This window comes from Odontesthes bonariensis, chromosome 14 (genome assembly GCF_027942865.1).
Source record: "Odontesthes bonariensis isolate fOdoBon6 chromosome 14, fOdoBon6.hap1, whole genome shotgun sequence".
NCBI lineage: Eukaryota > Metazoa > Chordata > Actinopteri > Atheriniformes > Atherinopsidae > Odontesthes > Odontesthes bonariensis.
In genome coordinates this window covers 16,216,293-16,355,794 of record NC_134519.1, presented here as the reverse complement: position 1 = coordinate 16,355,794, position 139,502 = coordinate 16,216,293, and the positions used below count along the sequence as shown (strand labels likewise).

At 40.7% G+C, this 139,502-nt stretch overlaps 11 protein-coding genes, 1 long non-coding RNA gene and 8 other non-coding genes across 23 annotated transcripts; 3 read left to right on the top strand and 17 right to left on the bottom strand.

The window, feature by feature from the left end:
* Nucleotides 1-18,347: 18,347 nt before the first annotated feature.
* On the top strand, nt 18,348-21,594 carry pter (phosphotriesterase related). The gene is made up of 5 exons (XM_075483145.1): nt 18,348-18,431; nt 18,861-19,324; nt 19,732-19,997; nt 20,607-20,747; nt 21,014-21,594. Exons 2-5 carry the CDS (start codon nt 18,893-18,895, stop codon nt 21,222-21,224), a joined length of 1,050 nt encoding a protein of 349 aa, XP_075339260.1. The 5' UTR covers nt 18,348-18,431; nt 18,861-18,892; the 3' UTR covers nt 21,225-21,594.
* On the bottom strand, nt 21,278-24,337 carry c1ql3b (complement component 1, q subcomponent-like 3b). The gene is made up of 2 exons (XM_075483146.1): nt 23,377-24,337; nt 21,278-23,125 (listed from the first exon to the last, which is right to left on the bottom strand). The coding sequence occupies exons 1-2, from the start codon at nt 23,995-23,997 to the stop codon at nt 22,946-22,948; spliced, it is 801 nt and encodes a 266-aa protein (XP_075339261.1). The 5' UTR covers nt 23,998-24,337; the 3' UTR covers nt 21,278-22,945.
* Nucleotides 24,338-38,237: 13,900 nt separating this feature from the next.
* On the bottom strand, nt 38,238-49,720 carry gpt (glutamic--pyruvic transaminase). 2 transcript variants are annotated; one of them, XM_075483142.1, is made up of 11 exons: nt 49,055-49,720; nt 44,948-45,037; nt 44,672-44,780; nt 44,357-44,490; nt 43,753-43,996; nt 42,680-42,759; nt 42,453-42,589; nt 42,110-42,284; nt 41,061-41,216; nt 39,949-40,061; nt 38,238-38,838 (listed from the first exon to the last, which is right to left on the bottom strand). In XM_075483142.1, the coding sequence occupies exons 1-11, from the start codon at nt 49,400-49,402 to the stop codon at nt 38,748-38,750; spliced, it is 1,677 nt and encodes a 558-aa protein (XP_075339257.1). In that variant the 5' UTR covers nt 49,403-49,720; the 3' UTR covers nt 38,238-38,747. The 2 variants fall into 2 exon arrangements, with proteins under 2 accessions (XP_075339257.1, XP_075339258.1); XM_075483143.1 differs by lacking the exon at nt 49,055-49,720 and adding an exon at nt 45,270-45,369.
* Nucleotides 49,721-50,401: 681 nt separating this feature from the next.
* fuz (fuzzy planar cell polarity protein) lies at nt 50,402-53,613 on the bottom strand. The gene has a single exon (XM_075483144.1). The coding sequence runs from the start codon at nt 53,365-53,367 to the stop codon at nt 52,084-52,086; it is 1,284 nt and encodes a 427-aa protein (XP_075339259.1). The 5' UTR covers nt 53,368-53,613; the 3' UTR covers nt 50,402-52,083.
* Nucleotides 53,614-55,168: 1,555 nt separating this feature from the next.
* Nucleotides 55,169-56,684, bottom strand: gng5 (guanine nucleotide binding protein (G protein), gamma 5). The gene is made up of 3 exons (XM_075483141.1): nt 56,516-56,684; nt 55,410-55,552; nt 55,169-55,258 (listed from the first exon to the last, which is right to left on the bottom strand). Exons 1-2 carry the CDS (start codon nt 56,594-56,596, stop codon nt 55,427-55,429), a joined length of 207 nt encoding a protein of 68 aa, XP_075339256.1. The 5' UTR covers nt 56,597-56,684; the 3' UTR covers nt 55,169-55,258; nt 55,410-55,426.
* Nucleotides 56,685-56,764: 80 nt separating this feature from the next.
* On the bottom strand, nt 56,765-63,393 carry ssx2ipa (synovial sarcoma, X breakpoint 2 interacting protein a). Its single transcript, XM_075483138.1, has 14 exons — nt 62,908-63,393; nt 61,816-61,946; nt 61,449-61,612; nt 61,057-61,263; nt 60,607-60,717; nt 60,387-60,522; nt 60,201-60,276; nt 59,931-60,111; nt 58,911-59,058; nt 58,569-58,705; nt 58,218-58,391; nt 58,002-58,116; nt 57,537-57,690; nt 56,765-57,331 (listed from the first exon to the last, which is right to left on the bottom strand). The coding sequence occupies exons 2-14, from the start codon at nt 61,877-61,879 to the stop codon at nt 57,187-57,189; spliced, it is 1,812 nt and encodes a 603-aa protein (XP_075339253.1). The 5' UTR covers nt 61,880-61,946; nt 62,908-63,393; the 3' UTR covers nt 56,765-57,186.
* Nucleotides 63,394-63,497: 104 nt separating this feature from the next.
* mcoln3a (mucolipin TRP cation channel 3a) lies at nt 63,498-68,437 on the bottom strand. Of its 2 annotated transcripts, XM_075483139.1 has the most exons (13): nt 68,365-68,437; nt 67,683-67,908; nt 67,403-67,570; nt 67,149-67,302; nt 66,845-66,926; nt 66,670-66,766; nt 66,431-66,530; nt 66,102-66,214; nt 65,200-65,349; nt 64,934-65,035; nt 64,715-64,837; nt 64,387-64,593; nt 63,498-64,291 (listed from the first exon to the last, which is right to left on the bottom strand). In XM_075483139.1, exons 2-13 carry the CDS (start codon nt 67,902-67,904, stop codon nt 64,154-64,156), a joined length of 1,656 nt encoding a protein of 551 aa, XP_075339254.1. In that variant the 5' UTR covers nt 67,905-67,908; nt 68,365-68,437; the 3' UTR covers nt 63,498-64,153. The 2 variants fall into 2 exon arrangements, with proteins under 2 accessions (XP_075339254.1, XP_075339255.1); XM_075483140.1 differs by lacking the exon at nt 67,403-67,570.
* A 663-nt stretch (nt 68,438-69,100) lies between these two features.
* Nucleotides 69,101-71,373, bottom strand: bcl10 (BCL10 immune signaling adaptor). 2 transcript variants are annotated; one of them, XM_075483136.1, is made up of 3 exons: nt 70,874-71,373; nt 70,209-70,497; nt 69,101-70,124 (listed from the first exon to the last, which is right to left on the bottom strand). In XM_075483136.1, the coding sequence occupies exons 1-3, from the start codon at nt 70,922-70,924 to the stop codon at nt 69,712-69,714; spliced, it is 753 nt and encodes a 250-aa protein (XP_075339251.1). In that variant the 5' UTR covers nt 70,925-71,373; the 3' UTR covers nt 69,101-69,711. The 2 variants fall into 2 exon arrangements, with proteins under 2 accessions (XP_075339251.1, XP_075339252.1); XM_075483137.1 differs by having other exon boundaries at nt 69,101-70,121; nt 70,874-71,372.
* Nucleotides 71,374-72,472: 1,099 nt separating this feature from the next.
* Nucleotides 72,473-78,643, top strand: LOC142398902 (CCN family member 1-like). Its single transcript, XM_075483134.1, has 5 exons — nt 72,473-76,677; nt 76,773-76,986; nt 77,075-77,422; nt 77,595-77,791; nt 77,893-78,643. The coding sequence occupies exons 1-5, from the start codon at nt 76,636-76,638 to the stop codon at nt 78,190-78,192; spliced, it is 1,101 nt and encodes a 366-aa protein (XP_075339249.1). The 5' UTR covers nt 72,473-76,635; the 3' UTR covers nt 78,193-78,643.
* Nucleotides 78,644-79,224: 581 nt separating this feature from the next.
* LOC142398901 (outer dense fiber protein 2-like) lies at nt 79,225-87,376 on the bottom strand. The gene is made up of 17 exons (XM_075483133.1): nt 87,318-87,376; nt 86,807-86,972; nt 86,564-86,681; nt 86,331-86,462; nt 86,079-86,153; nt 85,708-85,779; nt 85,498-85,614; nt 85,214-85,399; nt 85,020-85,129; nt 84,782-84,917; nt 84,467-84,577; nt 83,854-83,958; nt 83,297-83,455; nt 82,776-82,876; nt 82,533-82,695; nt 82,133-82,258; nt 79,225-81,979 (listed from the first exon to the last, which is right to left on the bottom strand). Exons 2-17 carry the CDS (start codon nt 86,962-86,964, stop codon nt 81,806-81,808), a joined length of 2,043 nt encoding a protein of 680 aa, XP_075339248.1. The 5' UTR covers nt 86,965-86,972; nt 87,318-87,376; the 3' UTR covers nt 79,225-81,805.
* Nucleotides 87,377-87,559: 183 nt separating this feature from the next.
* Nucleotides 87,560-90,196, top strand: ift22 (intraflagellar transport 22 homolog (Chlamydomonas)). Its single transcript, XM_075482251.1, has 5 exons — nt 87,560-87,793; nt 89,042-89,124; nt 89,325-89,408; nt 89,548-89,750; nt 89,837-90,196. Exons 1-5 carry the CDS (start codon nt 87,755-87,757, stop codon nt 89,983-89,985), a joined length of 558 nt encoding a protein of 185 aa, XP_075338366.1. The 5' UTR covers nt 87,560-87,754; the 3' UTR covers nt 89,986-90,196.
* A 6,313-nt stretch (nt 90,197-96,509) lies between these two features.
* trnaf-gaa (transfer RNA phenylalanine (anticodon GAA)) lies at nt 96,510-96,582 on the bottom strand. Its single transcript has one exon. It is a non-coding gene; the product is annotated as a tRNA-Phe (tRNA).
* A 5,723-nt stretch (nt 96,583-102,305) lies between these two features.
* trnaf-gaa (transfer RNA phenylalanine (anticodon GAA)) lies at nt 102,306-102,378 on the bottom strand. Its single transcript has one exon. It is a non-coding gene; the product is annotated as a tRNA-Phe (tRNA).
* Nucleotides 102,379-109,425: 7,047 nt separating this feature from the next.
* trnay-gua (transfer RNA tyrosine (anticodon GUA)) lies at nt 109,426-109,498 on the bottom strand. The gene has a single exon. It is a non-coding gene; the product is annotated as a tRNA-Tyr (tRNA).
* Nucleotides 109,499-112,443: 2,945 nt separating this feature from the next.
* On the bottom strand, nt 112,444-112,516 carry trnaf-gaa (transfer RNA phenylalanine (anticodon GAA)). Its single transcript has one exon. It is a non-coding gene; the product is annotated as a tRNA-Phe (tRNA).
* A 1,541-nt stretch (nt 112,517-114,057) lies between these two features.
* trnaf-gaa (transfer RNA phenylalanine (anticodon GAA)) lies at nt 114,058-114,130 on the bottom strand. Its single transcript has one exon. It is a non-coding gene; the product is annotated as a tRNA-Phe (tRNA).
* Nucleotides 114,131-119,286: 5,156 nt separating this feature from the next.
* On the bottom strand, nt 119,287-119,359 carry trnay-gua (transfer RNA tyrosine (anticodon GUA)). Its single transcript has one exon. It is a non-coding gene; the product is annotated as a tRNA-Tyr (tRNA).
* Nucleotides 119,360-121,940: 2,581 nt separating this feature from the next.
* On the bottom strand, nt 121,941-122,013 carry trnaf-gaa (transfer RNA phenylalanine (anticodon GAA)). The gene has a single exon. It is a non-coding gene; the product is annotated as a tRNA-Phe (tRNA).
* Nucleotides 122,014-123,554: 1,541 nt separating this feature from the next.
* trnaf-gaa (transfer RNA phenylalanine (anticodon GAA)) lies at nt 123,555-123,627 on the bottom strand. Its single transcript has one exon. It is a non-coding gene; the product is annotated as a tRNA-Phe (tRNA).
* Nucleotides 123,628-134,276: 10,649 nt separating this feature from the next.
* On the bottom strand, nt 134,277-137,244 carry LOC142398291 (uncharacterized). The gene is made up of 5 exons (XR_012772778.1): nt 137,168-137,244; nt 135,992-136,156; nt 135,365-135,530; nt 135,018-135,203; nt 134,277-134,931 (listed from the first exon to the last, which is right to left on the bottom strand). It is a non-coding gene; the product is annotated as an uncharacterized LOC142398291 (long non-coding RNA).
* Nucleotides 137,245-139,502: the final 2,258 nt, after the last annotated feature.

Below are 139,502 nucleotides of genomic sequence, written 5' to 3'. Positions count from 1 at the left end.
TTCATCAAGAAATCAGCAACAGTAGATAAAAGTTAATCAACAGTGAGTTTTGTAGTGTTTCTTAGTTCTTGAACTTTGTAAAACATAAAATATCTTCTTTTGTACTGCAAAGAAATATTGATCCATGAGTTTACAAGTTGACCACAGAGGGGTCTCATTTATAAAATGGACTGTACAGAGATTCTCATCTTAAGTGTGACATAAGCAGAAAACCAATTTGTGCTTTTTTAAATGGTCTAGGCAAAGTCTAGACTTGATATCAGGGATTTTCTGGCTGGTAATGTAGGCCTTTTGAACTTCAGTGTATTGTTGGTGTGTGCATTCAGGCTAGCACTGAGCTCCTTGGATGAGCTTTAAGAACAATGTGAATACAGCAAATAGATAAAGATGAGAGGAATTAATCATCTATAATGATGATTAATGTGTACAATTTGTGTTTCCCTTGTTGTTTAAGCAAATATAGTACCACGTCTTACAATACAAGTCTTTCAGCCCCACCTCATTCACTGTAAAAGCGACTTATTCCTAATCCTCATTGCTTTACATGTCGACCTGCTATTTAGTCCTAAGAATATGTATTGCCTGGCCTCACCACAATCTTGTCATCCAAAAGTTTTCTTCTCCAACTATGTCCGTGGCTAATCTCAAAGCTTCTTAAATCCTCATTAAAAGCTGTTATTACATTCAGAAAATCAGAAAGGAAAGTTAATGTGAGATTTGTAGACCACAAATCTGTGCGATGAAAATGGAATTCTCAGAACCTGCTGATGTAAAGTTTACATGCCCATAATCTTTTATGAATCACACATAAACACACCAACAGGAATGCTCTTGAAGAGTTAAATAAAATCAGATAACATTTTAATAAATTAGGCTCCTGAAGTGTGCAGGACTCACACTTCCTTGCTGCATGTTGCCAGTTCCATTGAGAGGCACATTGCTTTGTTGCAGATCTCTGTGTAACCCATAATCTGGGTTATTCCACTTCCTGTTTGTGTGGAAAAAGTAGTATCTCTATACCTTTAAGAAGATTGTGGGGGAGACAGTATGGACTGGTGTCAACTGGAGGCATCATGGTGGAGAGGCCCTGTGTTGAAATGACTGATGCTGTTACATTAACATGCACTCATCTGAGATACACATTAGATTAACATGCATGTAGAACAGAATTCACTTTACAACACCAACAATTATATTTATTAGTTGAAAAAAAAAAAGACATACCCTTGTTGAGTAGACGGAAGGAGCTGCAGGAGGTTTAAACATAAAGTTGAGTGCTGAGGTTTTCTGGGTGCTAAGGTAAGAATGCTTGACTTCAATGTATCCAGGCATCTCTTTTACCATCTAAAGGCGAAAAACACACAGTGTGTCAGAACAAATCCGTCGGCAACAGAACATTTAGCTTTTTATGAAGCTTTTGATCATTTGAAAAACAGTTAGTAAGACAAATGACTGACGTTGCTTTTCTCGTCAGCATTCTTGAGCTCCGTAGAGAGAATGAATGAAGAAAGCCTAATTAACTCATAGGAGCACTGTTCTTTGCTGTCATAACACTTGTATATACTAAAAGCCTTCACCTGGTTCACCACAGCACTGAGGGGGTTGAGTGCAGGGCACCTTGAAAACCTTTTCCAGAAGGAAAAAAATACATTATTTCCATACTTTTGCTTTTTACATAAATGCTTACAGCACAAAAACATCTCAGCCAACGGCAGTGAAGGTAATGCACAAGTATTTTACACCTTGTTGACAGGTCTGATGATAACATCATATTAAATTCAAAGTGTAAAGAAAGGAAATTGTCTTTACGGCCCTGCATACTGACGGGTCTACAGCTGACACAAGTATCAGAAGCTGCTGGAATAGCACAAGAGTGACAAACAGCTCTGAAGCCCATTGTGGTCTTGACTGAAGGTGGCGTTGTCTGAAGCAATCAGCCTCACACACAGAAGACTCTACATCTGAGGTGTTTTTCAGTGTTTTAGGCTCCTCCCCTCAGCAGGCTCAACACAGGATATTTTCAGATGAATGGAGAATTGGCCGAACACTGTAACATGAAACGATCCTTTATGGAATATAAACTCATCCTTCCAGTTTCCAGTCTTTGAGCTGCAGTGCTTCTTCCACATCCCATATTTGATATGTCCCAAGTCAAAGTTGCTTTATTGTTTGCCAGAGCCCCTTTGAAGTAACTAAAACTGCTCAAAGTTATTTTCTTCTCCTTAGGATTTTGCACTTTTGTGGTTTCCTTATGCCAGCTCACACACAATATTTCATATCATTGTGTGTGAGATTAATTCTTTATCATTATATCTATATTTATGTGTTATGAATCCAAGTTTTGGCAAAACATTATTAGTAGCTTACAGTTTCCTTAGAGCTGTCTGTAAGAGGCCATGTTCTGAGTTTAAAATGTATTTTTAAATAGAGTTGTCATTAAAAATCAAAATGTGTGTTGAAAACATATATTAATATCACCCCTCTCACATTCCTCATTTCATGAGTCCCGTTTCATTCCCCATAATATGTGTGTTCTAGCTTTGTGACCTCATCAGACCCCTTTCTGACATATTCACTAATCTTTTCTGGACCAGATCCTTATGGAGATTAAAGACTGCTTTTCTCAGGTCTTGGTTAGGTGTGTGAGTGTATGGGTGTGTTTATAACATTTGGTCAAGTCTGACGTTTGATGCTTGCATAAGCATGAGAAAAAACTATTCCAGACACTGTGTAACAGTCCAATGCAGAATTAAACAGCCTGTGTGTGTCTGTCTCTGTGACCATGACTCATCATAACTGTGCTTTATGCAGTCAATTTGATTCTGTAGTTAAACAACAGGATGCACAAGTCATCATGGTCACTTACAAATTAGAGAAGTATTGTACAGACTACAGATAGCATATTGTTCACTGTGACCACAACAAATTAACAGCAAAAGATGGGTATGAAAGTATTTAATTCTGCTTTAAACATAGTTGGATTTATAATGTTTATCGGTATCATTTATAGGACTTTTGCTATCTGAGACCATATTGTTCACAGTGACTACATGAATAGCAAAGGATGTGCGGTAAAGTTTTCTCTTGGTACTCTGGTTTCTTCCCATCGTCCTTATTTTGGGTTATGTCAATTACCAGTTATTACTGGATTGGAAGACTGAGCGTGACTTTCTGTATGTGTTAGCCTTGTTGTGAACTGGTCCTTTTTCCAAGGTGTACTTACCCAGTTACAACTGGGCTCCAGCCCCATGGACTTTGAACAGAAGGTGGTGATTATAGGGAATGAAGAGATAGTTGTTGGTTAATGTTGGTTAATCATTGTGTGAGCCTATACCAGCTGCCCTACTCCATACATTTATTTTTCAAATAATTTTATGATAGGAATAGGATTCTTTTCATAGGTTGTAGCACTAAAATCAGTGTTTTTTTCCTATGTTCACAACAAATTTTTCTTTGAAGGGTCTTTATTTTTGAGGTCCAACTCATTAACATACATGAGAAGGGCTGTTAGTTACGGAAGCCGAGAGCGGTAGTGGTACGGATAAACTTTTTTTTGATGGTCGTTATCTCGGGAATTCTCATGATCAGTTGCTCAGTGTTCTTAAAGCCTTTCCAAGAACGCACTCAAGCTGAAAATGTCAGATTTTCACTAGAGATCATTTTTGGACTTCTGAAGACTGTTGGCATGGACAGACAAATCTCTGAATATATGGATGCAAAAAAAAAAAAAAGGCTGACATTTAAGTGAACAGGTAGATTTTAAAAGTCAAACTAATGCAAATGTAACCTATTTGATCATGTGTATTTTATCGTTTAACTGAGGACAGTCAGCACAATACCACCACCAAGTCAGACAATAACCACAAGACCAACTGGTCACCCACATTAATTTCAAGCTACATTACTGAACCTCATGACTAGTTTGATATTTTGTATAAATGGACTTGCAGCCCTCTCGACATTCATTCGCAAGCTGCTCAGCAAGAAAACGATTCTCACCAGTATCACTGCTCTCAAAGAGGAAGAAAACCCACTTCACCATGAAGACTCTGCTGCTGGCCTCTGCCCTTTTTGTTGGACTGTTCAGCTCCTTAGCTGCTGTTGCTCCCCCTGCTCCTTTAGCCTTCCCTGTCCCTTACCATGCCTTCTGCAAAACCCTCTGGTGAGTTTGTTTATGTGTTTTTCACATCCATGTTCCACTTTAATCGAATGTGAGTTTGGGTTTTCGTCATATAACATGTATACTGAAACAAGCGTTTCTTTAGTCAGCCATAAATGAGACCTGTTTCTATTCTCTGATTTTTTTTTAGGCTCTTTGCAACACCTTGTGCTGAAATCAGCACCACAATTTCGCAACAGATTCAAATGTCCAGCCCTCAATATACGGTGAACGCCGATGCTTTTTTAACAAAGAATAGAACTGAACAGAAATCCAATCTGCTGTCAATGTCAAATAAACATAAATATCTAACATGATTTAATGGTTTTTGGCTACAGCTTGTGTCAGCTACTCCTATGTTAATCAAGGCCAACCACACTTCCCTTGATGGCGTCCAGGCACAGAACATTACCTTCACTTTCAGCCCCACCATTCTAACTGGGGGATGCCGTGTGTCCGTAAGTATCAATTACGCACATGTTTTTAATGCTGATGGTTCTTTAATTTTTCATCAGTTAGAAAATAGAATAAAAGGCTCAAAGTAATGTTCAGTTTAGCGGGTTTTAAGTATTTGTGTTGTTTTGGTGTCATACTTATTCACCAGGCACAGTCCACCTCTCTGGGATTCACAAGCCTTCTTGATAATGGCCTCAATTACTGCAACCTCTACAACCTGCTGTCAGGTGAGCACACATCTCAATAGCTTTATTTATTCCAAACTCAAATCTATAAGAAAATAGATATGCACTGACCTAGTTTCCCTCAATGTTTTGATTTCTAGCAAGTGGACTCACCTCAGCTCCAGGCTTCATGGAGATGACCAATGAGTGGGCCTGCCTGGGATATGGAATGGCCAAATGCAAAGCTTAGCAAGCTTTGACGCTGAAATCGATTTATTCACTCACAGAATTCATTCGTCACTTTCGAATTAGAAACTATTAATTAGAGCTTTGTTTCCCTGAATGTATATCCACTTGTACGAAGAAAACATCTATTAAAAAAGTTGCAATTTCATCATCCTCTCTTAGTGTGTGATTTTTGTGCAGCTTAAAGGTTTAAGTAGTGGTTCTGGCTGGTGCAATCATAGGGTTTGACATCAGCTTAAACTGAAACGGTCCAGGCAAACCACTGAAAACTTCTCTTTTTTCACACATGAGGAGTCTTAACAAAAGACTAATTTCAGTTAGATCTCATTTTAGTCCTCAGGCTCCAAAATGGTTCAGAAATATTTTTGACAGAACTCAAAGTGTGTGTGGAAGGCCGCAAAGCTAATTAGTTGGAGATAAGCTCAGGCGTTCCTCAAGCTTTTATTTTGGGACCCATTGTGTTTTTAGTATTTATGTGCAAATGTCATGAATATAGAAATTAAAGCAAAAATATTTTCCTATGCTGATGACACTAATACCTTTATGCATTTTCCACCTATAACACATATACTACTAAAGTCTTTCAAGCTAGCTAAAAAACTTAAAGTTACGATTATGGTTAGAAAATAAACAAAATCCCTGTGGGGCCTCTTATCTTTGACTGATAATTGTGATATTTTGATTGAGTTCATCCTTATGTTTCATTTAAATTGCAAAAACTGATTACTCATCACCATATTCTTTGAGACTTTGTGTATTGAGCATCACTGACTCCTTACAGACAAAAGTATTGGTATGTTTTTATTTTTTAAGCAATGCTGGGTTTATCAATGCCATTCTGCCAAGTGGTTCCTTTTTTATCTACCCCAGGTGAAAAATGGATTTTCTTACCACGCCCCATAGAATGGACTGATTAGCAGCGAAAAAAAACAACTCATATGTACATACAATACATACAGACTGATGCAATAAAGATGCCTTGTGAAAAAAAATATTACCAAATCGCTGTGACGTTCTTGAGGTTTCAGTTGTTTTAGTTGGTGAGAATCTGTTCTTCTTTTGCCCCAGCTCTCAGTCACTGTTAGATAGACTCCACCATGACACTTCTTCCCAGCTTCTCCAATCAGAAAGTGCTCAGACCGTAGCTTACTGCAAATAAAAAAGAACTAGCTACTCATAAGTGCTTCACAGAAACTCCAAATGGTCCCTTTAAAGTTACGTTTAAAAAAAAATCACGTTTTACACTTTATGCTGTAAAAAAAAAAACTGGTGAACTCTCTTTAATACCTGTGATAGTTTGTTTGTCATTGCTTCGAAAATGCATGTATCCTAATCCTGGACCGTTACTCGCTGTTTTCTTTATGACTTGGCAGGTTTGGCATCATTCACTCCTTCCAGACAAAAGTGTTGGTAATCTATGGTCTAAGTGCAATACTGGGTAAATTTACCCCTTTTCCCTCCTTTGTTGTATTGTAGCTCTAGCAGTTCATCAGGAAATGCCAAGTGGTTTCTTTTTAATTTACCCTTGGGGAAAAATTGCTTTTCCAACAGTGCTCCTTAGAATGGATTAATCATCAGAGATAGCTCAAATATATTGATGAACTAAAGGGTATGAAAAGAATAGAGAGAGTGGGGCATTTGGTTGTTTTTCTTTAAAGATCACTCTTATAGGTCACTTTTTTATGTGATTTTTAGAGCTTTATGTATATTTTTATGCATTATGCATACGTATGCTAATTGTAATCTATATGCTTGGTTGTGTCTGTTAACTCTGTCTCTGCTGTCTTGGCCTTGACTCCCTTACAAGTTTACATCTATAAAAACCTTTATTAAAAAAATCACATTTTTAATAGTAGACTAAGATGACTGCAGAGGACAGACTATTCAGGATGAAAGAAAATATCTTGGGTCAGTGGCCTTCTAAGCAGACAAAGCTAATCTGAATGTATGAGAAGTTTTAATGATCATGCACATGTATATAAACATTAACAATTGCTTTGTTTTAAGACAAAAGTGGAATCAAGAGGTTATTATGAGCAAATTTAATTTTAGAACTGTCCCTTCAATATAAGCCTTTTAGAGCAAAGCTTACTTTTGGAAATGTGTTTCTCAGTCACAGCCTCACTTTGTGTTAGGGTTAGGTGTGAAGAAAATACATGTTGAGGATTAGAGTTAATATACATGGTATATGGAATACATATGTGTGTATGTGTGTGAATGGAAGTATGCAGCCTTCTGTTTCAGCTTTTTATCAGACACCGACACATCTATCTAGCCCCCTCGCACTTCTCCAGACAGCCTTTATGTTCAGAACTCGCTGAGTTCATTCATTTGTCTGCAATTGACAGTACAGTTCCTAATGTTCCTTAATTCAAGAGAAAAGTGCTCATATTATCATTTTTTTTCCTGTTTGAAACTGTCCTTAATGACTGCAACCTGCAAACAACTGAGATTCTTTACATATTAGGGGTGTCTTACAAGGACATCCATGTTTCTGCCACAAAGTAAACTCATCACTGTTTGTGTCTACGGCATAGTTGTTTATGGTTGTTTCTCCATAGGAATAAGTTTTTCTCTGCTTGTGGATAAACTCCACGTTTTTTGTTTGAGCAAGTAAACTTAATTCAACACCAGGCTTCTTAGAGGGGATCAGTGTGCAGACTTGGCTTTGCTCGTCATTCACCACCTTGTTGAACACAACACACTGGCGTTACTTAAATCTTTATTATGGTGTTTGTTTCAGCATGCTCTGTTCTTAGTGAGAGAAGTGCTTCGTCTAGATAGTTTTTCTTTGACTGTGTTCTCCACACCAGACTCATTCTGCTGTACTTACTGCATGATATAAATGAGATTTCCTTTTTGATACGGTTCAATGACATCAATTCATTTGCAAGCCTTGGTAATACATTAAAGCTAGCGCGTGGGTGTCGTAAACATCTTATCATGTGCCGTTTCATAGGATTTCTGCAGACAAATATAGTCAATATCTTAATCGTCAACAATAACAAGTTGACTGCTTTTACAGTAATAACTTTAGTCTTGATGTGTGATTGTCATTCATTGGTCAGTTGACTTCTGTCTGCTGGATTTCATTAGAAGTGAAACATCACAGAATCATGCAGCTTGACGGTTAGTTTCTCATTTTTTGCGGTAGAGGACGGCAGAGGATATCTATACCTGCAACCCGATCTCAAATGTGCAATACATGTAGCAGATTCTTAATAAAAGCTCAAAAGCTTTACAATGACAATGTTTTCCTGTCTATGTTTTCCAAACTGGTTTTCCTGTCTAAATACAGAGGGGCAGCTTATGTCTTGCTGCATGAAGATGTCGGCGTTGATGTCTCACTACTCTGTTCAGACTCTTGCTATCTCTGTCACGATGTCCACATTTGATGCCCATGTGATGTTCAGCACTGTTAAATTGGCCACAAACACTGGGAGGTAGAGTATTAGCCCAAGCTTGAGACTCATCTGATATTTCATGATATTTTTCAAAGTCCCTTCATTTCTCTACTTTGCCCTCGATCAAGATTCTTCATTTTTCTTTCATCCTCTCATTTGTGAATGTTTAAGTTCGGTGTTATAAATCCACAGTTAGGGACAGGATAAAGAGAAATGGTTAGGTTTAGACATTACTAAATACATGATTAGAAAATTGTACATGGTTAGGGGTTATATATGTTACTACTTATGGTTTGGGGTTGCTCTCATATCATGTGAACACTGTCCTACACAAAAACATCTTAGGGATGAATTGTCATCTTGCAATTTCTTACCATGGATCGTAAGACCTCCATGGCACTTCTAACAGTTTTCTGGTCAAAGTGGTCTGACATATATTAACCTAAGAGGCATCAGCAAGAGAAAATGTCAGACTTAATTGCCTCTGAACACTTTAAGATAATAAAACTCTTTGGCTATTCTATTTCGCTGAATTCAAACCTGGGCAGTCAGTATTTGTGTTTGGACTGAGTAAAAAGACTTCAAAGTATTGCCACATGGAGTAGAGGAATAATCTTCTCTCAGTTATTAGTAAGATGGGGAGACAAGTGAAGTGTGTGGGTTGAGTCATTAGATAAATTACTGAAGCAAATAATAAATGATCTAATGATAAGAATAAATTACATGGTAGGATTCACAATATCTATTTATGTCATTCACAGGACATTTTCCATCTGAGACCATACTGTTCAAAGTGAACACATGAATAGTAAATGGTGTGCATGAAATTGTTTCCCCCTTGCTGTGTTGTGTGTGCGCTTGTTACATCAGCTCCTACATATCACTTTAGCTGTTTTCTTTTGTTCATTCACACAGTTCTTTTTTCTATTTTGTGGTGAAAAGTAAATCCCTCTGTTGGAAAAATCTGAATTATTTATCAAGTTGCAATCACTTACACAGATGGTGGAACACATGAATTATTTGCCAAATAAAGGGGTTCGATAAAGCTACTTAGAGATGTTGTCACTTTGCTTATGAGGACGAACATGTACTTGAACTACAAGGTTTTGGACAGTTGAATTTTTTTCATACAATTTTTTCTTTCAACTTTAATCAATTTTATTGATATGCAGTAGTGACAAGGGAGGACAAAACACCAGTTCATAAAATTGCAAAACAATACAGTGTTCAGTGTTGCATACACCATATATTTGACCCCTCAAAACAACTAATTTAAATTAATTGAAATAAACAGAAAAAGAAACTACAAAGTGAACTTATAATAATAATAAAAATAATAATTAAGTCAAGTCAAAAGGACAAAGTGTAAATTTCAAGTTGTACAAAAGTACAAGAACACTAAATTAGATTGATGTGATAAAGTGCTTTCTATCAATTATAGCTGAAAAAAAAAAAATTCAGAACTGGTGTTTTTGCATTTCCTGGCAGCATTGTATGTCAACTATAATTAAAATGTGTAATTTTGGGGTGTATTTGCACCTGCTGTGTTTTAGTACAAACCTTTAGGGGGATCTGTGCCATTTCAGCACACAGGAGGTTTCATGTGGCAGAACCTGGATCACACTGATGGCTCAAAACAGCTCAAAACATGACTTTGCAATACATTTGCAGCAGACAATAAGTTTTTTTTTTTTTTTGTCTCCCAATAAACTTGATAATTACAGTGTTTGTAGAGTTATTCAAGGAATTGCAGGTTTGGGCTGTTCTCTGATGTTGTTGCTTGGTTGGATCTTGTAACTTCCCAGTAAGACCAAGGTCTGAGTCCTTAAATGTTTCTGTGAAATGTTTTTTTTTTAAATACAATTCTGGAAAGTGTTTCAAATCTGATTTTGATTTCAGGTGACCAGAAGTTTTCAGTCATGCTGCCCTCTGCTGGAATCAAACTCTCTGAAACTGAAGTCATTTTTTCAAGTTCAAGGCTGTTCTTTTTTCCATTGCTTTGAATTAATATACCATATTAACTAACCCCTACATGTGGCTACACTTTTATGAAACATATCTTTGTTTATTTCATTTTACACATTATCTTATACTCTTGTGTTTTAATGTTGCTCTTATGAAAATCATTGAACTACAACTAGATTTGACCATTTCTTCTCTTATCTTAATTTTTCTTCCTAACTTCTTAAAGGTTATTGAAAGCTTTTGACTCGCCAGCGTATATAAAATGTATTTTAATAGATAAACCTGCCCTGTCATATATGATCTATAATGGATTCCGGTTAGTTTAACACCAGGTGTAAAGAAACACCTCTTTTCCTGCTCTTCAGAGTTAGTTTACGTCATATATTGGTCCCGTTTTTGAACACAAATCTGAACACAAATTTCATAATGTAGCTTATTGCCCCACTCTGTGCACAGTTCTGAAGACATTTCCTGAGGAGCAGCTGTTTATTGAAACTGTCTGGTAAAATTAATGATGCAATTTACAAAAGCCACAAGTTTAGTCAACATTAAAAATTTCCACAAAAGAGTTTAAATTGGAATTGCATTTATATATATATCCCACTATCTTAGTTGTGACACATGCAAAAGAAAAGTGTGTATCCCAAAGGCAAACTGAAGAAAATGTTAATCTGCTAAAAACAAAAAACAACAAAAAAGGAAAATATAATAAAATGTTGTCTTCTATGATAAAACATAGTTTTATGAAGGTAAATGCATTCATTTGAATAACAGGGCGTAAAGTCAGCTGGGAAACAGACATTTTGCCATCATTTGCAGACAGAACCTCCAAATCCCAGGCAGAGCCATTCATTTGTGAATTCAATGAAGCCTGGAGTTTTGGGAAGTCCACTTGCTGCAAACACAGAAACAAAAACACAGGGATGAAGTTTGTGATCCAGCTCTATTTCCAGATTTCAGGTCTGGATTCAGACCACAGTGTTGTCACAGTAATGCAGAACAGTAGAAATAAAGAAAACCACATTGCTGATCAGAGTGTAAAAACGTACCCTTCATAACTTTGTAGAGGTTACAGTAGTTAGTGCCATTATCGAACAGACTGAACCAAAATGGAGACACAGAGGAACCCTAAAAACCAACCAGTTAGGGCCCATTAAAACATCTTGAGGCAAAGTTTACTTAAAGAGGGATTTAAAATGACTTCCTTTTACATGAAAAACAATTCAAAGATGATAAAAAGCAGACACGTATCTTACATCCACACGGCAGCCAGAGCTCATGGTTGTGGGTTCCAAGGTGAAGTTAAGGTTCTCGACGTGCCCAACCGCAGAGGTGTGGTTCGCCAGAATTTGTCCAGGAGTTACAGGGCCAAGCTGGAAATCAGTTTTGACCACATAACAGTCTTATCAGTCTCTGGAATAAACACTCACTTGTACAGAAACTTATTAACCACTTCTCTTTTTCTTAACCTTGTATGACTCTTTGCCTTTAATCCCAGTCACAATGGCCATGTTTACTTTATCACAAGGGACTCCAAGTAACCTGGAAACAGATAGTTTAAAATCAATCTATATATACCAACATGAAAACAATCATGGATGCTTAAACATCTTACCAGACAATTTTGCAGAAGGCTTGTAAGTTTTCAGCTGGTTTGCCACTTGTGATGATGCCCATTCCCAAAAATAGAGCACATGCTATAACAGCAGTCCTCACAGCCATGATAGTGATGATTCCTTCTTGTTCCAGACTCTGGACTGTGCAAATTTTCAAAAGTACAGGTTTTATATAGAACACAGAGGCAGAAAGAGCAACTTGGAGACCATTGGCTTGTCACGGGGAGCCATGGAAAAAATGATCTTGTTGACAATTTGCATGAAGTACACGATGTCTCTCTCACTACTCAGATCAGACTGCAGTATTTGAAATAAGTAGATTTGTTATTGTATATTTTCCTCCACTGGATTTCTACTTTTAGACATGTTACTACAGTTTCTTATTTCCGAAGACTGTTACTACTAAAAATGTGCAAAATGTTAAATGCAGGACATATGGTTAGTGATTTTCCTTTCTTTCTTCCCTTCTTTCTTTACTATGTATAGAAGGATTTAGTTAAATTCAGATTTGCATTGAGGATGTAAGATAATGAATAGTATGGATTGATATAAAAGCAGAACTTTGCTGTTAAGATAGAATTCATTCTTAACTTTATCATATCTGTATATATATATACTGTATATATATACAGTATATATGTATATATATATATATAAAGTATTTCCAAAGTAGTTTTTGATATATTATTACTAAGCACTTGACAGAAAAACACTATACAAACCACATAATAAACCACAGATTTGATGTGTGTGAGACATAGATTTGATGTTTTACAAAGAAAGAGAACCTGTAACTGAAGGTTTCTGATAAATGTCTTGAAGTAAAGTACAACATTTGCCTCTGAGATGGCCAACATCACAGCAACCTTACTGATGTTCTTGTGACTGAATGGGTTTAAACCCATCCACCAGGCACAAAAAATTATGGAAAGCTTTCGCAGAGAGAGTCGAGGCTGGTGTAGTAGCTTTTTAAAGCTCATGAATTTAAAAATCAACACTAATGCTCCATAATGTGAATGTGGTGTTTATCTGTTTAAAGTGAGCTTTATTTCCATTCACTCTAACAGTTTAGATGTATTTCATTTGAGTCGCTGTTGTTGTTTTCAGAAGCAGAGTTCACAGTGAGACGGGTGTGAGGATGTTACAATAAAATTACTCGGCTGCTCTCATCCTCAGTATGAGGCAGACTCTTGTCTATTTACCACCATAAAACATGAGGTTAAATCAACATGAGGCTGAGGATGCAATTCATCACAGTTCGTTGCTCTCAAAATTCATTATCCTATTATTTCTAGAAACAAAGAAGCTCATTGATTCATGGTGCCTGAGGCTCCTAAAAGTCTAACCAGTGAGAAAAATGTTTGTTTTAATTTGCAAATGCAGAACACCTCAGCAATCCGCTGGCTATTAATGGCATGTGAGTCATTTAGATTGACTGCAAGCACACTGGTTTCCCATCTGGGTAGAATAGTATGTGTTTAGTGTTGGCCTGCGGTGTTTTACAAAAAAAATAAATATAAAAATGTAACGTTTTACAACCACATTCTCTGTTCACAGGAAAATAACTGTCTGCAGAGGGCACCAGATGACAACACTATGCTGAGTTCATCCTCTAGCATGCTGATCGGAGGCCAACCCAGAGTAGCAAGACATTACTCTGTTGTAAAAGTGTTTAGCTGATGATTCAAATTCAGGCTTTTTTTATTTTAATTTTATGCAAAATAATTACCAATAATGATAGAAATAATAATAATAATAACTAATGATAAAATAGCTAAAGGTTGTGTATTTCAAAGATGTTAACAAATGACAGGTTCAAAGGAAGAGATCAGCATACAGCAGGTGTCAAGGACATAACCCGAGCAGCTGGAGCTGTGCATCAGTCTCTCAGTGACCACAGACAGTCCTTTCCACAAATCACAGTACATTTGAGTTCATGCTGTTCACAGTTACCAAATACACAGGACATTTTCTTTCTTTCTTTCAAATGATGTACTTGAAATTAATCCATTCTTCTTTAATGTTAGAGCACTTTGTTGATTTGAAAAACTGGATCTGAGATTTAGCCACATGAGTGAAGTCAAATCTGTATGAGGGATAAAAATAAAGATTACAATGAAGATCTGCCCTGTAATCACACTTATAATAATACTGATAATGCTGTTTTCCCTTGACAGACATGTTAGACAAAAACAATATAATGAATAAGTAAAGGAAACAATATAATTAAAAACAATCCCCCTTTTGGAAAGTACCGTGCTGGTGTCTGGATTTTTATTTTTCCTGCTGGACAAAAGCTATCTTTTTCTTAATTTGTGTCCTAAAACTTAGGATACACATAGGTTCACATCCATACTTTATTAATATAATTCAAAATTCTGAAACTATAAAAAAATACCACGTCATAAATGCTTTATAGATTATATCCTCTGATGTGCTATTTCATGTTGTTGCTGTTGAGAACATTATCAGTTAAGTCATAACCAGTTCCGTCATTAAATAAGAACAAAAGAAATCATAATCAACTGAAGTTGGTTGCAGATAAGAAGCAGATTCAGGACGTTTTGAACAGAGGATCATTTTGTGACATTTGTTTTTAATCTGTGCAGAGCGGGGTTGTTTGGGATCATTTTGGTGAATTCTGTCATGGCGTGGGGTATCTGTGTGTTTGTTTTTTTAATCTGATTTAATTAATCTAATTTCAACATCAAATAATGAATTGCTATCAACAGGGACAACAATTCTGCTAACTCGTCATCTTTTAGTTTCGGCTTTTTCTTCTGTAGAAATTAGAGATTTTTGACATCCATACTGTGTATGTGATTCATCATTCACAATGACCACCATACAGACTTTTTGCAGCCTCTGTGTGGAACATCAACAAATCAGAGTGTATGACCAGTTTCACCAAAGCAAGCCTGCAAATAAAATCACGTGACTCGTGACATAAAATTGATTTCTTTAATCCTCGAAATGACACTGGAAACAGAAAATTCAGCAACAAGCCTCAAAGCTGAGCATCTGCACAAAAGGATGAACAAAAATCACATATACATTCTAAATCCATTTACAATTGGGGGATGGGACTAACTACAAACATGTACAACTGGGGTTGGGTGAAAAACAGAACTGAGGACTGGTTTGTGTATCACATATCAACCAGTGCAGCACGCACACAACCTACAAGCTGATTTTAATCATGAATTTTCACTTATTGACTACTTCCAGTATGAGGAGAATTGTTTCAAAATCTACCCCTCTATTTGTGTTCTCTAGCTTAGACTGAAACAGATGAGGAAAATTCCTATCCTAAAAGCAGACAGTTTATTGAAAAATAGTCTTACAAATGGAGTATGTCAAATCAGAGCAAAGACGTTTCAGTGCTGAGGAAAAACACGTGATCACCACAAACAGGGCTTCTATGTAGCGAATACGTTCTCTTTACCGCATGACGACTGAATTTTCAGCCATTACCAAAACACACATTCCAGATTTCCCAATTCATCAGCAAGCAGAGAGTGCACATCCGAGGCAGAGCCATTCGTTGGTAAACTCCAGGAAGCCTGGAGCTTTGGTTAGTCCACTTCCTGTTCGGACAGGAAACACAAATGTGAATATCAACTGTGATGGAGCCAAATTCATAAACTTTACAAATAGATTCTCACTCTGAATTCAAACTTTCTTCTGTGTGGAACAATTGTGCATCAGTTAAATGATAATAAATAATAGAGTGTGAAAATGTACCTTTTATGACGTTGCGGAGGTTACAGTAGTTCGTGCCATTGTCAAGCAGGCTGAACCAAACTGCAGACATAGATGTTCCCTGCACAGAAACCAAATGAAACATCCATTACATTACATTTTATAACAGAGAATAAGCTAAGAGTAGTCCTTTTCAATTTACTCTAAAGTGCATTCACTGGATAAAGGAGTGTATCTCTTACTTGTACTTGACAGCCCACAACCATTGATGTGGGCATCATGGTGAAGTTAACGTTTTCGATTTGGCCAATCCCAGAACTGTGATTGGCCTGGATTGCTGTTGGAGTCACTGAGCGGAGCTGGATTGTAAATGTAGAAAAATAAGTATGTTGAGCATAGTGGTCATTTAAATAAGTCTATGTGAACACGAAATGGCTCTATAACAAGTTCCTTACAGTATAGGAGCCCATGGCTTTAATCTGTGTCACAATGGCCATGGTAACTTGATCGCACGGGGTTCCAATTAACCTGAGAACAGAAACAGTTAAATACATCAACAAATATCTATTTATCTATATATCTATCTATCTATCTTACAAGAAAATGAATTCTTACCAGACAATCTTGCAGAAGGCATTTGTTGTTGGGACTTTTGCTTCTTCGCCGCTTGTGCCGATGCACATTCCCAAAAGGAGAGCACATACCGCCAACTTAGTCCTCAGAGCCATGTTTACATTTGTTTGTTCTGGTTCGAGAGACAGGACTCATTGGATGTTTGCGCAGATGAGGTTTATATGGAGCACTGCATGAAATACAGCCCCTAAAAGACCATCTGCCGGTCATGCGGAGCAGTGGAAAAGTGATTTGCATGACAGTTAGCATGAAATGTATGGCATCTCTCTCAAAACCGGTTTGAGACTGAACTGAGAAACCTTTCACTGGATTAAAAAAGCTAATGACCATCAACATGTATGTTTATTGGAAAAAAATGTCCTTTTAAGCATGAATGATATTGCAGCTTCCTCCAGTTCTGTCACATTGCTGCCCCCCAATTTTATTTTTTTTGGTGTAAATAGTTAGTAGTGTTTTTCCACACTTTTCAGGTTTGAAACCACATTTTTACGTCTGCGCATATTCTGTTTACACGCACTGTAGATTTTTAAGTGTGGGGTCTCCAATTCATCACAGATAACTGCTCTCATAACTCACTGTCTCACTGGTCTTTGTTCAACATGCTCAAAGCTTGCTCATAAATTCCCATTACCTGAGTCTGAACAACTTAACCAACCTGGGAATGAGATGAAGACCAGAAACAACAAGCAGAACACCACAGCGACACTCTATCTGTTATTGTCATTCATGGCAATTAAATTGACAGAAAGCCCCACGGCCCTTTCTTGGGCAGCAGCATAAGTGTTTGAAAAATCCAGCCACAAGAAACTGCAAAGTGCGTCCCTCCTCTCTGTCTGTAGAGGGCACTAGAGGACAAATCTTGTCTTGTTGCCTCCTCCTCTAACAGCTTGACTTAAACCATTAAACCCTTATATACTCTTTTTCCAGTTAAAGAAACGTTCGGATGATTTTTCTTCTTGCTGCACACAGCGTCTGTCTGAATGGATGTGTGAATTGTGGAGATAAAACACAAAGGGCCTGAGTGGAGGTGGTGTTAGACCGTAAAGACAGCCGACATTAATCCCTGTTGAACCTGAAAGCCAAACGTAGTCCCATATGGTCACTGCACTGATCTATAGAGTGGTCATCTTGTTGACAAATGGATGGCATATAGGCCCCACAGTCTGTGGATTTGCCCAACCATTTGCAGGGATGGTGGTGACTGTGCACAGGGCAGACCAAATGCTGCTGTGGAGACCATCTGCTGAGAGAAGGGCAAATAGAAATAGTCAGTCTGTCTTCTGAAGACTGTTTCATCCTCATATGTTCTCCGACTCATTGTGGTTATGAAGAAATATGTAAAAATGTTTTCATTGAATAATTTGGTTCCTCTGTCTGTTAACACTCCTTTTATAAGTTGCTTGTATACTGTAACGGCTTTATTGATATTCAAATATTTCACTGTATATGATATTTTATATAGTATATATTTCAGATAATCTTATCAGTGTATCTTTAAGGTCGCCAGGGTGTGGCAGATGTCCAGTCTGAACCAACATAAATCCAAACTACAAACTTGATGGGTTAATGTTAAAACAATAAATCAGATATTCACGTGGACCTTTCTAGTTGACACTAGACTTACCAATTACATATCATATATGTATAATCAAATAAAAGTGTAAGTTCATTTGGTGTTAAAAGCATTTATATTTCAAATTTATAGAAGGTTGTGTGCACCTCAAATTTTGTGGGGAAAATGTGTGATGTTGAAGCGCAAAAGTAGACATTTTAAACTGTTGCCTGAATGTCAGGATGTTCTAGGAAGTGTTCATTCATGATTTTATGAAAATATTTCTAGATGCTATACTGGCAAAGTGACAGCTAACTAACAAAAGAATGTGCAATTAATTGTTCACGCTAATATCGTTAAATCACTGTAATATTTCTCAATAAACTCTACAAAACATATGGATTATCCCACAGAATTCTAGTCTCGTAATCTCTCGCGATGATTGACCCCTTTTTCTCGGCGTCTTGTTGAGCTAATCGAGAGGAGCAGCTGCACGGCTGGTGGTGACAGTGGACTACAGTGGGCAGAAACAAGGTTTGAAAGCTGTTTTTCGTTAGTTTTACAGTACATCACTTAGTTTCTTAAATCTCCATCACCTGACCCGTCCATGTTGCAGTTCTGAACTTACCGCGCCTTGCTTTCGTGTGATTTGAATGACTTTGCCCTTTAGCACTGCTAGAACGATTACCAAGTTGCGGATAGTTATCTACTTATTTTGCTTGTAGCAAAGTAAGATATGTATTAAGGAAGCTGTGAAAGCTGTGTTGCTTTTAGACTTCTTAATAAGTGGCAGGAGTTGCACTTGAAGGTCCAAAGGTCCCACGGTCCCTCTGGTGCATGTAGTGTAAAATCAACCCTGTCATTGAGCTGATAGACTCCTCCTGCACACAAACATCCTCCCTATCAGTCGCACAGGATCTGTCTGTCTCTGCTGTATCTAAATCCTCATGTGTGTGTTCACAGGTTGTGGGAAACTTAATTCTGATTACAGCAAGATGTCAGCCTTAAGTGGAAAGGTTCAGACTGTCCTAGGACTAGTGGAACCGGACCAGCTGGGCCGAACCATGACCCACGAGCACCTGGTAATGACCTTTGAGTGCTCCTACGTTCCTCCTCCACCTGGCGATGAGGCAGTGGCGGAGAACCCGTTCCAGATGCAGCACATGCACTGGCTCCGGCAAAACCCCTACTGCTGCCACGAGAACCTGATGCTGGAGCAGGAGACCAGCGCCTTGAGAGATGAGCTGCTGGCCTACAGGAAGGCAGGAGGAGGTACGATAGTGGAGAACACCACGACGGGCATCGACCGGGACCTGCCTGTCCTCCGGCAGCTGGCCAAGGACACCGGGGTCCACATCATCGCAGGAGCGGGGTACTACGTGGACAGCACCCACAGTGAGGCCACGAGGAAAATGAGCGTGGAGAAGGTGGGGCCCATTCTGTGGTCAATCATGCACTTTTGTCAGAAGGTTTTACGCAGTTAACCTTCATGGCGTGAACTGTTTTATTATGTTTGTGTCTGCAGATGGCCACTGGTACTGTATGACTCAGTCATAAGATTGGAAGAAAAGACTAAAATTGTCATGCTGACATTTTTGACTACGACACTTTCTCTCAGCACTTCCTGTGTGCAAGAGTTTAATATCAATAGATGGATTTGAATGGATTTCTGAAATCTCAATTCAGTTTTCTGGGGGTGGCACATATTATCATTCAAACCTAGTGACCGATTCGTGTGCCTAAAGTGTTTTTAATAAAGGGACAGGATAGACATGCCAAGTGCTTGTCAGAAGATGATCATGTCCCTCTTTAACTCCTTTTTCATCTCTGTCAGCTCACAGACATCATCGTCAGCGAGGTGCTTCACGGCGCTGATGGCACAGACATCCGCTGCGGCGTGATTGGTGAAATTGGCACCTGCTGGCCAATCACGGAGAGTGAGACAAAGGTGCTGAAGGCCACAGCACACGCTCAGGCTCAGCTGGGCTGCCCAGTCATCATCCATCCTGGCAGAAATCCTGCTGCTCCGGCTGAAGTCATTCGGATTCTCCAGGAGGCCGGTGGTGACATCAGCAAAACTGTCATGTCACATCTGGACAGGTTAGAAGTCTCTTAGGAGTCTTGGTTTCTCTTTCTGATGCACATCTCCTACTTGACATGTATTTTTGTCCCCACTTAGGGAAATTATTTTCCAACAATGCCAGTTGATGAAATGTAAATATGATCTGGAGGAATGACAACAGTCCACTTCCTGCTTGGTCTTCACTTTCTTTTTACAACAAAGGTTTTCTGACACTTTGCAGATTGACTCTGTTTACTGTAAGCAGGACTGGTCAATTATCTGTTACTGTTGCTGGTTTGAATTTTTTAGATGACTAATTTTTAATTCAGGGCTTGGTGTTTATTTATTTATTAAATGTGTACAACATGCAGGTCATTTGAATACGAAAACCACTTCTTAAATACTTTCAAACTCAATCTAGCAAAGCGTTAATAGAGAAGATGCTGAGAGGGTTTAGCGTGGAATAAATTAATTCATATCATCATTTCTTTAGTCTGTCTTTTGATACAAGCTTGTTGGCAGCGAGTTTGAATTTTCAGCTTTATTGTGAAACTCCCAAAATGCCTTTCTTTGACATTCAACCGGTGTTTGCAACGCATGCCACATGAGGCATCTGGACCCATCAACGTTCTGCTGCCCTCTTTCAGGACTATATTCGATGACGGCGAGCTCCTCGAGTTTGCGAAGTTGGGGAGTTACCTGGAGTATGACCTGTTTGGAACAGAGATGCTGAACTACCCGTTTAACCTGGATGTGGACATGCCCAGTGACAGCCAGAGAGTGAAAGCGTGAGTCACACTTCTCACAGTCCTCTCACATCCAGTCAGTGCTCCATTTCTGGGTCTCGAACAGCATTTATTAACGTAACACATTTTAATGCATGTGCTAGAGTCTACAAAAAAAAAAAAGTTGAGTGCTGATTTGAATACGTTGCTTGCGGATTTCAGGAAAAATGAATGCTTGTTAAAGACAGATTTAGCTGGACATGAAGAGACTTTACGCTGCCGAAGTCGTGAGAAAGACCCCTCGTTTTTCTCTCTTTCCGTATGTCCAGCTTGGCTTTTCTTGTGAAGGAGGGCTACGAGGACAACATAGTGATCGCACATGACATCCACACCAAGAACCGTCTGACCAAGTTCGGGGGCCATGGCTACTCTCACATCCTGAAGAACATCGTGCCGAAGATGCTGACGAGGGGCATCTCGCAGCACCAGGTGGACAAGATCCTTATCGACAATCCTAAACGCTGGCTGACCTTCAAATAAATCAAAAAAACAGATGCAAGAAGAGTTTTGTCTTCACGTGACTGCTCAAACACCCAATAACAAACACTTTGAGATCTTTGCAGTAATCCTAAGTCAGACTTTATTATTAATGGGACTCTGGATGGGAATTCCTTAGACCTGTGAGCTTGTAGAGATATGCATGCAATTTCAATTTTTTATTGTTTTTTTCAGCAAATCAAAATGTTTTCTACATTCATCTTTGTGACAGAAAATTATTCGAGATTCATTCAAGACGAAAGCGTTTTTTTTTGTTTGTTTTTTTTTATATATATATATATAGATAAAGGCCCTGTATCAACTGAAACTTTTATTTTTGTCATTATACATAAATTACTTTGAAAGCAGGTTATTCAAAGGTGCATCGGCCCCATTTGTGCCACATTGGATAACTCCATTTAATGTAGAAGTGCAGTGATACTCACAGATAAATATTTTCTCATCCTTTGAAGATACTCTAGAGTGGTGCTCTCACATATGGTGCTGTAGTAATGAACTTTTTTTAATTTATCCGTCATCGCCGCTTCCTTTGTACTTGTGACATCTCTGCAAACATGTTTTCTGGCAGGGCAATAATGAGCCTGTTAGTAATCAGTATGCCACTCGGCTCTTGACACAATGCGGCTGTGTCAGATGAAATGTCCTGTTGCCCCTCACTGGGTATCTGTTTGTGTCTATGGGAGGATGGCTGGTTGGCCCAGATGAAGGACGCGTCCTCCTCTCATCTGGGAACAGGTGGCCTCACAGGGTGACTTCACCACATGATCAATGGTGCGATCGCCACAGCTGACTGCACACTGTGAACAACTATACAACTTTGATTAATCTTCTGAGAGGATAAAAAAAAGTGAGCCGGAGGAGTTCGCCTCACATTTTTACCGACATTCTCATCAGAAGACGTTTAAAAAAATCAACAAGCAGATTGGCGAATGAGCATGAGGAATGATGTCTGTCCAGTTTTGTGATGGTGACTAACCATCAGGCTACCCTGCTGCTTAAACCAGATGCCTTGTTGACACACACAAGAAAAATGACTTGCAACAATCATTTTGGGACAGCGCTTCAATGTGAACATCAGGCTGGCCCTTTACACTAGATGCCGCACAGTGTTTAAATGTTTTTTGTTTGTTTTTTTGTTAAACATGCATGATCACGACTTTTAACATTTTCACCCAAAAAAATGCAAAGACCCAGACATATTATATTGAAAAATAAAGCACATACATGGACAAACAACAGAGTAGTGATTGTGTGAGCATAGTATAATCATCTACAATCGAGTGCTAAAGGTCAACACATTGAACTTTCAATCTACGGTCACTCAGTAAATGTTACCACAGCAGTTGGTTTGACACATCTGCAAACTTAATTTGTAAAGCCTAACAGTTCATTCAGAGTGCACTAACCACACTAATCAATCTGACAAGGGTACAACTCTGCTGTGCAAATTAAAAATCATCCTGTAATTACACTGTCAGCTCTCCATTGCTGCAAAGTACAGTTTTGCGTGACTTCTCCACATCTCTCTCGATTCGTTTAAAACGTAGACATGGTGAGCTCTGTCTGTAATAATCCAGCTGACATTGAACTGAGCAGATGCAGTGAAGCAAGCTATATACGAAGCGGCTTTCTTTTTTTTTTTCTTTTTTCCCCCTTTTTTCCCCCCTCTTCTCTCTCCTTTGGCAAACCTCCTCCTCTGTGTTTCAATCAGCGTACAACATGAAGCCGGAGAAAGTGCTGTACTTGTTGTTGTTGCCCCCGTGCGCCTTCCCACCGTCCAGCTTGATGTAAATCTCGTCCCCGGGCTCGAGATGAAGGACGGCACTGTTGCTGGCGTAGTCGTAGTTCTGGTCGGCGTCCTGGGCGATGGCGCTGGCTCTCACCTGGAAGGCAAATTTGACACATTTCTGCCAATTTATTGTGAAATCTGAACCGTGGCCAGCCCAGGCGCTGACGCCTGTCTTTTATTTCAGCTTAAGGCAAACATCAGGCAACGTCACCCTTTCTTTATCTTCTGTCTGTCTGTTTGGGGAAGTGTCATGCCGTGCGTAAAAACGCAGAAAGTACTAACGTGGACACAGATTTAAGACTAACGGGACTGTTTTGATGGTAGTGATATCATGAATTGTCCTACCTGGTTGTTTTTGCAGAGGTCAGCCCACATGCTCGTTCCATCCCCGCCTCGCATCAGCACATGGTAAACAAAGAAGTAAATCCCGGGTATCGAACAGGTGAATTTTCCGGATGAGGGGTCGTAGTGGTTGCCCAGATTCGTGACAACGTCGTCAAATTTCAACACTTCGTAGCCCTCGTGCTGCTTCTTCAGCCCTGCATAAAACGCTATCTTTGGGACGGTGTTGTAAGTGGCAGCGCTGATGGCACCAGTTGGCCCGTTTGCCCCCGGTAACCCGGGTGGACCCGGGGGGCCAGCGGCCCCCCTGTCCCCTGGGGGACCAGCAGGACCAGGTGGCCCGGGCTCTCCAACCGGACCCCTGGGGCCCATCCTTCCGACCCGCCCCGGTTCTCCTTGTGGACCTTGGATGAACGTTGGAAGCGACTGCACCAGACGATTATCTTTGATCGGACTGGTTACCTTGGCTGTGGCCGTGGTCGCGGTCCCGTGGGAGTCACACACCATTTGACAAGATCCGAGCATCTCATAGCGGGCAGGAGTTCCGGCAGAGTTCACCATGACCGGAATCAGAACCACCAACACCAGCACCAGCGCGACGCCACAAACACCAGTTGCGATCATCTGCACTCTGCGGACTCGCGGTGTTCTCCCAATTGAATGGTCTTCCAGCCTGCTTGTGGGTGATATTTTTGCAAAGGAAAGAATTGGAACTTCTCTATTATTGCACTGCAACCTTTGGAGATGAAATAGTCATTTAAATGCTTCTGCGCAAAAGTAACCATCCACAACTTTTACGCTTGGCAGAATCCGTCCAACGGGTTCATCTCCACTTTTTCCACCGCTCTAAAAACAAAATTTCTGGGTAAGGAGTTAAAGTCTTTGCAAGATAGACATACAGTTTTCTTCAAGTTTCTGCCGAGCACGGTGCCACAGGAGAGAATGGGCTAGAAATCAACCGCTACTCGTCCCTGGATTTGGAGAGTGAGGGGAGGGGTGTGAGGTGATGGATGGGCTAAAATCCGTGCGTTTCTTCAATCAAAATGGTGAAGCTGAGCAACATAAAAACGCCGATGCAACTTTGAAGCTTTGAAACGTAACTTCTTTATTTCATTTATGCATTTGTATGTGGAGTCGGAAGAGTGATGTCATTTCAGTATGTATTACTTTTATCGATTGATTATTTTGGTACCATCCCACATTGTGTTATTTGGGTTTATCCAAACAACTTGAACATAATTAGGCCCATTTAAGACAAAAGGTCAGACCTTAGTGGCTTCTTGTGTCCAATCTATCATTTGGAAGAAAATCCATAGAGCCACTAAAGGAATAAGGGAGTCAGTGGGAGCTGGCGTTGAATGATGACTCCACAGATGTACTGATGAAATGAATGTTGGGCAATTTACAAGAAAAATAGGGTGAAATCACTTCATTAATTACCAATGGAAATCCAAGATCAGCAGCTGCAAGTAAAAAAAAAACGTGTACCATAGGACTGTGTGATATTTACTCTAAATTAATTTATTCAAAGATTGAAAACAATGTGCCCTGAGCAGGAGAAAAAAAAAAGGCAGGCTCTTCAGGGGTTTGAGTGATGAAGGGCAGATTTTTGGTGAGGAAGGTGTAATGATGATGGCGTGCTGATGGTGTTATGAATGCAAAAGATGTCAGTGGCACCTCACCACCAGGTGGTCACTCACACATTGTCCTGGTTGTTTCAAATGTTGTGGGAGTCCCAGATGCAAAATGTGACCTCCACAGAATCATCACCTCAAAAAGTGCCCCACAGACGCGCACTACTGAGAAGTCATCAAACGAGCTGCATTATTACACAAACTGAGGAGCACACTGTCAGGCAGAGGATGCGTTGATGCCATATGTACATCTGTTCTGGGCGACAAAGGCTCTGATCAAAGACTTTCTTTGAGAGCCACAGTCTGAGCTCTCATCTCGTTCTTCATCGATCTCATCTCGGCTCCTCATCAAGTTGTGTTGCCGTTGTTATTTCAAGAGTTTAAAAGCCGCCCCGAGCTGCAAACGCAACATTCGACAGATCTAACGACAAAAACCGAAAACTGCCACAGTAAACAGAAAAACACTCTAAACTTCAGAACATGAGATGGCATTTCAAGGGGGGTAAACAACACTTTTTGCAAACTTTTTACATATTTTCTGCTCTGTTTTGTGAAATATTGAGTTTTCTTATACTATATGCTTTGATTAAAAGAAAAACGAACAAAAAAAGATTTGTTTGGTGAAAAATAGCATTTTCTGAGATGTCATTCTGTATTTTCTGTTTGTGATTTTCTCCTCTTTTTTTAACTTGTTCTCCTAAATGTAGCTAAGCTCTTTCTTTCCTCTTTTTTTTTCTTTTGTCAACTGTCTTGTATTTTCAGACTCTCCTTGTTTACCTAAATGTAGCACTAAGCTTGTTCATGTCAATGATAAGTAGCTCAAAAGCACTGGGATGTGTGAGTGTTCCTAAGCATCAAAGGGACTTACAAAAACTAAACCACAGAATGGAAAGCCTGCATATAATACACATAGTTCTCCTTTGGCTCATCTTTGATAAACATTTTAATATTCCATAAATTATATACGTAATTGTCATGACCATTTAATGGGACAATAAAAGTAACATCCCCCTAAAACATTTCAGTCATGTCTCAAAACCAGAGTCAGTAAATTCAGTGCCCCCTGGAATGAAAAGTTGCTTTGTCGTTATGTGACAGTCCACAAAACTGTTTCTGCTTTGTTTCTTTTTTTCATTGAACAAGAGCTGCAGTAGTGTACAGTACACAGCTTCATTCACAGCTGATTCAACTTTTGACAGTAGGTCAAAGTTTATGGGGAATGTCCGCAATGTAGAATGGTGCAATACCACCCCGGAATATAAATATGAACAGTTGGCTCGCAAAGTAACAAAAAATGTGTTGCTATGAAATCATGTACAGTGGACAGAAAATTTGCCCCCCAAAAGATGCAATATCAAAAAGATCAGTGGTAAAATTACTTTTTTAAAATTTATTTAGAGATGTGGAGTATGATTGAAGGAACTCCGGCGTTATATTCCGAGTACAAGTGAAGAAAATCATAATGTACAAAAATGACAACTTACATGAAAATGAGCCCACATTAGTCATTTAAATTTGTTTGATTGGTAGGCAGCTAATAACAAATAACAAATGGCTGCATAATGTTGTTGTCTTTTGCAGTTCTGGGTGAAGAATTTGGAGCATAAACCCATTATCCTGATCCATCAGCCCATAATAGTAACGTACCAGTAATGGATAGAAACACACAAAAATGTGCATTTCATTTTCAAAGTTTTCTGAAAATTTGGTTAAGATTTGAAATACATTTGAATGGAAGCCAGCTATGGCCTGTTACTGCAACTATACAGTATATTAAGACCTTAATATGCAGTATCTGTTAATACTGTAGTGTTGATCCCAATAACTTCCCTCACACCAAAGGCCGATCAAAGCACATTGATTTGTTTTCATATAACTCAACTTCACAGGTTTGATTTGTATTTTTTGATTAGTGGGAAAGTTGTTTTCAATTATAATGCTCTTGAACATCACCTGCCCAGCACAACGTGGCATAAAAGGCTGGAAATATGTTGTCAAAGACTACTTATAACAGACGTAGCTGACTGACCTGAGAAACCAACAAGTAAAAATGCCTTAAAGATGCAAAGCACTGGCTCAAAAACATCTCTGGCTAACGCTTACTCCCAACTTACTTATGATGTCACGATGACAGATGATCAGTTTCTTCCGATCACTGTGTTGGTGGTCATTTTGTAAACAATTTAACAAATAGTCAAATAGAAAATAAGTGCCAAAATATGTGTTTTTGTTTAATCAAGTTTTTAAGAATAAATCTCCAGTTCCACCCTCTTGTTCAAATATGGAAACTTGCAGCTCAATGTGAAATCAAATCAATTAAAAAAGCAAAGTAGCAACGGCCAAATGCTATCTAAGGACGGCACTTCACAAACCAGTGGGCTGCATCAAGATAGAGGATATCGGTATGAATAGAAACAAAAGGTTACCTAACGGTTGGCATTTGGCTGATAAAGAGAAACATAACAAAACAAAATTGTATTTATTGGTTGTGTTTATTTTCTTCCTCGTGTTTCCTGCTATAATGCATGTGTTTTTCTACAGTTGACACTAAGTTGTCGAGGGTGGCGCCTATGAACTAAAGTGATCTTTTCTAAAAGAACATGTTTTCTGTGGGATGGGTGATGAATAGAAAAGCATATAACTAAATTGTATGTAAAGCGCTTGTGCACACATATGCACGCACAAACACAGTGAGACATACTGTGGCGACTATGAGTCAGTGAGCACTTGTTAGTGGTCAGGTTGTTTCCCTCCAGTTGGCACGAGCCTCCAGTGACTCAGGGAGACTTGACGACCAGGAGCCAGCATGAACAGCAGTGTCAAAATTCACCAAAAGCTGTGGGAAGAGGAATCAACTTGTGTTAGGAGCTTTTCACACGATCACACCAACTGAATCAGAGTCTAAATATTGTATTTCTAAAGTTGATTTCCATCAGTCCTCTCCAGCAGTGGGTCTTGGTTACACGGTTCATTGTACTGAGAGATTCCTCTGGTGGTGTAGAGCTCTGACAGGTTGTTTTGAGTCTCAGCTTCAGAGTTCATTTACAGCCAGTCAGGCTGAAGTCCTCTGGGAGTCTGATGATTTTTTGACACCCAGACAAGCAGATGTTCAGAGGACATGAATAAAACATCCAGCCCATCTGACCACAGCCCGGAGGCTCTCCAAGAGTCTAATGAAATATGAGGCGTGATTTCAATTCACAAGGAAAAAAAAGAAACTCTTTGTCGGATAAGTGGGATACTGCATGAAATATGTATGACCTTCATGTAGCCTGACCTGATTGGCTAAGCAGGGTTGACTTGTGGTTATGACAATCAAAGCTGAGACAGGTTTGTCAAGGAATTTAAGTGGTGAATGGGAAGGAAACTGAATGGACCTCTCATTAGCAGCCAGGAGTATAAACAGAAACATTATGTGACCACCGACACCCAAGTGTTAATCAACTGATAAAACACCATGTGTGCTGAGCCTCCAGTACATTTCACATGCCGCTCGTTCAGAATCGGGGTGTTTATTTCTCCTTTTTGCTGAAAAGCCAGTAAAGAGGCTGCACTCAACAGTTCAGCTCAGCAGGGGGTGTAACAGCGTGTATTGCCACGCCACCCACTTAAAGCTGCTCCTGCACTGTATTTAAGATGAAGACAGCAATCACAATTGTCCTGGGCAAAAAAATCAAGATGTTATTGTGTTTTTTTTTTTAAATGTATTATTTAATTAGAGCTGAGCAACAAACTGCTGCATTTAAAGCTTTTTTTTTGTCCTTCTGTCAGTGTTTCTCCCATTAATGGAGGGGGCGGGGGTGGTGGTTTCATTTCATTCAGTGTACGTCCTTGTGTGGACTTAGAGAGAATCAATTCAGATGTGTAGACGTATTAACAGCGCAGAGGAAGGTTTCCAAATAGATCTACAGCTCATTCCTCCTACAAATGGAAAGTAGTTTGATACATAAATACAGAACAGTGAGACTAATCAGACCTTCTAAATAGTTTTGATAATGTCGAGTAAATCATTTATAATAATATAACAAATCTCAACATTTCAGTTGCAATAAAACTGCTATTTCAAATGAGATTCAACGAATTGGGCAGCATAAAGAGGCCAATAAAATTACATGATGGACAACAACCGATTAGGTTTAGGATGGGTGATTGTGGAGGCTACGTCATGGCCCTGAGGGGGAGTTTTGTGTTGATGTCCTGTTAAAAACAAATACTGGTCATTCAAAGCACAAACCAGCTGGGCTGGCATGCTGCTGCAGATTGATATAGTAGTGATGCTGGTTAAGTCTTATGTTTTTGGATACATTTCCAAATGTGTCACCAGTAAAGCCTCCATGCTCTTTGGACAGACAGATACCATCTCTTCCCATTTGGTGTCACGAACTGCAGCCTAACAAGATGAAGGTACTAGAATGATCCCAAATAGGTACATATGCTATGTTGCTCCACCTTGCTCTTGCATGCAAGTACTGTACTATAAAAATGACCTTTCTATACTTGCTTCTCTGCACTTTTAAAAGGACATTTCTGCACAGCTAGTTACAAAAATGCACCTTTATGTTCTGTTACAAAAGTGACCCACGTAAGAGGGGAAAAACAGCTTGAAAATGGACAAAACGTTGATTTTCTTTACTTGATTCATCCTGTTCAGAATTGCAGAGAGAAGCCAGGGTCCTCTGGGGGCCCATCTCAGCTGCCATTGAGTGAGTGGCAGGTTACAAGCTGGACAGGTGTCCAGTCTGTCACATAGCTAGCACAGAGGAGAAAAAAAAAGAGAAAATGCAAACCCGATCAGTTTAGAATTGACACAACATGCATGTTTTTGGACTGTAGGAAGAAGCCAGAGCAGCTAAGCTTGAGAAAACCCAGACAGGTGCAGGGGAGAACACCCAAACACAAAAATGCCCCAAACCCAGATTTGAACCCGGAACTCTTATGCTGTGAGGCAATAATGTTAACCACCACATCACTATGCAGCCTACACCAACGCATAGATGGAAATAAATGTAGAATAATAAGAGAATTCCAAAAAGAGTTAGTGTAAGTGGAAGAGTTAACTCTTTTATATTGATTCATTTTACAAACTGTGCGAGTGCGAGTGACTATATGAATTCAAAATTAGACAAAGGGCAACCGTAAATGTCTCAGAGACCATTTCTAAACCTCACAGTTTCTGACAACTGTATCTTTGGGCACAGAAAGGAAACCCCCTTATTCTTTGTGTGATGTTGGAATTCAAATACTAAAAAAAATTCTCATGTGGCCTAACTTTTAACTGGTCCATTCCTTGTGTTTCTTGATGAAGCAGTTCTCTGACTCTCTAGTCACATCTTTGCTGCAATTCAACCATGACGACCTGATTCACGTGGATGTCTCACAATACGTGTCTGCCACTTGAACCAAGTGAAGCATTGGTGAATACTCTACACCAAGGTGCTGATAACTGGCTGGTGGCTCTAATGAGGTCTTGGAGTTCTGGGATGGTCATCATCAGAGTCCCTTTCATCATATAGTAGCGTTTGATGTTTTTTCAACTGCATTTAAAGGGATAGTTCGCCTCTTTTGACATGAAGCTGTATGACATCCCATATTAGCAACATCATTTATGAACATTGACTTACCCCCCGCTGCGTCCTGTGAGCCGAGTTCCAGCCGAGTTTTGGTGTTGACGAAGGTAGTCCGGCTAGTTGGCTAGGGGCCACAAAAATAAAGCGTTTTGCTTCTCAAAACAATATGCATTCAAAAGAGTAATACATTTGCATCACAAAATCGTCCATGCAGAAAAAGTCAGACCTCACAATCGCTTGGCGCTATTTCTCTCTACCTTCGTATCACTACAGGCTGTGTAAACAATGCAGATCCGAAGAGCAGACCGAGCACTCCTCTGCTTCCGAGCAGCAAACACCGTAACAGGTGCGGCTATCGCTAGGTGGCTGAACACATTGATATGAAGGGAGGCAAAAATAGCGCCAAGCGATTGTGAGGTCTGACTTTTTCTGGACGGACGATTTTGTGATGCAAATGTATTACTCTTTTGAACGCATATTGTTTCGAGAAGCAAAACGCTTTATTTTCGGGACCCTAGCCAACTAGCCGGACTACCTTCGTCAACGCCAAAACTCAGCTGGGACTCCGCTCACAGGACGCAGCAGGGGGTAAGTCAATGTTCATAAATAATATTGCTAATATGGGATGTCATACAGCTTCATGTCAAAAGAGGCGAACTATCCCTTTAAAGACAAAGTTAATTCGACTGGCCGTTCTCCATGTCTGACGGTAAACATGGATTGTTGCTTTTTTTTACCTAGCTAAGTGGTGCTGGCTAAGTCAAATTTGGCTGCTCACCCTGTTTTCAGCCGTGCATCGTTTAGGTTCTTGCCTGGGGCTACTGTGTAGTTTTCTGAGCTAAATGTATTTCTACTACAGTGTACTGTAGACTGTACCTCATACAACCCAATTTGAAAGAAATTAAACCATCTTCTTAAACCTTATAGTTTGCGCCTTTTTTTCTCTCTTAAGTGTTGACAGTAGAATGAAAAGTTTTGCATCAACAACTGTTGCACTGTTTTGTGTTACTAATTCCATTATCACGTTTCTGTGTTCTTCCGCTGCAGCCTCCTGTCCTCCAGCAGGAGCTCAAAGCCAAACACGTCATTGCTCACATGTCTGAATAAGACATTGAATCATGAGCTGCAGCCTGTCCGAGGCTGAGAAACAATATAGAAAGTCACAGGGTTTTATAGAAAATATGTGAAGGCGGTCAAATGTTCAGAATTACAGCAAAATGAACGGATTCATGTAGAAGCCAGTCTTTGAGTTTCAGTGGCCGGATCATCAGAGTGCATTTTGACTTGTTTCTGCTTTAACGTCGTCACAGAGAAAAGATTGATAGAAAAAGGATGCTTCTCAGCTATTTTTTTTTTCTTTTTTCCCCATGGGGTAAGAGTAATAAGAATCCGTGTTTTGTTTAAAAAATGGTTGAGATGTCACATTATGGTAAAAGTATTGACATTTTTAAAAGTGACGGCATAATATCGACTCACTTTTAGCATTACATACCTAAACCGAGAAATGGCTGTCAGCATACTTCTGCAAATTTTCAGCTTCAGATACAGTTTAGTCTCTGAAAATTCTGCTCCACCAAATGATTGATCAGGACATTAGAAAATTAGGTATGTATAAGTGATTCTAAATCAGAACTGAAACATATCTTTCGTATGTCGGAAACATCTCTAAAATGACTTTAAATATAGTAGAGCTGTGGCAGAAAAAAAACTCACAGACAAGTAATGGGTGCTGTGAGTGAAAGGTGGTTTCTGGTTGTTGTAATTCTTTGTCCTGCTGGTGTAAGAAATGTTCGACAGTCCCATTTAGTGGAAAAGTGGCTATAAAATCAAACTGATATTAGGCTATAAGAGACTAATCAAGCTGATTGTCTCCAGAGACGAAGTCATTTAAGTGGCAATTTGTGCTTTTATCCCTCTGCCTGCAGCTCAGCAATGAAACAATATAGTGAGCCAGTGAGAGTAAGTTACACCGCTGTTTTAAGTTGGACTAAAATGACACCATGAGCCAATCCCTTACAGGTTTCTGAGGACTAATTCAGTTAAGATTATGTTTTAAAGGATTCCTGAAAATGCTGATTGTTTGAAATGATGTGCACCTCTGATGGTGCAGCCAAGTGCATATCAATGGTACTTTAAAATGTATTTCTTGTACAACACTTTGTAGTTCAACTCAACCACATTTCAGTGTTACTCATACTCCACTAATTCTCATTTTGCAGATGAAGATGTTCCAAAATACATTATTTCATAAGATATGCGCACAAGACGTTTTCCATCAATATTCAATATAACAACTGACCGCCTGAACGTTTGAATGTATCAAGAAAAATGGAATGAAATTGGACTCTTTTGCTGGGACACATGAGATGTTTGACAGTTCATGTCCGTACTCTGAAATGCCCGCTCATGTTTCCAGGAGTGTTCTGATTGCTCACAGTGAAACTTTATGGACTGAAGCCAGGAGCACCGGATTACTACAAAGGATTATGACAAAACAAAATCCCCCGTGCAACCAAAAAATATAAGTAGATTGATTTTCATCGAGATGTCAATCGATGCTCTGTTTCGCTGATGGCATCAGAGGGCGGAGTGTCACATTTTCTGCCGATGAGATTGAGCGGCAACGAGGGGCTTAGTGGCAAACACAATCGAGGAGTGTAAACATACCGAGGGCCACGAGAGGCCGATCAATGGCTCCAGTCTGGGATTGATTAATTACCCCAAGAAAGAGACTGAGGTGTGAGGGCACCAGAGAAACCTGATCAGAACAAGATTTATCACCCAATCTCTGTATCATCACCCCACCCCTCTCTTGGTTTTCTCTTTTCATGTGTGTGTGTGTGTTTTTTCCCCCCACAAATCTATCCCTGTTTCTCCATTTACTGACTCGAGTAGGCCTATGTCATATAAAAGTGTGGATGACTCTTTTTTTCATCTAATTTTGCAGTTAAAAAAGAATCAGAACTAAGTCACGGTGACCTTTAATCCTAAGGATATAAAACTCATAAAAAACCGATTGTGAAAATGAACATCAACGATACACAATGAGGCGCTGCAGTAATATTTGAGATTTAATCTTATTTTTGAAAACATGCTCCGTAAACTCCTTGAATAAGGAAATGAATGTGGACAAAGTGTATTAAACATGCAGAGAAAATAAAAGGGAACAACAAAAAGCTATTTAAACTGAAGGACAATAAAGAGTTTCTAAAATCTTTCACATGCTCTGCTACCACAAAGGACTATCTGTTCCTTTCTATGCTGAAAGTACTGTTATGAGGGTGAATAACATACTTAACTAAGCACATTTTAGGATTCAAGGCCCTCAATAAACAATTTTATGTCAATTCAGCACACACAGTTATTAGGTAAGGGAGTGTTCTGTCCTTATCATGTGTTCACTGCACATTTTGAAAGTATGGCTACTCACTGGTTTTCACATTTTTCATGTCACGTATATGTGTGTTAAGAGGGAGGGGAGTTATATGTCATTATCTGACAGCTTCATTACATCAGTTTCGGTGTGTCAAAAAATAACTGACAATGAAAAAGTACAAAATTGCTACAGACAGGTACATAACCCTTGAAATATCCTTATAATTATATACAGTGCATATATCTTGTTGCAATGAAGGTCGCAAAATAAATTAGGAAAAAAAAGGTAAAAACACACTGCCAAACTTTAAAGTGATGCACCAACATTTGGCCCAGGAATCCCTGAAGACAGATTTTTCACAGGTTTTATGGACAGATGAAATGAGAATGGCTCTTGATGGATCACTTTTGGAGGCTGGGCCTCACTTTAAGTCAAGCCCAGGCAGGGTGGAGGAAAGGCAGTGGTATGGGCTGCTATAACCACAAAATGAGCCAGTTTGACATTTTGGGTTTTAAGATGGGCGATAAATCATTCGCCACTTCCTGGAAGATATTTTCCTCCTGCAGTGGCACAGGAAGAAGTCCGAAGCATTAAAGAAGGCTGTGACCTTTATGTAGGACTAAGCTCCATCATATGAATCCAAGTAGTCAACTTCTTGGCTCAAAAAGTCTAAAAGATGACTGAGTGATAACCTTTTGATGATAAATGAATGATCCTTTTTTTCTTTCATAAGAATTTTGTGATGCCAAAAACTGTCAAGTTACCTTCCGAGAAGATCAAGTGTGAGCGCTCTAAGGACATTTTTGAAATTGTACACATACTGTATCTTACTTGTCACTTCCTTCTCTAAATCCACATGATAGTAAACACGCAGATAAACTACTTCTGTTAAGCTTTCAGCTTTAAATTTAGTTTTTTCAGTTTAAAGCCCCTCAAATGAAATTATTTTATCAGAAATTTATAATGTGAGAAGATAAGCTAGACCCAAACTGCCTGCAGTCCTGTACATTTGAATGAAAGGAGGCAAACCAGGGTAAAGACCACTCGTGCTTCAACTGACAGACAACACAACGTCATCAAAAATATTCGCTAGCTGATTACTTACATGCAAATGCACATTTGTTGGAGATTACTGTATATCTGCATAAATTTACCTCCGAATCATCACAATAAAAAAGAAACTAGCTGCCACTGTGGTGAAACTGGAAAATGCTGTTATAGTTGTGTTGTGTATTGGCTGTAAAGTGATAAAGCTATAAGATATGAATAGTTACTTAACCAATATTCTAAACAACCTGCTCCAGTGCTGCTTCCTGGCAGCTAAAAACAAACAAGAAAGATTAACAGAACGAATCTCGAAATAGAAAAAAACGTTAGATATATGACTACTTTTTTTGTTTAATGGCAGCAAGGTGCATGCTGGGTTAATAGGTGACTCTAAATTGGCCCATGGTGCAACCTCGCTGGGTGAGAGCTGAGATGGGCTCCAGCCCTCCCAATGACCCTGAACTGGAAAAGAAGGGAAATAAATTAAGGTTTCCCTAAAAAAATTGCATTGTAAATAATTTGGAGACACAATCATCTATAGTAAGTAGAATAATTCTGAAAAGATTAAACTGGGAAAAAAAAAGAGAGCAAAATAAGGAAAGGTGTGACATAAGATAGATGTTTCAGGGTCACCTGAGCCATCCCTAACTATAAGCTTCAGATAATCTAGAGTAGTCATTGCAGCCATGGGGTACGAATAAAATCCAGAAGCAGAATGATATATCTTCAGTTTCTCGCTGTTGACGCCACTTTAAAAATAGACACGATTCTTTGGTGGAAAATAACTGAATGGGCTCAGTAACTGAAAACTATCGTCAGTGGACACGATTCTTCGCTGCATCCACAAGTGGAAAGCAAAACCCAAACGTGCAAAGAAAAAGCCAAGATCAAGAAACACTGCTGTCTTCTCTGGGCCTGAGCTCACTGACGATGGGTTTAGGTAAAATAGAACATGGTATAGTAATTATAGCATATCACGGATGCTGCATCCTTTGCTCTGAAGAGGAGAGGAACCATTCAGTATTTGGAAATGGAACCCAAAGCTCTGACATTGAGCAGACAAAATGAGTCTTATGGCCATCACTGTCCACAGCTTCAGAATAATGAACAAAATGTGATTGTCAGTTCACAAACATCACTGAGCCTCAACAAGCTTTAACAGTCAGTCACATGAATCTCCTCATATGCGACTGTGAAGAACGACTGGTCATTGTCAGGCCCAGGACAGCCACCTGACAGCACTGATGTCTGATGAATAACTGTCTCACTGTCGCCCTACAGCCTCACCCGAACTAATGATGACCTTTGATTCCCAAAAGATGTCAGGAGACAAGAGAAAAACTGCAAACGCAGCCAATTAATTTTGGGTGAAGAGGACTGGAACGAGTGAGTGCGTCAAGCAGCTAGAGTGAATAGTGAAGGGCTCCAGGAAAGACAAAGCTCAGGATAATTAGGATTCAGAAGGCCCTTTGTCAAAGATAATTAAAGCTGACAGCCACTGTGGAGTCGAGAGGAAGAGAGCAGAAAACCCCTTCAAACTACAGGCCTCACTTTTAACACACACTCTACATCATCTTTCAGTCTGCCTACCTCACACACACTCACACACACCCATGCGCACAAAAAACAGCAGTACAATCCATCATTCCCACTTGCTCTGAAAATGCACACAGGGCATTAAAACAGATGACAGATCAACAATGCAGACAATAAAAGCAGTTGTGGTATAAGCATTTGCAGCTAGTTGAGCCAAAAACAAGTCCAGGATAATTGGAGGTGACAGTTTCTGCAGTGTGGAGACAGCTCCCTTCTCACCATCTTGACCCCCCTCTTTCCCACTATGAAAACTTTAAACAAGGCTTAACCAAGTACCTGTTTAGTATATACCATAATATGACAAGGTCCTTTATTCCTTTATTTTGTCTCAAATTTCATCATTACCATTACATTGTTTGAATTAAAGCAGCACCACTCATATTGCTATACAAGCCGTGGATCCAGCGACAGTTGGAAAGAGGTAGCTTGTGATGAATGACAGAATGACTAATAATTAGACATGAGCTCTATGGATGCCATAAGCCTTTTTTTTTTTTTTTTTTTTTTTTTTTGCCGGTTGGAAGCAGATGGAAGCAGCAACTGCCTTGAATCGAGGAAATTGGCAACCTTTTTTTCGACTGACAGATAAAATAAGAAGAATTTAATCCTAATAAAAATCCAAGATATTGCTTTTATAAATCAACAAATGTCCGTCCTTGCCAGTGTATGCTGTTGTTCACATGAACCAACTCGAATGCGCTTCTGGCTGGCCGATTTGAGTCTATTTTACCCTTTTCAACCGTTTGTGTTGTGGGATGGTTTCTTTTCCTCACTGTAGTGCTAAATATCTTCATACTAAACATAGTTTTCTGGTGCTGCGTAACATGCTTCTTCTCCAATACTAAAGGCAGGACATTAGCCATGTTTTTATTACGTATTAGTCAAAATATCACCGTAAATCAAATTTGAGTAAGGCCTTGTAACATGAGTAACATGATTAAGGCCTAACTTCAGCAAGATAGGCCTTAGATATGGCCTAAAAAGAAAATAAGTATCAATGACGCTTGCCTTAAAAAGCAATTGGTTTATCTTCACTGAGAATAATGGTTATAGAAGTACAATTATACGAGTAATTCTTGAGTTGCTTTAGTAATAAAACCACTTCTGTGGACGTGACAGAAATGCTGAACTCTCTCCGTTACACAGCAGTATTAATCAAGAATGTGCCAATTGCTTCTGATCTAGCAAGCTGAAGCAGCAAAACTCCTGCATGCATCATTAAGCAGGGGTGAGTTTCTTTTCTTAGATCAGAAAGGCAAACATTGAAGAGTCTCGCTTATATTTAACCTACAAATGATATTAAACCAGTAACATTTTGGGAGTGAATCATTCTCCCTCTGCCTCCTTAGGAATGTATGATAAACAAAACAGAGGTGGGAGATGACTAACGGATGAGTTTGTGTTTCACTGAAGGATGAAAACTGACGCTTGGAAGAGCTCTACTTATTTAGTACAGTTTGTTTTCCAAAAATCAAATCATTTCTATGTAAGTGAGATCAAATCAAAGTGATGCCTCAGTACATTTTGAGAGATGAAACACATACAATCAATTGTAGGAGGATGTGGTGAAGACAAGGTCCACCAAATAAAATAAAAAAAATCTTACAATAAAGTCTAAAAAACTGTCCAAACAATGAGACAAAACATGAGCCGTTACATTTATTTTACTTCTACAAAATCATATCCCACTGAATCCTCATGCAAGTGGAACTTTTAGAGCATACTCTCCTCATCAAACACAGTCCCCAGGAATGAAGTATATCAACGAATTATACACATACTTAGTTTATAAGCAGCATTAGCCTTTTCTGCAGTTGTACCGCCTTTTGTTAAACTATCTCACAAGTTCACAGATCCAAACTATATACACTTTTTAAAAAGAAAAAACACCCACAGACAATAGATGAAGTGCAATTTGTGCACCAGAACTGACACAGGTCTGACTTATTTAATTTCCAGTTTGGTTTTGTGGTCCGAACAGTGCCTTGAGAGTAAGGTCCGCAAAGGTGACGGGTGTTGAGGCCAAAGTGCGTCATCACAGAGACTACCAGAGCCAGTGGAGGAAAGGCACTTATTAGTTACTATGATATTTTGATTGGCTATTACTTTTTGTTGAGATTGGCAACATCCCTCCTCTGTGAGTGGAGGGGACATTTAAGAATACTGCTGGGTGAATTTCTGGTGGAACTCCTTGACTTTGTTCAGCAGGATCTTCAGTTTTTCCATCGGTGGTAGGATGGTCATTCTGGGCAGGAGAGAGAAGGGGAGAAAATAAACAAATCAACATGAGTTCAGTAAATGAAGACTTGGTTTATTTTTCTTCCAAACAATTAGGAATAGATTTATTCAAAGCTGAACTGCACCCAGCTACCAGTCCACCTTTATGGAAACCTATTTCAGTTTTAGTGTGTGTCTGCTATTGGACGTATCCTCAGTGATATAAACGACATCAAAACTTTTTGAAGTTTTGGATCGAAAAAAATAATAAATTAAGTCAATACACATCCCCATTCCCATAATTCATAGCTTGATAAAATATTTCATGTTGAGCTCCTTGCCGGTCCAGATTAATATTTAGGGGGTTGATAGCTTTGCATATTTCAATGTTATGGAAAAAAAACCCAAAATAAATGGGATTCATGATAAATTATTAACGTCTGTAATAAAAAACACAAAAGACAGGAAAAGGAGCCTAATTTAACAGAATAATAATGAATTAATTTAGCATTATTGCAGTATTACTTACCAGAAGTAAATCAAAATTCTAACTAGATCAAATAAAAAGGCAGGTACATCATGCATCTTATCCTCCTTTATTCAGAGTTTACATATATAAATCCCAGTTAGTACAACTGCATGGAAATAAAAACCGCATCGCCTCAAATGTTGTAGCCGCAAGAAATTGTGTGACAGCGTCCTCTCTGTTCCTTTTATAAAGAATGGCTCAATTATTCCTGCGCTTAAGGAGATAATAGAAGAAACGAAGCTCCTCTCTTAAGCACTTTAGGAATTCAACCAGCCCTCGTCATGGCTGCCTTTTAGATACTTCTGGGTCATTTCACTCAGTAAAAAACAAACTCAAAAAACAAAAAAATGGCCATAAGCCTGGACTCGGGACTATCACTGAGGACATTTAAGAGCCTTATCTTTCCTATGCGTGAATTACTGTCTTTGGTGCCAACTTTGAAGCTATGCAACCTTTTACGTATGCAAAAAAAGATAAACAAAAACAAAACTATCCAGAGAAAAATAACAAAAATCTTACTCAACTATATGTTCATTTAAACTGATGATAAAAATGTAAGATTAACGGACTCTTACTACATAAGCCTCAAACAGAAAGGCGTTTCTGTACCTGAAGTGGAAGGTTCCATCCCTCTGGCCAAAGCCGCTTCCAGGTACGAGGCAGATTCCAGTCTCCTCCAGCATCTTCATGCAGTAAAACATATCTGGCTGCTGTCCCTTTTCCTAAGAGTGAAGAAAGAAGAAATCTTAAATGTTTTCATCAGGACTTGAGCTGCTTGATAACTACAGCTACAATTACTATGAGCTCCGCATACTGTAAACATGTAAGGGAAAACTATATCTTGCTTTCAGTGAAGCTACCTGAAAATATAAGTTATATATATATATAAATTATTGGCTTGATTTATATCGAGTGGAAACAGAATCATTTTAAGCAGAATTGGACCAAATAGTAGGAAATGCTTAAGGTAGTGTCCCTTAGAAACCAAAGGACCACTGCTGTGCTTACAATGAAAAACATGAAATTTCCTTGAACACTAAATTAGTTTTTCAAGTGTCTCAGCTTCAGAAGTAACTGGTTATTTTAGAGGAGGACGAGCACAGCACACATCACGGCAGCTCTATCTAAAAGCTGTCGATGATAATCTTCACATAAAGAAGCTCTGCCTTTGTGTGCGAGAGTTGAGAGGGAGGGTGGTAACAACAGTGGGATCGATGTGGTGAGCGGAGTCATTAGGATTGATCAGGTGTCAGTAGGTCAGTTTGACTCTGACCTTATCCTCTGTAAGGCTAATCAGATTCTCGGTGGCTCGGTTCTTCAACTCGCTTGTGAAATTTCTACAGAGCAGTCAACTGTAGGACTGAACTGAAACTACGAGCTATTGGAAATCATTTGTTCTCTTTAGCAAACAGTGCGGTGGATGTACAACATCCTGAACTTGTTCAAAGAGCTATTTAGTCCAACACAGCACTTTAGTTCCCATGTTTTATATAATAGTATAGTATAAGAAAAACGACTGAGGGCTGTTGAGATAAAAAAAAAAAAAAACAAGTGGACCAAAGAATGAATGGTAGATTAGAGTGTGTGTTCGGTGAAAAATACTTGGAAAACTGCTTTATTCAGCCCTGCTATTCATTTGGCTGCTCCTGATCAATGTAATTACCTTGAGACCATAATACAGAGAAACTCATTGGAACATTTCGAGAAGGTTCAGGACTGACCGTGGCCTCTTTGATAGCCTTTTCAGGGATGGTTATGCGAGGGAAGGAGTACATAGCACCCTGGACAGGATTGCAGCTGATGCCTTGCACAGTATTGAGGACCTGCTCTGTAAGTTTGGCCTTCTCTGCTAAGGCACTTAATGTGGCTGTGCGTTCCTGCAAGTGGAAGAGAGAACAAAACAAGAGGGTAAACTCAAAGTGGAATGCAACTATAGCCACAAAACATCAGCAACATTTGTGATGCTGGGATTAACATCACTGTATAGTATTGTATGTAGCAATCCCATGTACAGACAAAAAAAAAAAAAAAATCACTGTTCTGTAGTGTTTTATTTTAGCGTCACCAAGTCATCCCGAGCACTCTTCTATTGGATGATCTGTCTTTTTCTAAAAAGAAAAATATGGGCTTGAATTTCTTCAAACTTCTGGGTGCTCCACAACACAGAGGAATGTTCACACCAGACGCTGTAACATACTCATGGATGAGGTCAAGTAAACAAATGGTGTTTTCACAGAAGATTGTAAAGATCTGAAAAAAAATGAGCTCTGAATTTATAAGAAAAAAAAATTCAAGGATCGCAAAATCAAATATCGAAAACACTTAAAACGTTTTGGAATTTTTAAATCTAGATTAAAAAGTGAACGTACAATCAGACAATTAAACCTCTCAGTTTCAATACTTGATAAGCAGGGTCTGTAATATCTAAGTGAGGCACTGCTCTCTGATTTACTTTACTATTTTACAGCATTCCAGCTTTTTCTTTTTGTTTTTTTGCGAACACATAAAGTGAAATCTGTCAAAAGTACATTCAACATGTCTTCCGCACATGACACGGTACCAGTTTTTAGGATGTTGGTGTTTGTTTAGAAGAAACCTAAAAAAAAAAATCCTAATAACACTACATCACAGTAATTACTAGGTCAAATCCAGAATCAATAGCATTTTACCGAAATTGTCTTAAACTTAGAAAGAATAATGATGCACGGTGGCAGTTGATGTTGAAGTTGCACAGTATTTTTTTTTAAAAAGAATACTATAACTTGTTTACTTTGATAAAGCGCTGATATGAAGGTTCCCCAGGCTGAGGGGGGTTGACCACCAGGTCCATAAGAGCTTGCCCAGGAACAGGAGGACATAAACGGACCGACAACAGCTTTGACAACTGGGCTTTCACCTCATCGTCCATGTTTATGATCTCCATGTAGCCTCCACGGAAGCCACACCTGAGAAGAGGGAAGATTGAAATTTTTAACCAAAACACAAAAAAAGTTACAGAAAACAAATAACACATGAAGTAAGACGTGAATACAAGTTAAATGGTAAACCCCTAATCAGTATGTTTACTTCTGTGTGCATTAAAATACCCTCAGCATGAAAATTAGAGCACTTACTCTCCCATGTAACACTTGGAGGTGGAGTGGAAGGATGCCAGTTCAACTGATTCTGAGTACTCCGGCCCCATCTCAAACAGAACTTTCTTAAAAGAGTGGAACTTGCAACCCTCCGCATACACGTTATCCTGGTACACCTGGAAGTAAGGCGGTATGAGACAGAAAGTCAAACACTACAGGCTGAAGAAGACCTAAAGCAGGCATCGTTGATAAAAAAAAGACAGTACCTCATCTGCCATGAGGAAGAGACGCTCCTTTGAAGCAAATCGGATTACATCCTCAATACACTGTCTGCTCTGAACCTGACCTGAGAAAAAAGGAAAAGTCTGTTACATGGTGGTGGGTAAGGAGGGAGTTGTGTTGCTTTGCTGCCATCTGGTGGCCTTTTTTTTCTTCTTAGAGAAGCTCATAGGAGGAGACTTACGACCTATTGCCTTTGGTAACTATTTCAGAAGGGCGAAATCCTCCCAAAAAATAACATGTTAATGAACAAAACTCATTAGATTTTTCCAGAGGCCTCAATATGACTGAGATATTTAAGCAGACAGCTCAGCTGTTGGTGATACAGCACAGTTGTCGTACCAGCGTTATAAATAACAAACCTTATAAGCCCTGTGATGACAACTGAGCTACCTTTAACTTGACAACAAAGACCTCCATCTTCTGAGGAGGATACAATACATTTTTTTTTTTTTAAATGTGAAGCTAGTAGCTATACTGCACTGAAGTGAAGTTTGTCTGAAGTGAACTTAAACCAGCTACTTGTTATGATAATTATAGAACATCACAGCTGTTGGACTACCAGTTAAGGCGAGAGAAGAGCAGCATTTTATGAGTTTACTCAGCAAAATTACTCTACTCATCAGGAGACTGGTGGCTTTGAGGATTGCAGTGCAAGTTCTCCAACTTTCCATTGGTAAGGCTGTTTCACACTAAAGCAAAAATCTCCTAAAATATTTTACACAAAAGAAAGAAAATGTACAAATGACCCTATTAATAGCGGTAAACCTCTGTGAAATACTCCTCCTCTTCTTCTCTAAACTTCTACTGCAGATAATACACCGACTATGTATAATTCCCAAAATTCGAACTGACCGTTAAGACTTCTTTTAAACAAAATGTTAAACTTTATCACTTTGATAAAATGAAAATAAAACTAAATTAAACAAACGTGTCACACAAACACTGCATACAGAAATAGCAAGAAGGACGATTTTAGTACCATCAAAAGCAATATACACATACACATATATACAATACTGTGACCCTAACAGGTACAATTAAAAAGGTGAAAAATTACCAGTGGGGTTTCCAGGGTTGATGATGCACAGGGCTCGGGGGTTGCAGTGAAGTCTGGCCTCATTCACGGCACGCTGCAGCTCAGTCATGTCCAGGCTCCAGCACTTCTCCTCATTAAGGTAATAATTGATCTGCACAGCGCCCAGTTCAGCCAGTGCAGCCGAATACAGGGGATACTGAGGTATCGAGATCATGACGCCAGCACGAGTCGCACCTTCGCCACATACCAGCAGCTTAAGCATGGTCTGAGGGGGCAACACGGGAAGGGGGAAAAAAAAACACAAGACACACCGTATGTCACCAGCCATGCACACTGTACACATTTTATATTTTAGAATTACACAGTAGCTTCATCTGTATCTCACTTCACATGCATAAAGTGCCAATAAATTGTCTATTTCTACTTCACAACATCAAACCCTCAGCATACAGCGGGTCCTCTTCTTAGCAGATACATCTCTAATGAAGTCTTTCCCCCCCACCCCCATTTTAGACAAAGTTATGCAACACTGCCAGTGTCACATTTTCCAAATTTTTCTTCTGGAAAACAAAAACAATTCAATGGACAACAGAAACAGGAAGTCAGAATGAGAAGGGTGTTGTACCACAATGCCGTCGCTGGCCCCTGTGGTGAGGTAAATGTTGTCTGGATCGCAGGGCACACCGCCGTCCCGTCGCTCGATGTAACGGCCAACATCCTGACGCACAGAGTCTATGCCTTGACTGGCGCTGTAGGCACCTAACAGATTCATATGAAGACAATGCATAAAGCTTTTAATACAACAAAGCAATCGCCACAATATATATATATCTATATATAAAACATACAGTAAATGTATATGTAAGTGTGATAATCATCGATAAGGGTTATATGAAGCTTATTATGTGTGAAACAAAAAAGCCATCACATTCAAACGCACCCATACTGTTCCCTCCACAAGAATTTAGAATGCGGCAGGCTCTACTTTTAGCATCCTCCGGGAACGTGTTGTCACTCAGCAGCTCAGGGTAGGAGCAGAGCGCCAAGACCTTAGAACAAAGAGATGAGTGGACATAAAGGTGCGATCATTACGTAACACAGTAAAAACTGACTGACACAAACTTATTTAAGGAGGATTAAACCAGTTCATATCGACTAGAAAGCCAGAGTTGCTATATTTAGAGGAACTTTTTTGGGGCCCGGCACGGAAGCTGACCTGTCGGAAGAAAGTGATTGGCTGCTGGCCCATAGCGTGCGCGTCACCAATGTTGGCCTTTATGACCTCTTCGAAGGGCTTCTTCATTCCCTGCCAAACATAAACACAATGTACAGAAGGTTAGTGAGAAAAGTGAGTGAAAAGTTTCAGTGTTTGTTCGCTTTGTACGGATGGAAAAAAACAACAACAAAAAAGGCATCTGCGACAGTTGAAACAGGTGGTGACAGTCTCAATAAAGCTGCCTCGGTTAACCGTGGGATGAAACATTCAGTGCACCTGCACAACCTTGACACTGTGCCTGCACATGAAGGCACGCACTTACATAACTATTCCATGAACACGCAGAGAGGCTAAGAGCACTACGGCTGCAGAGTTTACATCAGGTTGTTGCTTCTCTCATAACCACTTCCAGGAGTGAGTAATGAAGCTTGTTTCTGGATCAGTGACTTCTCTGCACATGGTGAACAACTGGAGAAATCGAACCTCTATCCACTCAGTTTACTTTGCTGTCCTTTAGACTGTCATCCTGTACTAACTAAAAAAGTTTTCTCAACAAAACGGAAGTTACACCCCTTCAAAAACACGCTGCACAGGAACTTCACAGCACTTTGTGAAACTAGATGATACATATGCTTTTTTTTTAGTGGTTTCCACTTTCGAGTCTTTTTTTTCCCCTCCTTTGCACACTCAAAGGAACATATGGAGCTTTGAAAGAAAAAAAAAAAAAGAAATGAAAGAGGAAATAAACTGATCGCTATGTAAGAAATGCACTCATCATAATCCATCAGACCCGAAGGTGACGGATGATTTGATATGGAGACGCAGTGAAAATGAGCAAACACACCGTTAAGTTGGCGGCTTTCTAATTAAATTCCGTAAGCCACATAACATTTAGAAGAGGAAGCATGCAATGTGTCAACGTTATTCGTGGTTAGCATGTAAGATGCTAACTGAGCCCACTGTTTCCCAAGCACACAGACACACTCATTAAAAAAAACCACATTAGTTTACTGATACAAATTAAGAAATGGTACAATTTGGGGCTGAATCTTTAAAAAAAAAAGTTTTTTTGAATACACACAAAACACACACATATATATATATATATATATATACAGTATATATGTATCTATAGATATATATAATAAGTGATTATTTATACACTTATTTGAATTATCTGGTATCAATTCAATGACTTTTTCTGTGGATGTGTGAAGTTTTATCTTTAGAAAAGGCATAAACATAAACTGTCTATTAGCAGCAGCTGTGATCAGTAGAGTGTGTGCAAATATGGGGAAGGTGGTTTAAACACGAGCCAACCACCTTATCACAAGGTTAACCCCTTTGACACAAAAAAACACATGACCTTTAACCTCCCTGCTGCAAACGTGCAGGACGTGAAGAAGCAGCAAGATGTCTAATTCATTAACAGGGCTCACAGTATTCCTAGCATTACATAAGTATTAATTTGATAACCTCCAGGCTAATAATATAATTATTCTGAAAGATAATCTCTGGAGAGGCAGAGACCACTGACACTGCAGAAACACACGCACGCGCACACACGCCAATCCCACCAGATGTTAGACACAGCATGACTCTGCAGAGAAGCAGAGTTTGCAACCTGCAAACTCTGCCGCCATGCTACTATCCAAACATCCTGTTTGTTTGATTTGTCCCATCCAGCTCAGATTTTAGGAGCCTTGAGTCTCTGCCTCTCATTGGTCACACGTGAGAGGCGTCTCTCAAGCCGAGCCAATAACGGGATACAGCGTGAATAACTCCCCTTAGGGAAGGTGCCGCCCATTCGTGGTGGTAATCATTTGGAAAAAAGCTGACCTCTGCTCCTCTGAACTGACCTCAAAGGCCTGTGATGTATTTTGTCCTCCATTGCCGATTCAAAACTAAAAATAATAACAGCCGTGCTAAACAGTTTTATTTGACCGGCTGGACCACAATGATGTTTGACTTGTGACACACAAGGGGCAAAAACTCGCATAATAAGAAACTTTAGTTTGCATTTTAACTTCTTTATTCAGATTTCTTTGGTTTGATCAGCCAGGCTAAACTAAACTAATCACAACTTCTACGGTGGAAACCTTTTTAGATGTCTGTACACTGCCTTTCATTCTAGTAGAAAATGTGTGAAAAAAATCTGACAAAGGAAATAGCTTTGTGTCTGTCCCCATGGCAACTCTCTCAAAAGGGATCCATTCAGTATCAAGTAGTGGCTCATTAAGACAAAACAAAGCGTAATAATCCGCACGCAAAGCCTTTATCAGTGACCTTGTTGACTGGCACCGAATGCTGGCTAAAAGTTTGTCGTGTTCCTAGCCTCCCTAAACAACTAATACTTTGTATAAAGGTGAAAGAAAAAAAAATACATGAACAAAGTAATACTTGTATCAGCTCAACTCTGAAAAGACTAAATGTGTAGGAAACAGGAGTAGGGGATCACTTTGCCTTGCTGTGCGTGTGTTTAAGTCTCAGACAAAAGAGAGAAAAACCACCGCGACCTGTTTCCCAAAGTAATCCAAAACCAACTAAAACACAGTAGACGGGAGGGCGACCCAAATTCAGAACAACAAATACAGTTCAGGGCTTCTGAAAAGTGTTAAATAAGCAGAGGACAGAGTGAGTGTTCATCATCTGGAGCATTGGGAGAAGAAAAAACTACTACACCTCTTCAGCACCAGATAAAATATAATAAAACGTATATGTTCAGGTGTAAGAAGGATATCTATAGATATCCACTGAAAATACACCCACTTCTCAGCATCTTTTCCGGTTTTTACCAGCTGGGTCCGACCCTAACCCGATGTCTTCTGCTTTTTGAGCATCTAAATCTAAATCGATTCAGACCTGGTCAACCTCTTGTGCATCTGTGAAGATATCAAATGGAAAGAAAAATGAATATATCCCACTAATAAAGTGGGAGAGAAGCGTGTGTGAGGGTAAACAAGCATAACTTCTTAGTGGCGAGTGAACCATCTGGTTAAAAGGTTAGCGCTATCATTACTGCGCCTGCTGGCTCACGCCGCTGAACCTGTTCACGTACTCATCCTTTCCTGAGCAAAGCACTCAGGAGAGGACACTTTTCACACCAGACTGCACTCGGTACACCCACAGCTGCCACATCACCATAAACAGAGCGAGCTGAAGAGATTGAGCTGTGCTTTGAAGGAAAAAAAAAGAAAAAAAGGGAACCCTACCCAGTTGTTTACATGGAAGGATTTCTGATTTGAATTCCAATATATTTACGGGAAAAAAATGCCAAAAGCTTTATTCAATTCATTCAGAAAAGTATTTACCCTCAATAGAACCTGTATATGTAAACACAATAGTCCCTGTTTTAAAATCACGAGGATGTCGGACAGTGAAACACAGACAGAAGCAGGTGAGTCTGGTTCCGACTCCAGTTTATTCCAGGAGCCACTGTGGTTTAGTAACAAGAGGGCGGCATACATTACAAAAGAACAACGAGGGTGGATTAAATAAAAGTTAGAAATTAACAGTTGGAGAATTAACAGTGGAGAAAAACAAATGTGACGGTATCAAACGTTATGAACTAGATCACACTGTTCCACCTTGTCTCAGATGATCAACTTCAGGAATTAATAACTAACTGATGGACTTTGATAAGTGGGTGTGCGAGCTGCCCAACAACACAAATGTTTAGTCTTTTTTGGGATACTGATTAGATAATAATGGAAAAAATTATGACGCACAGACTGATCAATTCTGTGCTGATACTAATACAAAGTTAGGAGGAAGTATTTCTCAATTGTGTTTTAACTGCAAATTCCAATTAAAACATTCAGATATTAGAGAGACTCACCTGCGTTCAGACTTTGGCAGAAAAAAAAACCTACCTGCAGAACATAAACAACTGAATTACATCCCCCTCTTTCTTTGTTTCTTTTAAATGAACCCCATTTGACACTTTGTTTTCTATAAGATTCAATGTAAGCATATAATTGACTTTGGAGATTGGTACCCTACAGATTCTGATAGAAACCAAATTTTACATGCACACACTAACTTGAGATGAAACACCACTTAAGAGGATACAGGTGGTATTGACATCAGAAGGCCCCGAATACAAACCTCATTAAGCTCTCTCTCCAGCTCCACTGCTCGCTGCACGATGGGACCCCGCACGGCGTACTCCACCTTCTTCACCGTGGGGTTCATGTTGTCGATGGTCAGCACTTTGGCCCGGGTCATCATCCCATTTTCGGACATTTTCTCCTTAGGAAGTCCACGCCGCGTCGCACTCAGACTCGATAAAGCTCTGCCGGGAGAGGAGGAGGACAGAGGGGGAGAGATCAGTGAGCGGAGCCTGGGACCACCGCCGGGCCGGACGGCTCCACCGCTGCCCGACAACACGTTCCTCCCGGGGCTCAGCAGCCGAACATTTCTGCTGGAGAGCAGCGGCATCCTTGTGGCGGACATATTCCACGACTCTCTTTCAACAAGCGGGTCAACTTTGAACGCTTCTGCGGTGGACAGCGACGTGCACCTCGCCGGTTTCCTAACACTACAGGAGTGATATTGCGTAATTGGAGCCTCGGCGCTCTTGAAACGATTAAGCGCTCGGACCTTTGAACCTTGCAAATTGGACTTCGACTAAACTGTGATTAACAAAAAAAATAAAAATCAAAAGGCGGCTCTTTTGGACTTAGCAACATCCACACACATGAACGAAAAGTGTTTACTGTCCAATTTTTAAGTTGCACACATGGCAAAAGTGCAGCCGCGGACCTTCTCCCCTCCCCCCTTTGTGCGCCTTTATAACCACCGTTATCCCACCCCTCTTTGCTCCGTTATCCAACGCACCGCGACGCTGTCAATCAGAGCCGCTTCTCCGGTTACTGAGCCCCAACAGCTTGTGTCGTGGCTCCGGAATGCGGGCAGCGAACCGAATTAAACTTTTTTTACTCTGCCCCCCCAGAAAAGCTCCACGCATTTTGAAAGTAGACTTTGAAAACTACTCGATAAACTTCGCAATTCTGAATGCACTTCCTGCATGGAGCCGAAACTTTAGCTTCAGCCTCTACAAATGACGTTAAAAGTCCACACGCACACTTTTGTTTGGGAAAACAACAATTCACTAACGAACAGCTTTTTGCTGTACGGGTCTGGCTTGCTAGGCTAACTCAGTGGTGTTTCTGACAGGTTCACATGTCACTGAAACGGATGAGAGGAAAGTTTTTCCAATTCTCCACATCAGTTATGAACTATGCAAAACAGTAATTACAATGGCAAAACGTACTCACACAATGTCTGTGTCTTGTCATTATACAAATATGTTATATATTACTGTTTCAGTAGTTCTAACATTGGAAAAGGTGCAAATCACTGCTTTAAAAACCTCTCTATGACTCTTTATGTGATAGCAGGCAGCTTGAACCCAAGATGTGTCGTGTTTTTTGACCTGTCAGCTACATTTAATTTGTTAGTATATATTAATTCCAGGCCTGCAACACATTCCACAAGAAGTTGGAACTTGGGTCATTTACGTTTTTTCTTGTCACGAGTCAAGAAGAAATGAAGTTACTTCAGAGGTGATGTGAACACATGACTGCAATTGTGATCTGGCGATGAAAAAAAAAAAAGATGTTGAACTTGAAAGTTTGGAGGGGAACTGCCTGTGTCTTCGTCTGCAGTTCATTGCACAATTACACCATTCAAGCAATAAGGTGGAATTTCAATTTGTGAAGGGCAAGAACTCAGGCCTGAGTTGGAAACCTGTGATTTGTGATTCCCTGAACTGCATCAAATGGTCTTATGAAAAGCTGATAAAACCACACGGACTGTGCAAAAACCTTTGTCAAACCCTACAATACAGTTTACATTCACAAATGCGACTTATGATCTTCCTGAGCAAGAAAAGATACTCTATGTTTGTTGTCCGGAGGCAGTGTTGACTTCTCTGGGCTCTGAGGTGACTGGGACGGACCATCACACAAAGGAAACGTGTATTGTACTCAGACCAATAAATCCAGATATATTTTGGAAGAGACTATGCGCTCTGAACCAAAGATGGAAATGGATGCCCAGACTCTTATAATAAACAGGTCCCAATGTCAGGCTGAGGCAGCATGAGGTTGTGTTGCAGCTGTGATGGCAGCAAAGTTCATCCCAGGGATGTCCGCACATTTTTCAACAAGACAGCGTAAAACCCATTCTGCACACATTACAAATCTCTGGCAGAAGAAGAAGAGGGTTCTGTTCTGGGCTGACCTGCCTGCGGTCCTGACCCCGTTAGGATTTGTTGGGAATTTTGAAAGGAAAAACACAAAGCAAGACTCGATCGCTTTGCGTCCTCGGTGCCAGCGCACGGATAACGAAGTAGTAAAAGCTTCACCGTCCCAACAAGGTGTCGCAGGTCTGGATGTATATTAACAAATAAAAGAAAGCATGAAATATCTTTAGCTCATATAGTCTGCAATGGATTGTTTTCCCCTCTCCATTTTCCAAATATCCGATTTTGGGTTGTGTATAAAGAGCCAAATAGATGACGATACTATAGAGACAACAAATCAAAAGTTGAAACTGATTTTTCTTTTCTTTTTAATAGGAATGCATTTTGCCTTGGACATATTGAAAATTGAAAATATTGAAAATATTGCCTGTATTTCACATGCTCAAAGTGTCCCGAGCCTTCCTCTTCGTAATGTATGTTTCATACCAAACCAGATATTTTCACCATGTGATGCACCCGAAGAGAACGTCTCCGTTTTTCAAACAAAATGATTAAAAAAATGCCTAAAAACAACAAAGTCGTTCAAACCAAAGTGACGTTCTCACATTGTTCTGTAACACGGTTTGTTGAACTACTGCAGTCTTAAAAGCTTTCATTTCTGGAAGGAAAAAAAATTGCAGCCTGGAAGCCATGGAGCTCGACACGACTGCTGTTACTCAATGCATCTCTTTAAAGGAAAACAAATATCAAAGTGCTTTGGTACAATATTTTCACTTTTCTTATATTCGTCACCGTTGGAGCTGGAGTTTAGCAACTATCCTCAAGCTTTATGAGACCGGCTGATCGCTGTTTTTACAAAAAAAAAAAAAAAATGCAAAGGTGGACGAGGATTTGAATGAAAACGCGTTTCACTAATTCCACATTTTAATTAAAACCCTGTGGCTGCAACTATATCAGAGAGCGTCTGAGTGGCTACTGTACGCAGCGCAAAGGTGGGCACAGATGGTAATACGAGCAGAAAGAGCTGATGCTGTGGTGTCTGAAGTCCATAACTTTTGCACTCTTCTGTGACTAGATAGCACTGTTGAGGCTGGTGGGAGAATCCGATGAGAAAGTCTTCAGTGTTGCCTCTCTCAGCACTGTCCTCTGGTGAGACACATAATGTCTCCTCCTTGGTGAAGTAGCGTGATATGGTGAAGATATAGAAGAGTTTCAGTAGATCCCAGCAGCGGGCCTTGGAGAGTAAAGGGCCGCTGAGTGGATGATAGGTGGAAGTGGGCACACAAGAGACTGAGCGTCGAGTTTCGCGGTTAATGAGAAGAAGCGCCAGCACATCAGGCCGCAGGGATACAGATCTTGGTAAGCAGCGCTCTCCAACAGCCAGGCAATCTCTTAGGGCCTCCACCAGGGGGGACCAGAAGCAGCCCACCAGCTGATCCTGGGCTCTGTGCAGAGAAGGGGTGGGACCGCACAGCACACACACATCTGCTCCAGGCAGCAGCTGGAAGCGGAGCAGGCGGTGGGCCACAGTGGGGCTGCCCTGAGGAAGGAATACTGGGTAATCACAGAAGGCCGATCCAGATAGGGAACGTATCAAAGCAGAAAGGAGGACAACTTCCTGCGGTGCCAGGCGCCACCACTTCTCAGTCGCTGCAGCTATCCGCCCATGGACAATGAGGCATCCAAATTCGCTGTCAGCAGCCTGAGCGAATCCATCCAGAACCTCTTGAAGAAGAGCTGGGTTCGGAGGCAGCAGTGAATCTACACAGTGCGTTAGGTTTCCCAGGAAACCCTCTTGCCTCTCTTCCAGCAGCTGATCAATGAGCCTGAAGCAGGACCTCAAGTCCCTCTTCAACCTTTCAACATTCCTGATATTCACCAGCTCATCCTGCCCCAAAACAAGCACCATGCAGTTCCACACGTTCTCCAGAAGACGCTGTAAGTGGATGTCATCCTCTTTGCCGTTGCATCCTCCACTCACAGCGATGAGCATCACACTGTCCTGGAAAACTCTCCACACCACTTTCCCTCCGCCTTCGGTCTCACTGCAGGACAACACGACTCCCTGCCCTCCTCCGAACATGTGAACACCATTCAGGGAACCGATGATAGAAAAGGGCAGCTGTTTGGAGGCCCCTCTTGTGAAAAGAGGAACCCCGCTGCTGGCCGTGAGGCAGAGAAGCTGGGTTGAGCCATCCTGGAGCATCATCATGGTTAGCTGCGATTAACGCCTTAATTACCAACTCAATAAACACCTGTATAAACTGGGAGATTAACGAGCCAGTCAACAGACGAGTTTCATTGAGCCGGTTGTGTAACGACAATCAATGAGGCAAGCAACCCCAGCGTTACATCAGCGACAGACAGCCGTTAGCGTCATATGAAATAGCTGAACTGGGAACAATCAACGAGACAAGATATCAGTCGATAAAACCACCGACATAAGAATCACACATACCGTCTCTTCACTAACCACTAGTTTTACTGGCTAACTTTATTCATCATGCTAGGTTAACAAAAGGGGTTACCGTCGTTTCCACAGTAACGATGTCCCATGATTCATTCTTCACAACGGTTAGGTGGGATTCATTCGGCTGGTCGAGCCGCAGTTATAAGTTACCAGTTCCGCTGTAACCACCGAGGGACCAGGACATGGAGGCAGACCTGGGTTCAGTCCCCGGAGCTCGTGTTTCACAACTGACCGTCACTATCGCACATCTCGCGAGAGTCGAAGTACTAACTTCGCGGGCTCGCGAAGGGGTGCATCCGAATTGCATCACAATGAGGGAATTCATTGAATGTTATCACTTTAACATGCACTACCATGCAACCAAAATCTATCATATCAAAGAAGACTCTGTTTGAACAATGTATGATACAATTGACTCTCACCGTTAGCAATACCTCACAACATCGAAGCACCGGTCTTCCACTGCATTTTCATTTTGCGCAGGCGTGTTAGGGGAAAAGACGCCTCACTTTTTCAGAGGGTAAAATCGGACTCATCCATTTCTGCCAATTCAGAAACTAACATAAAAAGAGAAACCACAGATAAAATACTTTGATTTGACAATAATTGTCATATAGCCATCTTGCCATGTGTGGCGAAGGACAGATATCAGGGCTGCTTTAGTGCATCCCATCTAAATACTTTATTTCGTTATGCTTTTTTTAAAAAATCAACAAAGCAAGTCAAGATATTAAACAATTTTTTTTTATCCATCTTCTTACTATACATGTCTGCTATAGCAACCAGAAATAATCAGTATCATCGAAGGCATTTGAAATGATGGAATTGGTCTTAAATTGTTCTGCCAAGGCTAAAGGGAGTGTGAAAAACTGAAAATCCTTTTGAGGTGTGCTGTGGGTTTTTTTTTTTTTTTTTTCCATACAGGAAAATAAAACTTCCTCCCTTAATAATAATAAATAATATATTTTCTGGAATCCAGTGTCACTGCAGTTGCATTTATTACAGACAAATAGAAGGCAAATGAATTGAGCAACAAACCCAAAAATGGTCTTTTGTCCTTTCTCTCCCCTTTCAAATGTGTGTTCCTATCAAAAAATTAGAACACACACACCAACAAATAGCCCATCACTTATTAAGGTATAAACCTATTGTACCCAAACACGAAAATGATCGAGCCCAGAGTCTTTTGACTCAACCATTTGTGTCATGATGACCTTCATACCATCTGGGTCCATTATCTCCTGCCCACTGCTCCACAAGCAGTCGTGTTAATATGAAATGCTCTCCCACAGTTTGCTGAGCGGTTTAACAAGAGAAGAGAAATGAGCAAAACCTTGAAGTAGTAAAGAATGTTTTTATTCATTAAATACAAAAACAGTCCAGAACGGTGATGAATAAAACAGAATGATAGAAAAAAAAGGCACAATAATTTACTTAAAAATCACAACTGTGCCATGAAAAAAATAAAACTGTCCCATTTATTTTACTGTAGCTGAAAATAGATTTTTTTTTTTTTTTTTTCCTTGACATGACTCCAATGTGTTCAACCCTTGAGAGATTCCTTGGCAGTTCAATGGCTTGGCATGAGAAGCAGTGCTGAGGTCTACATTCCCTGTAGCTTCTACGTGAAGGCCTGCAGAACAAACAGATAAAATCATGGGTAACGGTGGGTATATTAGATCAGGCGTTTTATTTCCAATCAATTCATTAATGCAAAGATGGCTCACACTTCTGTGTGGGATGAGAGTATGAGCGTGTGAGTGTGTCGTGCGTTACCGTCTTACAAATAAACACGGTGGTTTCACAAGAAGGAGCAGACCTTCTGCGGCCTGAAGGGGTTGGTGCTGGAGGACACACCAGTGAGCAGGGGGTCCTGCAAGGCGTTCTGCGTGCAAAACTGTTGCAGGTCTGCAGCGGCCTGGGAAACCTGAAGAGGAAAATCAAACTTACATGCAATTACAGTAAGAATCTTCGTAAACTGAAGAACTAAAGGGGTTCTCTGTTGGGAGCAACAGAAGACCTATGCCACAACAAAATCAAATATCATGTTCCTCATCTGAGCAATATTCTGCTGAACCTTTAGCTTTAATACGCATAAAAACATGCTGTGATGTTCCCAAGACTGAATGAACCTCGAGCACATCCAAATGATCCAATTTATTCAGTAAAAATTCAATGCACTTGAACGCCAAAACTCAGTCTTAAATGATACTTTTATGAAGCGCCTCCATTTTTAACTTTCATTATATATATATATACACACATATATATACACACACATATATATATATACATATATATATATATATACACACATACATATATATACATGTATATATATATACACACACACACATATATATATATATATATATATATATATATATATATATATATATATATGTATATATATATATAAGGAGGTGAAATCACGCCATCACGGAAGTCTTAGTGGGTCATGGTGGTGTATTGAAATGTATCTCGAAAATATTTTCTGATAAATCGTCTACTCTGATACATGACGGGATGAACCATTAAAAATTATGTTACGAATTATTAGTAACGTCAAGACGTCGGTAACGTACAATTTTCAAGTATCCCAATAACATTTTAGTTCCCCCCGCCCCCTCTCAAGTCAGGTTTATAACCCGATTCATGTCATCGTCAACTTTTGCTGGCACCAGCCATTTAGAAATGTCAACTTATCAGGCGTTTTACCAAACGTTGCGTGATTACCACAAACAGTCAAATTTCAATCCTCCCTGCGCTTTCCAAACAACTATCACGCTGCTAGCCTTCGCCTCCAGCTAGCCGAGTTAGCGAAATTCAGGATATCGGTCGAGATATCTCTTCGTCATTTGCCACGAAAACAATTTAAACAACTCTTCACCTTCACTCGGTTTATGCTCGCCTCGAAACGAAGTTGCTGTACCACTTTCTTCATGGCTACGAGGTTGGAGGAGCCGGACATTCTTCACGTTGTTTTGTGTCAAATAGAGGCGGAGCGGTGGGTGCGACTCTCGGGAGGATGCTGCTGAAACAAAAGCAAAGATGATGACATCCGGATTCCGGTGAGTTCACTTTATCGCTGCTACCTTTGACAGACACCAGGGGGCGCCAAAGGAAAAGAGACAAACCATTTTTATTTTTTTCAAAAAGACGCTTTATTGTGCATGTGCCTTCACAACTGAAGAGCAGATAATTTATCTAATATCAATATATATTTAAAACCTATTATTTACATTTCGAGAATATGTAAACAATGCAAGTTCAAATTTAACTAACACATACAAAGTGGATCACTCATTACAATATGTTCAAATTAGTGCTTGGTGTATGAATTATAGCTTAAAATCTGAATTATCCACGCTGATTGGTTTGTGACGAAAAGAACAACGGTCTCATTAAAGTGCTTGCTTGTGTGTTCAGCTTTAGTGAATGATGTGCATGTCCATGGGAAAACAAAGTGTTCATCAATGCTGATGGAGCCATGTATGGAGTCCACCAGGAGAGAAAAGGGTGGGGGGAAAAAAATCCCATAAAATAGGCACTGGAGGTTTTTCAAGTAAGGCTGTTCTCGTCTTCACCCAATGAGAATATACTCAAGTCACCACCGCGAACTCTGCTTTTCGATGTGACCCGAGTATCTTCATCTTTTACGGTGCTAGACTCTTGCCAGCGTCCTCGACTTGAATGTCTGGAGGAACTGAAGACAAGATTAACAATTATTGTGTGACACACCAAAACCACTTTAACAGAAATTTAATCCTCATTCATAAACAACCGCCGGATATGTTATTTGTGCTACTTAAGCCTTAAAAGCAGTCAATGGTCATTCATATTTCTTTTTTTAAATTGTGCACTAGCTTGTGGCAGCTCTAGTAAAATGTTATGTAGAGTTGGAGTAATACCTGCAGTCTGGAATCAGACGGAGTGTCCTGTAGAGTTCGGTTGTGGATGGCATAGCAGCACTTTGTAAAGCTTTGGGAGTGGAGAATGTGTTGTATGTTGAGGATTTGGCTACCTGAGCTTTTACAGAAGACATCCTGACTTCTGGCTCACTTCCTGCAATGCAGGAGATCATAAAACTTAATTATTATTTTTTTTTAAAAGGGGGAAAAACATCAATTAGTGACAACAGTTGTTAAGTTATCTCTCAGGCGTTCACATGCAAAGATAGATGAAAGATGACATCTCAATTATTAGATTCTCTGGTGTCCTACTTGAGTTTTTAAACACATTTCCCAAGTCAGACAAGGTACATTTTTTGTTTCCAATCATCACCATGCAGCAGGTTAAGAAAAAGAACCCGACTATGTTCTGGTTAAGGCCTACAAATTTGGCACACGTCATTTTTTGTCATTGTGCCGACTTACTAATTGATAAGGCACTGTGACCATCTGATGAGGAACATCTGCGATCTGTAAAGGGAGTCACGTTTAAAAAGTGATTCTTGAGCCAGGCAGCACGATCCTCCTCAAAGACCATTTTCTGTGGAACAATTAAATAAAAATCAATCAAAGCGGACTCACAACTATACGAGTTGAAAATGTTTTTAAAAAGTGCAGTGGCACATCAGAAGAGTAGAGTACCTCCCGCCCCAGTCGAATAGCAGCCTCTGTGAAGTTCTTTCTCTCCCTCTCAAAGTTTTTCTTCTGCTCCTCAAAGAGCCTCCATTCCTCTTTGAGGCGCTCCTTCTCCTCCAGTGTGTAGCAGTCATTAAGAAGAGCGGCTGTCTCATCATCAAATGATGTGTTGAGTTGTTGCTGAATAACCAAAAACAGTTATCCTTTCAAACCAAATGATTCATTTGTCTAGAAATACGTTTCAATCATGCTTAAAAGGCTAATTTGATTTTTCTCAAGTGCTCGTTCATCGCTTAATATGCATCCATGAAAAGGAGCCATATGCTAGTATAAAACTCTGCTTACAACTAGGCTTACCTGGAGGAGGAGTTGTTGTGCGTGAATAAACTCTTTGCATTGCTGGACTTCATGTCTCATCCTCTCCATTTCATCCTCATAGGTTTCCAAGGGTATCACCTCTTTGTTGGACTCTACATGATTCTGCACTTGAGAGGCTAAGCAAACAAAATCCATAACTATTACCATTACTGGACACGCTGCAAGTGGAAATGCTAACGGAAACCGATACAAGTTATTCCCTAAGAAGAAACATTTCCAACATCATTTTACACTCAGTTGTTTGTGATAAAGTTTCTTTACATCAATATAAAACTAGTGCCAAAAGGAAAATTTCAGGGTGCGTGACGGTGAGGCATGCACCTTGGCTATCCAATTTCTCCACGTGGTTTCTCAGTTTCCTCCACTGCTGCCGGATGCTGTTAGTGAGCTGCTCCCTGGCATGCTCACAAGACTGGTCCAGAGTTTCTCTGCTGGTTTCCCCAGTCTTGTCCTCCTCATCTGAGTCACCCTGTAGCAAAATAGTGGAAACAAAGAACTTTTTTTTTCTTTTTTCAAGTATGCATATAATCTCATTTAATGTAAAAAAAAAAAAAAAAACAACAACGCCAGTCAAATGTTTTGCTTCTCGATCAAAAGGAATGAGTAGGTGTGTCAGAACATTTGACAACGACTGTACATGAAAATGCTCAGGGGAGATTTAACTTTAAGGGGCCTTTTACACCAAGCCACCACCAAGCACATCAGTGAGCGTCGGTCTCTCTTGTATTTTCAATGTGGGCGTCCCGTTGCATTGTCGGACTCAGTTGCTGACTTATTTCGGCAGATTTAACTTTTGCTGTCCACGCAAGAAGTCATCGATTGGGCTATCATCACAGCAAAAGAGCGCAGCAGATGGGGGCAGAAAGCTAACGGCTAACTTAACATGTAATATACCATCCCTTTTTATTTGTCCTCTACATTTCTTCAAACAGGCAACACTTTTCACAACAACAGGGAAGGGAAGAAAATGAAGACCATCTAAAAAGGCTCAAGAGAGACCAGCTCTGTTTAACATTGTTGAAAAAACGGCAATGTCTACGCCTTTCGGTTTCCCTTTTTGTAGAATACACGTACGACTGCCTCCATTTGCACTGGCAAGCCATGTCTTTGTGTGCAGGCACAGGCTGTATGTCCTGACCGGCAGCTGGAAGTCACCTTTGTAGTATATTCATGTGCCATTTTGTTTCTTCAGATGCTGGTGATGCAGCGAGACCCCGCAAGGGGCCTCTAACCAGCGCTGGTTCCTAAAGTCGGTTTGGTGTATAGGAGCCCTAATGAGTTATCAAATAGTAGAGCTGAATTTACCAGGTCCCTTTGTGTGTTTTTGTGGGTTTCAAATACCTGCTCCTGGCTGTCATCAGCAGTGGCTCCTCTGTGGGAGGACTTGCATGGACTCAGGATATGCATCATTTCCTTCTTCATCTGCTGGAGGACTTTCTTAAGCTCCACATTCTCCAGCATGAGGGCCCTCTGACTCGCCTCATAGTCACTGAGCAAGGACTTGTACATGTCGCCCTCGTGACTTCGGACAGCAGCATAGAAATGCAAATTTGTAATTATTACCACACACTACAAATGCTATGGTTGACAAGATGTGACAAAGTGGCTTACCTGGCTGCTGATTTTGCAGTCTTCCACTGGCTCCTTTTTCCATCTGATCGTCCCAAACTATTCAAAACATCGATAGCTATTTGAGAAAAATGCAGAGCTATATATCAATTGTTTTGAACTGAAAGAAAGTTAAAATCCACACAACACAGAATTTGGACCAATACATAAACGTTTTGTCTGATTTACCTAGTTTTTTATCCTTTCGGTCAACCAGCAGCTGGCTGAGGCGTTCCTTCAGCTTTGCAGCCTCCCTCTCTTTCCTCTTTGCATCATGACTGTATTGAGAGGCACGGCTGGCAATGATACTCTGGAGCTTCTGAACCTGCCAGAAGAGAAGAGATTCATCATGAAAGTTTGTCTTTGTAAAGACCATTACTGCTGCTTGTACCATAAAGGGAAGCTCTACCTCATCTTTTTCTGTTTTTAAGCAGCTCTGCAGAGTCTTAATTTTGAGTTGAAGCTGCCTCTCCGTCTCGTGTAGACCAGACTTCTCCCTTATGGACAGTTCCAACTGGTCCTAAAGGGAAACGAACAACAAAGCAATTAATTCAGGCTACAAGAGCAGATTCCAAATCTACTGGCCCCCCAACCAAAAACTAGCTTGTGCCATTTGAATATTGACTAAGACAGACAGTGTATATATATATATCAACCTTTATATCTAGACTAGTTTTCCACTTTTAATTCCATTTCAAGGCTCTAAAATTAACAAATGCACCTTTACTCCAGGTCATCAGTGCATAAATGTAAGCCTGGAGTACACAGCTGATTCCAAAAGGAGATGAAAGAAACCATCTCGTCTTAAAACTCATTTAACAATTAAGTTCCTCCTATAGACCCGCCGAAGCATACGTGCCTTGAGTCTGGAATTGCTCATCTGCATATGCTCCAAGGTACTGGATTTCTTCAACTGTTCTTTCTCCAGCTCCTCTAAATTGCACATGTCCCGTCTGTGAATCCGTAGCAATTCATACATGGCATTCAGAGTTGGCACTGCATTCAGGCTGGCTCCCCCTGGTGAGCTGGCCTCGATACATGTAGAGAGGCCCAGGGAGGCAAGCTCCTGTGAAAGAAAACGAACTTCATTGTCCTAATGTTGTTTTATCTCCAAAGAGGAAAAAAAGGTTTACACTGCCAATGTAGAAGGGCACACCTGTCAAAATTTACTGCCAGTTCTTAATAAAACCCCTACGCACATGAATGCATTTTACTACAATACCACATCATTTAAATTTGGCATTTTCATACCTGATTGATGTATGAAATGCACTGAGGAATATTATCTTCGGTGCAAAAGGCACTTATCACACTGAAGGAGCTTTTGGACAAGGGCAAAGAGTACACTGACACAAGGTTGTTCTGTCTCGAGGGGGACATCATTGCATGCGATATGCTGGAGATCTCATAGTTTTCTGAAAATGGAACAGAGAGGGAAATTTTGGTAACCATTGGTACACTGCATCTATTGTTCTTTCTCCTTCTCAGAGGCTCAAATGAGGTTGCTGCTCTAAATGAGAGCATAAATGTGGGCCACCTCAGGCAGAATCTAAAAAAGGCGCAGCTTATGGATCTTTCTATCACTCGAGCACATGCAGCCTCGTTAGAGGAAAATTACCCATAGATGTCTCAGTCGTCCACCACTCTCCCATGTCACCAAAACCACTGGGATGCAGGGTCATGAGCTATAACCAGGGAGTTGGATCAGCAATCAGGCGGTGGACCAGAAGATCCCACTGGAACAAAGCCCTGCAACGGAGCATCAAACAGAGGGGCAGACCAGAAACAGATAATCTGGGCTGATGCTTCACAATATCCACACAGGATTAACTGTCAGATGTGTGCCAGCGGAGGTTAGCCTGGGGTTTATGGGTGCTCTCCTATTGGCCACTGGAATTGAAATTGCTGGGCTGCAAGATGATCGCATCCTCATGTGAAAGAATTTGCAAAGAAAAGAAGAAAAAAAAAGGAGAGCTATTATTGATTTACTATATCTGGGAGCGCGTACGTGTTTGAACCTTTGTGCCTTCAGGACATTATTATAATATTACTTGGCTCTGGTGAAACTGGATGAACCAGACACCAAACTACAGGGGCCACTCCCACTACGTTGCAGTTGAACTTGTGCTCAGGGACTGTCCAGCATATTGTGTGAACGAAGAAGAGCAAAAAACCTTACACTGATGTCCATGAATGCAACTATAAAAGCTAGAATGAAAATGATCGTAGCCTGGTCAGTAACAATTGGTTTTCGGGTATCATGCTAAAGTGTAGCTCAGTGTCCCGAGTGTTCTTATCAAGGAAACCAGAACACACACCCAACTTTATCTTGGTTTTCACCGACCGAGGCGGAGATCAAGTCAAATATGCCTCGGTGTAACAAAGTGTGTTTCGCATAATGTGAAGCTGAATATGGGTTACCAAGACGACTCCGTGGGAACAATTCCCGTAACGGTCGCAATATTCAACGTCTGTAACGTTGGCTGCATTCAGTTAGCTCGTTTGCTAAACTTTAATTGTAGAACAACATCAGCATTAAGTGACGCAACTTGATACCTCGGCTGGCCAAGTACTTATGATTTGTAGACGGAATTTATATTATCTAAGCTACTTACAAAAACGCAAAAATACTGCTAACCGACCTGCTATGTTTACCTTTACGACGTTAGTATGCTAATGCTAAATTAACACACACCATAAACATACTCACTATAGGGTGCGAAATGGGTCATTAAACCCGGCTTTACAAGTTCGATGGTGATGGCAAAAAAATTAACAAGTCCCTCCATCAAGAACACCTGCAACTTTCAAACTGGGTTCTGTCGTCATCTTGCCAGCACCAACAATATCTACCAAAAACAAGACCTAAACGCAGCCATGCGGGGATAAACCCACAGGTTTACACACAGTCTCACTCAGCCTGCTGCTGCAGTTTTTTTTTTGAAGCCTATTCCTTTGGTGTTGTCCAACCAAACTGCGTTGCTATTGGAGGAGTCTTTGCTGAGCAACCAGTATGTGAGCCGTTCATTGGATGTGACCGTGTGCAGCGTGCGATTATGCAGATGAAAAATGCTGTCAGGTGTCATACAGCAAACGGCAGGGCAGCGCCCCCCTGTGGGAATGTTAGGCAAATGTCAGCAAACACACAGCTGTCATTTATTTGCATTGGAACAACATACTTTGTGCCAACACGATACAAAATAATTGCCATACCACATCCTTAGCATCAAACTTTGACACAGAGGAGGGTATATTTCTTTGGTTTATTTCTATAGATGTAAAGAAAAATACTACCAAAAATAAGATGGCCATGAGAGCCAAAGTTTAATTTGGATCAAGGTACACTGGCATGTATGTGCAAGACAGCGGAGGTTGTCTGTTTGGTGAGAGGTGCAAAATAAAAAGAAAGACAAAGAGGGAGTTAAACAAAAATCATGAGTACACTTCATGAATGTCACAATTCTAAAGGAAAATTTGAACAATGCAAGGGGATGAAGGCAAACTAGAGCAAACATTTCTAGTATTATCACAGTACATTTACATTGTCATACACATATGTTTAATGGCGTTTTCCACTGAAGTGCTCATAAAAATAAAAGAATACCCGCTACTATTGTACAGCTGGGGGGAAATTTCTAAGCTTTCAACTCAAGTTTTCTCTTTCCGTTACCGGTGACTTAAAATGAAAAGCTACCCACCTCCTTTGAATGCATTGGATGTTACCTTTACTCTTTCCTGGTGACCGTATCATGTGATAATATGGTCCTTTGAGCAGTCTTCGACACATGAAGTTTTTCAGCATGTTAAGTAAATCTGAAGTAAAGGTAGTTTTCCTTCATTAAGTAGATATTCCACAATCTTAGCCCTCATTAATACAAGCAATTAAATAATTTCTACTCCGTGGGGCATTTTGCACTCCCATGATGTCATGTTGACACCGCATCCTCTCATTTCCATCAAAAGCAGCAACATGGGGATGAGCAGCAGGTCAAAGGCTCCTCATCAGTTTGGTACCTTCCAGACTCAGGCTGGTCCCTGCACTCTGCTATGAAGGCCTGAAGCTGGGACACTGGTTCCTTGTCTTTCTGGTGATGCTGAAAAATAGCAATTGTTAAAACGTAATTAGGACAGTGATGTTCAAAGAAAATCATATCTCAGCAAGATCTCCGTGGGAGTGACTGCGACTGACTTTGATAGTTTCATAGGTGTCAGTGATCAGAGCGATGAACAGGCTGAGCACCATGTAGATGAAGAGGGAGATGAAGGAGTAGAGGTATACTCGGCTGAAAAGCCACACCATATAGCTCTTGTCTCTCATCTTCAGGAAGGTGGCGTACATGTCGTCCCCATTGATGAGGGAGAAGAGGCACTCTGTCACCTTGTCAAAAGTTCGAAACTGAAAAAAAAAAAAGATTGTGATGTCTTTGGAAATCAGTGGTTTGTGTAACGACCAAAAAAAAAGCATCTAGAGTGAATGGAAATCATTAAAGACTTGAACTGGATTATCATTTTGATACCTTGTCATGGTAAGGTCCAAGGACGATCCAGCCACAGAAACAGTACCCGAGGTAGATCATGGCAGCACAACAGCAGAAACGGATTACATTTGGAAATGCCGCTCTCAGGGTTAAGATTAAGATCTGAAAAGTAATACGGTCTCAGTCCCTCTAAAAAATGCATCATCTTTATGTGATCCATTATTCCAAGAAGAAGAGGAGTTTTGTGCAGGCTCTTACGTTGTATTTCTTGAAGAAACCAAGGTAACGAATAACACCGACCCAGACAAGCATTGTGGCTGTTCCCAGCAAGATGCTGCACACATCATAGTTGATCAGGAACTGCAGAGAGAAAATAAATGATCACATTACAAACATGCAAGCCTTTTAAAGTATAATTATGCAATTTACAATAATAACGTCATTTCTCAAATCACGTTTTTTTTCTAAAGGACAAACATTACCACAGTGAATAATAATTCCTGGCAATAAAGCCACAAACAAACCTTTGTTTGTATCAGAATTTTCAGCACTGACCCAGCAATGGTCAGTGTGTCGCTGACAATGATAAGGATATACCAGCCATTCACAAACTCCATGCGGTCTGACCAGGTCACAATCTTATTGTAGTAGGCATGGAAGAAAATGTTGAACTCCTGCACAGAAAGTCAACAGCGACAAAGGGTATTCTATCAACTACAAAAAGAATTTGGCAAAGAAAAAGAATGCAAACCAATGAAAAATGTTAAACTGACAGGTGCAAATGCAGATGTAAACACTGCTGAGAGACACAGAAGGACAGCAAGGAGACACAAAAGCACAACTGATAGTTGAAGACCCCAAACATCCTTAAGAAGACCAGGAGTAAACGTAAAGAAAACTGACAAGAGGCACTTACCAGTAAGACATGGAACATTGAAACAAAAAATGAAAACCAGTTTAATCAGAGGTAAAAACCAATGACACAGCACTAGAAATGCAGAGCAACTATGGGGACTCAAATAGCAACAATTAGATGCAAAATGACCGCAAACAGCAGCAAAAGTATAATGAAGAGACACAAAACAACCACAAAGACATAAAATGACCATAAAATCATAGAAACAGACAAAAAAGAAGAATACTGAAGAAAAAGGGATGCATACTGAGAGCAGATTTAAAAAAAAAACACTGAGAGCAACCGTCACTAGATGAAAAACAACTACAAAAGTCTTCAAATGACAAAAAAGAAAGAAATTTAGCCCACGATCATTTTAAAATGTCTGCGCTAGCCAGAAAGAGATTGAATCGAAACAACAAATGATCACATACAAATAGAAAAACAACCACAAAGACTCAAAATACATCTGCTTCATCTGCTGTTTTGTTTCTTTCTGTTAATATATTCTACAGTCATGCTGTTACTTACAAACTGGAGTTGGAGGCCATTAATGACAGATCGTGTGCAGAGGATGAGAGAGACGAAGCAGGCGAGGATGACCACAGAATCAAAGGACAGGAGGAGATAGTCAATCTTCCCAGCTGAAAACCAGAGCCACGGATTTCAGGTCAGTTGTTGCTGCCATTTCTACAAAACTATTGTACTTTTCCATCATACGATGCCGGTGTGAAGCCCAGTAACACCACTATGCTCTTTGTTTGCAAGCAATCACAGTTACAAGTTTTTTTGGTGTCTTGCACCATCATATTTGCGAGCAATTTACTGTTGGGAAAAAACCAACAACAAAACAAACTTACAGCTGCCTTCCACGTTCCAGTCTCTGCATTCAAAAATTCTAACATCATTCTCCACGTCCACGTTTATCTTCCCGCTGTGTGCACGGTTATCGAATGTGATCTGTGTCAAAGCAAAGCAGAGGATTTTTGCTCTAGAAATGGCTCGTTACATGTGCAATGACAAATTTCTTGATTCATCAATTAGTATGTCCCTCAAGCTCGACTGAAGGTGTGGGCCTTTCACCGATCACGCCACCAACCATGATATGAAAGTCATAACAGTCTGGAAGCTCTTGGTGCCGCACAGTCTGCAGATTGATGGTTTTCAGAGTGAGGTAGATGTTCACCGATAGCAGCCTGGACACGTAAACAGAAATTAGCAGCCGCACTCTTATCACCGGGCATCAAACCAGTCGTTTCAGTTGAGTCACCTACCTTTTGAAATCTAAAGAGAAGTTGCTCTGTGTTGGCAGAATACTGTTGTTCAGTGACTGCACGGGGTAAATGGAAATACAGTCTGTGAGGAGGAAGAGTGTGTTCAAAGGTAGTTAGGCTTTGCTGCATAGTATAACAGGGGGAATGATGGGGCATAAATCTCTGAAAATACACTGTTTCCTCTTTTCATGTCAGATGTGGAAGTCCACAATGTGAACATTTTTTTCCATTCTTGCTGATGAATCAGCTTTTTCTGAACACGTGTGGACAAGTTGCACACGGCTTTGAGTTCATGCTTTTGTACCTTTATCAACATGTGGATCGATATTAAAGGTATCATCCTCAGGATCAATGCTGCCGTTTCTGTAAAACACCTGACAGATGGACAGGGGTGTGTACTCGCCGCCGATCTTCTCATATGCGAGATTGCCAACAGTCAGGTTGTGGAGACTGGTGTACTATAGAAGAAAAGGAAAAAGAAAAAAAAGGAGGGCTCAAAAACACTTATCCTTTAACTCTTTTCTTCTTTTCTGTGTCAGTAATGTCATTATTCAGTACCCTGTTGATAACGTAGTGGATGTGATCATACACATCTGTTTTAGTGTAGAGTGCATAGCTTCCCCGCCAGTGATCCTTGTATCCTTTGAGGAACAGATGTCTGAATGTCATCAGATTTTCCTCTTTGAATGTGACCATCATTTCGTTGCTCAGCCCGAAAGACACTAACTGATTGCAAAATGAAAAAAAATCACGAGGAGACAAATGGCAACGCCGTGCACACTCCTGCTAAACAAAAAATATTTATCTATAACGTATATCAAAGGATAATCTCACCTACCTGTACAGTGATGATTGCAATTTTCAATATTTGCAGCATCAATTTCCATGGTTTCCGACCCCTGGCTCTGTACTTCTCACAGGGATTCATAAAGAAGTATTTGAGCTTCCGTCTGAAATCCTCCACTGCCTTCGACCCCAGGGCGTTGGCGCCCCATCTGAAGTGGCCGTTCAACCTCCTCCCCTCTGACCTCGCAGCCAACAGCGGCTCAGATTCCTCCATCAAGCTCAAACGCAAAGAAAGAGAGCTGACGGTCACTGTACACACTCAGCCATTCCAATCATTCTGATGTTTATCAAACTGGTTCTCCTGCATATGTTCACTACGGCTGCTATTCTCTCCTCTGTTGGTTAATTTTTTAAAGAAAGCGCATACTAATCATGCTACTGATGTTCTTAGAAACCTCAGATGTTTCTTTTAAAATTACTCCTTATATATATCCTTTGATATATGTAAATTTATATATATATGTATATATATATATATATATATATATAATCAAACTGCTAATTTGCCTAAAAATTGTTTTTTAAAAAGCATTGAACTTACATGACATGTCATTTTTGTGTAACTCTGTTATATTCTTTTATGTATTCGTCAATATTTTTCACAAACTGTTGCCAACTACATGTTGCATGCCACTAACTTGTGTAAAAAACAAAGATAATGATAAATGAGGTACCTGTGAACGCCCGATCAGAGCTGTCCTCCACCACTCAGGGCTTCTGTGCTGTTTATGAAGACAGGGTGGTGCAGTCACAGCTCCCGTCACCACAGAGACAGTCCCATGTCATTCCTCTGTGTCATGTGTAGATGTTCCAGTTTTTCCAAAACCAGTAGCTAAATATTTTGTCAAATGAAAGAATATTCTAGAGAAGGAGGAATTCAAGGGAACTCAACGAAGCAGAAGGATATTGTGAGACAAAAAAAGGACAAAACGAGCATAAAACTGGGAGATTTAAAGAGATAATTTTTGAAAATGAGGCACGTGGAAGCACAACAAAGCAAAGAAGAAAACGTATGTGAGAAGTTTTTTTTTATTGATTTTTCTCTTTTTTTTGCATTCTGTAAAGCGTCCGTGAGCTTGTTGTTGCTGGTTTTTTCTGAGTTCTCACCGTTCCTGGTTTTATTTTCTGTCTTTTAGAGTTGACCAACGCTGGGGTTTGCACCAAAGGTGTGACTGTAGTAAAGAAAATACTTCTTTCATTTCTACTGAACAACACAGTAACCAAGGTCGAAGAAAAAAAAAAACACAAGCTGAATTCATATATAAAACCAATAGCATGCGACATAGGATATGAAGAAATTAGGACACAATTTGTATTTCACATCATGATTTCTGATTCAAGACTTGTAGTGAGGAACACATTAAGCAACATCTTGGCGGCTAACTTCACAGAAATAACTGCAAAACATCATTTAGAGCTTCGGGTTTATTACACACACACATGTGCTCAAGTACTCATTCCAGTGTATGAAACTTATTTCTCACAGCAGCTGAACTGTAGCTGCAATGTTTTCTCACAGCACTTAATGAAGGAATCACACCACTGGTGTGAGAGAAGTAAAAATGACGAAAATGGTCAAAATTTTCAGGTTTGGGACACCGTGAGACATTTTGGCTACTGGCTTAGATGTCACGGACAAGTTCCAAGAAGTAAAACTTGCTCTGATGAGGCAATTTCTCATTTAATCTCATCAAACTTTTCCTTTTTTAAATGATCTTACTCGGGCACCGTTTTGTACATCTGAATACGTTGAAGCATTTAAGAAAAAAAACAAAACAAACAAAGCAAGTTCATCTTAAAAACGAAGCTATTGTTTTGGCCTTAGATCAAAATAGGATCTCTCCCCAAAAATGTTGACCGATAACATTGATAATATTTAGTACACCCCATGTGCAGTAATTTCTTAAAAACTGCCAATTCAAAGGCAGGAGCAACATCAAGCGGAGAGAAGGAGAGTGTTTAATGAGTTGAGTGATTCTGTGAGTGTGCCCCTGATAACTGTCTTAATGAGACCTGGGAACTTAAAAGATGCTCCTCTGTGACGTTGGAGTGAGGGAGCGGGACCGAAGGGGCTGGAAATTTGGGTCCCCTCCGCTGCTGGTGCATCCTGGTGTTGTGGCGTCTATGTTCGAGGGAGGGTCCACCATCACCTCGTCCGGCAGCGGAGGAGCTCCCGGGTCTCCCGGCTTGGGGAGGCTGGAGGAGGTCGTGGAGGAGGCGATGCCGATGCTGGCACCAGCCACGGAGGGCGGGTCTCCACACTTCTGTAACGAGGGCAGATTGAGTGGGCCTGCCACGTCTGAATTGGAAGGGCTTCGTTCTCCGTCCGGGTGGAAGAGGAGGGTAGAGTTGTAGGAAAACGTGGAGGGGAGGTCGCTGGTGGTGCTCGGGGTGCTGTAGGTGCTGTCAGACGAGGAACTGGACCCCTCTGCTGCTGAGAGACGGAAGCGTGTGAATTACGGTTGAAAGCGACTTAAAGATGTCACATAAAAAGACTTTTCTGACAAGGCCTGTTTACCTTTGAGAGAGTCGATCTTCTCATTTTTGGCCCTTTGCACCTCATCTGTGATCTTGGCGATGATGAAGTTCTGTGAACGCATCTCCCGGATGGAGTCGATCAAGGCATCCAGACCGCGTGGGTTCTCGGCCAGGATGTCCAGCAGCGTGGCCGTCCTCTTGGTCTGAGTGGTCCTGCAGCTGATCTCCTCTGCATCGTCTCGCGTCAGGATCCGGCGAGAGCGCAGGTAGTCCAGGTGCCGATCTGCTCTGATCTTGTCACACAGGTAGTGCCGCAGCCTGTTCAGCACCTGGGGACCCACAGCAGCCACATAGAAGAGAATCAAGTGAGCCGTCACGGCCCTGAACACTTGGCAAGGAGTCTCAGTCTTTCTCTCAAGGCAAGGTAGGTGGTTAGCTGTCTATCCCTGCATCAACTCTGAACACTTCTGATAACACTTTCTGTGTTTATCTAAAGGCCAACAGAGCTCCAGCCTGCTGGAAGCACTGACAGCTGATGTGGGTACCGACAGGGTGTGGTGGGGTATGACTCTGTAAATAGGCCTTTAACGCCTAAACTAGGCACAAATAATCTGAGTGAAACTTTTACCACATACCCTCATCCTATTACCGGAAAGATTATTCACTTTAATGCCAACTGATGACTAAATATACTACGATACTCACGTCTTTCTTAATCTCTGCCATTTCATCTTCAGTGAGGTGAGGAGCATCCATCTCTCACCCGCGGAGTGGAAATCCAGGTGTTCCGGGTGACGAACAACGACTAAGATAAGTTATAAACTAGTTACAGTGAAACGAACTACAGACATAAATGAGCTATTAGCCTTGAGGAACGTGATACCTCATTATTTGGTGATAAAAAAAAAAATCGACGTATCTAGAGCCCATTCAAGTTTTGAGTCACGGGGAGAGAGAAATGCCCGGACTTCCTGATTGTTGTAAAGATTTACGTCGACAACAGAAGAGAAAAAAAGTACCCTCAGATCTACTTTTCTACCTGTATCCTTACACGAGGACCAGTATTGACGCCGATTGTCCTCTCGCGTTATAAAATAGGTCGAAACTATCGACTTCAATCGCTTTTCGCCGCTGCTGGCCGACTTCTTTCGCTTTGCTATGTCTGACACAGGTGAAGAACTGTTCTCATTAACTCCACTGGATGGCGCTGTTGGACTTCTTCGCATAAACCACAGTTCAATGTTGCTGGATTTTCCCTCTATTTCTTAAGAACGTAACTTTCAAATGCTGTTCATCTGCTGTTTATAACTTTTTAGGCCTACCGCTTCCTTTGTCCTCCACTTGGCCAGTTTCTAAGAGTTTGAAGAACACACTCCACGCTCTGGTGTGAGAGTTTTAACTGCAAAGTGCTTTAACACATTTTTAATAATTTAAAATCGATTATTTGCTAAGTTTTATATTATGTCGACACAACACTGATTCATCCTTTGTGTTTTGAGAGCCTTTTTTAATGCTTGAATGAGGTCAGTGATAAGTGGCTTGATAACACAGTACTTTTAAATGTACAAGGACTGGATTTAAAGAAGTTAAAAACAGCCTAGCTCAAAGAAATGTTTTTAAACACCTTCAGAAAGCCTTGAGAACTATTGCTCGAGATCACATTTAAAGATTACATGAAAGTCTGGCTCCTTGAAAGAAGAAAACAAAATTCAGGGCCAAGACATTTGCACAGTAATGTAGATGGACAAAATATATATTTTCCCTTAATATCTGTACTTGTCTAATAAGATTTCCTGCAAGGTTGTAGTACTGGCTGTATTATTTTAGCTGGTTGCATCATTCAAACTGGTAGTATGGTTTTTCTTGAAGTTGTCAAGTGAGTATGCATATCAACAATACGTGACAATACATCCATGCAGCTCAGCAAACAAATTCAAGACTTTTACTTCCCTCTAATCACAATATGCCACAAACTGAGGACAGGAGTTCCCTGCAGGAGACAGTCGTCAGGCTTGTTTTGTCATGTTCTGCAATGCAGTATGAACCATATCCCAGAAAAACACCCATCCCCAAGCAGAAAGCCAAGCTAGCAGCAAATCCATGGTTCTGCCCTCCTGTAGTCCCCTTGAGAGGTTTTTCAATGTAATGATGATGATTGAAAGTGGAGTTGAAACGCAGGCTTTGACAGTCACTGTTAGATCCCTGCAATTTATGGAGGAAAGGTGTTTCAGAAAGCTGCTCTTTATATGTCTGGAGTTAAAAGGTCACCTCGTGTATGTTTTTTTTTGTTTCTCACTTCAGAAAAAAAAAAAAGCAACACATTACTACCCACGTGAAAGCCAATAACACATACCCACTTTTCTCCAGAAATGCCTCGCGACATTTCACGTCACTCATGCCAAACGGCAGCCTGGAAAAATCGCACAATCAAATGTGAGAGTTTCACATGCACTCAGTAAACCGACATGTGGGTGCCCTTTATAGAGCACGAGAAACAAAGGAAATGGGGCATTTATAGAAATGATGTAACAAACTGGGTGTTCGGTCCTTTCAGACATTCCCATCTGTGGTATAGTCCATGACCTGCACTCACAAAACAAGCTTCTCTGAGGCACACTGGTTTTACACAGTCACGCTTTTTTACATTCTGAAGCCATTCTTGCATCCCATGTTTTGTCTATATTTCTCTTTTTTTGCAACTATATTTCAACAGAGGGCTCATGGCTTCCTCTTTTTTGTTTAACCGTCAGCATCCCACTAAATGCAAATGTGTAATTTTAGCTGTATCCTGTGCAGCACCATTCACTGCACCAGCTTGTGATTCTTATTGCTATTAGAGGTACTGTTTGGAGTTTTGACAAATGCAAATAATTTGCTTTCATTCCCAGACTGTAAAGATACCACTCTTATATCTCTGCTGTGAATGTGTGTTAAAACCAACCACATAGCTGTGAAAAATAATTGTAGAAACCTTCAGAACTATCAGGATTTCTGCCTTGACTATCCATTACTGGGTTTTTTTCATTATCTCAGTCACATTTATAGAGAAACACAATAATAAACCAAGACAAGTGCAATGAATTCAGGACTGAGAGAAGACACCGTGAAAAGATCACGGGAAGAACACAACATCCATAGAGGTGAAAAAGAAGACGTGAGTAACATAAAAACACACGCAGAAATCTCTACAAAGTGCTGAAATCTTAGTTTTACTAAAGGACTGATGCTGATTGACGGACACTAAAAAGAAAACCACTTAACTCGTTCTAATGCTTAAAGCTAACCGAACTTTGAATGAATCAAAACTCCAACAAACGAAGAACTCATACAGGACTCGCACAGAAAAATAACAATCACACAGATCTCCAGTACTGAAGTCCTTCAATCCATGAATGCCAGCAACTGAGAGCGGGTTAAATTGAAAGCGTCACAAAAGACGAGGTTATGAAATGGTATACAAATATGTCTGTATCAACTTATAAATAAAAGAAATAGCCGTCAGTTTCCAGCTCAAAGATATTTCTCCCTATTCCCCGTATTGAATGTGATAATCTGCTGAACAATGGAATCTCGGCCACCTTTTAAATTCAATACTGTATGACAATGATAATACCATGCAGTCATTAGAGCAACACTGATCTTCTGTCTCTCACAAGAAAAGCATGTGCGTTTCCCAAACTCAAGACTATTCCTCTGAGCCGTTGGGCCAACAGCACCTGAAACACAAAGGAATAATGCAACAAGGTGTAGAACCAAAGATCTTTGTACCAGCATACTTTTATGCCTCAACCATGACATGCGATCCACTTGAAACCTGGTGTCATATTCAAGAAAAGGAAATCATCACTTGCACCAATACAAGACTTTATACGAGGTAGAATGCGTTCACAGGCCGCTCTGAGGTAATGGAACATCCTCAAACCTTCTCGAGTCCTCCAGCTGATTATCATATATCCAGTGTTCCTCTTACCTAATATGCTTCAGTAAATTCTTTATATTATAGCTTTGTGGGAAAAATCCCCCCCTCCAAATCACAAGAGTCAGCGATTTCCAGGCATCAATGACTGCACCGAGCTCACACTTGTTCGTACACCATGTGCTCGAGCTGGCACCGGCTCAAAATGGCCTGTGTAACCACAGTTAGATAAGAAGGAGACAGAGACAGTCTGCTCGGCTAAGCCTTTTGTTCTCACACATTCTAATAAAAGGAGAGGCATTTTTTCCCCCTTTGATAAATGTCTTTGTTGTTTGATGTGGATAGAGGGGGGTGCTTTTTATCCAGCTCTTTAAAAGAAACATGGAGTGTTTATCCTGAGAGGAATATTGCTTCAGGCGTTGCCTAAGTTTTCTTGTTTGTTTCTTCTTAATTTTGCTTGGACACTTTCCCTCAGACTGAAGAAAGACTCCTCAGGTTCAAACATTCCAGGAGGTTCTTGTCTCACCTTTGAAAATCTGAAGTATCAAATTCCAATGCACCCACACCTTTATGGGTGACAGACTGGAATTCCATCTTTGACTTTTAACACTGGCATGGCTGGATAATGTAAACACCCATCACAGGCAACATGCAGCAGTCTAAACACACCTTCAGCTGAGATAGAAATTCAGTTGCTCATAGAAATATGTGGCTTTTCTTCAATATTTATGTCAGAACTTGCAGTGCCCTGGTGTTGAATCCCATAAGGGGCTGAGCTCACGTGTATGGGTTGATGATGGAATATTTCATGTGTCAGTTATAATGGCGTGTCTTTTGTCAGTTATATAACCACATAGCATATCACAGCAGATCAGAACAAAGACACTTGGCTCCTAGACAAGTGAATCAGAATTGCAATCACACTCCTGCACCCTGTGCAGGGGCAGTAAACCCACAACCAATCAAACCCCCCCCTTACAAAAGCAAGAATACTGAACATCACTTAACTACATATCTCCAATTACACACATGAAGTGCAATGTTGTCTACAAGGGATGAACTGTATTCTCATACCCAAATATTATTAGTTACATTGATGTATGCATTTAAATTTCAAGTTAAAAAGGCATTAGTACATATACAACCATAACAAACATAACAAAATTCCAATCAGCAAACATTTACCATGTCCAGTTATGTTAAAAAAATGATTTACCTCCACTCTCTTGGTACAGCGTATTTCAAATTAAGTGATTGCCTATCTGTAGATTCTATAGACCTCATGAAGTAATTGCAATGAAAGAAAATATGTATTGAACAAGTTAGATTTGATATAGATAACATGAAACTCAGGTAAAGTTTACATTTATTACATGTAAACAAACGCCATGTTGATGGAATTAACTCATCTCAGAAGAGTTGTGAAGGGAGAGACAAAAGGCAGGAAAAGTTAGTGGTACTAAGAAGAAACAGTTGAAGTAACATGATGCAACCAAAAAGGTTATTTGGCAACAGGTCAGTCCCGTGATTAGAAAGAGCACCTTACAGAGGTAGAGTCTCTCAGGAGTATAGATGCGCAGAGATTCAGCAATCTTTCAAAAAACTGCATCTACAAATTGTAGAACAATGTTCCTCAACATAAAATTGCAAAGACACCAACATCTGGAGGCATCTCTGTACGCAAGTGAATTGAAAACCAGTATTGGATTCCCCATAATTTTTGAGCCCACAGGCAGCAGTATTTTCAATCAAACAGCAAAAAGTCTCACTTTCAGCATTTTATATATTTCCTATGCTGTTATGATTAAAATACTGTTTTTTTTTAGATTTGCAAATCATTGTGTTCTTTTTTTGTTTTTGACAGTGTCCCAAGGTTTTGGAACTGGGATTGTAGACAACAGCCATCAACGCCTCGAAAAAAAAAAAAAAAATATCTGGCGGAGAAAAGTTGTGAAGACATATTCTTATAATACAGTGTGCAGAATTCTGTTATCACATTATCACTTCAGGATGTGATGATAAATATGTGTAATATATGCAACAGGGATCAATAATATCTGCATGTATTAAAAAATAAATGCATATTTAATAAAACAGGAGTGGACTAATTCACAGAAAATTTAACAATGAAATGCATTGCTTCAGTTTCCAGCAATGCGTGTGATTAAGGCATTAAACCCTCTAAACTTTTTTTGTTGTATTTAAAGTAAACACTGCTTTGTTTCCACTTGACAGGAAAAAAAATGACATTGTTAAATTGCAGGGAAAGCGCTGGCAGAATGGAAGCTGTCCAGGGTGGTTCTTGGCAGACTGACTGAAAGAGAAGGAGGGTGGGGGGAGACCTTCTGCTGGGATCATGGTAGGACGTGTAGAGAAGCATTCCTCTCATAGCTTTGGGACACCTCTTCAGCCTGTGTGCACGTCACATCTGCTGGGAGTGAATAAAAGGAGGCAGACTCCAAAAGAGAGAGAGAGAGAGAGAGACGAGCACTCGTCAGCTCACTGCCAGCTCTGCTCCGTTGATTTTGCTCAGGAAAGTTAGCCTGTGAAGATGTGGAAAGTCTCTGCCCTTGTGATCCTGTGCTCTACCCTGGTGGGAATGTTTATGCTGCACGTTCATGAGATGTTCGTTCAACTGTTGTGTAACAATTGCTTTTGGAGGTAAACGGATGCTTTGTCTTTTCTCAGGTGTCAGCCTCGTGCCCCACAAACTGCCAGTGTCCCCCTGAAGTCCCGGTATGTCCCGCTGGAGTGAGTCTCCTCATGGATAGCTGTGGATGCTGCAAGGTTTGTGCACGGCAGCTCTTTGAAGACTGCAGCAAGACCCACCCGTGTGACAGCACAAAGGGACTGGGGTGCAACTTCGGAAGTGGATTTGATTCAGTCAAAGGTGTCTGTCGAGGTATACCGATCTCTGCTCTACTCTCTAATTTAAACACCACTTTCCCCCCCTTTTTCTACACCTAACTTTCCCTGCTTGTCTTCCACAGCCAAATCAGATGGGAGAACTTGTGAGTTCAACAGCAGGATTTACCAGAATGGTGAAATCTTCCGTCCAAATTGTAAACACCAGTGCACTTGCATGGATGGTTCTGTTGGGTGCATCTCTCTGTGTCCTAATGAGCTCTTGCTGCCCAAACTGAGCTGTGTCAAGCCAAGGCGGGTCAAAGTACCGGGACAGTGCTGTGACCAACTCATCTGCCCTGAGCATGCAAAAACAGACAAGTTCATGAAGGGGAAGCACAATCGAAAGCACAGGAAAGACAAAACACCTGAAGATGACCTTACTAAAGAGAATGAGCTTGTGCCTGTGTGGGGAGAATTCAAATCTTTACACGGTAAGCAGCTTTCCACATTGTCCCGATAATGGAACTTGTAAATTGTCTGAGCAAGAACCTGATATGAAAAAAATGTTAGCACATGTGCATCGGATGTCTTGATTTTTCTCTTGTTCAAACAGTTGTCATGTCACTCTTTAAACCAGCTTATGTGTTGTTTTCATCTGTACAGATGTCAGGAGTCATTCAAAGGGTCACATGCTTTCCAGAGGAGTCCAATGTTTGCCTCAGACCACTGCCTGGTCACCCTGCTCCAGATCCTGTGGTACTGGCGTCTCCACCAGGTTGACCAATAACAATATCAAGTGCAAACTGATGACAGAAACCCGGATCTGTGGGATCAAACCCTGCAAACTACTCACCCCAAAGGTACACTTGGAAGGAACCCTTAATGTTCTGCATGAAGACCATAAAAATATTATATTCATTATTTCTGTAACACACAAGTTTTGACATTTCCTCTATTACAGAAGGCTGAAAAATGTAACCACACAGGAAAGGCCATCCATCCAGTTCAATTGTCCTACGCAGGCTGTCGCAGCCTGAGGAAGTTCCAGTCCCGGCACTGTGGGACCTGCTCAGATGGGCGATGCTGCCGGCCTCACAGAACCCAAACACTAGCTCTCCATTTCCAATGCAAAAATGGAGAGACCTTCAGGAGGAAGGTGGTGATGACGGAGTCTTGCAAGTGTGATTTCAACTGCTCCGGCAGTAATGAAACGCCTCGTCTCTACAGACTTTTTAATGACATCCACAAAATGAAACTGTAAAAGAAAGTGTGATTTGAGAGGTAACGTAGACGCAAGGTGCAAACATCAGTTTGGTGGACTTTAATTCAAGAGTTTGCTTCATAACATTGGAGCCTTGAGGTTTGCTTCTTTGTGAAGCTTCTTATTTTTGTAGTGAAACTCTATTTTCATTTCACATATTTACTCTTGTCTTGACAAAACTTGTAACACAATTATGTAAATTTGACAAAAAATATTATGTAAAAAAAAAAAAAAAAACGACAAAAGCTTAATTTATAAGGATTGGTGTTATTTGCTTTGCCTAATGTATTGTTCTATTTAATGCTTCTCATAAAATATTGTCATTCTCTTCTGCCAATCGTTGAAATGTGACGGACAGCTTGTCACTTCGTGTTTTGTATGTAAACAGGCCAACATGCTGCATTTGTTAATTTTATGATCAAATGTCCTCAAATAAACACAAGGAAACCTACTGCAACATATCCATAACTTACTTGACTCGGGAATCAGTATGTACAGCTAAATGTTTCATCAAGTCTTCGTCAATTGAAGGTTTTAAAAAAAAAAAAAAAAAAAAAAAGTACAAAACTTAGTTGTTGCAATAATCAAGAAAACTGGAAATCCTCAGGTCTGTTGCAACAGTGCTCGAGCAGAAATACAAGTTATATTTTATCTTCAGCATCTGGCTGACCCACTTTTGAGGACCTACATGTCAGTGAATACTCATGGGAATGACTGTAACGTAAACCTCTGAGTGGTTTTCCTGCCGCAAGGCAGATGGTGGGCACAAGCTGCAGAGTTTTTGTTTTATGAAGAAGTTATAGGCTTGCAAAGTTAATCTAAACTTTCCATATCATGCGTAATTAACAACTCCTCCTGCTGTCTTCCAAAAGGGAAAAAGAAAAAAAAATCAAACGTGTAACATTACTTTGAGTGACTTTTTTAAATACATTAAAGAGTGAAGCCTCTGTTTTTAATAATTGGCTCTGCAGAACTCAATTCTTAAAAAAAAAACAACAACAAAAAGAAACTTTTGTGAGCTGTAACCTCAGGGTGTGCCCATCTCAGTGCTGGATCGTGATATGAACCAAAATTGCCAAAATGTCAGATGTAAGCATTTTTCGTTGCCAACAGCAGACGTGCGCAAATTCCCAAAGTGATCAACAGGATTACGTAAACAGGCAAGACCCTGGGAGCAGAGGAAAAACAGGGTACTGACGCACGCAGAGATGAAATGGTTCCATCGTCTGAAAGGGAGCACAATAGAGCTTTGTCTCTGTGAACTTGAGGAGCCCTGCTTATTGGAAGGAATATGTCTGCTGCAAGAACATATCAAAGCCTTACAGAGGTCTGAACTCGCAGAAGTTTATTACCATAGAACCCGTAGGAAACCACAAGCAAGAGTGACAGGACAACAAGTTAAAAACAAGAGCACCAAGGTTAGCTTTTTTCGTAAAACTGGGTAAATCAGCATATATGCAGGTCATTATGTTTGCCCCCGAGCCTCAGAAACACAAACTGTTCCATCATAAAAGCACGAAAACATGCCAGCAAGAGAGTTTGAAGAGCTTGGGAAATAGCCCAATGTTTCATGTACCTCAGTAATTATATTTTTTAAACCTAAAGGCATAGCCTTCACAACAGACAGATAATCGTTTAACTTTCAGGCTAATTCATCTCAGTCCAGCTGAGGCTAAGAACAAAAAAAACAAACAAACAAAAAAAAAAAGCATACACACAGCACCCGATCTCTCACGCCAGTGAGAAACTGTGAAACTAGCAGATTCACGATGATTTGAATAGAAGCAAACTTCAAATATAGATCACTTTTACAACAATGTTGCACCATCAAGATTTTGGTCTATTCTACGGCATGTAAACATGGTGTTGAAAAGTTTGTGAACCTTTAGCAATTTCTATATTTTAGCAATAACAATATGTATGCAAACCTTTGCTTACCAAACCAAGTATCAACCCTGAGTGCAGCCATAAATGTGACTAAAGCCTCGTTTCCACTGTCAGTACGGTTCGGGTCACTTCGTATCGGTACGGGTCGGGTCGGGTCGCTTTGGGGTCAGCTTGCGTTCCCACTGTACAAAGGGGACCCTCAGGGGTGGGCGGAGTGCGTGCCGAAGTGTCACTACGTCGATCGCTCCGAAGCTTCTTCAGCTTCATGCGACACTGGTTTCGCGGTCCAGGTGAAACTACTCTCTGCCATTTTTGCGGCAATTAGCTGGAAAACTTTTTCGTTTCGCACAGCGCAATCGAGCTGCTCCGCTGCACAGCCTCCTCACCAACAACGGAGAGCAGAGCCTGGAACCGGTACTGTGTGCTGGGTACCCCAAGCAGAAGGGTTACAAAAATGGTAACGGGTACCATGGGACCGGTACGCTTTCGTGGTAGTGGAAACACTGAAATAAGCGAATCGTTCTGAACTGACCCGTACCGGACTGCATAGTGGAAACAGGTTAAAACAATTCAGGTAACTGTTGCTGCATATTGCACATCAGGTTGGAAATTTTTTTAACTCGTTTCTCCGTAAGGAACATTTCAATCTCTGATGTTGGACGGTTTTGTCACATGAACCGCTCAGTTCAGGTCATTCAAAAGCTTTCTTTTTTTTTTGCTTTTTCTCTGCAGCCCTGCTATAAACCTTCAGCCAAGGTGAGGAGTCTTCCGTTGCCCAGTTACGCCGAGTTTCTTTGTAACCTCGTAGACTGATTACACATGACACCGAGTAACCTTTGTTGAGTGACCTTTGTTGCACACAGTGTGTCTGACTGGATCGGTGAAGTCATCGACCTGATGAGAAACAACTCAGAACTTTGCAGAGGTTATAAGAATCCTCCTTTGTCCGTTTTTATGATACACCTTTAAGTGTTGTAAAGATCAGACTCTAAACAAAACTGTTCATTGTTTAAAAGTTGCTTTCATCAATTCAAAATATTTCATGACAAAAAACCTTACATCTGGAGCAAATTGCCGAAAGATGAACTAAGTCCATACAGCATTAGATACTCGTGGAAGGAGGGAAAACTTCCCCTGAGTGAAACATTAATTCTCCCCATCTGAAAGCTTCTTTTATCTTCTGATAAATAATTCAGTCTCTGGGACATTAATTATTAGACTTTCAACAAAAACTATTTTGCACATTAGCCACATTGCCATGAGAAGTAGGCCTTTGCAATCCTTAACTTACTCCTAAAAAGGGCAAATGTTTATCTAAAAATACTACCAGGTCTACTCAAGGTTTAGGCTCATATTAACATTCACGCAACTAGTTGATAGCCCCAAGGAAAGAAATAGCACCACAGAGTATGGTCCAAAATGTTTTAAAAATATCATGCAGCACTTTTTTGGACTCGAGCTAAAAAAACTATCCAAACCGCCAGTTAAAACAGAGAATATCTCTGATCCCTGGAAAAATTCTAACTCTCAGCTAAATGTAAAGGTCCCTATCCAAAGACTTAAAGCTTAAATCTGACCAATAAAAAAAAAAAAAAAAAAACAGGAAGATGGCTTTTAGTTCCCAAATAAAACTGTAAAAATTCTTGTCTCCCTTCTCATTTCAAATGAGTTTTATAAATGTTATAGTACACAGAATACAAATAAAGATTCTAAATGCACACCTTCATCATTTTAGAAAATATGAAGATCCAAATGTTGACGTTTGTTGCCCATCATCGAACATCGTCTTATAGGAGTTTTTAAGGAAATCAACGTAGTTCTGAATGCTTCGCTTGTGGCTCTCTGACTGGTCCAGGCTGATCTGCAGGTCCTTCAGACGCATTTCAAACTGTTTCTCTGTCTGCGGAGTAAGAGACAGGCAGACAACACGTTTCATTTGGTATTTAGTCAATGCTAAAAATCTCATGATTTACATCTTAAAACAAGGTAATCTGGGCACGTATGCTTCATGACATTCATATGCTTTCATTATTTACAGAAGCATGACCCTCACAGTTTGCTTGCTCTGGCGAAGAAGCCTCAGCTCATTATCCCTTCTGCCCTTCTCAGCTTCCAGCTCCAGGAGTTTGGTCTGAAGAGCCCCTTCTCGGGAAGCAGCCTGGTCTTTTACCTTGCAGACCTGCACAAATGGTAAAAAATGCCAAATATAAGAGATTTACCTACTAGAAGGAAGCTTTGGATCTTCCAGTCTTGTTTGATGATGCAAGCAAAGGTATTTGTACTTGTGTTGCCTGCTTAATTGCGAACATTTCTCAGGTCAACATACTAACTACCATAAAAAGAGACAATAATTCCTGTTTGGAATTACATTTGAACAAAAAAAATCAAATCAAATATTTGTCATTGATCCATTGATACTAAGACATCAGTGGAGACATCATTTTGAAGTGTACCTGCTGTCTGACGTCTGATAAAGCTGCTTCGAGCTGCCGGCTCAGAGCCTGACAGTCAGATGAGCGCTGATCCAGCTGCCTGTTGCTGTAGCTGAGAGCTTCCTCCTGAACTGTGAGCCTCCGTATGAGCTCCGTGTTCTCCTGCTGCAGCTCGTCTGTCTTCCTGCAAACACAAACATGTTAAATGCTGCTTATATCAAAATTGGTACGCAGTAAGAAAACTTTTGATGACTGTTGTCTTACTTTCGAAGCGAATCCATTTTTTCCTTTAGCTTTAAATTGGCCTCATGAACGGACTCTTTCATCTCTGCAGATGATCTCAAGAGTTTAGATTGATTCTCCGTCTGAAAATGAAACACGGCAAATTCAAAGTCGCACGCTCTGGGTGCATAAAAATGCTGCAGAAAGGATGACGTATCTCATGCAAAGGTGATTACAGCACCAAATAATTCAACGCGGTTTGTCACAGTCTTGAAAACACAATGTGGACAGTTTTCAAGTCACGAAGTCAACATTTCTGTGAGAAACGTGATGCGGGAAACTGAACGGGACTCAAACAACACGAGACAATCACAAATGGGCACATTGGTAGAGGACTGAAGTCAGGGTTCTGCTTTTGGTAATCACAAACATCAAAACTCACAGCAGGACCAGAGAGCAAAACACACCAGACACACGAGACTGTACTACCACCTAGTGGTCAGATGTGGGAAAATGACTTTTGCATTTAACATGCGCCGACCGTGACAACTAGTGTTGCACACCTTAACCAGTAGTTGCTTAATGGACTCTGACATTTCTGAGCACTTCCTTTCCGAACGTTGCAGGTTCTCCTGGCCCTCGAGGAGCCTCTGCTCAGCTGCACTCAGTAGCTCAGGGTAAGCCTTTAGCTCCTCCACACGCCCCTGCAGCTCCTGCCTCACCTGGGCTCCAGAGGAGGGTGGCAGAGGGAGTGAGGTTTTGGGAACAGACACAGTATTAACTGAAATATTCATAACACGTCTCAAAAGAGATGCTCGCAGAAGTGCAGAATGCGTCAAACGTGCAAAACGTGGCATTTTTCCTTCTTAGACTGAGCACATATTTTGAAGCCCAGAATTTAAGTCGCTCAGGTTTGTCAAAACGCATGCAGGTTCAGGCGGTTGTGCAGCTGAGTAATAAACCTGACAGCAAACTGACAGGCCATTCATCACGAGAAAGAAAGATGCAGAGCTTGAAATGTGTGAAAAAGTGCTCAAAGTATGTTAGAATTAGTTTTTAAACCAGCTGCTAGTCCTCCTTTAGTTAAAAGCATTAAGGAATTGAGGAACAGGGGAGGTACCTTGTCAACTTCTGTCTCTTTCCCGTCTCGTGTCTTTTCTGTCTCTCTTAAAATATTTGAATATTTTATTCGTAGATCATCAATCTCAGCTTCAAGTTCTGCAACCTAGAAAAAGACAAAAAAAAATTTGTGATGAAACCTGCAGTGCTCTGCTACACGTTCTCTCAACAGACCACAGTCAATTTCACGCCTCAGTAAGTAAAACACTTGATGATATAGCATTCGCTATAATTAATTATTATAAATAATTCACTATAACCAGAATCCTCTTGGAAAAGCACATTTCAAAACGCTGCTCTCTAACTGTTTCAGATAGGGGGGAGTTAGAAGTGCACAACGGTGAATGGCTAATGACGAAGTAGGAAAGATAAAAGGAGTAGAGGCATTCTAGAAATAAAATATCAAGAGTCTAGTTTGCTAGCAATGTGTCCAATGCCTTCTTCCCCACAGTGCTTTCATATCTATTCAAAAAGCCTCTTAACAGTTGTTATCTGCAAGTCTTTTTCCAGATAACTCTTCTTGAGAAAAATGTTCACATATTCACGTAGCCTTTTCTCCACTTCAGAGTCTGTTTTGTTTCTAGCTGGTCTAAATTAAGAGAAAGAAAGCAAACCTGGTACTGGCACTGTTCAACTTGACGTTTCCTTTCTTGACAGACAATCTTCTCCTCTACGAGGGCAGACTCACAATCAGCAAGCTGCTGCTCCAGCCGACCCACCGAAGCCTGCAATCAGGCACAAGAGCAGGCTTTGCTTATTCTTAAGTATCATGGTTTATTTCTCCAGTGAGAATTACATTAAAACTGGAGGAAGGGTCACCAGTGAGCCATTAGCACAAAAGCTAATGACTTCACGTTTCATTCTAAAACAGCCGAGGTGTTTTTACACCCTCTGTGGCTCTTTCATGCAAGCTGTTCTGCACCGCCTACCTTGAGTGCTGCATTACTGACACTAAGCTGTCCATTGTCAGCCTTGAGTTGGTCAACCCTTTGCACCGTGGCTTCATTAGCTGCAGTTAGCTCATCTTTCTCTTTCTGCAACCTCCGTGTCAAGTCTGCAATTTCACTTAGTTGGAGATCAACAACTCAGTCAAAACTTGTCTCACATTCATACTGATGTCTACTCTGTACTACGATGAGCAGTGTGTGTCACATGGAAACAACCAACCATTTCAGCAAGTGTACATGAGCGACAAGTTTTTCTTTCTCATCTGTCATCTGCTCCTTCTTCTGTGTCCAGGAGTCACTCTCTAAATGGGCTTTGGCAATCTGAGCATCCTGTGTGTCAAAGTAAGATCCTGATCCGTCATGGCGTAAAAAACAAGTTGAAATCTAATAATCTGAGCCATTTTGACTTCATACCTTTTCCTTCAGCTGTACATAGCATTTGTCAATGGCAGCTTCAAACCTCTGAGCTCTCAGTTTGTGTGCTCGAGTTCCTTTCTTCAGAGATTCTTTGTCCCGTGCTGCCTTCTCAGTCATAGAGGCGATGGACGCTTTCAAACCGTCAATCTCCATCTTCTGTTGTGTAAGAGTTCTCTCAAGAGTCTAGAAAACACCACGAGCCAAAAAACGTTCAGCATAGTTTTGAACATTCATAAAGCTGATTCTTTATGGAGCTTTGGGCTGATAAAGAGAATCCGTACCCTTAACTGCACTGTCAGACGATTGTTTTCAGCTTCCTTGTTGCGCAGATTATTTTGCAGGCGAGCGCGAGTTTCCTCCACAGTCTTGGTCATGTGAACTGCGCTTTTTATGTTCTCCTGCGGAAGCCAATAATGTGGATGCGTTCAAAGTAAATGCTTACATTAATATGCAACAACATCTGTATCTAAAAAAAATAAACCAGAGCTTACCTGCTCTTCTCTCCGCAGATCCATCAGGTCATCGATCCTTTTTTCAGTCTCCCTCAAATTTCTTTTTAGATGCTTGTGGAAGGAAATGAGCAATCAGCACACGTCACAAAACTTACATTTCTATCATTCTATCCATTCAGTGCATTAAAAAAATATATATATATTTTCTTAGATTCCTCAAATATTACAAACCTTTGAGCTATATCTTTTTGTGCATCATCCAAACAACTACAAAGTATTAAAGATTAAACCTTAAGATTGACTGTTTTCACAGTCAAATCTTGCCCTCATAACTTATTTAGAAGGTTTATACGAGTTTTTTTTGTTTTCTTTTAGTATTAGACATTGCATATATACGATAAAACAGTCACCTCATTTTCAATTTCAGCCTGTGTGATCTTATTTAGCAAGATGTCAGTCCGTTGTTCTGCATCAATCTGTCTAGTCTATTAGGGGGGAAAAGGGTTAGCTGTCAAAAAAAGGTTAAGACAATAAAAAAAATTAATTTCACACATTTCCAGGAGGCACTTAAGGCTAAGAGTTTCATTTGCATATCTAAACTTGATGCATTACTACCATGAAATGCAAAAGGCCATGTCCCTGAGCCTTTTTCTACGACCAACCTCTGTATCTTGGAGTTGTTTCATCTTCTGTCGTACAGACTTATTCATTCGTCTAAAATCCTCCAACTTTTCCAGCAAAAGTCCTCTCTGTCTTGAAATTTGGCGCTGGTCTTTGGCAGATTGTCCTGAATCCTAAACCGGCAGGGAGCATACATTTAGTAGAGAAAAAATGTGTTGGGGTTTTTGGGTTGTTTAAGCGCAAGCTGAAGGATGCAAAATATTAGGAGGCATACAGCAAATTCATCTTCCATTGCATCTTTAAAAGACACAAGTTGTATTGCAGCAGAGTTGGCAGCTGCTTCGGCGTCAATCAGTAGTTTCAAGAAAGGGCTTTTCCTGCCGTCTCCATGGCTACATGAAAGATAAAAAAGAAAAAGAAAAAAACGATTTAGGTCAGTAAGATTGTAGCTAGTGGTGATTTTTAGCCATAAAGATTAGACTACATGATCAAATGTTTATATCTGACAGGACCTCACCAATTGATCTCAGACTCTGCTCTTGTCTGCAGACTGCTGTGTGTCCTGCTCCATCTCCCCGACTCATGGCTGCAGTCTAAATCACCACGACTCATGGCGAGATCCTCCCTGGAATTGAAACCAAGAGGGGGACTCTGGGGCTCACCCTCTGGAGACATACCTTGTACTACCAACACAACAGACAATGACAGTTAGTATAAACACAGACGCGAGGGCTAGCAATCCACACTAAAGGGGACTTCAAAAAAATAAAATAAAAATTTATACAATACACAACCTAGTTATAATATCATTACTCGAGTCAGAAAGCCAGAAGGCAATCAAGTTAACAAGCTTACTCCATAGCAACAGACGAACTAATTCGGATAAGCTTTACGTTACACTGAACACAGCAGGAGTTTTTGTGATTTCAGCGAACAGACTAAGTCGCTTTTAAATCCTTTATGTTTAATTGGAGTTGAAACTCTGTCCCCTATAAAACTATATCACTGAAAATATGAATATTACTCACGCTTTCGCTTTGTGTCTGTTGTGAATAACCCCACACCAAAGTGGAGAGACACCCTTTTAATCTTCAAAGATGATTGGGTAGCTTTTAAACAACGTCATAATACTAACTTATTTCCCGGCTGTTGATTAGTTCCTTCAGGCCAAAGTAGGCGGAACTATTTTTGAGTGGAGTTTCAAACAGCCAATGAACAGGACAAAACAGAGGCACTGTCTGAAACCATAGAAACGATGCGGAAGTTTACTGCCGCGGTACGTCTGTTTTCAGAAAATATCAACGTAGGAAGCTCACATTTTGCCATTTCAGTTGCCTATAACTGGAATCCCAGCACACTGTTTGTAAATAGACTCATTCGTTTACATAAGTGTTAAAGCTTTGCATTGCAGAATCTTCTTTAGTTGAAGTTAGCTGGACAGCTAATGCTCGGTTTCCAGTGAGAGATGTTCAAAGCAAAAGTACTCTTTGTTGGTCCTAATGAGGTAAGAAAATGTTTCCAATTTTAAATTCCCATTTGCCAATACTAACTGAATTATCATCATTCAACTGTTAAAGTTACGTTAACCATGTTAACTACTGGTACTGCAGCAGCCTTTCTTAAGAGAGGTTAGAGTCCGTCTGTGAATAAATAGTAGCCTATACGTCAATGTTCAACTGAAAGTTCACGTTTGTGGCAAATAAACACTCTTGTTTATTGTTGTTCGCTTAATTGTTCTCAGTTTTATATGATTTATGGGCAGATACTTAAAGATGCGCATGTTTTGATTGATAATTGTTTATCTTAGCAATTTCTGACCTTTAATATTCATCTTGTGGTTTTATGATTGATTAGGGTATTCTCTTTTTACTTGAATTTATTTGTAATTTTTATGTTTTTGTCAAATGTATATATGTGTGGTGTGGCACCTGTGCTGATGCTGCTGTCGTGGCCAGGACACTCATGCAAAAGGGATAGTTTATCCCAGTCAGACTTATTTCTGGTAAAAGAAAGGTTATGAGAATAATAGTGATAAAATTGTTGTAAAATGGGGTTATGGAGTCAACAAAACAAAGCAAGTATCATAGGTGTTAACTGAGGTGCGTGCACATAGAGTAATCAGATGCAGGTTAAAGGACTTGTAGTTGAATCATTTATTTTACGCCAGCGTGGAAATGTGTTTGTTTTTTTTAAATATCAAATAGAATTAGTCTTTGGTTTCTTTATGGGTGCTCATCTGACCTCCATCAGTGATCCAGGTATACATCTAATTCTAAAATGCTATTTTTTTTTACAATTGGCAGTTTAATCACCATGTTCTGTTATGTTGTTTTACGATGAAGAAGAAAAAAAAAACTTAAACCATGTGAGAGAAATGCTGCATAAAAATTCTGTATTATTTCTAATGTTAATTTGTTAGTTTCCTCCTCTGACAGGTTAATACAGTATATGCCCCACGGACTGAAAAATGACTATTGGCAAACAAATTATGATTAAAAAAAAATATATATATATATATACATAATAAAGGTATTACGCAGTAGCCTTGAGGAACTAAAGTGTACTGTGCAGGTAATTATTTACTACTTCAGAAGTAAGATTTAAATACATTCATCAGCCTATCCCACATCTGTCAAACAAGAACAACAAAGGAAACTAAAATTGTTCCTGCAGAAACAATGTGGACAAAAAAACAACAACGCACATAAAAAAAAGGAATTTTAATAAAGCCATCTGTCTGCCTGTCTTTCAGAGTGGAAAAACAGTTCTTGCAAATTTTCTCTCCGACACAACCGAAAACGTGGGTGGCGAGTACAGACCTACTCAAGGAGTCAGGTACAGACCCTTTGTGACAACTGTACAGCTTTCCAAGCGATACCAGTTTACCCAAACCCATGAAGGCCTGAAAAGGAAAATTCATTAGCTTACCACATGTTTGAAATGTCAGTTTAGTGTGAAATTGGTTATCTCATTTATTGAATGACTTATTTATAAATTATATTATTTTCAACTAAATGGCCTTCTATTGCCTTAAGGATACTGGAATTTGAATCCCAACCTGAAGGCAGTGGTGACAAGACATGTGAGGTTGAACTTTGGGACTGTTCGGGAGACTTTAAGTAAGTTTAACATCATAATCTTGTTAATAAAAGGCAATATTAGTCTTTCAGTTTTACTGAAACATCTTGTTTTCCATGTTTTGCCTGTCTGATATTGTACAATGCCTAAATGTAAATACAATATATTTTCTTCCTGCAGATTTGAATCATGCTGGCCTGCCCTCATGAAGGACTGTAGCGGTGTGGTGATCATTTTTAATCCTGATGTTCCAAGTCACCTGAAAGAAATCGAGACGTGGCACTCCATGTTCATCTCCCCTCAAAGTTTGCAGGACAAACAGTGTCTGCTCATAGCTCACCACAAGCCTGGCAGTGAAGTAGAAGACGGACGGCTGCCTTTAGGTAACCTTGCTGGGGGCCTCCCGAACCTGCTGCTTGCGACATTATTACTTTTCTAGTCTAACATGTTCCCTCTTTTTTTCATGCAGCGTCAAATCTGAGCAGACTGCCACTTATTCACTCCAATTTGGAGGTGGAACCAGAAGACGTGAGGCATGCTTTCTGGCGATACTTGGGAAACGTTGTAACTGTTATGTCGGAGAGTCGAGAGCGAGAGGAGATGTCCATCATCACATAGCAGTGAAATCTGGAAAACATGCATCTAATTGAAAATATACTTTGTTTGCATCTGTGGTGTATCAAGTTGTTACAACATCTTCACTATCAATCAGCTGTGCATGACATAATTCAAACCCTGTTTAACTCTAGAACACTTCACTACTGTTCGGTGCCTCTATTCATTTTTGGTTGATCTGCTGCACTTTTTAAAGTCTCTTTGTGAATAAAATGTGACCTAGTTAAGTCTGAAAGTTAATGCCCAAGAAACAAAAACAAAAAAAAGCTTATTTTCTGATCACAAATAGCTTTTTATTTACAAATTAAGTAGTTGTCTGGAATGTGATGTGTCAAAAAATAGTACAAGTTCATTATTCAGACATCATATCCAATTATGCCTCCTTTGCCAATGCACTCTCCAATGAAGAACCACATCAGCACCTCAGTGGTCACGAGTCCATTCCTCAAGGCATCCTACAACAAAAACAATAAAAAAAACAGTAAACTGCTTTAATGACAGTGATCCAGAATTAGAGAATAAGTTGTAATACTTTGAATTTACACAAGGCCTAATAATGTTGCACTTAAGGGTAAACAGCTTGTCATTTTCACAGTTATCTGCAACAAGTTCAAGAGCTTACACTGCAATAACACAGTGACGAACATAACTCAGGGTTAGATCTCTATTAAGTTTGTGTCACTTGTCTTCTTTGTGTATTTCACCAGCTTTTCAACATTTAACCACTAAATACTCTGAATTAGTCTTGTATATATATATATATATATATATATATATATATATATATATATATATACACATACATACACATTTCTTTGTAAGAAAACCCAATCAGTCCACAGCCTGATGTCTTACCCAGTCAGATTGTTTTCTAAAAGTATCTCGACTCACCGTCCTAAAATTCCTCTTGTCGTCTATTAAAAGCCAGTGGACAAGACATGGGAGCTCCAACAAGCTTTAATCCGAAATCACTGTATCAAGAACCTGCTGCTAGCTACATGATGATGCATCGAAAGCTTGCTTGAGAATGTATCGAAGAAACTATTTTTGGGGGGGCTACAAGTTCGACCTAACTGGATAATTGGCACCACTGTCAATGAAAAAAATGGCAGTTTTTGTAAGGGAAATCATGATCAGGGTTCTTTTTAGGCGAGTTGCACATAGTCTGTATGTATACAGACTAAACATTTGAGTTAAAGGGATAGTTCGCCTATCCCTTTAACATCCCTTTAACATACATTTGCATCACAAAATCGTCCGTCCAGAAAAAGTCAGACCTCACAATCGCTTGGCGCTATTTCTCTCTATCTTCATATCACTACGGGCTATGTGAACCGTGCAGACCGAAGTGCAGACTGAGCAGTCCCCTGCTTCCGAGCAGTAAACACCGTAACAGGTGCAGCTATCTGTAGGTGGCTGATATGAAGGGAGGCAAAAATAGCGCCAAGCGATTGTGAGGTCTGACTTTTTCTGGACGGACGATTTTGTGATGCAAATGTATTACTCTTTTGAACGCATATTGTTTTGAGAAGCAAAACGCTTTATTTTCAGGACCCCAGCCAACTAGCCGGACTACCTTCGTCAACGCCAAAACGAGGCCGGAACTCGGCTCACAGGACGCAGCGGGGGGTAAGTCAATGTTCATAAATGATATTGCTAATATGGGATGTCATACAGCTTCATGTCAAAAGAGGCGAACTATCCCTTTAAGCCATCAATTAATACTGTATTTGTCCGCAAAATTTTAAGACCAACCTTTATTACCTGCGAGCTTTTAGGTGATGAGCGGATCTAACAGTCAGTGTGTTGATGCATTCAACTTTTTTTTTTTTTGCACATTTTTATTGTTTCAAGGTCAGTTCTGACTTACTCATTGACTAGATTATGACAAATTAATGTATTATTAGTTATTATGAAAGCTGAGTAATAATCCTTGATTAGCAAACACGCACACACCCAAAAAAGGAAACTAATAAAAGTTTTCTGGGCATTGAACTCCCTCAGCTCCAAGAATGAAAGTTCATACTAAATTGGAAATTGCGTAAATGAATGCAGGTCAAAGAAGCCTCACTTCGGTGGAAAGAGCTCAGTGCAGCGTTAACTCACAGCTACAAGAGCCACAGAGCCCTCAAACTCACTTTAACCGTGGTTTGTCGCATGCGTCCCGAATGATAGCTCTTGATCAGACCTGACGCAGCCTCCATGGCTTTGGGGATCTCATCTGGAGACGGTGGGACCAGCTCCACCCGAGCGTAGTGCCAAAAGGTCGCCAGTCGGGGTTTGGAGTATGTGACAGCGGCTGGAATGACACACAGACTACCTTATCTAAAGAAGGAGCAACAAAGTCAAAATATCACTTCAGAGAGCAAAAGAAAGTTCCCACGTTCGTACAGAAAACCCGTTGCAGGTTTATTAGGTGAAGTTAGTTTTAAGTTGGATATTCGACAGACATTCGCAAGCAAGCCACTCCAACATTTCAAGTGCACCCGTATTGCAGACTTTACAGTAAACACACGGAGAGGACGACTGCAGCGTGTTCCAACTTCCTGTTTTCAAAATAAAATAAAAAGGAAAAAAAAATTATATTTAAAGGATAAGATCGGTTTTTTGACATTGGGCCCTTGATTTCACATTATAGCATGATGTTCTACTCACCCCTGCTTGTTGTTTGTCATTTGGAGCTGTTCCGAAGATATTCGCGAGGCGTCTGGCTGCTCTCTTGAGATATTCGGCCATGAAACGGTTTCCTATGGGCAAGCTCATACAGGCACAAACTATGCTGTTTATAATTTATTAATTACTCTACACTAGAACTGATAACGTGGAGGTGCGTCGCTTACTTTAAAAAATCCGGGTTATTGTAATTTTGATTTTTTTGTCGTAAAGTGGGTGTTACTGACGTCATCGTCGTGCTACTGCCACAGGCAGCCCACAGACCTGCTGCCTATTTATTCATTCGGCTAAAATTCAAAATTAGTAACCCGGATTTTTTTAAGTAAGCGACGCACCTCCACGTTATCAGTGCTGGTGTAGAGTAATTAATAAATTATAAACAGCATAGTTTGTGCCTGTATGAGCTTGCCCATAGGAAACCGTTTCATGGCCGAATATCTCAAGAGAGCAGCCAGACGCCTCGCGAATATCTTCGGAACAGCTCCAAATGTTCAACAACAAGCAGGGGTGAGTAGAACAACATGTTATAATGTGAAATCAAGGGCCCAATGTCAAAAAACCGGTCTTATCCTTTAAAGCAGAGATGAGCGACTGTATAAAGTTATTGAAAATTATGGACAGAACTGAATTGTAAAAATAAAAGGTGTATCTCATGTAGCAAGTGTAGTTACATGACCCCACACTGATTTGGAGTCAATTGATCACATGACCTGGAAGCTATTGAGCAAAAATGCTAATATTTACATATAAAAATTCATTATGAATATGAACAGATCTAAAATGTAAAAATAAAAGGCGTATCTCATGCAGCCAGTGTAGTTACATGATCCCAAACTGATTTGGAGTCAATTGATGACATGACCTGGAAGCTATTGAGCAAAAATGGCCGTTTTCATTTGGAAACTAAAACCGGGAGCTCCATCAACAAAGCTGTGATGCCAGATAAAGGCCACAAAAATGCAATAATTGACTATTGTAGATGAGGAAGAAGCCTCGTGTGTTTTCATTAATGAAGCTTTTTTGAGATAATTCCTTTTTACAAGTTCGCTTTCCTACCAGCCTCGTGTGTTTTCATTGAGATAATTCCTTTTTACCAGTTCACTTTCCTAACATGGGCTGTGTTTCCCTCTTGACAAAGATCCACAATTCATAGTCGTCTTTACCGAAACCCGGGATTGAACCAGGGACCTTCAGATCTTCAGTCTGATGCTCTCCCAAATGAGTTATTTCAGCTACACAGGGCCAAAATGGCCGTTTTCATTTGGAAACTCAAACCGGAGCGCGCTCCTTGGAGCTTAGGCGACAAAGCTGGGGAGCCAGATAAAGGCCACAAAAATGCAATAATTGACTGTTGTAGATGAGGAAGAAGCCTCGTGTGTTTTCATTAATGCAGTTTTTTTTAGATAATTCCTTTTTACCAGTTCACTTTCCTACCAGCCTCGTTTATTTTCATTGATCTAGGTTTTTTGAGATAATTCCTTTTTACCAGTTCACTTTCCAAACATGGGCTGTGTTTCCCTCTTGACAAACATCCACAATTCATAGTAGTCTTTGCCGAAACCCGGGATTGAACCAGGGACCTTTAGATCTTCAGTCTGATGCTCTCCCAACTGAGCTATTTCGGCTACACAAGGTCAAACTGGCCGTTTTCATTTGGAAACTAAAACCGGAGCGCGCTCCTTGGAGCTTAGGCGACAAAGCTGGGGAGCCAGATAAAGGCCACAAAAATGCAATAATTGACTGTTGTAGATGAGGAAGAAGCCTCGTGTGTTGTCATTAATGCAGGTTTTTTTGAGATAATTCCTTTTTACCAGTTCACTTTCCTACCAGCCTCGTGTGTTTTCATTGAGATAATTCCTTTTTACCAGTTCACTTTCCTAACATGAGCTGTTGTTCCCTCTTGACAAACATCCACAATTCATAGTAGTCTTTGCCGAAACCCGGGATTGAACCAGGGACCTTCATATCTTCAGTCTGATGCTCTCCCAAATGAGCTATTTCAGCTACACAGGGCCAAAATGGCCGTTTTCATTTGGAAACTAAAACCGGAGCGCGCTCCTTGGCGCTTAGGCGAAAAAGCTCCTGAGCCAGATAAAGGCCACAAAAATGCAATAATTGACTATTGTAGATGAGGAAGAAGCCTCGTGTGTTTTCATTAATGAAGCTTTTTTGAGATAATTCCTTTTTACCAGTTCACTTTCCAAACATGGGCTGTGTTTCCCTCTTGACAAACATCCACAATTCATAGTAGTCTTTGCCGAAACCCGGGATTGAACCAGGGACCTTTAGATCTTCAGTCTGATGCTCTCCCAACTGAGCTATTTCGGCTACACAAGGTCAAAATGGCCGTTTTCATTTGGAAACTAAAACCGGAGCGCGCTCCTTGGAGCTTAGGCGACAAAGCTGGGGAGCCAGATAAAGGCCACAAAAATGCAATAATTGACTGTTGTAGATGAGGAAGAAGCCTCGTGTGTTTTCATTAATGCAGTTTTTTTTAGATAATTCCTTTTTACCAGTTCACTTTCCTACCAGCCTCGTATGTTTTCATTGATCTAGGTTTTTAGAGATAATTCCTTTTTACCAGTTCACTTTCCAAACATGGGCTGTGTTTCCCTCTTGACAAACATCCACAATTCATAGTAGTCTTTGCCGAAACCCGGGATTGAACCAGGGACCTTTAGATCTTCAGTCTGATGCTCTCCCAACTGAGCTATTTCGGCTACACAAGGTCAAAATGGCCGTTTTCATTTGGAAACTAAAACCGGAGCGCGCTCCGTGGAGCTTAGGCGACAAAGCTGGGGAGCCAGATAAAGGCCACAAAAATGCAATAATTGACTGTTGTAGATGAGGAAGAAGCCTCGTGTGTTTTCATTAATGCAGGTTTTTTGAGATAATTCCTTTTTACCAGTTCACTTTCCTACCAGCCTCGTGTGTTTTCATTGAGATAATTCCTATTTACCAGTTCACTTTCCTACCAGCCTCGTATGTTTTCATTGATCTAGGTTTTTTGAGATAATTCCTTTTTACCAGTTCACTTTCCTACCAGCCTCGTGTGTTTTCATTGAGATAATTCCTTTTTACCAGTTCACTTTCCTAACATGGGCTGTTGTTCCCTCTTGACAGACATCCACAATTCATAGTAGTCTTTGCCGAAACCCGGGATTGAACCAGGGACCTTCAGATCTTCAGTCTGAGCTATTTCGGCTACACAGGGCCAAAATGGCCGTTTTCATTTGAAAACTAAAATCGGGAGCTCGCTCCGTGGAGCTTTGGCGACAAAGCTGTGGAGCCAGATAAAGGCCACAAAAATGCAATAATTGACTGTTATAGATGAGGAAGAAGCCTCGCATGTTTTCATTGATCTAGGTTTTGTGAGATAATTCCTTTTTACCAGTTCACTTTCCTACCAGCCTCGTGTGTTTTCATTGAGATAATTCCTTTTTACCAGTTCCCTTTCCTAACATGAGCTGTTGTTCCCTCTTGACAAACATCCACAATTCATAGTAGTCTTTGCCGAAACCCGGGATTGAACCAGGGACCTTCAGATCTTCAGTCTGAGCTATTTCGGCTACACAGGGCCAAAATGGCCGTTTTCATTTGAAAACTAAAATCGGGAGCTCGCTCCGTGGAGCTTTGGCGACAAAGCTGTGGAGCCAGATAAAGGCCACAAAAATGCAATAATTGACTGTTATAGATGAGGAAGAAGCCTCGTATGTTTTCCGGTTCACTTTCTTAACAGCCTTGTTCGTTTTCATTGATCTAGGTTTTTTGAGATAATTCCTTTTTACCAGTTCACTTTCCAAACATGGGCTGTGTTTCCCTCTTGACAAACATCCACAATTCATAGTAGTCTTTGCCGAAACCCGGGATTGAACCAGGGACCTTCAGATCTTCAGTCTGATGCTCTCCCAACTGAGCTATTTCGGCTACACAAGGTCAAAATGGCCGTTTTCATTTGGAAACTAAAACCGGAGCGCGCTCCGTGGAGCTTAGGCGACAAAGCTGGGGAGCCAGATAAAGGCCACAAAAATGCAATAATTGACTGTTGTAGATGAGGAAGAAGCCTTGTGTGTTTTCATTAATGAAGCTTTTTTGAGAGAATTCCTTTTTACCAGTTCACTTTCCTACCAGCCTCGTTTGGTTTCATTGATCTAGGTTTTTTGAGATAATTCCTTTTTACCAGTTCACTTTCCAAACATGGGCTGTGTTTCCCTTTTGACAAACATCCACAATTCATAGTAGTCTTTGCCGAAACCCGGGATTGAACCAGGGACCTTTAGATCTTCAGTCTGATGCTCTCCCAACTGAGCTATTTCGGCTACACAGGGCCAAAATGGCCGTTTTCATTTGAAAACTAAAATCGGGAGCTCGCTCCGTGGAGCTTTGGCGACAAAGCTGTGGAGCCAGATAAAGGCCACAAAAATGCAATAATTGACTGTTATAGATGAGGAAGAAGCCTCGTATGTTTTCCGGTTCACTTTCCGGTTCACTTTCTTACCAGCCTCGTTTGTTTTCATTTCTCTAGGTTTTTTGAGATAATTCCTTTTTACCAGTTCACTTTCCAAACATGGGCTGTGTTTCCCTCTTGACAAACATCCACAATTCATAGTAGTCTTTGCCGAAACCCGGGATTGAACCAGGGACCTTTAGATCTTCAGTCTGATGCTCTCCCAACTGAGCTATTTCGGCTACACAAGGTCAAAATGGCCGTTTTCATTTGGAAACTAAAACCGGAGCGCGCTCCGTGGAGCTTAGGCGACAAAGCTGGGGAGCCAGATAAAGGCCACAAAAATGCAATAATTGACTGTTGTAGATGAGGAAGAAGCCTTGTGTGTTTTCATTAATGAAGCTTTTTTGAGAGAATTCCTTTTTACCAGTTCACTTTCCTACCAGCCTCGTTTGGTTTCATTGATCTAGGTTTTTTGAGATAATTCCTTTTTACCAGTTCACTTTCCAAACATGGGCTGTGTTTCCCTCTTGACAAACATCCACAATTCATAGTAGTCTTTGCCGAAACCCGGGATTGAACCAGGGACCTTTAGATCTTCAGTCTGATGCTCTCCCAACTGAGCTATTTCGGCTACACAGGGACAAAATGGCCGTTTTCATTTGAAAACTAAAATCGGGAGCTCGCTCCGTGGAGCTTTGGCGACAAAGCTGTGGAGCCAGATAAAGGCCACAAAAATGCAATAATTGACTGTTATAGATGAGGAAGAAGCCTCGTATGTTTTCCGGTTCACTTTCTTACCAGCCTCGTTCGTTTTCATTGATCTAGGTTTTTTGAGATAATTCCTTTTTACCAGTTCACTTTCCAAACATGGGCTGTGTTTCCCTCTTGACAAACATCCACAATTCATAGTAGTCTTTGCCGAAACCCAGGATTGAACCAGGGACCTTCAGATCTTCAGTCTGATGCTCTCCCAACTGAGCTATTTTGGCTACACAAGGTCAAAATGGCCGTTTTCATTTGGAAACTAAAACCGGAGCGCGCTCCGTGGAGCTTAGGCGACAAAGCTGGGGAGCCAGATAAAGGCCACAAAAATGCAATAATTGACTATTGTAGATGAGGAAGAAGCCTTGTGTGTTTTCATTAATGAAGCTTTTTTGAGAGAATTCCTTTTTACCAGTTCACTTTCCTACCAGCCTCGTTTGGTTTCATTGATCTAGGTTTTTTGAGATAATTCCTTTTTACCAGTTCACTTTTCAAACATGGGCTGTGTTTCCCTCTTGACAAACATCCACAATTCATAGTAGTCTTTGCCGAAACCCGGGATTGAACCAGGGACCTTTAGATCTTCAGTCTGATGCTCTCCCAACTGAGCTATTACGGCTACACAAGGTCAAAATGGCCGTTTTCATTTGGAAACTAAAACCGGAGCGCGCTCCGTGGAGCTTAGGCGACAAAGCTGGGGAGCCAGATAAAGGCCACAAAAATGCAATAATTGACTATTGTAGATGAGGAAGAAGCCTCGTGTGTTTTCATTAATGAAGCTTTTTTGAGATAATTCCTTTTTACCAGTTCACTTTCCAAACATGGGCTGTGTTTCCCTCTTGACAAACATCCACAATTCATAGTAGTCTTTGCCGAAACCCGGGATTGAACCAGGAACCTTCAGATCTTCAGTCTGATGCTCTCCCAACTGAGGTATTTCGGCTACACAAGGTCAAAATGGCCGTTTTCATTTGGAAACTAAAACCGGAGCGCGCTCCTTGGAGCTTAGGCGACAAAGCTGGGGAGCCAGATAAAGGCCACAAAAATGCAATAATTGACTGTTGTAGATGAGGAAGAAGCCTGGTGTGTTTTCATTAATGCAGGTTTTTTGAGATAATTCCTTTTTACCAGTTCACTTTCCTACCAGCCTCGTGTGTTTTCATTGAGATAATTCCTATTTACCAGTTCACTTTCCTACCAGCCTCGTATGTTTTCATTGATCTAGGTTTTTTGAGATAATTCCTTTTTACCAGTTCACTTTCCTACCAGCCTCGTGTGTTTTCATTGAGATAATTCCTTTTTACCAGTTCACTTTCCTAACATGAGCTGTTGTTCCCTCTTGACAAACATCCACAATTCATAGTAGTCTTTGCCGAAACCCGGGATTGAACCAGGGACCTTCAGATCTTCAGTCTGAGCTATTTCGGCTACACAGGGCCAAAATGGCCGTTTTCATTTGAAAACTAAAATCGGGAGCTCGCTCCGTGGAGCTTTGGCGACAAAGCTGTGGAGCCAGATAAAGGCCACAAAAATGCAATAATTGACTGTTATAGATGAGGAAGAAGCCTCGTATGTTTTCCGGTTCACTTTCTTAACAGCCTCGTTCGTTTTCATTGATCTAGGTTTTTTGAGATAATTCCTTTTTACCAGTTCACTTTCCAAACATGGGCTGTGTTTCCCTCTTGACAAACATCCACAATTCATAGTAGTCTTTGCCGAAACCCAGGATTGAACCAGGGACCTTCAGATCTTCAGTCTGATGCTCTCCCAACTGAGCTATTTCGGCTACACAAGGTCAAAATGGCCGTTTTCATTTGGAAACTAAAACCGGAGCGCGCTCCGTGGAGCTTAGGCGACAAAGCTGGGGAGCCAGATAAAGGCCACAAAAATGCAATAATTGACTGTTGTAGATGAGGAAGAAGCCTCGTGTGTTTTCATTAATGCAGTTTTTTTTAGATAATTCCTTTTTACCAGTTCACTTTCCTACCAGCCTCGTGTGTTTTCATTGAGATAATTCCTTTTTACCAGTTCACTTTCCTAAAATGGGCTGTTGTTCCCTCTCGACAAACATCCAAAATTCGTAGAAGTCTTTACCGAAACCCGGGATTGAACCAGGGACCTTAAAATCTTCAGTCTGATGCTCTCCCAACTGAGCTATTTCGGATACACAATGTCAAAATTCATTTGGAAACTATAACCGGAGCGCGCTCCTTGGAGCTTAGGCGACAAAGCTGGGGAGCCAGATAAAGGCCACAAAAATGCAATAATTGACTGTTGTAGATGAGGAAGAAGCCTCGTGTGTTTTCATTAATGCAGTTTTTTTTAGATAATTCCTTTTTACCAGTTCACTTTCTTACCAGCCTCGTATGTTTTCATTGATCTAGATTTTTTGAGATAATTCCTTTTTACCAGTTCACTTTCCTACCAGCCTCGTGTGTTTTCATTGAGATAATTCCTTTTTACCAGTTCACTTTCCTAACATGGGCTGTTGTTCCCTCTTGACAGACATCCACAATTCATAGTAGTCTTTGCCGAAACCCGGGATTGAACCAGGGACCTTCAGATCTTCAGTCTGAGCTATTTCGGCTACACAGGGCCAAAATGGCCGTTTTCATTTGAAAACTAAAATCGGGAGCTCGCTCCGTGGAGCTTTGGCGACAAAGCTGTGGAGCCAGATAAAGGCCACAAAAATGCAATAATTGACTGTTATAGATGAGGAAGAAGCCTCGCATGTTTTCATTGATCTAGGTTTTTTGAGATAATTCCTTTTTACCAGTTCACTTTCCAAACATGGGCTGTGTTTCCCTCTTGACAAACATCCACAATTCATAGTAGTCTTTGCCGAAACCCGGGATTGAACCAGGGACCTTTAGATCTTCAGTCTGATGCTCTCCCAACTGAGCTATTTCGGCTACACAAGGTCAAAATGGCCGTTTTCATTTGGAAACTAAAACCGGAGCGCGCTCCTTGGAGCTTAGGCGACAAAGCTGGGGAGCCAGATAAAGGCCACAAAAATGCAATAATTGACTGTTGTAGATGAGGAAGAAGCCTCGTGTGTTTTCATTAATGCAGTTTTTTTTAGATAATTCCTTTTTACCAGTTCACTTTCCTACCAGCCTCGTATGTTTTCATTGATCTAGGTTTTTAGAGATAATTCCTTTTTACCAGTTCACTTTCCAAACATGGGCTGTGTTTCCCTCTTGACAAACATCCACAATTCATAGTAGTCTTTGCCGAAACCCGGGATTGAACCAGGGACCTTTAGATCTTCAGTCTGATGCTCTCCCAACTGAGCTATTTCGGCTACACAAGGTCAAAATGGCCGTTTTCATTTGGAAACTAAAACCGGAGCGCGCTCCGTGGAGCTTAGGCGACAAAGCTGGGGAGCCAGATAAAGGCCACAAAAATGCAATAATTGACTGTTGTAGATGAGGAAGAAGCCTGGTGTGTTTTCATTAATGCAGGTTTTTTGAGATAATTCCTTTTTACCAGTTCACTTTCCTACCAGCCTCGTGTGTTTTCATTGAGATAATTCCTATTTACCAGTTCACTTTCCTACCAGCCTCGTATGTTTTCATTGATCTAGGTTTTTTGAGATAATTCCTTTTTACCAGTTCACTTTCCTACCAGCCTCGTGTGTTTTCATTGAGATAATTACTTTTTACCAGTTCACTTTCATAACATGGGCTGTTGTTCCCTCTTGACAGACATCCACAATTCATAGTAGTCTTTGCCGAAACCCGGGATTGAACCAGGGACCTTCAGATCTTCAGTCTGAGCTATTTCGGCTACACAGGGCCAAAATGGCCGTTTTCATTTGAAAACTAAAATCGGGAGCTCGCTCCGTGGAGCTTTGGCGACAAAGCTGTGGAGCCAGATAAAGGCCACAAAAATGCAATAATTGACTGTTATAGATGAGGAAGAAGCCTCGCATGTTTTCATTGATCTAGGTTTTGTGAGATAATTCCTTTTTACCAGTTCACTTTCCTACCAGCCTCGTGTGTTTTCATTGAGATAATTCCTTTTTACCAGTTCACTTTCCTAACATGAGCTGTTGTTCCCTCTTGACAAACATCCACAATTCATAGTAGTCTTTGCCGAAACCCGGGATTGAACCAGGGACCTTCAGATTTTCAGTCTGAGCTATTTCGGCTACACAGGGCCAAAATGGCCGTTTTCAATTGAAAACTAAAATCGGGAGCTCGCTCCGTGGAGCTTTGGCGACAAAGCTGTGGAGCCAGATAAAGGCCACAAAAATGCAATAATTGACTGTTATAGATGAGGAAGAAGCCTCGTATGTTTTCCGGTTCACTTTCTTACCAGCCTCGTTCGTTTTCATTGATCTAGGTTTTTTGAGATAATTCCTTTTTACCAGTTCACTTTCCAAACATGGGCTGTGTTTCCCTCTTGACAAACATCCACAATTCATAGTAGTCTTTGCCGAAACCCGGGATTGAACCAGGGACCTTCAGATCTTCAGTCTGATGCTCTCCCAACTGAGCTATTTCGGCTACACAAGGTCAAAATGGCCGTTTTCATTTGGAAACTAAAACCGGAGCGCGCTCCGTGGAGCTTAGGCGACAAAGCTGGGGAGCCAGATAAAGGCCACAAAAATGCAATAATTGACTGTTGTAGATGAGGAAGAAGCCTTGTGTGTTTTCATTAATGAAGCTTTTTTGAGAGAATTCCTTTTTACCAGTTCACTTTCCTACCAGCCTCGTTTGGTTTCATTGATCTAGGTTTTTTGAGATAATTCCTTTTTACCAGTTCACTTTCCAAACATGGGCTGTGTTTCCCTCTTGACAAACATCCACAATTCATAGTAGTCTTTGCCGAAACCCGGGATTGAACCAGGGACCTTTAGATCTTCAGTCTGATGCTCTCCCAACTGAGCTATTTCGGCTACACAGGGACAAAATGGCCGTTTTCATTTGAAAACTAAAATCGGGAGCTCGCTCCGTGGAGCTTTGGCGACAAAGCTGTGGAGCCAGATAAAGGCCACAAAAATGCAATAATTGACTGTTATAGATGAGGAAGAAGCCTCGTATGTTTTCCGGTTCACTTTCTTACCAGCCTCGTTCGTTTTCATTGATCTAGGTTTTTTGAGATAATTCCTTTTTACCAGTTCACTTTCCAAACATGGGCTGTGTTTCCCTCTTGACAAACATCCACAATTCATAGTAGTCTTTGCCGAAACCCGGGATTGAACCAGGGACCTTCAGATCTTCAGTCTGATGCTCTCCCAACTGAGCTATTTTGGCTACACAAGGTCAAAATGGCCGTTTTCATTTGGAAACTAAAACCGGAGCGCGCTCCGTGGAGCTTAGGCGACAAAGCTGGGGAGCCAGATAAAGGCCACAAAAATGCAATAATTGACTATTGTAGATGAGGAAGAAGCCTTGTGTGTTTTCATTAATGAAGCTTTTTTGAGAGAATTCCTTTTTACCAGTTCACTTTCCTACCAGCCTCGTTTGGTTTCATTGATCTAGGTTTTTTGAGATAATTCCTTTTTACCAGTTCACTTTTCAAACATGGGCTGTGTTTCCCTCTTGACAAACATCCACAATTCATAGTAGTCTTTGCCGAAACCCGGGATTGAACCAGGGACCTTTAGATCTTCAGTCTGATGCTCTCCCAACTGAGCTATTACGGCTACACAAGGTCAAAATGGCCGTTTTCATTTGGAAACTAAAACCGGAGCGCGCTCCGTGGAGCTTAGGCGACAAAGCTGGGGAGCCAGATAAAGGCCACAAAAATGCAATAATTGACTATTGTAGATGAGGAAGAAGCCTCGTGTGTTTTCATTAATGAAGCTTTTTTGAGATAATTCCTTTTTACCAGTTCACTTTCCAAACATGGGCTGTGTTTCCCTCTTGACAAACATCCACAATTCATAGTAGTCTTTGCCGAAACCCGGGATTGAACCAGGAACCTTCAGATCTTCAGTCTGATGCTCTCCCAACTGAGGTATTTCGGCTACACAAGGTCAAAATGGCCGTTTTCATTTGGAAACTAAAACCGGAGCGCGCTCCTTGGAGCTTAGGCGACAAAGCTGGGGAGCCAGATAAAGGCCACAAAAATGCAATAATTGACTGTTGTAGATGAGGAAGAAGCCTGGTGTGTTTTCATTAATGCAGGTTTTTTGAGATAATTCCTTTTTACCAGTTCACTTTCCTACCAGCCTCGTGTGTTTTCATTGAGATAATTCCTATTTACCAGTTCACTTTCCTACCAGCCTCGTATGTTTTCATTGATCTAGGTTTTTTGAGATAATTCCTTTTTACCAGTTCACTTTCCTACCAGCCTCGTGTGTTTTCATTGAGATAATTCCTTTTTACCAGTTCACTTTCCTAACATGAGCTGTTGTTCCCTCTTGACAAACATCCACAATTCATAGTAGTCTTTGCCGAAACCCGGGATTGAACCAGGGACCTTCAGATCTTCAGTCTGAGCTATTTCGGCTACACAGGGCCAAAATGGCCGTTTTCATTTGAAAACTAAAATCGGGAGCTCGCTCCGTGGAGCTTTGGCGACAAAGCTGTGGAGCCAGATAAAGGCCACAAAAATGCAATAATTGACTGTTATAGATGAGGAAGAAGCCTCGTATGTTTTCCGGTTCACTTTCTTAACAGCCTCGTTCGTTTTCATTGATCTAGGTTTTTTGAGATAATTCCTTTTTACCAGTTCACTTTCCAAACATGGGCTGTGTTTCCCTCTTGACAAACATCCACAATTCATAGTAGTCTTTGCCGAAACCCAGGATTGAACCAGGGACCTTCAGATCTTCAGTCTGATGCTCTCCCAACTGAGCTATTTCGGCTACACAAGGTCAAAATGGCCGTTTTCATTTGGAAACTAAAACCGGAGCGCGCTCCGTGGAGCTTAGGCGACAAAGCTGGGGAGCCAGATAAAGGCCACAAAAATGCAATAATTGACTGTTGTAGATGAGGAAGAAGCCTCGTGTGTTTTCATTAATGCAGTTTTTTTTAGATAATTCCTTTTTACCAGTTCACTTTCCTACCAGCCTCGTGTGTTTTCATTGAGATAATTCCTTTTTACCAGTTCACTTTCCTAAAATGGGCTGTTGTTCCCTCTCGACAAACATCCAAAATTCGTAGAAGTCTTTACCGAAACCCGGGATTGAACCAGGGACCTTAAAATCTTCAGTCTGATGCTCTCCCAACTGAGCTATTTCGGATACACAATGTCAAAATTCATTTGGAAACTATAACCGGAGCGCGCTCCTTGGAGCTTAGGCGACAAAGCTGGGGAGCCAGATAAAGGCCACAAAAATGCAATAATTGACTGTTGTAGATGAGGAAGAAGCCTCGTGTGTTTTCATTAATGCAGTTTTTTTTAGATAATTCCTTTTTACCAGTTCACTTTCTTACCAGCCTCGTGTGTTTTCATTGAGATAATTCCTTTTTACCAGTTCACTTTCCTAACATGGGCTGTTGTTCCCTCTTGACAGACATCCACAATTCATAGTAGTCTTTGCCGAAACCCGGGATTGAACCAGGGACCTTCAGATCTTCAGTCTGAGCTATTTCGGCTACACAGGGCCAAAATGGCCGTTTTCATTTGAAAACTAAAATCGGGAGCTCGCTCCGTGGAGCTTTGGCGACAAAGCTGTGGAGCCAGATAAAGGCCACAAAAATGCAATAATTGACTGTTATAGATGAGGAAGAAGCCTCGCATGTTTTCATTGATCTAGGTTTTTTGAGATAATTCCTTTTTACCAGTTCACTTTCCAAACATGGGCTGTGTTTCCCTCTTGACAAACATCCACAATTCATAGTAGTCTTTGCCGAAACCCGGGATTGAACCAGGGACCTTTAGATCTTCAGTCTGATGCTCTCCCAACTGAGCTATTTCGGCTACACAAGGTCAAAATGGCCGTTTTCATTTGGAAACTAAAACCGGAGCGCGCTCCTTGGAGCTTAGGCGACAAAGCTGGGGAGCCAGATAAAGGCCACAAAAATGCAATAATTGACTGTTGTAGATGAGGAAGAAGCCTCGTGTGTTTTCATTAATGCAGTTTTTTTTAGATAATTCCTTTTTACCAGTTCACTTTCCTACCAGCCTCGTATGTTTTCATTGATCTAGGTTTTTAGAGATAATTCCTTTTTACCAGTTCACTTTCCAAACATGGGCTGTGTTTCCCTCTTGACAAACATCCACAATTCATAGTAGTCTTTGCCGAAACCCGGGATTGAACCAGGGACCTTTAGATCTTCAGTCTGATGCTCTCCCAACTGAGCTATTTCGGCTACACAAGGTCAAAATGGCCGTTTTCATTTGGAAACTAAAACCGGAGCGCGCTCCGTGGAGCTTAGGCGACAAAGCTGGGGAGCCAGATAAAGGCCACAAAAATGCAATAATTGACTGTTGTAGATGAGGAAGAAGCCTGGTGTGTTTTCATTAATGCAGGTTTTTTGAGATAATTCCTTTTTACCAGTTCACTTTCCTACCAGCCTCGTGTGTTTTCATTGAGATAATTCCTATTTACCAGTTCACTTTCCTACCAGCCTCGTATGTTTTCATTGATCTAGGTTTTTTGAGATAATTCCTTTTTACCAGTTCACTTTCCTACCAGCCTCGTGTGTTTTCATTGAGATAATTCCTTTTTACCAGTTCACTTTCCTAACATGGGCTGTTGTTCCCTCTTGACAGACATCCACAATTCATAGTAGTCTTTGCCGAAACCCGGGATTGAACCAGGGACCTTCAGATCTTCAGTCTGAGCTATTTCGGCTACACAGGGCCAAAATGGCCGTTTTCATTTGAAAACTAAAATCGGGAGCTCGCTCCGTGGAGCTTTGGCGACAAAGCTGTGGAGCCAGATAAAGGCCACAAAAATGCAATAATTGACTGTTATAGATGAGGAAGAAGCCTCGCATGTTTTCATTGATCTAGGTTTTGTGAGATAATTCCTTTTTACCAGTTCACTTTCCTACCAGCCTCGTGTGTTTTCATTGAGATAATTCCTTTTTACCAGTTCACTTTCCTAACATGAGCTGTTGTTCCCTCTTGACAAACATCCACAATTCATAGTAGTCTTTGCCGAAACCCGGGATTGAACCAGGGACCTTCAGATTTTCAGTCTGAGCTATTTCGGCTACACAGGGCCAAAATGGCCGTTTTCAATTGAAAACTAAAATCGGGAGCTCGCTCCGTGGAGCTTTGGCGACAAAGCTGTGGAGCCAGATAAAGGCCACAAAAATGCAATAATTGACTGTTATAGATGAGGAAGAAGCCTCGTATGTTTTCCGGTTCACTTTCTTACCAGCCTCGTTCGTTTTCATTGATCTAGGTTTTTTGAGATAATTCCTTTTTACCAGTTCACTTTCCAAACATGGGCTGTGTTTCCCTCTTGACAAACATCCACAATTCATAGTAGTCTTTGCCGAAACCCGGGATTGAACCAGGACCTTCAGATCTTCAGTCTGATGCTCTCCCAACTGAGCTATTTCGGCTACACAAGGTCAAAATGGCCGTTTTCATTTGGAAACTAAAACCGGAGCGCGCTCCGTGGAGCTTAGGCGACAAAGCTGGGGAGCCAGATAAAGGCCACAAAAATGCAATAATTGACTGTTGTAGATGAGGAAGAAGCCTTGTGTGTTTTCATTAATGAAGCTTTTTTGAGAGAATTCCTTTTTACCAGTTCACTTTCCTACCAGCCTCGTTTGGTTTCATTGATCTAGGTTTTTTGAGATAATTCCTTTTTACCAGTTCACTTTCCAAACATGGGCTGTGTTTCCCTCTTGACAAACATCCACAATTCATAGTAGTCTTTGCCGAAACCCGGGATTGAACCAGGGACCTTTAGATCTTCAGTCTGATGCTCTCCCAACTGAGCTATTTCGGCTACACAGGGCCAAAATGGCCGTTTTCATTTGAAAACTAAAATCGGGAGCTCGCTCCGTGGAGCTTTGGCGACAAAGCTGTGGAGCCAGATAAAGGCCACAAAAATGCAATAATTGACTGTTATAGATGAGGAAGAAGCCTCGTATGTTTTCCGGTTCACTTTCTTAACAGCCTCGTTCGTTTTCATTGATCTAGGTTTTTTGAGATAATTCCTTTTTACCAGTTCACTTTCCAAACATGGGCTGTGTTTCCCTCTTGACAAACATCCACAATTCATAGTAGTCTTTGCCGAAACCCAGGATTGAACCAGGGACCTTCAGATCTTCAGTCTGATGCTCTCCCAACTGAGCTATTTCGGCTACACAAGGTCAAAATGGCCGTTTTCATTTGGAAACTAAAACCGGAGCGCGCTCCGTGGAGCTTAGGCGACAAAGCTGGGGAGCCAGATAAAGGCCACAAAAATGCAATAATTGACTGTTGTAGATGAGGAAGAAGCCTTGTGTGTTTTCATTAATGAAGCTTTTTTGAGAGAATTCCTTTTTACCAGTTCACTTTCCTACCAGCCTCGTTTGGTTTCATTGATCTAGGTTTTTTGAGATAATTCCTTTTTACCAGTTCACTTTCCAAACATGGGCTGTGTTTCCCTCTTGACAAACATCCACACTTCATAGTAGTCTTTGCCGAAACCCGGGATTGAACCAGGGACCTTTAGATCTTCAGTCTGATGCTCTCCCAACTGAGCTATTTCGGCTACACAAGGCCAAAATGGCCGTTTTCATTTGGAAACTAAAAACCGGAGCGCGCTCCTTGGAGCTTAGGCGACAAAGCTGGGGAGCCAGATAAAGGCCACAAAAATGCAATAATTGACTGTTGTAGATGAGGAAGAAGCCTGGTGTGTTTTCATTAATGCAGGTTTTTTGAGATAATTCCTTTTTACCAGTTCACTTTCCTACAGGCCACAAAAATGCAATAATTGACTGTTGTAGATGAGGAAGAAGCTTTGTGTGTTTTTGTTAATGAAGCTTTTTTGAGATAATTCCTTTTTACCAGTTCACTTTCCAAACATGGGCTGTGTTTCCGTCTTTACAAACATCCACAATTCATAGTAGTCTTTGCCGAAACCCGGGATTGAACCAGGGACCTTCAGATCTTCAGTTTTTTGAGATAATTCCTTTTTACCAGTTCACTTTCCAAACATGGGCTGTGTTTCCCTCTTGACAAACATCCACAATTCATAGTAGTCTTTGCCGAAACCCAGGATTGAACCAGGGACCTTCAGATCTTCAGTCTGATGCTCTCCCAACTGAGCTATTTCGGCTACACAGGGCCAAACTGGCCGTTTTCATTTGGAAACTATAACCGGAGCGCGCTCCTTGGAGCTTAGGCGACAAAGCTGGGGAGCCAGATAAAGGCCACAAAAATTCAATAATTGACTGTTGTAGATGAGGAAGAAGCCTCGTGTGTTTTCATTAATGCAGTTTTTTTTAGATAATTCCTTTTTACCAGTTCACTTTCCTACCAGGCTCGTGTGTTTACATTGAGATAATTCCTTTTTACCGGTTCACTTTCCTACCAGCCTCGTTTGTTTTCATTGATCTAGGTTTTTTGAGATAATTCCTTTTTACCATTTCACTTTCCAAACATGAGCTATTGTTCCCTCTTGACAAACATCCACAATTCATAGTAGTCTTTGCCGAAACCCGGGATTGAACCAGGGACCTTCAGATCTACAGTCTGACGCTCTCCCAAATGAGCTATTTCAACTACACAAGGCCAAAATGGCCGTTTTCATTTGGAAACTAAAACCGGAGCGCGCTCCTTGGAGCTTAGGCGACAAAGCTTCTGAGCCAGATAAAGGCCACAAAAATGCAATAATTGACTATTGTAGATGAGGAAGTAGCCTCGTGTGTTTTCATTAATGAAGCTTTTTTGAGATAATTCCTTTTTACCAGTTCACTTTCCAAACATGGGCTGTGTTTCCCTCTTGACAAAGATCCACAATTCATAGTCGTCTTTACCGAAACCCGGGATTGAACCAGGGACCTTCAGATCTTCAGTCTGATGCTCTCCCAAATGAGCTATTTCAGCTACACAGGGCCAAAATGGCCGTTTTCATTTGGAAACTCAAACCGGAGCGCGCTCCTTGGAGCTTAGGCGACAAAGCTGGGGAGCCAGATAAAGGCCACAAAAATGCAATAATTGACTGTTGTAGATGAGGAAGAAGCCTCGTGTGTTTTCATTAATGCAGTTTTTTTTAGATAATTCCTTTTTACCAGTTCACTTTCCTACCAGCCTCGTTTATTTTCATTGATCTAGGTTTTTTGAGATAATTCCTTTTTACCAGTTCACTTTCCAAACATGGGCTGTGTTTCCCTCTTGACAAACATCCACAATTCATAGTAGTCTTTGCCGAAACCCGGGATTGAACCAGGGACCTTTAGATCTTCAGTCTGATGCTCTCCCAACTGAGCTATTTCGGCTACACAAGGTCAAACTGGCCGTTTTCATTTGGAAACTAAAACCGGAGCGCGCTCCTTGGAGCTTAGGCGACAAAGCTGGGGAGCCAGATAAAGGCCACAAAAATGCAATAATTGACTGTTGTAGATGAGGAAGAAGCCTCGTGTGTTGTCATTAATGCAGGTTTTTTTGAGATAATTCCTTTTTACCAGTTCACTTTCCTACCAGCCTCGTGTGTTTTCATTGAGATAATTCCTTTTTACCAGTTCACTTTCCTAACATGATCTGTTGTTCCCTCTTGACAAACATCCACAATTCATAGTAGTCTTTGCCGAAACCCGGGATTGAACCAGGGACCTTCATATCTTCAGTCTGATGCTCTCCCAAATGAGCTATTTCAGCTACACAAGGCCAAAATGGCCGTTTTCATTTGGAAACTAAAACCGGAGCGCGCTCCTTGGCGCTTAGGCGAAAAAGCTCCTGAGCCAGATAAAGGCCACAAAAATGCAATAATTGACTATTGTAGATGAGGAAGAAGCCTCGTGTGTTTTCATTAATGAAGCTTTTTTGAGATAATTCCTTTTTACCAGTTCACTTTCCAAACATGGGCTGTGTTTCCCTCTTGACAAACATCCACAATTCATAGTAGTCTTTGCCGAAACCCGGGATTGAACCAGGGACCTTTAGATCTTCAGTCTGATGCTCTCCCAACTGAGCTATTTCGGCTACACAAGGTCAAAATGGCCGTTTTCATTTGGAAACTAAAACCGGAGCGCGCTCCTTGGAGCTTAGGCGACAAAGCTGGGGAGCCAGATAAAGGCCACAAAAATGCAATAATTGACTGTTGTAGATGAGGAAGAAGCCTCGTGTGTTTTCATTAATGCAGTTTTTTTTAGATAATTCCTTTTTACCAATTCACTTTCCTACCAGCCTCGTATGTTTTCATTGATCTAGGTTTTTAGAGATAATTCCTTTTTACCAGTTCACTTTCCAAACATGGGCTGTGTTTCCCTCTTGACAAACATCCACAATTCATAGTAGTCTTTGCCGAAACCCGGGATTGAACCAGGGACCTTTAGATCTTCAGTCTGATGCTCTCCCAACTGAGCTATTTCGGCTACACAAGGTCAAAATGGCCGTTTTCATTTGGAAACTAAAACCGGAGCGCGCTCCGTGGAGCTTAGGCGACAAAGCTGGGGAGCCAGATAAAGGCCACAAAAATGCAATAATTGACTGTTGTAGATGAGGAAGAAGCCTGGTGTGTTTTCATTAATGCAGGTTTTTTGAGATAATTCCTTTTTACCAGTTCACTTTCCTACCAGCCTCGTGTGTTTTCATTGAGATAATTCCTATTTACCAGTTCACTTTCCTACCAGCCTCGTATGTTTTCATTGATCTAGGTTTTTTGAGATAATTCCTTTTTACCAGTTCACTTTCCTACCAGCCTCGTGTGTTTTCATTGAGATAATTCCTTTTTACCAGTTCACTTTCCTAACATAAGCTGTTGTTCCCTCTTGACAGACATCCACAATTCATAGTAGTCTTTGCCGAAACCCGGGATTGAACCAGGGACCTTCAGATCTTCAGTCTGAGCTATTTCGGCTACACAGGGCCAAAATGGCCGTTTTCATTTGAAAACTAAAATCGGGAGCTCGCTCCGTGGAGCTTTGGCGACAAAGCTGTGGAGCCAGATAAAGGCCACAAAAATGCAATAATTGACTGTTATAGATGAGGAAGAAGCCTCGCATGTTTTCATTGATCTAGGTTTTGTGAGATAATTCCTTTTTACCAGTTCACTTTCCTACCAGCCTCGTGTGTTTTCATTGAGATAATTCCTTTTTACCAGTTCCCTTTCCTAACATGAGCTGTTGTTCCCTCTTGACAAACATCCACAATTCATAGTAGTCTTTGCCGAAACCCGGGATTGAACCAGGGACCTTCAGATCTTCAGTCTGAGCTATTTCGGCTACACAGGGCCAAAATGGCCGTTTTCATTTGAAAACTAAAATCGGGAGCTCGCTCCGTGGAGCTTTGGCGACAAAGCTGTGGAGCCAGATAAAGGCCACAAAAATGCAATAATTGACTGTTATAGATGAGGAAGAAGCCTCGTATGTTTTCCGGTTCACTTTCTTAACAGCCTTGTTCATTTTCATTGATCTAGGTTTTTTGAGATAATTCCTTTTTACCAGTTCACTTTCCAAACATGGGCTGTGTTTCCCTCTTGACAAACATCCACAATTCATAGTAGTCTTTGCCGAAACCCGGGATTGAACCAGGGACCTTCAGATCTTCAGTCTGATGCTCTCCCAACTGAGCTATTTCGGCTACACAAGGTCAAAATGGCCGTTTTCATTTGGAAACTAAAACCGGAGCGCGCTCCGTGGAGCTTAGGCGACAAAGCTGTGGAGCCAGATAAAGGCCACAAAAATGCAATAATTGACTGTTATAGATGAGGAAGAAGCCTCGCATGTTTTCATTGATCTAGGTTTTGTGAGATAATTCCTTTTTACCAGTTCACTTTCCTAACATGAGCTGTTGTTCCCTCTTGACAAACATCCACAATTCATAGTAGTCTTTGCCGAAACCCGGGATTGAACCAGGGACCTTTAGATCTTCAGTCTGATGCTCTCCCAACTGAGCTATTTCGGCTACACAAGGTCAAAATGGCCGTTTTCATTTGGAAACTAAAACCGGAGCGCGCTCCTTGGAGCTTAGGCGACAAAGCTGGGGAGCCAGATAAAGGCCACAAAAATGCAATAATTGACTGTTGTAGATGAGGAAGAAGCCTCGTGTGTTTTCATTAATGCAGTTTTTTTTAGATAATTCCTTTTTACCAGTTCACTTTCCTACCAGCCTCGTATGTTTTCATTGATCTAGATTTTTTGAGATAATTCCTTTTTACCAGTTCACTTTCCTACCAGCCTCGTGTGTTTTCATTGAGATAATTCCTATTTACCAGTTCACTTTCCTACCAGCCTCGTATGTTTTCATTCATCTAGGTTTTTTGAGATAATTCCTTTTTACCAGTTCACTTTCCTACCAGCCTCGTGTGTTTTCATTGAGATAATTCCTTTTTACCAGTTCACTTTCCTAACATGGGCTGTTGTTCCCTCTTGACAGACATCCACAATTCATAGTAGTCTTTGCCGAAACCCGGGATTGAACCAGGGACCTTTAGATCTTCAGTCTGATGCTCTCCCAACTGAGCTATTTCGGCTACACAGGGCCAAAATGGCCGTTTTCATTTGAAAACTAAAATCGGGAGCTCGCTCCGTGGAGCTTTGGCGACAAAGCTGTGGAGCCAGATAAAGGCCACAAAAATGCAATAATTGACTGTTATAGATGAGGAAGAAGCCTCGCATGTTTTCATTGATCTAGGTTTTGTGAGATAATTCCTTTTTACCAGTTCACTTTCCTACCAGCCTCGTGTGTTTTCATTGAGATAATTCCTTTTTACCAGTTCACTTTCCTAACATGGGCTGTGTTTCCCTCTTGACAAACATCCACAATTCATAGTAGTCTTTGCCGAAACCCGGGATTGAACCAGGGACCTTCAGATTTTCAGTCTGAGCTATTTCGGCTACACAGGGCCAAAATGGCCGTTTTCAATTGAAAACTAAAATCGGGAGCTCGCTCCGTGGAGCTTTGGCGACAAAGCTGTGGAGCCAGATAAAGGCCACAAAAATGCAATAATTGACTGTTATAGATGAGGAAGAAGCCTCGTATGTTTTCCGGTTCACTTTCTTACCAGCCTCGTTCGTTTTCATTGATCTAGGTTTTTTGAGATAATTCCTTTTTACCAGTTCACTTTCCAAACATGGGCTGTGTTTCCCTCTTGACAAACATCCACAATTCATAGTAGTCTTTGCCGAAACCCGGGATTGAACCAGGGACCTTCAGATCTTCAGTCTGATGCTCTCCCAACTGAGCTATTTCGGCTACACAAGGTCAAAATGGCCGTTTTCATTTGGAAACTAAAACCGGAGCGCGCTCCGTGGAGCTTAGGCGACAAAGCTGGGGAGCCAGATAAAGGCCACAAAAATGCAATAATTGACTGTTGTAGATGAGGAAGAAGCCTTGTGTGTTTTCATTAATGAAGCTTTTTTGAGAGAATTCCTTTTTACCAGTTCACTTTCCTACCAGCCTCGTTTGGTTTCATTGATCTAGGTTTTTTGAGATAATTCCTTTTTACCAGTTCACTTTCCAAACATGGGCTGTGTTTCCCTCTTGACAAACATCCACAATTCATAGTAGTCTTTGCCGAAACCCGGGATTGAACCAGGGACCTTTAGATCTTCAGTCTGATGCTCTCCCAACTGAGCTATTTCGGCTACACAGGGCCAAAATGGCCGTTTTCATTTGAAAACTAAAATCGGGAGCTCGCTCCGTGGAGCTTTGGCGACAAAGCTGTGGAGCCAGATAAAGGCCACAAAAATGCAATAATTGACTGTTATAGATGAGGAAGAAGCCTCGTATGTTTTCCGGTTCACTTTCTTACCAGCCTCGTTCGTTTTCATTGATCTAGGTTTTTTGAGATAATTCCTTTTTACCAGTTCACTTTCCAAACATGGGCTGTGTTTCCCTCTTGACAAACATCCACAATTCATAGTAGTCTTTGCCGAAACCCGGGATTGAACCAGGGACCTTTAGATCTTCAGTCTGATGCTCTCCCAACTGAGCTATTTCGGCTACACAAGGTCAAAATGGCCGTTTTCATTTGGAAACTAAAACCGGAGCGCGCTCCGTGGAGCTTAGGCGACAAAGCTGGGGAGCCAGATAAAGGCCACAAAAATGCAATAATTGACTATTGTAGATGAGGAAGAAGCCTCGTGTGTTTTCATTAATGAAGCTTTTTTGAGATAATTCCTTTTTACCAGTTCACTTTCCTACCAGCCTCGTTTGTTTTCATTGATCTAGGTTTTTTGAGATAATTCCTTTTTACCAGTTCACTTTCCAAACATGGGCTGTGTTTCCCTCTTGACAAACATCCACAATTCATAGTAGTCTTTGCCGAAACCCGGGATTGAACCAGGGACCTTTAGATCTTCAGTCTGATGCTCTCCCAACTGAGCTATTACGGATACACAAGGTCAAAATGGCCGTTTTCATTTGGAAACTAAAACCGGAGCGCGCTCCTTGGAGCTTAGGCGACAAAGCTGGGGAGCCAGATAAAGGCCACAAAAATGCAATAATTGACTATTGTAGATGAGGAAGAAGCCTCGTGTGTTTTCATTAATGAAGCTTTTTTGAGATAATTCCTTTTTACCAGTTCACTTTCCAAACATGGGCTGTGTTTCCCTCTTGACAAACATCCACAATTCATAGTAGTCTTTGCCGAAACCCGGGATTGAACCAGGAACCTTTAGATCTTCAGTCTGATGCTCTCCCAACTGAGCTATTACGGCTACACAAGGTCAAAATGGCCGTTTTCATTTGGAAACTAAAACCGGAGCGCGCTCCTTGGAGCTTAGGCGACAAAGCTGGGGAGCCAGATAAAGGCCACAAAAATGCAATAATTGACTGTTGTAGATGAGGAAGAAGCCTCGTGTGTTTTCATTAATGCAGTTTTTTTTAGATAATTCCTTTTTACCAGTTCACTTTCCTACCAGCCTCGTATGTTTTCATTGATCTAGGTTTTTAGAGATAATTCCTTTTTACCAGTTCACTTTCCAAACATGGGCTGTGTTTCCCTCTTGACAAACATCCACAATTCATAGTAGTCTTTGCCGAAACCCGGGATTGAACCAGGGACCTTTAGATCTTCAGTCTGATGCTCTCCCAACTGAGCTATTTCGGCTACACAAGGTGAAAATGGCCGTTTTCATTTGGAAACTAAAACCGGAGCGCGCTCCGTGGAGCTTAGGCGACAAAGCTGGGGAGCCAGATAAAGGCCACAAAAATGAAATAATTGACTGTTGTAGATGAGGAAGAAGCCTGGTGTGTTTTCATTAATGCAGGTTTTTTGAGATAATTCCTTTTTACCAGTTCACTTTCCTACCAGCCTCGTGTGTTTTCATTGAGATAATTCCTATTTACCAGTTCACTTTCCTACCAGCCTCGTATGTTTTCATTGATCTAGGTTTTTTGAGATAATTCCTTTTTACCAGTTCACTTTCCTAACATAAGCTGTTGTTCCCTCTTGACAGACATCCACAATTCATAGTAGTCTTTGCCGAAACCCGGGATTGAACCAGGGACCTTCAGATCTTCAGTCTGAGCTATTTCGGCTACACAGGGCCAAAATGGCCGTTTTCATTTGAAAACTAAAATCGGGAGCTCGCTCCGTGGAGCTTTGGCGACAAAGCTGTGGAGCCAGATAAAGGCCACAAAAATGCAATAATTGACTGTTATAGATGAGGAAGAAGCCTCGCATGTTTTCATTGATCTAGGTTTTGTGAGATAATTCCTTTTTACCAGTTCACTTTCCTACCAGCCTCGTGTGTTTTCATTGAGATAATTCCTTTTTACCAGTTCACTTTCCTAACATGAGCTGTTGTTCCCTCTTGACAAACATCCACAATTCATAGTAGTCTTTGCCGAAACCCGGGATTGAACCAGGGACCTTCAGCTCTTCAGTCTGAGCTATTTCGGCTACACAGGGCCAAAATGGCCGTTTTCATTTGAAAACTAAAATCGGGAGCTCGCTCCGTGGAGCTTTGGCGACAAAGCTGTGGAGCCAGATAAAGGCCACAAAAATGCAATAATTGACTGTTATAGATGAGGAAGAAGCCTCGTATGTTTTCCGGTTCACTTTCTTAACAGCCTCGTTCGTTTTCATTGATCTAGGTTTTTTGAGATAATTCCTTTTTACCAGTTCACTTTCCAAACATGGGCTGTGTTTCCCTCTTGACAAACATCCACAATTCATAGTAGTCTTTGCCGAAACCCAGGATTGAACCAGGGACCTTCAGATCTTCAGTCTGATGCTCTCCCAACTGAGCTATTTCGACTACACAAGGTCAAAATGGCCGTTTTCATTTGGAAACTAATACCGGAGCGCGCTCCGTGGAGCTTAGGCGACAAAGCTGGGGAGCCAGATAAAGGCCACAAAAATGCAATAATTGACTGTTGTAGATGAGGAAGAAGCCTTGTGTGTTTTCATTAATGAAGCTTTTTTGAGAGAATTCCTTTTTACCAGTTCACTTTCCTACCAGCCTCGTTTGGTTTCATTGATCTAGGTTTTTTGAGATAATTCCTTTTTACCAGTTCACTTTCCAAACATGGGCTGTGTTTCCCTCTTGACAAACATCCACAATTCATAGTAGTCTTTGCCGAAACCCGGGATTGAACCAGGGACCTTTAGATCTTCAGTCTGATGCTCTCCCAACTGAGCTATTTCGGCTACACAAGGCCAAAATGGCCGTTTTCATTTGGAAACTAAAAACCGGAGCGCGCTCCTTGGAGCTTAGGCGACAAAGCTGGGGAGCCAGATAAAGGCCACAAAAATGCAATAATTGACTGTTGTAGATGAGGAAGAAGCCTGGTGTGTTTTCATTAATGCAGTTTTTTTGAGATAATTCCTTTTTACCAGTTCACTTTCCTACAGGCCACAAAAATGCAATAATTGACTGTTGTAGATGAGGAAGAAGCTTTGTGTGTTTTTATTAATGAAGCTTTTTTGAGATAATTCCTTTTTTCCAGTTCACTTTCCAAACATGGGCTGTGTTTCCGTCTTTACAAACATCCACAATTCATAGTAGTCTTTGCCAAAACCCGGGATTGAACCAGGGACTTTCAGATCTTCAGTCTGATGCTCTCCCAACTGAGCTATTTCGGCTATACAGGGCTAAACTGGCCGTTTCCATTTGGAAACTAAAACCGGAGCGCGCTCCTTGGAGCTTAGGCGACAAAGCTGGGGAGCCAGATAAAGGCCACAAAAATGCAATAATTGACTGTTGTAGCTGAGGAAAAAGCCTCGTGTGTTTTCATTAATGCAGTTTTTTTTAGATAATTCCTTTTTACCGGTTCACTTTCCTACCAGCCTCGTGTGTTTTCATTGAGATAATTCCTTTTTACCAGTTCACTTTCCAAACATGGGCTGTGTTTCCCTCTTGACAAACATCCACACTTCATAGTAGTCTTTGCCGAAACCCGGGATTGAACCAGGGACCTTTAGATCTTCAGTCTGATGCTCTCCCAACTGAGCTATTTCGGCTACACAAGGCCAAAATGGCCGTTTTCATTTGGAAACTAAAAACCGGAGCGCGCTCCTTGGAGCTTAGGCGACAAAGCTGGGGAGCCAGATAAAGGCCACAAAAATGCAATAATTGACTGTTGTAGATGAGGAAGAAGCCTGGTGTGTTTTCATTAATGCAGGTTTTTTGAGATAATTCCTTTTTACCAGTTCACTTTCCTACAGGCCACAAAAATGCAATAATTGACTGTTGTAGATGAGGAAGAAGCTTTGTGTGTTTTTGTTAATGAAGCTTTTTTGAGATAATTCCTTTTTACCAGTTCACTTTCCAAACATGGGCTGTGTTTCCGTCTTTACAAACATCCACAATTCATAGTAGTCTTTGCCGAAACCCGGGATTGAACCAGGGACCTTCAGATCTTCAGTTTTTTGAGATAATTCCTTTTTACCAGTTCACTTTCCAAACATGGGCTGTGTTTCCCTCTTGACAAACATCCACAATTCATAGTAGTCTTTGCCGAAACCCAGGATTGAACCAGGGACCTTCAGATCTTCAGTCTGATGCTCTCCCAACTGAGCTATTTCGGCTACACAGGGCCAAACTGGCCGTTTTCATTTGGAAACTATAACCGGAGCGCGCTCCTTGGAGCTTAGGCGACAAAGCTGGGGAGCCAGATAAAGGCCACAAAAATTCAATAATTGACTGTTGTAGATGAGGAAGAAGCCTCGTGTGTTTTCATTAATGCAGTTTTTTTTAGATAATTCCTTTTTACCAGTTCACTTTCCTACCAGGCTCGTGTGTTTACATTGAGATAATTCCTTTTTACCGGTTCACTTTCCTACCAGCCTCGTTTGTTTTCATTGATCTAGGTTTTTTGAGATAATTCCTTTTTACCATTTCACTTTCCAAACATGAGCTATTGTTCCCTCTTGACAAACATCCACAATTCATAGTAGTCTTTGCCGAAACCCGGGATTGAACCAGGGACCTTCAGATCTACAGTCTGACGCTCTCCCAAATGAGCTATTTCAACTACACAAGGCCAAAATGGCCGTTTTCATTTGGAAACTAAAACCGGAGCGCGCTCCTTGGAGCTTAGGCGACAAAGCTTCTGAGCCAGATAAAGGCCACAAAAATGCAATAATTGACTATTGTAGATGAGGAAGTAGCCTCGTGTGTTTTCATTAATGAAGCTTTTTTGAGATAATTCCTTTTTACCAGTTCACTTTCCAAACATGGGCTGTGTTTCCCTCTTGACAAAGATCCACAATTCATAGTCGTCTTTACCGAAACCCGGGATTGAACCAGGGACCTTCAGATCTTCAGTCTGATGCTCTCCCAAATGAGCTATTTCAGCTACACAGGGCCAAAATGGCCGTTTTCATTTGGAAACTCAAACCGGAGCGCGCTCCTTGGAGCTTAGGCGACAAAGCTGGGGAGCCAGATAAAGGCCACAAAAATGCAATAATTGACTGTTGTAGATGAGGAAGAAGCCTCGTGTGTTTTCATTAATGCAGTTTTTTTTAGATAATTCCTTTTTACCAGTTCACTTTCCTACCAGCCTCGTTTATTTTCATTGATCTAGGTTTTTTGAGATAATTCCTTTTTACCAGTTCACTTTCCAAACATGGGCTGTGTTTCCCTCTTGACAAACATCCACAATTCATAGTAGTCTTTGCCGAAACCCGGGATTGAACCAGGGACCTTTAGATCTTCAGTCTGATGCTCTCCCAACTGAGCTATTTCGGCTACACAAGGTCAAACTGGCCGTTTTCATTTGGAAACTAAAACCGGAGCGCGCTCCTTGGAGCTTAGGCGACAAAGCTGGGGAGCCAGATAAAGGCCACAAAAATGCAATAATTGACTGTTGTAGATGAGGAAGAAGCCTCGTGTGTTGTCATTAATGCAGGTTTTTTTGAGATAATTCCTTTTTACCAGTTCACTTTCCTACCAGCCTCGTGTGTTTTCATTGAGATAATTCCTTTTTACCAGTTCACTTTCCTAACATGATCTGTTGTTCCCTCTTGACAAACATCCACAATTCATAGTAGTCTTTGCCGAAACCCGGGATTGAACCAGGGACCTTCATATCTTCAGTCTGATGCTCTCCCAAATGAGCTATTTCAGCTACACAAGGCCAAAATGGCCGTTTTCATTTGGAAACTAAAACCGGAGCGCGCTCCTTGGCGCTTAGGCGAAAAAGCTCCTGAGCCAGATAAAGGCCACAAAAATGCAATAATTGACTATTGTAGATGAGGAAGAAGCCTCGTGTGTTTTCATTAATGAAGCTTTTTTGAGATAATTCCTTTTTACCAGTTCACTTTCCAAACATGGGCTGTGTTTCCCTCTTGACAAACATCCACAATTCATAGTAGTCTTTGCCGAAACCCGGGATTGAACCAGGGACCTTTAGATCTTCAGTCTGATGCTCTCCCAACTGAGCTATTTCGGCTACACAAGGTCAAAATGGCCGTTTTCATTTGGAAACTAAAACCGGAGCGCGCTCCTTGGAGCTTAGGCGACAAAGCTGGGGAGCCAGATAAAGGCCACAAAAATGCAATAATTGACTGTTGTAGATGAGGAAGAAGCCTCGTGTGTTTTCATTAATGCAGTTTTTTTTAGATAATTCCTTTTTACCAATTCACTTTCCTACCAGCCTCGTATGTTTTCATTGATCTAGGTTTTTAGAGATAATTCCTTTTTACCAGTTCACTTTCCAAACATGGGCTGTGTTTCCCTCTTGACAAACATCCACAATTCATAGTAGTCTTTGCCGAAACCCGGGATTGAACCAGGGACCTTTAGATCTTCAGTCTGATGCTCTCCCAACTGAGCTATTTCGGCTACACAAGGTCAAAATGGCCGTTTTCATTTGGAAACTAAAACCGGAGCGCGCTCCGTGGAGCTTAGGCGACAAAGCTGGGGAGCCAGATAAAGGCCACAAAAATGCAATAATTGACTGTTGTAGATGAGGAAGAAGCCTGGTGTGTTTTCATTAATGCAGGTTTTTTGAGATAATTCCTTTTTACCAGTTCACTTTCCTACCAGCCTCGTGTGTTTTCATTGAGATAATTCCTATTTACCAGTTCACTTTCCTACCAGCCTCGTATGTTTTCATTGATCTAGGTTTTTTGAGATAATTCCTTTTTACCAGTTCACTTTCCTACCAGCCTCGTGTGTTTTCATTGAGATAATTCCTTTTTACCAGTTCACTTTCCTAACATAAGCTGTTGTTCCCTCTTGACAGACATCCACAATTCATAGTAGTCTTTGCCGAAACCCGGGATTGAACCAGGGACCTTCAGATCTTCAGTCTGAGCTATTTCGGCTACACAGGGCCAAAATGGCCGTTTTCATTTGAAAACTAAAATCGGGAGCTCGCTCCGTGGAGCTTTGGCGACAAAGCTGTGGAGCCAGATAAAGGCCACAAAAATGCAATAATTGACTGTTATAGATGAGGAAGAAGCCTCGTATGTTTTCCGGTTCACTTTCTTAACAGCCTTGTTCATTTTCATTGATCTAGGTTTTTTGAGATAATTCCTTTTTACCAGTTCACTTTCCAAACATGGGCTGTGTTTCCCTCTTGACAAACATCCACAATTCATAGTAGTCTTTGCCGAAACCCGGGATTGAACCAGGGACCTTCAGATCTTCAGTCTGATGCTCTCCCAACTGAGCTATTTCGGCTACACAAGGTCAAAATGGCCGTTTTCATTTGGAAACTAAAACCGGAGCGCGCTCCGTGGAGCTTAGGCGACAAAGCTGTGGAGCCAGATAAAGGCCACAAAAATGCAATAATTGACTGTTATAGATGAGGAAGAAGCCTCGCATGTTTTCATTGATCTAGGTTTTGTGAGATAATTCCTTTTTACCAGTTCACTTTCCTAACATGAGCTGTTGTTCCCTCTTGACAAACATCCACAATTCATAGTAGTCTTTGCCGAAACCCGGGATTGAACCAGGGACCTTTAGATCTTCAGTCTGATGCTCTCCCAACTGAGCTATTTCGGCTACACAAGGTCAAAATGGCCGTTTTCATTTGGAAACTAAAACCGGAGCGCGCTCCTTGGAGCTTAGGCGACAAAGCTGGGGAGCCAGATAAAGGCCACAAAAATGCAATAATTGACTGTTGTAGATGAGGAAGAAGCCTCGTGTGTTTTCATTAATGCAGTTTTTTTTAGATAATTCCTTTTTACCAGTTCACTTTCCTACCAGCCTCGTATGTTTTCATTGATCTAGATTTTTTGAGATAATTCCTTTTTACCAGTTCACTTTCCTACCAGCCTCGTGTGTTTTCATTGAGATAATTCCTATTTACCAGTTCACTTTCCTACCAGCCTCGTATGTTTTCATTCATCTAGGTTTTTTGAGATAATTCCTTTTTACCAGTTCACTTTCCTACCAGCCTCGTGTGTTTTCATTGAGATAATTCCTTTTTACCAGTTCACTTTCCTAACATGGGCTGTTGTTCCCTCTTGACAGACATCCACAATTCATAGTAGTCTTTGCCGAAACCCGGGATTGAACCAGGGACCTTTAGATCTTCAGTCTGATGCTCTCCCAACTGAGCTATTTCGGCTACACAGGGCCAAAATGGCCGTTTTCATTTGAAAACTAAAATCGGGAGCTCGCTCCGTGGAGCTTTGGCGACAAAGCTGTGGAGCCAGATAAAGGCCACAAAAATGCAATAATTGACTGTTATAGATGAGGAAGAAGCCTCGCATGTTTTCATTGATCTAGGTTTTGTGAGATAATTCCTTTTTACCAGTTCACTTTCCTACCAGCCTCGTGTGTTTTCATTGAGATAATTCCTTTTTACCAGTTCACTTTCCTAACATGGGCTGTGTTTCCCTCTTGACAAACATCCACAATTCATAGTAGTCTTTGCCGAAACCCGGGATTGAACCAGGGACCTTCAGATTTTCAGTCTGAGCTATTTCGGCTACACAGGGCCAAAATGGCCGTTTTCAATTGAAAACTAAAATCGGGAGCTCGCTCCGTGGAGCTTTGGCGACAAAGCTGTGGAGCCAGATAAAGGCCACAAAAATGCAATAATTGACTGTTATAGATGAGGAAGAAGCCTCGTATGTTTTCCGGTTCACTTTCTTACCAGCCTCGTTCGTTTTCATTGATCTAGGTTTTTTGAGATAATTCCTTTTTACCAGTTCACTTTCCAAACATGGGCTGTGTTTCCCTCTTGACAAACATCCACAATTCATAGTAGTCTTTGCCGAAACCCGGGATTGAACCAGGGACCTTCAGATCTTCAGTCTGATGCTCTCCCAACTGAGCTATTTCGGCTACACAAGGTCAAAATGGCCGTTTTCATTTGGAAACTAAAACCGGAGCGCGCTCCGTGGAGCTTAGGCGACAAAGCTGGGGAGCCAGATAAAGGCCACAAAAATGCAATAATTGACTGTTGTAGATGAGGAAGAAGCCTTGTGTGTTTTCATTAATGAAGCTTTTTTGAGAGAATTCCTTTTTACCAGTTCACTTTCCTACCAGCCTCGTTTGGTTTCATTGATCTAGGTTTTTTGAGATAATTCCTTTTTACCAGTTCACTTTCCAAACATGGGCTGTGTTTCCCTCTTGACAAACATCCACAATTCATAGTAGTCTTTGCCGAAACCCGGGATTGAACCAGGGACCTTTAGATCTTCAGTCTGATGCTCTCCCAACTGAGCTATTTCGGCTACACAGGGCCAAAATGGCCGTTTTCATTTGAAAACTAAAATCGGGAGCTCGCTCCGTGGAGCTTTGGCGACAAAGCTGTGGAGCCAGATAAAGGCCACAAAAATGCAATAATTGACTGTTATAGATGAGGAAGAAGCCTCGTATGTTTTCCGGTTCACTTTCTTACCAGCCTCGTTCGTTTTCATTGATCTAGGTTTTTTGAGATAATTCCTTTTTACCAGTTCACTTTCCAAACATGGGCTGTGTTTCCCTCTTGACAAACATCCACAATTCATAGTAGTCTTTGCCGAAACCCGGGATTGAACCAGGGACCTTTAGATCTTCAGTCTGATGCTCTCCCAACTGAGCTATTTCGGCTACACAAGGTCAAAATGGCCGTTTTCATTTGGAAACTAAAACCGGAGCGCGCTCCGTGGAGCTTAGGCGACAAAGCTGGGGAGCCAGATAAAGGCCACAAAAATGCAATAATTGACTATTGTAGATGAGGAAGAAGCCTCGTGTGTTTTCATTAATGAAGCTTTTTTGAGATAATTCCTTTTTACCAGTTCACTTTCCTACCAGCCTCGTTTGTTTTCATTGATCTAGGTTTTTTGAGATAATTCCTTTTTACCAGTTCACTTTCCAAACATGGGCTGTGTTTCCCTCTTGACAAACATCCACAATTCATAGTAGTCTTTGCCGAAACCCGGGATTGAACCAGGGACCTTTAGATCTTCAGTCTGATGCTCTCCCAACTGAGCTATTACGGATACACAAGGTCAAAATGGCCGTTTTCATTTGGAAACTAAAACCGGAGCGCGCTCCTTGGAGCTTAGGCGACAAAGCTGGGGAGCCAGATAAAGGCCACAAAAATGCAATAATTGACTATTGTAGATGAGGAAGAAGCCTCGTGTGTTTTCATTAATGAAGCTTTTTTGAGATAATTCCTTTTTACCAGTTCACTTTCCAAACATGGGCTGTGTTTCCCTCTTGACAAACATCCACAATTCATAGTAGTCTTTGCCGAAACCCGGGATTGAACCAGGAACCTTTAGATCTTCAGTCTGATGCTCTCCCAACTGAGCTATTACGGCTACACAAGGTCAAAATGGCCGTTTTCATTTGGAAACTAAAACCGGAGCGCGCTCCTTGGAGCTTAGGCGACAAAGCTGGGGAGCCAGATAAAGGCCACAAAAATGCAATAATTGACTGTTGTAGATGAGGAAGAAGCCTCGTGTGTTTTCATTAATGCAGTTTTTTTTAGATAATTCCTTTTTACCAGTTCACTTTCCTACCAGCCTCGTATGTTTTCATTGATCTAGGTTTTTAGAGATAATTCCTTTTTACCAGTTCACTTTCCAAACATGGGCTGTGTTTCCCTCTTGACAAACATCCACAATTCATAGTAGTCTTTGCCGAAACCCGGGATTGAACCAGGGACCTTTAGATCTTCAGTCTGATGCTCTCCCAACTGAGCTATTTCGGCTACACAAGGTGAAAATGGCCGTTTTCATTTGGAAACTAAAACCGGAGCGCGCTCCGTGGAGCTTAGGCGACAAAGCTGGGGAGCCAGATAAAGGCCACAAAAATGAAATAATTGACTGTTGTAGATGAGGAAGAAGCCTGGTGTGTTTTCATTAATGCAGGTTTTTTGAGATAATTCCTTTTTACCAGTTCACTTTCCTACCAGCCTCGTGTGTTTTCATTGAGATAATTCCTATTTACCAGTTCACTTTCCTACCAGCCTCGTATGTTTTCATTGATCTAGGTTTTTTGAGATAATTCCTTTTTACCAGTTCACTTTCCTAACATAAGCTGTTGTTCCCTCTTGACAGACATCCACAATTCATAGTAGTCTTTGCCGAAACCCGGGATTGAACCAGGGACCTTCAGATCTTCAGTCTGAGCTATTTCGGCTACACAGGGCCAAAATGGCCGTTTTCATTTGAAAACTAAAATCGGGAGCTCGCTCCGTGGAGCTTTGGCGACAAAGCTGTGGAGCCAGATAAAGGCCACAAAAATGCAATAATTGACTGTTATAGATGAGGAAGAAGCCTCGCATGTTTTCATTGATCTAGGTTTTGTGAGATAATTCCTTTTTACCAGTTCACTTTCCTACCAGCCTCGTGTGTTTTCATTGAGATAATTCCTTTTTACCAGTTCACTTTCCTAACATGAGCTGTTGTTCCCTCTTGACAAACATCCACAATTCATAGTAGTCTTTGCCGAAACCCGGGATTGAACCAGGGACCTTCAGCTCTTCAGTCTGAGCTATTTCGGCTACACAGGGCCAAAATGGCCGTTTTCATTTGAAAACTAAAATCGGGAGCTCGCTCCGTGGAGCTTTGGCGACAAAGCTGTGGAGCCAGATAAAGGCCACAAAAATGCAATAATTGACTGTTATAGATGAGGAAGAAGCCTCGTATGTTTTCCGGTTCACTTTCTTAACAGCCTCGTTCGTTTTCATTGATCTAGGTTTTTTGAGATAATTCCTTTTTACCAGTTCACTTTCCAAACATGGGCTGTGTTTCCCTCTTGACAAACATCCACAATTCATAGTAGTCTTTGCCGAAACCCAGGATTGAACCAGGGACCTTCAGATCTTCAGTCTGATGCTCTCCCAACTGAGCTATTTCGACTACACAAGGTCAAAATGGCTGTTTTCATTTGGAAACTAATACCGGAGCGCGCTCCGTGGAGCTTAGGCGACAAAGCTGGGGAGCCAGATAAAGGCCACAAAAATGCAATAATTGACTGTTGTAGATGAGGAAGAAGCCTTGTGTGTTTTCATTAATGAAGCTTTTTTGAGAGAATTCCTTTTTACCAGTTCACTTTCCTACCAGCCTCGTTTGGTTTCATTGATCTAGGTTTTTTGAGATAATTCCTTTTTACCAGTTCACTTTCCAAACATGGGCTGTGTTTCCCTCTTGACAAACATCCACAATTCATAGTAGTCTTTGCCGAAACCCGGGATTGAACCAGGGACCTTTAGATCTTCAGTCTGATGCTCTCCCAACTGAGCTATTTCGGCTACACAAGGCCAAAATGGCCGTTTTCATTTGGAAACTAAAAACCGGAGCGCGCTCCTTGGAGCTTAGGCGACAAAGCTGGGGAGCCAGATAAAGGCCACAAAAATGCAATAATTGACTGTTGTAGATGAGGAAGAAGCCTGGTGTGTTTTCATTAATGCAGTTTTTTTGAGATAATTCCTTTTTACCAGTTCACTTTCCTACAGGCCACAAAAATGCAATAATTGACTGTTGTAGATGAGGAAGAAGCTTTGTGTGTTTTTATTAATGAAGCTTTTTTGAGATAATTCCTTTTTTCCAGTTCACTTTCCAAACATGGGCTGTGTTTCCGTCTTTACAAACATCCACAATTCATAGTAGTCTTTGCCAAAACCCGGGATTGAACCAGGGACTTTCAGATCTTCAGTCTGATGCTCTCCCAACTGAGCTATTTCGGCTATACAGGGCTAAACTGGCCGTTTCCATTTGGAAACTAAAACCGGAGCGCGCTCCTTGGAGCTTAGGCGACAAAGCTGGGGAGCCAGATAAAGGCCACAAAAATGCAATAATTGACTGTTGTAGCTGAGGAAAAAGCCTCGTGTGTTTTCATTAATGCAGTTTTTTTTAGATAATTCCTTTTTACCGGTTCACTTTCCTACCAGCCTCGTGTGTTTTCATTGAGATAATTCCTTTTTACCAGTTCACTTTCCTACCAGCCTCGTGTGTTTTCATTGAGATAATTCCTTTTTATCAGTTCACTTTCCTAACATGGGCTGTTGTTCCCTCTTGACAAACATCCACAATTCATCGTAGTCTTTGCCGAAACCCGGGATTGAACCAGGGACCTTCAGATCTTCAGTCTGAGCTATTTCGGCTACACAGGGCCAAACTGGCCGTTTTCATTTGGAAACTAAAACCGGAGCGCGCTCCTTGGAGCTTAGGCGACAAAGCTTTGGAGCCAGATAAAGGCCACAAAAATGCAATAATTGACTATTGTAGATGAGGAAGAAGCCTTGTGTGTTTTCATTAATGAAGCTTTTTTGAGAGAATTCCTTTTTACCAGTTCACTTTCCTACCAGCCTCGTTTGGTTTCATTGATCTAGGTTTTTTGAGATAATTCCTTTTTACCAGTTCACTTTCCAAACATGGGCTGTGTTTCCCTCTTGACAAACATCCACAATTCATAGTAGTCTTTGCCGAAACCCGGGATTGAACCAGGGACCTTTAGATCTTCAGTCTGATGCTCTCCCAACTGAGCTATTTCGGCTACACAAGGTCAAAATGGCCGTTTTCATTTGGAAACTAAAACCGGAGCTTGCTCCGTGGAGCTTAGGTGACAAAGCTGGGGAGCCAGATAAAGGCCACAAAAATGCAATAATTGACTGTTGTAGATGAGGAAGAAGCCTGGTGTGTTTTCATTAATGCAGTTTTTTTGAGATAATTCCTTTTTACCAGTTCACTTTCCTACCAGCCTCGTTTATTTTCATTGATCTAGGTTTTTTGAGATAATTCCTTTTTACCAGTTCACTTTCCAAACATGGGCTATGTTTCCCTCTTGACAAACATCCACAATTCATAGTAGTCTTTGCCGAAACCCGGGATTGAACCAGGGACCTTCAGATCTTCAGTCTGACGCTCTCCTAACTGAGCTATTTCGGCTACACAAGGCCAAAATGGCCGTTTTCATTTAGAAACTAAAACCGGAGCGCGCTCCTTGGAGCTTAGGCGACAAAGCTGGGGAGCCAGATAAAGGCCACAAAAATGCAATAATTGACTATTGTAGATGAGGAAGAAGCTTCGTGTGTTTTTATTAATGAAGCTTTTTTGAGATAATTCCTTTTTACCGGTTCACTTTCCTACCAGCCTCGTGTGTTTTCATTGAGATAATTCCTTTTTATCAGTTCACTTTCCTACCAGCCTCGTGTGTTTTCATTGAGATAATTCCTTTTTATCAGTTCACTTTCCTAACATGGGCTGTTGTTCCCTCTTGACAAACATCCACAATTCATCGTAGTCTTTGCCGAAACCCGGGATTGAACCAGGGACCTTCAGATCTTCAGTCTGAGCTATTTCGGCTACACAGGGCCAAACTGGCCGTTTTCATTTGGAAACTAAAACCGGAGCGCGCTCCTTGGAGCTTAGGCGACAAAGCTTTGGAGCCAGATAAAGGCCACAAAAATGCAATAATTGACTATTGTAGATGAGGAAGAAGCCTTGTGTGTTTTCATTAATGAAGCTTTTTTGAGAGAATTCCTTTTTACCAGTTCACTTTCCTACCAGCCTCGTTTGGTTTCATTGATCTAGGTTTTTTGAGATAATTCCTTTTTACCAGTTCACTTTCCAAACATGGGCTGTGTTTCCCTCTTGACAAACATCCACAATTCATAGTAGTCTTTGCCGAAACCCGGGATTGAACCAGGGACCTTTAGATCTTCAGTCTGGTGCTCTCCCAACTGAGCTATTTCGGCTACACAAGGTCAAAATGGCCGTTTTCATTTGGAAACTAAAACCGGAGCTTGCTCCGTGGAGCTTAGGTGACAAAGCTGGGGAGCCAGATAAAGGCCACAAAAATGCAATAATTGACTGTTGTAGATGAGGAAGAAGCCTGGTGTGTTTTCATTAATGAAGCTTTTTTGAGATAATTCCTTTTTACCAGTTCACTTTCCTACCAGCCTCGTTTGGTTTCATTGATCTAGGTTTTTTGAGATAATTCCTTTTTACCAGTTCACTTTCCAAACATGGGCTATGTTTCCCTCTTGACAAACATCCACAATTCATAGTAGTCTTTGCCGAAACCCGGGATTGAACCAGGGACCTTCAGATCTTCAGTCTGACGCTCTCCTAACTGAGCTATTTCGGCTACACAAGGCCAAAATGGCCGTTTTCATTTGGAAACTAAAACCGGAGCGCGCTCCTTGGAGCTTAGGCGACAAAGCTGGGGAGCCAGATAAAGGCCACAAAAATGCAATAATTGACTATTGTAGATGAGGAAGAAGCTTCGTGTGTTTTTATTAATGAAGCTTTTTTGAGATAATTCCTTTTTACCAGTTCACTTTCCAAACATGGGCTGTGTTTCCCTCTTGACAAACATCCACAATTCATAGTAGTCTTTGCCAAAACCCGGGATTGAACCAGGGACCTTTAGATCTTCAGTCTGATGCTCTCCCAACTGAGCTATTTCGGCTACACAGGGCTAAACTGGCCGTTTCCATTTGGAAACTAAAACCGGAGCGCGCTCCTTGGAGCTTAGGCGACAAAGCTGGGGAGCCAGATAAAGGCCACAAAAATGCAATAATTGACTGTTGTAGCTGAGGAAAAAGCCTCGTGTGTTTTCATTAATGCAGTTTTTTTTAGATAATTCCTTTTTACCGGTTCACTTTCCTACCAGCCTCGTGTGTTTTCATTGAGATAATTCCTTTTTATCAGTTCACTTTCCTAACATGGGCTGTTGTTCCCTCTTGACAAACATCCACAATTCATCGTAGTCTTTGCCGAAACCCCGGATTGAACCAGGGACCTTCAGATCTTCAGTCTGAGCTATTTCGGCTACACAGGGCCAAACTGGCCGTTTTCATTTGGAAACTAAAACCGGAGCGCGCTCCTTGGAGCTTAGGCGACAAAGCTTTGGAGCCAGATAAAGGCCACAAAAATGCAATAATTGACTATTGTAGATGAGGAAGAAGCCTTGTGTGTTTTCATTAATGAAGCTTTTTTGAGAGAATTCCTTTTTACCAGTTCACTTTCCTACCAGCCTCGTTTGGTTTCATTGATCTAGGTTTTTTGAGATAATTCCTTTTTACCAGTTCACTTTCCTACCAGCCTCGTTTGGTTTCATTGATCTAGGTTTTTTGAGATAATTCCTTTTTACCAGTTCACTTTCCAAACATGGGCTGTGTTTCCCTCTTGACAAACATCCACAATTCATAGTAGTCTTTGCCGAAACCCGGGATTGAACCAGGGACCTTTAGATCTTCAGTCTGGTGCTCTCCCAACTGAGCTATTTCGGCTACACAAGGTCAAAATGGCCGTTTTCATTTGGAAACTAAAACCGGAGCTTGCTCCGTGGAGCTTAGGTGACAAAGCTGGGGAGCCAGATAAAGGCCACAAAAATGCAATAATTGACTGTTGTAGATGAGGAAGAAGCCTGGTGTGTTTTCATTAATGAAGCTTTTTTGAGAGAATTCCTTTTTACCAGTTCACTTTCCTACCAGCCTCGTTTGGTTTCATTGATCTAGGTTTTTTGAGATAATTCCTTTTTACCAGTTCACTTTCCAAACATGGGCTATGTTTCCCTCTTGACAAACATCCACAATTCATAGTAGTCTTTGCCGAAACCCGGGATTGAACCAGGGACCTTCAGATCTTCAGTCTGACGCTCTCCTAACTGAGCTATTTCGGCTACACAAGGCCAAAATGGCCGTTTTCATTTGGAAACTAAAACCGGAGCGCGCTCCTTGGAGCTTAGGCGACAAAGCTGGGGAGCCAGATAAAGGCCACAAAAATGCAATAATTGACTATTGTAGATGAGGAAGAAGCTTCGTGTGTTTTTATTAATGAAGCTTTTTTGAGATAATTCCTTTTTACCAGTTCACTTTCCAAACATGGGCTGTGTTTCCCTCTTGACAAACATCCACAATTCATAGTAGTCTTTGCCGAAACCCGGGATTGAACCAGGGACCATCAGATCTTCTGTCTGATGCTCTCCCAACTGAGCTATTTCGGCTACACAGGGCTAAACTGGCCGTTTCCATTTGGAAACTAAAACCGGAGCGCGCTCCTTGGAGCTTAGGCGACAAAGCTGGGGAGCCAGATAAAGGCCACAAAAATGCAATAATTGACTGTTGTAGCTGAGGAAAAAGCCTCGTGTGTTTTCATTAATGCAGTTTTTTTTAGATAATTCCTTTTTACCAGTTCACTTTCCTACCAGCCTCGTGTGTTTTCATTGAGATAATTCCTTTTTACCGGTTCACTTTCCTACCAGCCTCGTGTGTTTTCATTGAGATAATTCCTTTTTACCAGTTCACTTTCCTAACATGGGCTGTGTTTCCCTCTTGACAAACATCCACAATTCATAGTAGTCTTTGCCGAAACCCGGGATTGAACCAGGGACCTTCAGATCTTCAGTTGATGCTCTCCCAACTGAGCTATTTCGGCTACACAGGGCTAAACTGGCCGTTTTCATTTGGAAACTAAAACCGGAGCGCGCTCCTTGGAGCTTAGGCGACAAAGCTGGGGAGCCAGATAAAGGCCACAAAAATGCAATAATTGACTGTTGTAGCTGAGGAAGAAGCCTCGTGTGTTTTCATTAATTCAGCTTTTTTGAGATAATTCCTTTTTACCAGTTCACTTTCCTACCAGCCTCGTATGTTTTCATTGATCTAAGTTTTTTGAGATAATTCCTTTTTACCAGTTCACTTTCCTAACATGGGCTGTTGTTCCCTCTCGACAAACATCCACAATTCATAGTAGTCTTTGCAGAAACCCCGGATTGAACCAGGGACCTTCAGATCTTCAGTCTGAGCTATTTCGGCTACACAGGGCCAAAATGGCCGTTTTCATTTGAAAACTAAAATCGGGAGCTCGCTTCGTGGCGCTTTGGCGACAAAGCTGTGGAGCCAGATAAAGGCCACAAAAATTCAATAATGGATGTTTGTTCAATAATTGACTGTTGTCAATGAATTTTTATATGTAAATACTGTATTAGCATTTTTGCTCAATAGCTTCCAGGTCATGTGATCAATTGACTCCAAATCAGTGTGGGGTCATGTAACTACACTTGCTACATGAGATACACCTTTTATTTTTACAATTCAGTTCTGTCCATAATTTTCAATAACTTTATCAGAGCTGCCAACTCTCACGGTTTCACCGTGTGACACACTCTTTTGCCGGTTTTCACACGCACACACGCCACACATCACATTTCACACGGCAAAAAATAATAATGCGACCTTGAGCCGCGAATACTCCTCCCTGCCGCTAGTCGGCGCTAATGAGCGCCACTGAACCCTCTGCGCTGCATCCAGAGTCAGCAGCAGAAGAAGAGACACAGCGGGACAGCTTGAGAAAGTCTGATGGATGAGAGTAATACATTTACAAGGTATGTTATTGTTAAAGGCATATTCCGGTTTTTAGCACTTTGAGCCTTATTTTGAGTTTGTTTATGATGAACTATATCAGTTCTGGTGCTAACTTGCACAAAAGTCTGTGTTTGGCGAAATGCATTATTTTCGCTAGCTACTTTTGACTGCTGGTTTTTTATTTTTGTGGGAACTGTGCAGAGCTAATAAATGCTTGTTGCTAATGCTAAGTAGTCATCCGCCTACATTTTTCAAAAATTGTACATTTCCACTTTTATTGTTCACACTTTTCACACTTATCTTTGCAGTGTGCACTTTCAAAACTTCATCAGTTGATATTTTATACAAAATGCACCCAAACTCATCAACTTACAGATCCTGAAATTTCAGAAACACATAACACACATAAAACATCTTTCTGTGGCAATGTCTGCTTGGGCCTGGGATAATGTTGAAGTCACCAGAAACTTGAGTGACTTGCATAAAAAAATCAATTCTCAATCTTGCCATTATGGTTCAACAGAGTCTGGCTGCAGACCTGCACTGTCAGGACCCACAGACCTGCACTGTCAGGACCCTGTTGGAGACCGTCACCTGCACTGTGAGGACCGGAAGTGCACTGTGAGGACCGGAAGTTGATTCGAAGCCTTTCAAAATAAAAGCGTGTGTATCGGAAGCACGTATTTTTAAACGATTTTAAACGCTATATTTTTCAAGAGGTCCTCACAAATTAATTAATTAGTTAACAGTACGACATAAAATCTATCAATTCCCGGTCTATTGTTTTTATTTGTATTGTAAACTTTTGTTTGGTCACTGCACACATTTTCTCTTAGGCTCATATTCATAAGCCAACATCTCACAAGATGCCATAGGCCTATACTGTACATTTTATTGTGTACTATAGAGTAAGTCACTGCTATTTCATTATCATTTCATTTTGACTTTATCGCACTGGTCTTTATATATATATTTGTTTCAATTAGTTTTTCTGTTGTATTATTCTGTATTTTTATCCTTAACCACCATAAATTTCATGTTTGGTTCTATGTCTATGCCAATTATGTTATTTTTTTTTGTTACTTTGTTTATTGGTAGACTTGTACAACATATACAATTTCATCATCATCATCAAAATATATATATATATATATATATATTTTTTTTTCCCTTTCTTCTTTCTCTTCCTCCAGTTCACAGTGTATGCCCATACACGACTACAGTTATTTTCCATTATATTTCAACATACCACCATATAAACTTTTTTTTTTTTTTTCACACAAATATACACAAATGACACTAGACAGTTGACGCATAGACAAACTCATAAGCATACAAGAAAATGGGGCAGAGAGAGAGAGAGAAAAAGTAAGAGATAGGGAGAGAGAGAGAGGGCTGCTGGAACACCTTAGTACCACTAAATAGTACCCTAACTCTTGATATCTACAGTATAATCTTAGTCAAATTATTAAGGGATCAATGAGAAAACATAAAAAGCACACCAAGTCACAACATGATCAAATGTTCTGTAGTGTTTATTCAGTCAAACATTCACAATATGACAAAAAATCTTTGTTTTTGTCGACTACCTGTTCACAAAATATCAACATGTCGTTAATATTGTGAAATATCATTTTGAAAGGCTCCAGGATCGCTTCTCTTTCATCCTCGTCCAGTTCTTCGTTCCACAACCTCCCATACTGTAGAGCAGCCTCTGCCTGTTCCTCTTCCCCCATGCCCAGAACGTCAGGCAGGTCCACACTGGCAGACAACAGTGGTTTGTTGGCCTCAGCCCACTCTGCTGCATGTCTGCAATTTTGAAGAATGCGATCTTCAACCGAGTCCTATGGAAAAGACAGAAAGAAAGATGTCTGTACTATAGCTGCCACACCAACAGTATCTGACCAATAGATACTGTGCAAAAGCTTACGCCTTCCACTGGTGTGTCCACATCAGCAAGTCTGGCTCTCTTGGAGACCTCTGCCTGCTGCTCTTCTTCCTGAGTACTCAACTATTAATATGAATACATGCATTATACATACTTTATACTCTTACCTGAATTTGTAGTCCAGTTTTCTCTGTCCAGTTGCCAGGATTTAGTGACTGGGATAGGTTTCTAAAAGACAGAAAGTGAGGTGTCAGATGTTCTTAACTGCAACCTACATTCCCTTCATTTTCCTTTTACCCTTTTACAAACCAAACCACAACCTGCCAGAAGTTAGTAGCGTTGGCTAATACTTATGAGTACAAACAAACAGACAAATACATTATGCTTACCTTTAAATAAAATGCCACCTTTTGTATGTGCCTCTAAGTGGCTCTGCAGCTTGGACAATTTTGCTGGTTTAAATTGTAGGCACAGAGGGCAGTGAAACAGTTTGCAACATGACGTGCAGCGTTCGATTTTGGGCGTAGTGCCGGCGGTTGTTATTGAAATATGCATCTGTAAGAGACAAATAATGTCGTAATAAGTAAAACTAAATTATATATATATATATATATATATATATATATATATAAATGGCGCATTTAAGTGAGCACTATCGATACGATAACAACGCTAAAGACTAGCCAAAAGTAAAAAAAAACCTGATTCTTTAAAATTAATATAACTTTACAGTATATAGTTATTGAAATATGCATCTGTAAGAGACAAATAATGTCGTAATAAGTCAAACAAAATTAAACAAGTCAGCACTATCGATACGAAAAATGGCACATTTAAGTGAGCACTATCAATACGATAACAACGCTGAAGACTAGCCAAAAGTTTAAAAAAACCCTGATTCTTTAAAATTAATATAACTTTAGAGTATATAGTGTGCAACGTAACGTTCCAGTGAATAAAGACTGTTTCTGTTTCTTCGTATGAAAGAAAGTTGTTTTCACTCGACTTTTACTCACCTCGTCGTCTCCACAGTTCAAATGGGGAACGAAAAATACGTGCTCCTCGCTTGTCGCTTCGGGTCCTCACAGTGCAGGTGACGTCACAGTGCATGTCTCCAACTAAGGGTCCTGACAGTGCAGGTCATGGGTCCTGACAGTGCAGGTCTGCAGCCAGACGCCTCTCTTATGGTTTACATTAAAAAAAATCAGAGGGCTGTGAATCAGATGGGATTTGCCATTATTCACCCCAGAATTGGTTAAAATGCAGGAAATTGCATCTAAGAAATAAAAAAATTTGTCCCCACCAATGTCAACACCATTATTACGCCCTTGCAGCAGAGTGTCTAATCCCTCTCTGATTGTTGATTTGCTGGAAATGGCTTGTCATTACGTCAGTCGGTACGTCAGTCGGTACGTCAGTCGGTACGTCAGTCGGTACGTCAGTCGGTACGTCAGTGACGTTGGTTTGCCAAGGCGAAATCTGATTGGTAACGCAGCGCTGTCTCACTACAGCAATGTAGTGTTATTCGATTCAAGCGAATTTAGGATTTGCCATGTCTAAATAGTCACCCTAAAATCGACTAGAATGGAAGAAATTGCATTTAAGAAATGCAAAATTTTCTAGAGGAAGGCCCCACACTCTGCACTATTGCATATTCATAAAATGTATACATGTATCTAGATCATATCTACACAGATATATATATATCTGTAATGTGGAACAACTTCTGAGATGCGTGTCGCGAACCGACCCGCTGAAATCTCACTCCAAGGTTTTTGGAAAAGTTGGCAACCCTGACTTTATACACAGTCGCTCATCTCTGCTTTAAATATATATATTTTTTTTCCTTTTTATTTTATTTTGAAAACAGGAAGTTGGAACACGCTGCAGTCGTCCTCTCCGTGTGTTTACTGTAAAGTCTGCAATACGGGTGCACTTGAAATGTTGGAGTGGCTTGCTTGCGAATGTCTGTCGAATATCCAACTTAAAACTAACTTCACCTAAGTTTGCAGGTTTAGCTGCTGTTCTTACACCTGAGGTAAAGACTTCAGAGGTCACAGCGCACCTTTGCAGCTGTTACAGATACAAACTACGCAGCATTGCCACTCCAGCGAGATTGTTTTCACTAACCTACTTTACAGTTGTATAAAAAAAATAATAATAATAACAATAAAAACGGTTACAATACCTACCACCAACTAAAGTGGGTACTTTAGCAACGAGCTTCTGAACTTTATGAGCCATAGTAACGTCCTCCCATGAAAATACGCAGAACAAGAGGGAAGAAGAAGAGAAGTGGCTTCCGGGTCGTTGATTTGAAAATGAAATGCAAGCGCCATGGAAATACTTTTCACTGATTTGGAGTAAATACAGAACTAGATTAAACGCTTTAAACTCAATTTCTGTGATTCTCCCGACATTTTGTACCCAAAATATAGATTAGTTGAGTTTAAACTTTTAGGTGCGGTTTTAAGCAAAGATGAACACAGCTGGAATGAGCTTCATAGATCTATTACAACTGTAGCTATTTAGGGAAAAAAAGAAGATAAAACAAAAAAACTAAATTAAGTAGCCTACTTCTATTCATTTTCTGCTGCTTTTCATTAATCACATACTTCAACTTTAAACATCTGATTTTAACTGCATATATGTTATACATTATGTTATTTTCTTTTCATTAAACAGTTTTTAAACAGTTTAGTGTTTTAGTAAAATTATGTTTTCACTCTATTAATGGTCGTTTATATAAGAATGTGTATTAATACTATGTATTTGTATGTGTACAAATACATTGTATGTACTATGTATAAATAAATAAGTAAATAAGAAAACACATAAATAAAAACACACACACACTCACACACATATATATATATATATATATATATATATACATATATATTAATTATTGAAAATGTTTTTAGAGGCAAAGCAAGGTAACCTTGTACAGACGTTTTTTGAAAGGACGGAGTCAGTTTTTTTATTTGCACAAACTCCATAACTGACTCAAGTGAAGTGACTTGAGTAAATCCGATAGTAAATGCATGAGAATAGTTTCACTTTTCACTTATTTACACTACCTCATTATGTATTTTAGATTTACTGACACATGATGGTGTTTCTCAGGTGTTTCCTCTGAAATAGAGTCGGGTTGTTCGTGTAGTGTTTGAAAGTGATCTAAGAAGAGAGGTATAAAAGACAGGAACAAAATGCCTACATTTTTTGTAAGAGGTACATGTGTGTGCATGTAGCTTTTGTTTATTACATGGCCGACTGAAACAGTACTCACTGTCCTCTGACTCACCCAACAGCCCACTTAAAGTAAGAAAAAACTGCATGGTGCAAAAACAAACAAGAATGTGGGTCGGGAGGGGACTGCATTTCCAAGACAAACAACAACCACTGGTGTCATCTATTTAGTTTTACCTAATACATGAATAATGATCTGAATATATAAATATACAGCATTTTTACATATATGTACATATACATGAGAAGACAGTGTAATATATATATAAAAAAAAGCTCTCTGAGAGGGCGATTAGTGTTATGAAGTAATTTGAGAAGTTCATCTTGTCCTATTTTCCAATTCCTGGCAGTGCGCAGAACTGTAAGAAAAATGAGAGCATCGGAACTGCTGCTGTTGGCATGGATAAGTATTAGATTTTCATACATATCACTAGGGGGTGCTCTTTAATGTTAAAAATACTGCAAGAAGTTGCAGATACAAAACGGGACATAATTATTTCAAATTAAAATTCAGCAAATGCACAAAATTTCCTTGTGCTTTGAAGAAGCATTAGTGGAATATTAGTTCTATATATAGTCTTTTTTGTGTGTGTGTGGGGGGGGGGTTGCCTGACAGCATTTTTTATTATTATCATTAGATTGTACTTTATTTACTTTATTTATCCCACAATGGGGAAATTCATGTTAATTGTTTCTGTCATGTATAGCGCTTGAATCATCCTGCCTTGCCTTTTCTCATGAGGAAGGACTTCACCTTTCACTTTTTGTTCTCTTGAATTGTGTGGTGGGGCTATCACCGTAAACATACGCTCACAGACAAACAATGTAACAACCAAAGGAAGTTTATTTTGAGTTAAATTTAGATGGCCATCATTTCCAAAAAATACCAAAGATGTCAGTCTGTATTATACAGAAGTTTCCATTTCAAGACGCAATGTAATGTAGACCAAGGATTAAAGGGACACTATGTAATAAATTAAGTCATTTAATAGCTCAAATCAACATATTCATTCATAAGTTAGTCCTCATTGGTGTAAAATGATCTCTGTCAAAAATCTCACTTATCCTCCTGAGTGAAGAATAACTTGTCTGTATCTACATAGAGCAGGTAAGCTCTATGGAGGCTGCCATGTCCTTCCGGTCTATGAAAAACGACGAAGTGCCGAGAGGGACACAAAGCACTTCGAATCGCGATTTCCCCACCAGGCCTACAAGCGGAAATGACGTCACAATGACGTCATTTCCGCTTGTTACAGCCGCTAATGCTAAATAGATTTT

Excerpts from the sequence above, each read along its gene's own strand:
- fuz (XM_075483144.1), bottom strand. The coding sequence starts at position 53,367 with ATGATGATGCTCCAGGATGGCTCAACCCAGCTTCTCTGCCTCACGGCC.
- ift22 (XM_075482251.1), top strand. The coding sequence starts at position 87,755 with ATGTTCAAAGCAAAAGTACTCTTTGTTGGTCCTAATGAG. Across the intron at positions 89,125-89,324 it reads AGACCTACTCAAGGAGTCAG|GATACTGGAATTTGAATCCC; the intron begins GTACAGACCCTT and ends TATTGCCTTAAG. Across the intron at positions 89,409-89,547 it reads GACTGTTCGGGAGACTTTAA|ATTTGAATCATGCTGGCCTG; the intron begins GTAAGTTTAACA and ends TTCTTCCTGCAG.
- LOC142398901 (XM_075483133.1), bottom strand. The coding sequence starts at position 86,964 with ATGTCTCCAGAGGGTGAGCCCCAGAGTCCCCCTCTTGGTTTCAATTCC. Across the intron at positions 86,682-86,806 it reads GCAGAGTCTGAGATCAATTG|CCATGGAGACGGCAGGAAAA; the intron begins GTGAGGTCCTGT and ends TCTTTCATGTAG. Across the intron at positions 85,130-85,213 it reads ATGTACAGCTGAAGGAAAAG|GATGCTCAGATTGCCAAAGC; the intron begins GTATGAAGTCAA and ends TTTGACACACAG.
- LOC142398902 (XM_075483134.1), top strand. The coding sequence starts at position 76,636 with ATGTGGAAAGTCTCTGCCCTTGTGATCCTGTGCTCTACCCTG. Across the intron at positions 76,678-76,772 it reads TGATCCTGTGCTCTACCCTG|GTGTCAGCCTCGTGCCCCAC; the intron begins GTGGGAATGTTT and ends GTCTTTTCTCAG. Across the intron at positions 76,987-77,074 it reads AGTCAAAGGTGTCTGTCGAG|CCAAATCAGATGGGAGAACT; the intron begins GTATACCGATCT and ends TGTCTTCCACAG.
- c1ql3b (XM_075483146.1), bottom strand. The coding sequence starts at position 23,997 with ATGATCGCAACTGGTGTTTGTGGCGTCGCGCTGGTGCTGGTGTTGGTG. Across the intron at positions 23,126-23,376 it reads ACCTCTGCAAAAACAACCAG|GTGAGAGCCAGCGCCATCGC; the intron begins GTAGGACAATTC and ends TTTGCCTTCCAG.
- gng5 (XM_075483141.1), bottom strand. The coding sequence starts at position 56,596 with ATGTCCGGCTCCTCCAACCTCGTAGCCATGAAGAAAGTGGTACAGCAA. Across the intron at positions 55,553-56,515 it reads CGAGCATAAACCGAGTGAAG|GTTTCCCAGGCCGCTGCAGA; the intron begins GTGAAGAGTTGT and ends TTTCCTCTTCAG.
- bcl10 (XM_075483136.1), bottom strand. The coding sequence starts at position 70,924 with ATGGATGCTCCTCACCTCACTGAAGATGAAATGGCAGAGATTAAGAAA. Across the intron at positions 70,498-70,873 it reads TGGCAGAGATTAAGAAAGAC|GTGCTGAACAGGCTGCGGCA; the intron begins GTGAGTATCGTA and ends GTGGGTCCCCAG. Across the intron at positions 70,125-70,208 it reads GAAGATCGACTCTCTCAAAG|CAGCAGAGGGGTCCAGTTCC; the intron begins GTAAACAGGCCT and ends TCCGTCTCTCAG.
- pter (XM_075483145.1), top strand. The coding sequence starts at position 18,893 with ATGTCAGCCTTAAGTGGAAAGGTTCAGACTGTCCTAGGACTAGTGGAA. Across the intron at positions 19,998-20,606 it reads GTCATGTCACATCTGGACAG|GACTATATTCGATGACGGCG; the intron begins GTTAGAAGTCTC and ends GCCCTCTTTCAG. Across the intron at positions 20,748-21,013 it reads GACAGCCAGAGAGTGAAAGC|CTTGGCTTTTCTTGTGAAGG; the intron begins GTGAGTCACACT and ends CCGTATGTCCAG.
- mcoln3a (XM_075483139.1), bottom strand. The coding sequence starts at position 67,904 with ATGGAGGAATCTGAGCCGCTGTTGGCTGCGAGGTCAGAGGGGAGGAGG. Across the intron at positions 67,303-67,402 it reads TCCACTACGTTATCAACAGG|TACACCAGTCTCCACAACCT; the intron begins GTACTGAATAAT and ends TTTCTTCTATAG. Across the intron at positions 66,531-66,669 it reads GTTATGACTTTCATATCATG|ATCACATTCGATAACCGTGC; the intron begins GTTGGTGGCGTG and ends GCTTTGACACAG.
- gpt (XM_075483142.1), bottom strand. The coding sequence starts at position 49,402 with ATGTCCGCCACAAGGATGCCGCTGCTCTCCAGCAGAAATGTTCGGCTG. Across the intron at positions 45,038-49,054 it reads TGGAGAGAGAGCTTAATGAG|GGAATGAAGAAGCCCTTCGA; the intron begins GTTTGTATTCGG and ends TATGTTTGGCAG. Across the intron at positions 43,997-44,356 it reads GGGCCAGCGACGGCATTGTG|ACCATGCTTAAGCTGCTGGT; the intron begins GTACAACACCCT and ends TTGCCCCCTCAG.
- ssx2ipa (XM_075483138.1), bottom strand. The coding sequence starts at position 61,879 with ATGACCCTGCATCCCAGTGGTTTTGGTGACATGGGAGAGTGGTGGACG. Across the intron at positions 60,112-60,200 it reads ACTGCAAAATCAGCAGCCAG|TCACGAGGGCGACATGTACA; the intron begins GTAAGCCACTTT and ends TGCTGTCCGAAG. Across the intron at positions 58,706-58,910 it reads GGAGAAATTGGATAGCCAAG|CCTCTCAAGTGCAGAATCAT; the intron begins GTGCATGCCTCA and ends TTGTTTGCTTAG.